Source organism: Mustela nivalis (genome assembly GCF_964662115.1).
Source record: "Mustela nivalis genome assembly, chromosome: 17".
In the NCBI taxonomy this organism is placed as follows: domain Eukaryota; kingdom Metazoa; phylum Chordata; class Mammalia; order Carnivora; family Mustelidae; genus Mustela; species Mustela nivalis.
This window is the reverse complement of record NC_139036.1, coordinates 35,602,354-35,746,532: the sequence shown is the minus strand read 5'-3', so window position 1 is coordinate 35,746,532 and position 144,179 is coordinate 35,602,354. Positions and strand designations below refer to the sequence as shown.

The 144,179-nt window shown below is 39.9% G+C and overlaps 1 long non-coding RNA gene across 1 annotated transcript; it reads left to right on the top strand.

Moving 5' to 3' along the window:
* The first annotated feature begins 23,627 nt into the window (after nt 1-23,627).
* On the top strand, nt 23,628-110,157 carry LOC309850553. Its single transcript, XR_014304323.1, has 6 exons — nt 23,628-23,964; nt 28,216-28,308; nt 29,053-29,117; nt 69,897-70,044; nt 104,556-104,629; nt 109,828-110,157. It is a non-coding gene; the product is annotated as an uncharacterized lncRNA (long non-coding RNA).
* Nucleotides 110,158-144,179: the final 34,022 nt, after the last annotated feature.

Below are 144,179 nucleotides of genomic sequence, written 5' to 3'. Positions count from 1 at the left end.
CGCCAGCAGGAGAGCTCTCTCTGGAAGCAGAAGCAGGGTGCCTGGATTTTTATACCAAGACCCATTTATTTATTAATGAATTATGCATACATTATGCAAACACCTTATATGTGGCAAGCACTGTAGCAAGAGGCTGGAGTTTTGTAATTGAAAAATCCATAATCCTCTCTTTCAAAATGCTTACAGACCATTTTTTTTTCTTCTACATTTTGCCTTAAGAGCCAATGCCAGTAAAATAATACTTACTTAATATTCCCTTTTTCAACTTGTGCACTGACCTTCTGCACTCTCACGGAATATTTAATCTATTCTCTGCCACCAAGTCCTTCCAGAAAAAAAAAAAAAATCAATCCATATGATAGTATTTAAGTAAAAATAGTGGCATGCATCAGTTCTTTGCTATATGTCATGTATTGCCAAATCCTTTATGTGAATTATCTTAATTATCATTATCTAGATGAGAGAAATATTATTACTTCCATTTTACAGATGATGAAACAGAGCCCCAGACTAGTTATTTGCCCAGGGTGTAACGGTTATTAACTGGTAGTGTAGAGATATGAGAGCCAGGCATTTCAAGCTCAGTGGACATTCCACACCATCTCCCTTCATGCTCTGCAAAAGGAAAAGTATCATCTGGGGGGAGTTATTTTGTATTTAGGTAAAGCAGAAGTCCATTTAGGTAAAGCAGAAGTCCTTAAACTAAGGCAGGGTGGAATGTAATGGTATCTTATGCAGTTTAGAACTTAACTACTGTTGAATTGAGAGGAAGACAAGATCACTGGGAATTAGGGATAATCAAAGGCATTTCTAATGAAAGAACCTGAAAGCCTGCTAACTGCCAATTCTGTTCTCGGCACTTGGAAGACAGCACAGAACACAACAGTTCCTCAATGCTTAGTTTCAATATTCTCATTTTTAGAAGAAGAGAAAATTTTTTCTTGAGTCATTGCTAGGCTTAACCTGTATGTTTTCTTAAGAAAAGCTCCATGTCGGGCACGTGGGTGGCTCAGTGGGTTAAGCTGCTGCCTTCGGCTCAGGTCATGATCTCAGGGTCCTGGGATCGAGTCCCGCATCGGGCTCTCTGCTCAGCAGGGAGCCTGCTTCCTCCTCTCTCTCGCTCTCTCTCTCTCTCTGCCTGCCTCTCTGCCTACTTGTGATCTCTGTCAAAAAAAAAAAAAAAAAAGCTCCATGTTAACCCAGAAGATAACTCAGAAAAAGCATGTACTAAGTAGGAAACTGCTGTCTTCACTCCTTATTGAAATGTTTAGTTTTTTAGTCTACAAAACAAACAAAAGAAGTGAAAAAAATAATTGGAAAATATTCATAACAAGTTTTTTTTTTCCTATTTTAATGAGCTTATACCCATATCTTGATAACAACAGAGAATCTCTCTGCCCAATATCTGCTTTCATCTTTGGCTCTGTCCTACCCTACAGCTCTCCCCTACAAATTCAGTGCAAGTATGCTGCACACAACAATAGAAAGTCTCTGCTGAGTCCCACCAGGGGGCCAATTCCAGTTTCCCATAGAAAGCAGGAGATTACAGTTCTCCCCAGGAAAAGCCAATATTGAAGTCCTCTGGATTCTCTTTCTACTTCCTCTTTTGGTCAGACCCATAGAAAGAAGAGCAGCTTCTTTGGTAAAATTTGTGCAAGCTTGACATCCATTAAGGCACATTCCCCAGAGGCTGGACATCTGTATTAGGAGCCAAAGCAAATACATCTCTCTCTATGTACCTGTGTTCAGGCACAGTGAGCTATTTCACTAGTCTCCTTGCCATATCTAATTCAGAAAGCAGAGTGGTTGTCCTAGGGAGACAGAAGGAGAAATTACAAAGGACCACAAGGAAACTTTTTGGAGTTAATAGATCTATTCAGTATATTAATTGCATTGTTGGCTTATGGGGTGTATATATATGTCAAAGTTATCAGATTGTGCACTTTCAACATGGGCAATTTTTTTTTTTTTGTCAACTACATCTCAATGTTATGCCTTCAAATGGATGATTTACTTTTACAAATATAAAACAGAGACTGTAATCATAAATAATCACAAATAGATGTATTTAATAAACCATGGCTGGGCTAGGCTTGGAGAACTTAACCTCAGCTCACTGTTGTTTTCTTTGTGAAATGCCACTTACTACTAAATTTCTCAGACTTTGAGAAGTATTAAATACTAAAGGGGTTGTTCTTTCTTTAGTTTGGAAGCTGTGTAAAGAAGGGGCTCTGATGTTGTATCTGTGTCTTTATCTGTTTTACAGATATTGGAATAGGATGTTTTAAAATCATTATCCTCTTGGAAATAAACCTGCCCCTAGTATTAAGCGGGGAATATTCCCTTGAAGGTAGTAGAAATCATCCATTCAGTGATTCCTGGAGAGAGGAGGACCTTGGAGCAGAAATGAAAACTTGGGAGGTGCGTCTTACGGTTAGCTGATCAAGAAATACTTCTTTTCAGAGCTAGAATGAGAGGCAAAGGAGTCTGTCCATTTGGGAACTTGCTCTATAGTGATGGGAAGTGCCATCTTGCCACGAAGACAGAGGCTATGACCTAGGCGGAGAGAAAGACTTAGAGGAAGGCAGGAACCATACTGTGAGAGAAACCAGTAAGATTGGCACGTCATTCTGTTATCTGAGAGCAATCACACCCAACAACCATTTGAGAGTTAGTTCCTGAATGTTTTTCTTGTCTGCTGTCTCTTCAGATGACTACCGATGAACAGTGTAACAGAGTGTGGGAAAATTTTCTGTGCCCACCTGGGCTCTGAGGCAACCCTTCCAAAACCAATATGGAGATGGTAGCAGAAGCAAACTCTTGGTGGTACCCCAAACTGAAGAGAGTGCTGGCCAGTGATGCCAAGGGCACCCACTGGCAGAACAGAGAGCTACGTGGAAGGAAGAAGGGGGCGATGGTGGAGACCTTAGTGATGACATGGTCTGCAAGCACAGATGAGCAATCCCTTCACGGATTCCTTAAGAGTTAGTTGGGGGACCTCAAAAGGGGGACTAGGACTCCACTATCCGGCATACAGGTTGAGGCCATCAAATGGTGTATGAGTTTCCTGTTGTTGCTGTGGTAAATTATAAATTTCCTGGCTTAGAACAAACTCTTTATCCTGTAGCTCTGGAGGTCAGAAGTCTGAAATGAATCTGACTGGGCTGTTATCAAGGCGTCTGCAAGACTGTGGTCTTTCTAGAGGCTCAAGGAGAAAACTCCCATTCCTTGACTTTCCCAGTTTTGAGAGGTCACTTACATTCCTGGGCTCTTGGATCCTTTTGAGCAATGGCTTTACTCTGACTTTTGTTTCCATCTTTATTCCCTGTTTTCCTTATAAGGCCCCCTGTGGTTACATTGGGCCCACCTAGATGATCCCTGCATAGTCTCTCCATCTCAAAACCCTTCACTAAATGGCATCTGAAGAATCCTTTTCCATGTAAGGTGACATATCTACAGGTTCTAGGGATTAGGGTGTGGATTTGGGTCACATGAAAAGTGCCAAATGTAGATCAATGGAACCTCTCCAGAGGTAATTGCAAAAAGAAAAGCTTGACTCTCTTCAGCACCACTCAGTCATATACTGTCTACTTTTCAACAGTGAGCTCATGTGGATTATTTAAGACAAGGGCATGAGACCTTTATCTCTGTAAATGAGTCAGTCAAGAGGAGATGTTAATGTATTTGAGTGGAGGCAGGTCACTTCTCTGAACAGAGAATGTGAAAGTGTTGAAATGGCATCTATCACCAGGACAATGGCTTATTTCCCTCTCTTTGACATCAGACTGGGTAATAGGTTCATTCCCACCCGTGTACATTATGTTTTTCTTTTTTTTTTTTTAATATTTTATTTATTTATTTATTTGACAGACAGAGATCACAAATAGGCAGAGAGGCAGGCGGTGGGGGGCAGGGGAAGCAGGATCCCCACTGAGCAGAGAGCCCGACTCGGGGCTCGATCTCAGGACCCTGAGATCATAACCTGAGCTGGAGGCAGAGGCTTAACCCATTGAGCCACCCAGGTTGAAAGGGGGTTTCTTCTCATCCACTCTATAATTTGTGACCAACACAAGGGAATTTTATTTTTTTCAAAGGAGATAGCAGACATTTTATTCCTATGAAATGTTATACCTTATTTGGTATTTAAGTTTTGGCAGACGGACAGTAACTAGGAAATGATACACACTAACTTCACAGCATGTTGGCCAATGATTTGGGCATCATTTTGTAAGTCCATGAAAGCCATGCTATACTTTTCATCTTTTCATCCCAGGCCATTTCTCTTAAACATTTAACCTCCTGAACTTGAGCTCTTACAAATGGAAGACTTGTTTGCAGTGAAGAAGTAGCAGAAAACTTCTAAATGATTGCTGAAAAACTGAATAGGTTTATTTGTTTGTTCATGTAAATAGCTCCACGCTTTCTTGCGTTTTTGTCACAAATTTGATGGTAGATGTTTTACGGTCCATTTCAAGTGCACATTAATAAAATTTCAGCCCTGATCTCATCCCATAATTTTCCGGTGAGAAGATGAGGACCTGATTAAATGATGTGCCTAAGTTCAAATATAGGCAGAAGCAGAGGGAGAGTTAAAATTTGACTCCAGCCTTCCTAATCATTTGTGTACCCTTATTAGTTTGCAAACTGGTCCCTGTACACAGAGGGCAAGGGAAGACTGAAGAGGCAGAGCATTCCAGATCCAGATTCATAGAGAGCAAGTTCAATGAGTAACAGAGCTTAGACGCAAGGCTTGTCTTAGGTGGCTGCAAGCTGAGCATATCTCAGGTCAGCTGACAGCCTTGTCCTCTTGATGACCTGTAACAACTTAGCATCCCCATCCTACTTTCTGTTGTTACCAAGTAACACATTGTAACAGCTGAAACACAGAAGAGAAATACATTATCCAAACCCTTACAACTCAGTAGAAGATGCTTTCCCTGGATTTTCTGCTTTTTGTCCAGTGGACTTTCAACCCTGCCCCATCGTGTATGTGTGTGTGTGTGTGTGTGTGTGTGTGTGTTCCTTTGACATGTAACACTTTCCAGTGTTTTATACCAATAAAACTCCGCTCCTCTCCTTAAGCCAGCTGCAATACCTTCAGGTAGCAGTTATCGATCAATATAGAGGATTTTAGCTTCATAATGGTTCTAAGGTTTAAAGAAAGGCTTCAATTAGAACAACAGTCTGCTCCTCTCTCAGCTTGTATAATTTTGGAGTTAGCAACCAATGCATTAGGTTTCTAAATTATTTGCCAAGATTTTTTTTTTTTTCACATGGCCTCCCCAATGATTAGCATTAAAATTACAAGTATTAAGTTTCTCTTTTTTGTTTGCCCTTGAGAAAAAAACATGTTCTGGTTCAGGATGCAGCATTTTCTTCAGGCAGGATTAGAGAGAGTCTTATGTCCCATTTAGTTATTAGGAAAACTCACAGATAGTGAGGGTGGCGGATAGACCCACCCCAGATATTTGGAGGTTCCTGTCAAGAGTAAGTCTGAGGGAGTCTCCGGTCCCCAAGCCCCGGCCCTCGCTCCTTCTCTTCTGCCTGCCAACACTGTCACACATTGCCAGGGGCCTCCTGTGGGGTCTTTCACGTGCTCAAGTGAATCAAGCCCAAGCCTGGGGTTTCTGACACACACTTTCCTGGCCACGCCCTCAGCCCTGGGTGTGCCCGCTCCCACCCTTCAGTTGCCCTTGGGAAAGCAGACGCGCCCTCCTGCAACAGTATTAGACAGCAGACTCATTGGCGTGTGTGAAATTAACAGTGTTTTTCTTCAAAGCATTGAAGATGTTCAATAGCGAGAAAAACCACACCTGGAAGGTTCTAAAAGGAATCCCATTTCTGAACCAACACAGAGCTGGGTGTCTGGGTGGCTCAGTGGGTTAAGCATCTGCCTTCGGCTCAGGTCATGGCCTCTGGGTCCTGGGATTCAGCACCCCCTGGAGCTCCCTGTGCAGTGGGGAGTCTGCTTCTCCCTCTCCCTCTGCTCCTCCCCTGGCTCATGCTTGTGTTCTCTCTCTCTCTCTCAAATAAAAGAATAATCTATAAATAAATAAATCAACACAGGGGCTGAGACCTTAGTCTCCACATCTCCCTTGTTTTTTTTCTCCTGCACATGGAATTTCTGGATTTTTATCCAACTCCAGCCACAGATGTTTTTCTTCCTGATACGACCCTATGGATTTAATAAAGCAGGAGTTGAATTGCCGTGGTAGGGAACCCACCAAGTTCTGAATCTGTTCTCTGATTGTTGCCAGACAGAGGAGAAAACTCATTAAAGCAAAAAGAACCTCCTGCCATGCAGAACAGGAGAGGTATGAGTAGCCATAACCCTACGACAGAGTTAACAATACTTGAGACCAAAGGGGGTTGTAAGACTGGAGCTTTCGTTACAAAAATAAAAACATGCCTTTGTCAGAGGCTGTAAAATATCAAGATTGCAGCAAATGTCACATAAACTTAAAACCAAGTGATGGTTTTCATCTCTCTGACTTCAATACTTTCTCTTGATGAAACCTTTTAGGACCCTTATGAGCGAACATTATCTTACGTTGAATTTCCTCTCGGAAGGAGGAAGAACGTAAATAGCCCACATGAAAATAAAGTTCATTTTAATTTCCCACAAGTTATTATTTTTTTAGGAACATGGATTTTAAAAGGATATGAATGAAATCTTCAGTGTCTTTTAAATGATCACCTATTTAAAAAGAGAGCATTCACTGCACATCACTAATTCTTCTCATAATAAAATAAGAGTTCCTGATGGCCATTCCTCGCTAGCCTTCCCACAAAATGGGAAACCAACTTTCATCCTACCCTCCTCACTTCAGGCTTTTTGTGAGGAAGAATATGAGCAGAATGGCGCCTCTTTTCTCCTCCTGTATAAGTGAATTTCAGGAGGTGGTGGTGGTAATTTTGGAGGTGTGGCCGTAATAATTTTTTGGATTCTTGCATTCAGGTTAATCAATAAGTAATTGAATTAGCTGGTTCAATAGTCCTCATTAACCAAAGAAAGAGAATAGGGCTCCTAATAATGCAGAATTTGAGTGCCGGTCTCCCACTCTCAAAGATTTCTCATTTACATTCAGGAATTTCATAAAATTTTTGAAGAAAATTGATTTTAATATACTTGATTTACAATGCCTTCTAAGGAGGTGTCGGGTGATAGAGTCATAAAAATCAAATGGTGGAAACCTTGGATAAAGCCCATTGGTATAAGGAAGTCGGGTCTACATTGGTTCAGACAGGGACTTTCATCCAAATTAGCTGTCAGGGGAGCCTGTTCTCACCACCTGCTAGAGCTCTCTAAACCAGCAGGGTGCAACCTTGAGTCAGCCTGGATATGCCTTATCCCTGTGGAGAAGCAATGACCAAACTTAGAATAAAGATCTCTAGGTAAGGGAACTTGCAAGCCTCCTCCTAAACCATTCCCCACTGAGGGGAAGACATTTCTGGCTACTCTACTGGAAACCCAAACTAGATAATGCAGACCCAGTGAACTAACCTGGGTCCTGACAGAAACACAAAAATCCACTTGTTATTTTTCTGAGAGAATTTAATGTAGGGAATTGGTTGAACAGGCATGGGGAGGACAAAAAGCCAACAGGAAATGCTAAGTCAACACAGAGAGACTAACTATAGGGAACAGCTGCCATCATTATGACTGGGGAGACAAAGCAAAGGTGTTAGGGTTATCAGAAGCCTGGAAGAGGGGTTCCTGAGGGTCTGGGACCCCTACCACTCAAGAGAAGGTGCTTTTCCATTGGTGCTGGCCCCTGAGAAGCTCTGAGGGGAACCTGTAACTCAGACCCTGAGTGGTGGTGGTGGGGGGGTGCTCTCAGCTGCGACTAACTGGAGACACTTGCAAAAAATGGTTGCAAAACTGAATGGGTCAAGGGCTTACCCTGCCTCCTGCCTTCTAATCTCCCTCTACCACCCCTGTTGGCAAAAACCTCACAGAGAACAGCCTGGCAAGAGAGAAATATATGTGATACAAAGACCCAACCACAGCGTCGCAGAGTCTGGAAGGAACTGAACAGAAAGCTGATAGGTTAATAACGGACACCCATTAATGACAACAACGACAGGACTTTGATGGAGAAAAATTATCCTCTAACGTTACAGAGCTACATCGGTTGCTATTTATCGTCCAGGGTTTTGAAAATGAAGTGTTGCCTCTCAGAGCTTCTCTCAGGGCTTGATGAGACTGAAGCAGGACTCTTCTGTCTGGTTCACCAGCGGTTCTGGTGTTACACATAACTTTGTATATCCCTCATTTCATTTTCCAAAACCTGTTTCTAGGTGGATTTCTCACTGCCCTAATGAAACGAAGCAGCCTACACTAAAGTCTCTTTTTCTGCCTTTGAATTTGGCATGTCATAACTTTGGCTTTTTCCCCCGTATCAATCAAATGCTAAACCCTCCTCAGAATAATGGTTGGGACCAGCTTCCAAATAGCCAGGGACCCCTCCCCCCAAAGATGATGCTTTACTTCCAAGTGTCTAGAACCTGCCAGATAACAGTGTTGACGCAAAAAGAAAAGACACCTTGTAGTCCGAAGACTTGAACCTGAGGTCATCTGAATTAGGCAATTCAACTGGGCTACAGACTTAGAAAGCATTAGAGGAACTCAGAGAAGAAATGTCCAGTATGAAGCATGATAGCTAGACAAAGCTTGGTGGCAGAGGTGAGTTACCCTAAATTCAAGGGTTTGCTAACTTTAGCAGTACAAGGAACACATAAAGGGGCACTGGATCTTGAACTGTAAGACTGACATCTGAACCTGAGGTCTACCATTTCACCATCTATGGGATTTCTGAAGACACTTGAGTGCTTTAAGCCACAGTTTCTTCTGCAAAAGCAGCATAAAAAACATCTTTCATACTGAATTGTTAAGTTAATTACATGGGACAGTGTATATAGAAGCATTTAATATATTATAGATCCTTAATAATTATTCATCGAAATCTATACAGAACAGTAATTGGAAAATCCGATACGTGGTTTAGGAAACATGTCAGCCTGGAATTTTAAAACAACTACCAGACACTCATCATATGCCAAGTTATGGTTCTCACGTATCCTGTTCTCTATCCCTTTCCACCGTAGCAGGAACAATGAGGCTTGATTAGCTGGTGGGGTTCTGGGTTTGGAAGGTGGTACAAAAGAGAGTAGACAATTATATAAACAGAAGTTTATAGTTTAAGCAAATAGTTGATGTGTACTAACTGAACTTTTTTTTTCTTATTCTTAGATTTTTATTTATTTATTTGACAGACACAGATCACAAGTAGGCAGAGAGGCAGGCGGAGAGAGAGAAGGGGAAGCAGGGCTCCCTATTGAGCAGAGAGCCTGATGTAGGTGGGGCTCGATCTCAGGACTCTGGGATCATGACCTGAGCTGAAGGCAGAGGCTTTAACCCACTGAGCCACCCTGAGGTGCCCTTTTTCTTCTTATTCTTAACAGGGAGGAAAAAACCCAGGAAGATACTTGAAGGAGACCTGAGATAGGAATCAGGAAGCATGAAGTCACCGCTTTGCCATTCAGCAGTTATGTGGGCAAGTTACTTGACTTTTCCCCAAATAGATTTTTGTTTTACTTATATATTTATTTATTTATTTTTACTCTGTAGTAGGTGGACCAGTATCTATCTCACTGGGCAGTTCTGAGAAAGAAATGAGATAAGACACGCAGGTGCCTGGTGCAGAGTCAGCCCTAAATTCATGGAGGTTAGCCCTTTCGGCTTCTGAGCACTAGGCTTTTGTGGATGGATCAGTGAGAGAGAGGTTTGAGTCTTGGCTTTACCACCTACTAGTTGTGTGATCTTAGGTAACTCACTTAAAATCTCCGGGTCTTAGTTTCTTCGTGTTTCAAACTAAGAGACAAAAACTGAAGTCTCCCTACGTCGCAGGGTAAATGGGTAAGACATCTGATGAAAAATCGTTGCAAGACACCTTAGGTATGTGTGCATACATATATACGTTTATATACATATACATACATATATACGTTCATACCCCAATATGTCTGTATATGTGTATATATGTATATAGTGCACATACTTGTATGCATATCTGTATATATGTGAGCATACACATATATATCTATACCTACACATACATACACATGCACATACGTATAGGCCATGATTTAGACCTTGATTTGGAAATGTCCAAATATTACATAATTTATCTACAGTAGTCCTGGGACTGGGATTTACTGGTTAAGGCAAGGGAAGAGCTTCAAAATCCAGGCCATGCTGTGACAATTGAGGGGAGCAAATGTAACTTCTCATTTGTTACAGATAAACATTAATATCTTTATTCCATTCATTAATAATTAATTGCCGCAAGCTCTGATTCAAGTATACTTGTACCTTATGAAAGCCCACAGCAGAGAAATATTGTACAAAATGCAAAACACCAATTTTATCATGAGTAATAAAAATTCAATTAAGTTTAGAATAAATGTGTGAGTTAGTAACCCAAGCTTAACATAAAGCCATGGAATGTAAATAGATTTTGGAAAACAAAATAACAAGCGTGTGACAATTTATAAAGTGTGTGGGAAATACATCATTCCCTTCCACACACAGGCAAGAAAAGGCCCACATTACAGGAGAGAGAAATAATTTTTGACATTTTTATTGTGCTTTATAGCTGGAGCAGTCCAACAAGGAAGGTGACTAGGAGGTTTCTTATACCGTGTGGCTTGAGGGGAAATAAAAAGTAAATCTCCTAGAATTATTTCTTCCATGTACCTTTGTTGGGGCCTGGAATTCTGAAGCATTGGTGAGGGTCTTCCCTCTAGAAAAAAGATCTTTTTCATGCTGGGTAAAAAATACGAACATGAACATGGCATCGGAGGGTTGGGACCTGGTCTGCTCTCCTCTAACTTCTTTGTAACTACAGACAAGGCCACTTAACTTAATATTTGATTTTCAGTTCACACATTCGAGAAAAATAAAAGCACTGATAATATTATTATTATTATTAAATGTGTTATAAGAGGGTAAAATGAGGTGTTAGTAAAAGCACTTTGCATATACTGTGGAGGTTAACAAGTGCTGTGCAAAAGGTGAGATGATAATGTAATTTGAGGATTTTAGTGTCTTTCATTGTTTGTTTGTTTTTTATTCATGCAGAATTTTCATGTTCAGATAACTTTGTTCTTCAAAAGAAGAACCTCAGAAAAGGATTTTTCTGCAATTCTATCATTTCTCAAAAGAGTATGGCAACTCTTATCTGAAAAATGGATTTTAAAACAGTCATGCCAAAATAAAATGGCTAATTTACCGTCAAAAGTGCTATTTTTAAAAGTAGAAAATGCATAAACAAGTTTTATCACTTACTTTCTTCGGTAAACTTGAGTTTGTCGCTAATGAATATATTTTAAGGAATAGGTTAGAGATTTTGAGAGCAGTTTCCAAGAAAGGCTGTGTGCAGTACTCTGAGCAGTGAGAACATAGGTGGAATCCTTACTGTTAGAGCACTCAGGGGCTGGAAAGGACTCTCCGACCACCACCAGCAGCTATCTCTTAATGCCAGAGCTCTTCCCTAATGGTGCTCATCACTGGTGGTCCAGGCTGTGCTTGCATACCGGAAGGGATGCAGGACTCACTACTCCACATTGTAGCCCATTCTACCTTTGGTGACTTGTGTCTTTTGAAAATCCTTTCTTACAATGGAGCTGAAATCTGTTTTCCTGTAACTTGTATTACAAAATTTCCATCTGTCTTGACTCCATCCATGCTCTGTTTACTTCTCCTTCAAGTAGCAGATTTTCAGGGTTTCAATGACATTTTCATTATGCTCTTAATCATTCTTTACTTTTTTCTTTTTTAATAGCCTGGATTCTTCAGTCTCTGCAACTAGTAGCCAGAATTAAATATATCACTTCAAGTGTGTTCTAATCCAAGTAGGTTGTGCCTTTGTGTGTTTGCATCTGTGTGTGTGTGTGTGTACTGTGTATGTACACGTCTGTATATATCCTCTTGCTTTTACCAAGCTGTGAAGGAAATAAAGATGTTTATTTATCCATTTGATAAATATTAATTAAGGTCTTTGTACATGCCCGGTGCTGCTCCTGATAGCCATCAAATACAAACACAATAGATACGTTTGTTGTTCTCAGGAGGCTTATATTTTAGTTCAAGAGTGACAAATACATTAATATATGATTAAGTAGCATCTAGATAAGCGTTGAAGAGAACAGTAGAGTAAGGTAATGGAATATTTGATGAGGAGAGCATAACCTTTGAGATCAGGAGATCAGGATAGGCCTTGCTTATGATGCAAATTTTTTTAAAAAAATCAGCATATCTTTTTAAAAAGCATATTATTGAGGTATAATTGACATGCAATGTTATGTTAGTCATAGGTATACAATGTATTGGTTCAACAATTCTGTAGGTGACTCAGTGCTCAGCGAGACAAGTGTAATTACCATACAAAGTTATTACAGTGGTATCGACTATACTCCCTATGCTGTATTTGTCATCTCTGCTGCTTATATATTTATTTTTGGTGGAAGTGCAGGTGACACACAATGTCACATTAGCTCAGGTGTGCGACGTAGTGACTTGACAAGTCTATACATCACAAGACTTATTTATTTCATAACCGGAAATTTGCACCTCTTAACTCCCTTCATCTATTTGGCCCCTTTCCCCTAACTCCCTCCCCTCTGGCAATCACCAGTTTATCCTCTGTACGATGTGACATTTAAAGAGGGCATAGAACAGAGCAAAGGAATGGACCAGTGGGGCCTGAAGGAAGAGCATTTCTGGCAGGGCGAGTAGCAAGTGCAAAGGTCCAGAAGCAAATGAGCTTGGCATTTCTGAGGAGCCATAAGAGACCTGGGCGCCTCTAGTGCAAGTGCCAGAGGGAGTGTGGTAAGAGATGAGGTCCAGGAGATAGGCACAAGCTATCAGAGGCTATCAAGCCTTGTAGGCTGGGATAACAAGTTGGGATTCTATTCCAAGAAGGATAAGAAATCCTCTTGGGTTTTTCATAGAAGACTGTCAATTTGAGATCACTGACTTTGGCTCCCAGGGTAGAGAATTGACCCAGATGACCGTGGTAGGGAGGCCATGGAGAGGAGAAGTGGGGAAATCACCTGGGAAAAGTGACAGCTGCAGATGAGGCAGGTAACAGGTGTTCTGAAAACCAATTCCGGTGTGTGTGTGTGTGTGTGTGTGTGTGTGTGTACATGGCGGGGTTCCCCACAAGCAAGGCTCAGGATACCCACTGGGTGTCCTACAGTTCAGCTCAGTTCTGACGCTATCTGCCTGGAGATAGCCTCGGATTCTGCAGGTGGAGGGCTGAGTCCGCCCAAACCTCCCTCAACCAGTACTCCAGACCCCAGTCCTTAGCTCAGGCTGTGACTTATACTTCTGATCCACTGGTGATAGATCAGAGGTTCCCACAAGCCCCTCAATGGGTTCAATTCATTTGCTAGAGCAGCTCAGAGAACTCAGACAACCTCGTTGCTCTCTAGATCACTGATTTATTGTAAAAAGATATAACGTAGGAAGAGGCAGGTAGAAGAGATGTGTAAGGCAAGGCATGGAGAAAAGGCTCCGAGCTTCCTTGCCTTCTCCAGGCACGGGGAAAGGGCTCCAAGCTTCCTTGCCTTCTCCGGGCTCGGCTTTCCCAGCACCTTCATGTGTTCAGAATTCATGAGTTCAGAATCTCTCTGAACTCTGCGCTTTTGGATTTTTATGGAGGCTTCAGTACAAATACATAATTGATTAAATCATTGGCCAATGGTGATTGATTCAGCCTCCAGCCCCTCCCCCCTCCCTGGAAGCATGTGTGTTGGTGAGAAGGGAGGAGGGACTGAAGTTCCAACTCTCCAATGGCTTCCAAGGCAACCAGTCCCTCAAGTCACCTCCTTAATGTAACATAGGGTACTTTTCTTACTCTTGTCACTTAGGATAATTCCAAGAAATTTTGGAGCTCTCTGCCAAGGATAGCAAAAAGACTAAATATATTTCTTTTTTTTTTTTTTTTTAAGAGAGAATGAGTGAGGGAGGGGCAAAGGAATAGGGAGAGAGAGAATCCCAAGCAGGTTCTACACCCAGCATGGGAGCCTGAAGTGGGACTAGATCTCCCAGTCCTAGGCTCATGACATGGGCTGAAATCAAGAGTTGGAAGCTTAATCCATGAGCCATCCAGGCATCCCCCAAATATACATTTCTTATGATAAATCACAATATCACAGAAAAAGACCTTGGGGGCTTGAACTAGGGTAAGTGGTTGAATTTGGGATCTATTTAAAGAGTAGTGTTGACAGTACTCGATTGTCATAGGGATGACTGAGGGATGGAAGAAAGAGAAGGGGTTAAGGATTTCATTGTGGAACCCATGCATAGTGGTTTTTGCAAACGGGTAAAGAATCAGTGGGTCCGAAGAGAAGTTTTACTGACATGTGAAAAAGAATATCCTGACACATCCCATTCACAGCATGGTATAATCAATGCAACATTGGACTAGGAACTCATACTTTTCTAAGCCTTGTCACTTAAGATTTAGCCTTGAGCAAGAAATTTTCCATCAGTAGGGACCTCAGTTTTCCCACATAATTAATTAAAGGGTAAAAATTAAAGGGTAAACTCTATGTTCTCTAACAGTCCATTCACTTCATTTGTGCAATGTCTCTAAGGATTAAACACAATCTTTATTTGCTAATAGAAATTCTGAACCCATTAGTGACGTCGCTGGTGACTTAGCTTCATAAGGGCCTGAAAGGGAAGTATTTCCCATGGGAAAAGTGTGTAGAATTTCATTAGCAATGTGCCCAATGAATTGAGATGTCATTTAAAGCTTACACAGAATCCTATTTTGATGACCTGACCTAATAAAACAGAGTGAATAAACAGAAATTTGCCTCACTAATGCCTTGGGCATGGGAAGAAGCTCAATCTGGTTATTATACAACACTATGTGTTTGACAATGTTTCAAGTTCTTCAGCCAAAAGATTAATCTAAAAAGTCAGTAAATGTTTGTTCAGTGGGGAAAGAAATCATGATGATTGAATTACATATTATAGCTTCATTGATTGACAGCAAAAGTACTGAGATATTTGGCCTGGTAAATTGAAACTCTGTTGCACAGGAATTAAAAAAAAAAAAAAGAAGAAGAAGAAGAAATGTTGATTTGTAATCAGAGCATGTTAACACACTGTTATTATTTCAGATATGTGTTTTCTCTCTTTTGCAAAAAAAAAAATAAATAAATAAATAAATAAATAAATAATCTGAGGAAGAGTCTTGGTTTGTTTACAGGAAAGATCCCATAGGCCAGGATCATGAAATTTAAATAGGAAAGCAGCAACAGCTAATGATAGAAGAAAGGTAGAAATGGGAAACATTTGGGCAAGGTGGGAGAAAAATGCAGGAGAGCAAGACAGAGAGCAAATCTGAACATTGTACCACTCTCTTATCTTCCTCTATTACGAGTTAGTGAGAGAAAGAAAATAGGAAAACAAATTTCTCCGTAATCTTGCCAAATTCTTCTTATCAACTCTTTAACTGTTCCTGCCTAGAGAAGAAGTTCATTTTTAAAAAAGATTTATTTATTTATTTGAGAGAGAGAGAAAGAGAGAGAAAACACATACAAGCAGGGAGAGGGAGGGCGCAAGCAGCCTTCACGCTGAGTGCAGAGCTCAATCCCAGGACCCTGAGATCATAACCTGAGCCAAAATCAAGAGTTGACCTTTAACCGACTGAGCCACACAGGTGCCCTGAGAAAAAAGTTCATTTGGAAGATTTCCTTTTAAAACCATTCTTATAAGTAAGAAGTGGATTTAGTGTGTCTTTTCACTAGCCTTCTGGTCAGTGGTTCTCAGGCTATAATGACCATAAGCATCACCAGGGAACTTGCTGAAAATGCAGATGCCATGATTCCATTTCTAAAGATGCAGACTCCGAGCTTGAGGCAGAGCCCCTGGCTGACCTTTTTGCCAAGCATCCCAGGTGATTCGGATGCAGGTAGGTCCACGGACCAAATTGGAATATCCATCTTATAAGAGGCAACAGAGTATGTAGTCAGGTTCTTTCCCATCATTGTATCAAAGTTGAGCTGAAAAGGATAATTTTCTGATTAAAGGGTATTTACCTTTGCTGAAACTCTATAGGTAGAGGGGATCTGTTATCAAATTTGCTGGTTGAATAAAATGCAAAATTCAGTCCTATGCTGCTTAAGAGAAATGCATGAGGAAAACGAGGGCATTGGTGAAAATTTTTATTCCAGCTCGGTAGAACTCAAGGTAAGAAACATTCAGTGGGGAAAAGCTAGTTTTTTTATACTTGTATAAGTACAGTCTCCAATAAAGAGGTAACAATTGTGAACATTTAGTGCCAATAAAACATCAAATATATAAAATGTAACTTTTAAAAACAAGGAAATTTTTTTAAAATTCTGAGAGGGTTTTAACATAATCCTAAATTATAGAATTGAAATAATCTTGTAGCTGATTCTATCCAGTTTCTGCTATACTTAATTTGTATTAAAGGTGACATAACCCTTTTATTGATTTTGGTAAAGTCATAAAAATTACTCCATGCTTAATTTGGTAATGAAAACTACAGCATTAAATGTGAGCAAAAGAAAAACAACTGAAAATACCATTTATTTGGAACCAAAGATAAAATAAAAAGCCAAGGAATAGCCAAGGCATCTGGTTAATCAATAGCACATAACAACAATCTTAAATGAGTGAATTTAGCAGACCCTCTGCCAGAAATAAAGGGTAGTTTTTACTTATCTAAATGGACTTTGAGTGGCTTTACTCTTTTTCTCCCTCCAAATGTAATCATGTTTATGTTACCCACCATAAATTTATGGGGTGTGTGTGTGTGTGTGTGTGTGTTATACTAACATGGGAAATATTAGTAGAAACACGAAACAGTGATTGATGAGAAAATCATTTCCCTTTGCTTCCAGAATATGTTAGTAAGTAAAAAAGCAACATAGTCTTTGTGGGATTGATTGATTGATTGATCGATTGATTCCAGTATAGTCTTTCAATACTTCCTTGTTTTATGGTATGAAGAGATGTAATTAGCTAATCCTGTACAGCTTTTTCAAAAAATTATTTTTATTAACATATAATACAGTATTTGCCCCAGGAGCACAGGTCTGTGAATCAATAGGCTTATACATTTCATAGCACTCACCATAGCACATACCCTCCCCAATGTCCATAACCCAACCACCCTATTTGTACCCCCGTACAACCCCAGCAATTCTCAGTGTGTTTCCTGAGATTAAAAGTCTCTTATGATCTTTTTCTTCCTCCCAATCCCATCTTGTTTCATTTTTTCCTTCCCTAACCCTTACAACCCCACATGTTGCCTCTCAATTTCCTCATATCAGGGAGATATCAGGGAGATACCCTCTGGTTCATCCACATCACTGCAAATGGCAAGATTTCATTTCTTTTGATGGCTTCATAGTATTCCATTGTATATATACACCACTTCTTCTTTATTGATTCATCTGTTGATGGACATCTAGGTTCTTTCCATAGTTTGGCTATTGTGGACATTGCTGCTATAAACATTTAACTCATTCAACTTTTTGAGGATCCTCCATGCTGTTTTCCAGAGTGGCTGCACAAGTTTGCATTCCCACCAACAGTATAAGAAGGTTCTCCTTTCTCTGTATCCTCGCCAACATCTGTCATTTTCTGACTTGTTAATTTTATCCATTCCAAATGATGTGAGGTGGTATCTCATTGTGGTTTTGATTTGTATTTCCCTGATGCCGAGTGATGTGGAGCACTTTTTCATGTGTCTGTTGGCCATCTGGATGTCTTCTTTACAGAAATGTCTGTTCATGTCCTCTGCCCATTTCTTGATTGGATTATTTGTTCTTTGGGTGTTGAGTTTCATTAGTTCTTTATAGATTTTGGATACCAGCCTTTTATCTGATATGTCATTTACGAATATCTTCTCCCATTCTGTCAGTTGTCTTTTGGTTTTGTTGACTGTTTCCTTTATTGTGCAAAAGCTTTTAATCTTGATGAAGTGACAATAGTTCAATTTTGCCCTTGTTTTCCTTGCCTTTGGTGATGTTTCCAGGAAGAAGTTGCTGCAGCTGAGGTCGAAGAGGTTGCTGCCTGTGTTCTTCTCAAGGATTTTGATGGATTCCTGTCTCACATTGAGGTCCTTTATCCATTGTAAGTCTGTTTTTGTGTGTGGTGTAAGGAAATGGCCCAGTTTCATTTTTCTGCATGTAGCTGTCCAATTTTCCCAACACCATTTGTTGAAGAGACTGTCTTTTTTCCATTGGACATTCTTTCCTGCTTTGTTAAAGATTAGTTGACCATAGAGTTGAGGATCTCTTCTGGGCTCTCTATTCTGTTCCATTGATCTATGTATCTATATTTGTGCCAGTACCATACTGTCTTAATGATTTCAGCTTTGTAATAGAGCTTGAAGTCTGGAATTAGGATGCCACCAACTTTGGCTTTCTTTTTCAAAATTCTTCTGGGTATTCGGGGTCTTTTCTGGTTCCATATAAATTTTAGGATTATTGTTCCATTTCTTAGAAAAAAATTGAAGGTATTTGATAGGAATTTCATTAAAAGTGTAGATTGCTTTAGGTAGCCTAGACATTTTCACAATATTTGTTCTTCCAATCCATGAGCATGGGACATTTTTCCATTTCTTTGTGTCTTCCTCAATTTCTTTCATGAGTATTTAATAGTTTTCTCAGTACAGATTCTTTGTCTCTTTGGTTAGGTTTATTCCTAAGTATCTTATGATTTTTACAATTGTAAATGGGATCGACTCCTTAAGTTCTCTTTCTTCTGTCTTCTTGGTGTATAGAAATGCAACTGATTTCTGTGCATTGATTTTATATCCTGACACTTTACTGAATTCCTATATGAGTTCTAGCAGTTTTGGAGTGGAGTCTTTGAGTTTTCCACATATAGTATCATATCATCTGCAAAGAGTGAGAGTTTGAATTCTTCTTTTCTTATTTGGATAACTTTTATTTCTTTTTGTTGTCTGATTGCCAAGGCTAGGACTTCTAGTATTATGTTGAATAGCAGTGGTGATAGTGGACATCCCTGTCACGTTCCTGACCTTAGGGGAAAAGCTCTCAGTTTTTCCCCATTGAGAATGAATAATTGCTGTGCATTTTCCACAGATGGATTTGATGATATTGAGGTATGTACCCTCTATCCGGACACTTTGAAGAGTTTTAATCAAGAAAGGATGCTGTACTTTGTCAAATGCTTTTTCAGCATCTTTTGAAAGTATCATATGGTTCTTATTCTTTCTTTTATTAATGTATTGTATCACATTGATTTGTGGATGTTGAACCAAACTTGCAGCCCAGGAATAAATCCCACTTGGTCATGGTGAATAATCCTTTTAATATATTGTTGGATCCTATTGGCTAGTATTTGGTGCAAATTTTTGCATTTGTGTTCATCAAGGATATTGGTCTGTAATTTTCCTTTTTGATGGGGTCTTTGTCTGGTTTTGGGATCAACGTAATGCTGGCCTCATAAAATGAGTTTGGAAGTTTTCCTTCCATTTCAATTTTTTTGAACACTTTCAGGAGAATAGGTATTAATTCTTCTTTAAATGTTTGGTAGAATTCCCCTGGGAAGCTGTCTGGCTCTTGTTTGTTGGGAGATTTTTGATGATTGCTTCCATCTCCTTACTGGTTATGGGTCTGTTCAGGTTTTCTATTTATTCCTGGTTCAGTTTTGGTAGTTTATACATCTCTAGGAATGCATCCATTTCTTTCAGATTGTCAAATTTGCTGGTGTATAGTTGCTCATAATAAGTTCCTACAATTGTAGGTATTTCTTTGGTGTTGGTTGTGATCTCTCCCATTTCATTCATTATTTTAATTATTTGGGTCCTTTCTCTTTTCTTTTTGATAAGTCTGGCCAGGGGTTTATCAATCTTATTAATTCTTTCAAAGAACTAGCTCCTAGTTTCATTGTTCTACTGTTCTTTCAGTTTCTATTTCATTGATTTCTGCTCTGATCTTTATGATTTCTCTTCTCCTGCTGGGTTTAGGCTTTCTTTGCTGTTCTTTCTCCAGCTCCTTTGGGTGTAGGGTTAGGTTATGTACTTGAGACCTGTCTTGTTTCTTGAGAAAGTCTTGTATTGCTATATACTTTCCTCTCAGGTCTGCCTTTGCTGTGTCCCACAGATTTTGAACAGTTGTGTTTTCATTACCATTTGTTTCCATGAATTTTTTCAATTCTTCTTTAATTTCCTGGTTGACCCATTCATTCTTTAGTAGGATGCTCTTTAGCCTCCATGTATTTGAGTTCTTTCCAACTTTCTTCTTGTGATTGAGCTCTAGCTTCGGAGCACTGTGGTCTAAAAATATGCAGGGAATGATCCCAGTCTTTTGGTACCAGTTGCAACCTGATTTGTGACCCAGGATGTGATCTATTCTGGAGAATGTTCCATGTGCACTAGAGAAGAATGAGTATTCTGTTGCTTTGGGATGGAATGTTCTGAATATATCTGTGATGTCCATCTGGTCCAGTGTGTCATTTAAGGCCTTTATTTCCTTGTTGATCTTTTGCTTGGATGATCTGCCCATTTCAGTGAGGGGGGAGTTAAAGCCCCTTACTATTATCATCGATGTGTTTCTTTGATTTTGTTATTAATTGGTTTATATCATTGGCTGTTCCCATATTAGGAACATAGATATTTAAAATTGTTTTATTTTCTTGTTGGACAGACCCTTTGAATATGATATAGTCTCCTTCCTCATCTCTTATTATAGTCTTTGGCTTAAAATCTAATTTATCTGATATAAGGATTACTACCCCAGCTTTCTTTTGATGTTTATTAGCACAGTAAATTGTTCTCCACCCCCTCACTTTAAATCTGGAGGTGTCTTCGGGTCTAAAATGAGTTTCTTATAGACAGCATATTGATGTTTTTTTTTTTTTTAAGATTTTATTTATTTATTTGACAGAGAGAAATCACAAGTAGATGAAGAGGCAGGTAGAGAGAGAGAGAGGGAAGCAGACTCCCTGCTGAACAGAGAGCCCGATGCGGGACTCCATCCCAGGACCCTGAGATCATGACCTGAGCCGAAGGCAGTGGCTTAACCCATTGAGCCACCCAGGCTCCCAGGTTTTTTTTTTTTTTTCTTTTTAATTCATTCTGATACCCTGTGTCTTTTGATTGGTGCATTTAGCCCATTTACATTCAGGGTAACTATTGAAAGATACAAATTTAGTGCCATTGTATTGTTTGTAAGGTAACTGTTACTGTATATTGTCTCTGTTCCTTTCTGGTCTATTACTTTTAGGCTCTCTCTTTGCTTAAGGGACCCCTTTCAATATTTCCTGTAGGGCTGGTTTGGTGTTTGCAAAATATTTTAATTTTTGTTTGTCATGGAAGCTTCTTAATTTCTCCTTCTATTTTCAATGATGGTCTAGCTAGATATAGTATTCTTAACTGCATATTTTTCTCACTTAGTGTTCTGAATATATTATGCCAGTTCTTTCTGGCCTGCCAGGTCTCTGTGGGTAAATCGGCTGCCAATCTAATATTTCTACCATTGTACATTATAGACTTCTTGTCCCAAGCTGCTCTCAGGATTTTCCCTTTGGCACTAAGACTAGTAAGTGTTACTATTAGATGTCAGGGTGTGGACCTATTTTTATTAATTTTGAGGGGGGTTCTCTGTGCCTCCTGGATTTTGATGCTGTTCCCTTTGCCATATTAGAAAAATTCTCTATTATAATTTGCTCCAATATACCTTCTGCCACCACCTTCCTCTTCTTCTGGAATCCCAATTATTCTAATATTGTTTCATCTTATATTAGATAGATATATCTAACATATATCTAATACTATTTTTATATATCTAATATATATCTAATATTAGATATATATACATATATATCTAATATATATCTAATATTGTTTCACTTATCTCTAAAATTCTCCCCTCATGTTCCAGTAGTTATCTCTTTTTTGCTCAGCTTCTTTATTCCCTGTCATTTGGTCTTCTATATCACTAATTCTCTCTTCTGTCTCATTTATCCTAGTAGTAAGACCCTCCATTCTTGATTGAACCTCATTAATTCCTTTTTTGACTTCAGCTTGGTTAGATTTTAGTTCTTTTATTTCTCTAGAAAGGGATTCTCTAATATCTTCCATGCCTTTTTTGAGCCCAGCTAGCACCTTGAGAATTGTCATTCTGAACTCTAGTTCTGAAATACTACTAATGTCTGTATTGATTAGGTCCCTAGCTGCTGAGACTGCCCCTTGCTCTTTTTTTTTTTTTTTTGTGGTGAGTTTTTCCACCTTGTCATTTGTATCCAGATAAGAATATATGAATGAGAGAGTAAAATATTAAAAGGGTGGCAAAGACCTCAGAAAAATATACACTAACCAAATGAGAAGAGACCTGAAACCAGGGGGAGAAGAAAGGGGTGGGGGAATATATATATATATATATATATATATATATATATATATATATACACACACACACACACATATATTAGACTGGTGAATAGAACAGAGCCACCCACTTGATTTTGGGTATCTTCTGGTCTCTTAGAAGAAACTACCTGCTAAAATTTTAAAGAAAGTGGGATGCCTGGGTGGCTCAGTGGGTTAAGCCGCTGCCTTTGGCTCGGGTCATGATCCCAGGGTCCTGGGATGGATTCCCACATGGACTCCTTGCTCGGCAGGGAGTCTGCTTCTCTCTATGCCTCTGCCTGCCTCTCTGCCTGCTTGTGTGCTCTCTCTCTCCTTCTCTCTGACAAATAAATAAATAAAATATTTAAAATTTTAAAGAAAGGAAAACACTTGTATACAAAAATAAGGGTAAACATGATGAAGGGATGGAATCTGACTGTAAAGAGGAAAATTTAAAAAGATTCTAAAGATTTGCTAAGTTGGTTGGAAAAAGAAAAAAAAAACAGAGGAGAGAATGTGATCAGGCTGGAGACTAGAAAAAAACCATGTGCTAGATTTAGGGTATATTTTGATCTATTGGAAGAAATTGTGTTCCAAAATTTAAAAGAAAAAAAAAAAACCTATATCCATACAAAAAATAAGGTTAAGTACAATGAAGGGATAAAATAGGACTATAACAATGCAAAATTAAAAGGAATTTTTAAAATATTTTATTTATTTATTTGACAGAGAAAGAGAGATCACAAGTGGTCAGAGAGGCAGGTGGGGGCGAGGGTGGGGGGAAGCAGTCTTATTGCTGAACAGAGAGCCTGATGCAGGGCTCAATCCCAGAACCCTGAGATCATGACCTGAGCCAAAGGCAGAGGCTTAGCCCATTGAGCCACCCAGGCACCCCTAAAAAGATTTTTTGAAAGGTATTGATAAGATAAAATAGTTTAAAAATGTTAAAAGAGGAAAGAGGATAAGTTTGAAAAATAGAGTAAGGAAAAAATAAAAATAAAAAAATTTAACTTTGCAAGACTAAAGGATCATGGGGAAAAGCCATGAATTCTATGTGTTGCTTTCCCCTGTCTCTGGAGTTCCACTGTTCTCCTTGATCAGTGAGTTTGGTCTTGGCTGAATGTTCTAGCCGATCTTCTGGAGGAGGGGCCTGTTGCAGTGATTCTCAAATGTCTTTGCCGGAGGAGGAACTGCATCGCCTTTGTCAGGGGCTGGGCTGAGTAATCTGCTTGAGCTCGCTCTTGGGAGCTTTTGTTCCCTGTACGCTTTCTGTAGAGCTCTGGAGGTTGGGAATGAAAATGGTGGCCTCCCAATACCCAGCCTGGAGGAGCCAAGAGCTCAGGACCCCACTCCTCAGTGCGCCTTCAGAGAAAAACACTCAATCCCTCCTGTCTCCCTCGTCTCTGGCTGCACTCTGAGGTCACAGGGCCTGTGACTGAGCCTTTTTGTCTCTGGCGCATGGCCCCGTTGGAGTCTCCAAACCTGGCAAATTCCTGCAGCGCAGTCCTGTGGCACTTCCCCCCATGGAAGGAAGGTGAGTCTCCCCAGGTCTGCCACTTGCGGGGTCCCTGCTCAAAGAGCAGTGGTTCGACTGTGTTGCAGATCACAGTTTAAGGTAACCCTGAGCTGAGAGCTCATTCCTTGGTTCTGTCTCTGTAGCCGGCTTCCCTGCTCTGATACCTGCGAGCTCTGCTACACTCAGACAGCCTAGATCCTTCTGTGACCCCGTGGGTCCTGAGACCACACTGTCCCTGCGAGGGCTTCACCCCTGTTTAGCCTTTGGAGCAATGTCCCTCAGTGGAGACTTCTAAAAGTTCCGATTCTATGCTCCACTGCTCTGCTGCTTGCCGGGAGCCAGCCTTCCCCCAATGGTCTATCTTCCCATTGCTTTGGATTCACTTCTCCACCCGTCCTACCTTTCAGAAAGTGGTCAGTTTTCTGTTTCTGGAATTGCTGCTCTTCTTCTCTTCGATCTCCTGTTGAGTTTGTAGGTGTTTGGAATGGTTTGATAACGATCTAGCTGAACTCCTAGAACAGAATGCTATTTCAGTCTCCTACTCCATTATCATGCTTCCTCCTCCATCCTGTACAAATCTTGTTCAAGATCTAAAATCGAAGAGTTTCTTGAAGAGTCTGAGTATTTAAGACCAGAATCTGTCTGGTAGGTGTACTGGTTGCTCCACTGTTTCCAGGTCTTTCTGATGAACAGAATTGGGGGAAGGGAAATATGTGTGTTTATGTATATTCAGGTCCACATGATGCCTGTGCACACATATATGAAAACATGTGTCATTGCACACATATACATGGGAATCTATTTACATATATTTATATTTAAGAGAAAATGCATACTTCCAATTAAAATTTAGGGCTACTAAGTTTAAAACTTAATCTCCTCAATCTTAGCCCTATAGGACATTCTGTTATGTTGAAAAGCCTGACTTCCAGGTGTCCCCAACATAATAATTTATGTGTGACGTACCAAAATTTATGACTATCTTCCTCGAATTTATCAATGTTACCTCAAAGGCATGGTTATTAAGATTTGTTTAGATGATCTTACTGTTTTTAGGATGTATGTTATTAGCTAAATCCAGTATAATAAATGTTTTATATTGCTTGAAATAATTCTTCTATGTATGGCTATGCTACTAACTCAATACACACCAAGGTACCTTTCTTTCACTCTAATTTTGATTTTTAGGAACTTCTTTTTACATTTTATTTTTATTTTCTTTTTATGTTGAATCTTTGATCCTGCAATAAAACATATAAAACAAGATATATTTAGAGATCTCCAGCTTCAATTTCTGTTGCTTATGTCCTCTTCTTCCCTCCCATAGCTTACCATTTTTATTTTTCAGTTTATCGATTATTTTGTCAAATATGCAAACAGCATACACATGTGTGTACTCTTTTTTTAAACACTTTTCTCTACCTTGTGTTTTTTCACTTTATGATACACCATAGAGACCCCCTTTAGAATGGTAACTAGAAGAACTATTGTACTTGTTGTTCTGACTCTTGCCATTTCATTCCTGTAACACACATCAATCTGAAAATGAGTAGGTTATTTAAGTTAGGGACTCTGATCAAATTTGGTGCCTCCAGGATACTAATATTAATAAGATGAAACTGTGTTGGAATGACTCCAGTCTTATCCTGACACCCATACCAAGAAACCCAGTACTTTTGGCTATTTCACAGAAAGGCTTTCTTTCTCCATGCATTTGCTTTACTTTCTTTGAAATCAATAAATGCTTACTGAGAACTTCGTGCCGGTTACTAGGTATACCAAGATACATGAGACGCTTTCTGGCTTCAAATAGTTTAAATGTGAGCCGAGAAAATAGACCTAACAGTGCTGATATGGTGTGGGAAGTGCTTGGCTTGTGGTGCTTCATTTCCCCTGATGGCTTTCGGGATGGTACAGCCTGTGGGGGGCAAGTCGACAGACTATAAGGGGCGTCTGGTTGGGCTTTCATGCTGGCTGGAAGGTACAGGGAGGAACACATGGTAGACATTTAATAAATAGTAATGTTTCTCTTCTCCCCTCTCACTTCCCCAAATAATTTCCTTCCAGTAGAGCTAAGTGTTATTCCATCCTCTGACTCACCATTCTCCCTAACAGTCACACTCTCTGCATTAAGTATAATCTGTTCAGACAGTCACCCCATTTCTATTTATCACTGTGAACCTCTCCTTTTGGTGCCTCCCCTTTCCTGCCTACCCCTCCTTTCTCTCTTCCTAATGCTTCTGTTTTATAGCTGTTCCGGTCTTCCCCGCTGTTTACTCTTTTATTCTGATGTAACCAATCCCACTCGTACAAACTCAATTCATTCCAAAAGGAGACTTAATGTGCCATAAAACTAACAGGGAGATTGCTCTCAAGGTGGGCAATAAGCTGACACAGCACACAGGTAATATTTATTCGGCAGTACTACTTCAAGAAATACCAGCCTCTGCACCGCTTGCAAATCACAGGGTAATTATCCGCTTTAGGTCCTTAATCACTGGAGCAAAGCCCTTCATAAGTAAACACAAATAGCGAATGTGAATCTGGACGCTAAAGACAAATGAGACAAGGCAGAGACAACCTCTGGGGGCAAGGCCAGGAGTGCTGGAAGGGGCCCTCCCTGCGGTCTTTCTGGAGCCAAGCAAGCACCCTGGTCAATATCAGGGTCTCAGAACGTAGAGAGAGGGGGGTTTAGATAATGTCCTGACCCTGGGCCAGTGTCTTCAGTGAGCTGCTCCTTGCTTCTGTTCCTTAGAAGATGGCCATGTGGGGTGCCTGGGTGGCTCAGTGGATTAAGCCTCTTTCTTCGGCTCGGGTCATGATCTCAGGGTCCTGGGATCCAGCCCTGCATAGGGCTCTCTGCTCAGCAGGGAGCCTGCTTCTCCCTCTCTCTGCCTGCCTCTCTGCCTACTTGTGATCTCTTTCTCTCTGTCAAATAAATAAATAAAATCTTAAAAAAAAAAAAAAAGATGGCCATGCTACTCCTGCCTTCCTGATTAGTGGAGACATGGCCTTCCACAACGTGTCTGAAGTGCTGGGACTTAATAGACACACACGTGTTTCTTCTTCTTATCAATATCGCCATAACTACCAAGGTTTTTTGTTTTGTTTTTTTTGTTTTTTGAGGTTCTTATTGGTTTCTGTTTTATAAGGGAACTTTTTTTTTTTTAATCTGGGGGAGTCCCAGAAGAAACCAGCATTTGTGCTGATCTTCACAGATGCCCCCCAGCTCTTGCTGCCCAGAACACTTAGGCCATCAGGGTCTCCCTTGGAAGAGCAGCACCTGGGGACGCACTTCCAGCTTGCGGGTGCCACCAACATACAAATGCGGGTGAAGGTCTGAGTGTTTGCGGGGAGGCACGATGGTGCCTTTTCAGAAGCTGCGCTTGAACCCAGAGCCCGCACCAAGTCCCAGCCTGTACAGGCCTGAGAGCTAATGTCTAGAACCTCCCAGCACTGTTAGCGCCTGCTCAACAATAACGTCAACCCTAGCCCTCCAGTTTTCAGTAGGGAATCAGAAGTCTTAATTTTGCAACCAGGTGATTTGTTCCAACAGCTCCAACTCTTGCTGGAAAACTCTCAGATGCTTAAAATGCAAACAGGAAGAAACAATTTTTTCTTAAGGCAAAGCCCCATTAAGCTTTACCTCCACAATTAAGAAGTCCCCCCTTTATATGTATTTTCCTTGTCCTCTCTGCTATGATTTCTGTTGGATATTTAGTCCAGGCTGCAGAATCCTAGGCATTTGGAAATAGGTTCAAATTCGAGAATGGACCTCCTAACTATCTCAAGATAGACTCCTCATTTATTAAAAAAAAAAAAAAATGACTGAGTCCTACAATAGTAATAGCTCTCATTTATCAAGGGTTGTTACATGTCAGGCTTTGTAGTGAGAACTTGTATTAATTCACTCACTGCACTCCATTACTTGTGAGATAGTTATGATTATTTTATATTTTCCTGGTTTTATTGAAATATAATTGGGATATGTCGCTGTATGAGTTTCAGGTGTTAGCATGAAGGTTTAGTTCCCATACATTGTGAAATGGTATCCATACTAAGTTATGATAATGTTCATCATCTCATCAAGATACAATAAAAATAAATGATCACCTTTATTTCATAGATGAGGAAACTGAAACATGAGGAGTTAAGTCACCTCTCCAATGATTATAGGGCTACGAAATAGGAGCCCAGACATTGAAAACAGGTGATCTAGAGCAGATAGAGCCCACACACCTGACAGCTGTAATATCCTACCTCCTCCAGGGAAGACAATGCACAACGTCTTCAAGAGCTCAGAGAAGCGATTGCTCAGAGGATGAGCTGTAAAAAGCAAAAGGGAATTTTCAATACCTAATAGTGAGTATTATTATGTTATTTATTTAACTTTTTTATTGCCATGTAATTGACATAACATTATATTAGTTTGAGGTGTATAGCATAATGATTTGTTATGTGTTTATATTATGAAATAATCGTTACAATAGAGCTAGTTAATACCATTATTTATTTTTTACTTTTAGAATTTTAAGATGTTTATTCTTGTGTGTTTTTAAATATTAAAAGAGAGTTTTCCCATCGGGTCCTGATTCAGTTGGCAAATTTGACAAGAATGAGGGGTTTCAAAAGACTCTTTGGAGTCTATGTCTGATATAGTTAATATAAAGACATCCAGAGCTGGAAATGACCTAAGAAAATATTTTCTCTTACCCCTCTCATTTAGTAGATAAGAAATACCCATCAAATGAAGTGACATACCAAAAGGACACAAGCAAAGTAGAGACCAGAACTCTGCTCAGATTCCCAGTGCTGTTTATTCTCTTTTCTTATTCACCTTTTAAATGGGCTTGCATTCTAATAAATTAAACAACCATGCATCTGGCTTTGATGTAGACCAGGTAAAGAAAATTAGGACAAACCTTAATATGAAGACGATGATTTCTATATGTTTTAACAAGCCACACTGGGCTGGCCATATCCAGCTAAATATGGCCACGGGGATATGATGATGTGTTAGGCAGAGAGAAATAATCCATGATTATTTACTTTAGTGACCTACAGTGAAGATTTTCATTGTTTCTAAACTATTCCCTTGCATTACAGGGAAGAAGGACCTCAGATCTGCCTCCCATACAAGTAATATGGTGTCCTAGAGATGTCACTCACAGGTAAAGTAGTGTGTGTCTCACGTCAGAGAACTGCGGTAGCAAGTACTATTTTCACTTCCTGCAAATGTTGCAAACAACGTGCTTAATTGATTTTAAGAGTAGATGGAGTCACTCCTTATAAACATTCACACTGTGATTTCTATATCTGAAACAAATTCCCTTGAAATCCTGTTAAAAATTGGACAGCAATGCTATAGCAAGCAGAAGAATGCCTCCCTTCCCCAAAATGTCTACATTGGACTATCTGGAGCATATGACTATGTTTCTTACGTGGTAAAAGAGACTTCGTAGAGCTGATTAAGGGTATGGACTGTGAGAAAAGAGTAACTTGGATTATCCTGTGGGCTCAATCTAAGCACATGCATCCTTAAACGCTGAAGACAGCAATAGAAAAGTCAGTCAGTGAGATAAGGACAGAAGGAAAAAGAGGGGACTTTGCAAGCATGAAAGGGATTCAACCCAATGTTGCTGGCTTTAATGATGGAGGAAGGGGGCCCCAAATCATATAATGCAGGCGACCTCTAGAAGCTGGGAATGGCCCTCAGCTGACGCTCAGCCAAGAAATGGGGACCTCGGTCCTATAAACACAAGGAACTGGATTCTGCCAACAATTTGAATGGAATTGCTTGGGTTAGGCTACTCAGGGTTCATTGAGTAGATACGTGGTCAACCCAACCCAGTCTGGAAAACTGAGATAGGAGGTCGGGTGGTTTCCAAAGGAAATTCAGGGTCTTTTTTCCAGAAGGAGGAGAAATGAATGCCAGGCTGACAATGACAGGCATCTTAGAAAGTGCATCCTTTGCTATTCAAAAATAAAACACACAGCTACTTTTCCCTACATAAAACTCACTCAGAGGGAGAAGGTTCAAGTCTAGTATTCCTCCTTAGCTAGTATGTAACTCTCTTGGCCACATGGGCACATAGCATCTCCTTGTCTTTTGTTATACGTCTGAATTATGCATTTATTCACACCTAACCCATCCACCTGATAAGGGAATTGTGGTTTGTAGCAACTGACCTCAGACAGTTTCCTGCCTACTTTTCCAAACCTTGCTTCAATGGCTTTCAAATTGGACTGTGCTTTCGGACAATTGAAAGCAGTCGATTAGGGAAGGAGGGACCATGGATCTACTCCTTGTCACAGACTCACCCCAGCTGCATCTTCCCATGGAGAGAATGTGTTTTATGGTCCAGCTTTCTAGCTTTCCCCAACATACATTTGGGAAATCACTTGGAAATTTCTAGGGGCTTGCTCATTTTTATTTCCACTTGAAAAAGTTGGCTTTTTCTATTTGCCACCTGGTGTGGGGTGGATATGAGGATGAATGTGGGAAAATTCTACAGTGAGCTTAAATGTCCTTGACCGGAAGCAAAGTGCTTTCAAACACTATTAAAATGGTGTCCTTACAGCCAAATTATCAAGGGTGGGGTGGGGGGAGTGGATATTTGTGTTCAGTTAGTAATGAGGTAAAAAGTCTCCTGTCTTCTCCTTAGTGTGTAACATATAAATGCGTTATTATTTTAAAAACCACATCTGAGACTTTATTTTCCCTGATGACTATGGAGTGTTTATTGTGACTATTCATATATTTGGGGTGATTTTTATCATCTCACTTTGTACTTTTTATGATTTTGTTTTTCTTTTACCTCTTTCCCCTCCCCTTCATTTTTTACCTTCTTAAATGAATTAAGTAGTCTTTTAAAAAAAGATTTTATCTATTTATTTGAGCAGGGAGCCCGATGTGGGACTCGATCCCAGGACCTTCAGATCATGACCTGAGCCCAAGGCAGATGCTTAACTGACTGAACCACCCAGGTGTCCCAAATTAAGTACATTTTATTCCCTTTTTCTTTTCTATTGTTTTAGAGTTATATGTATATGCTTACATTGTGTGTATATTTTATATGTGTGTGTATGTATATATATACTTAGATGTGTAACATGCTTCTTAACTGACTCTAAAGTTAACAAATATTTTACCCTCCATTTAATCAATACAATAACCTTAAACTGCTTTAAGTCACTGACCTTACATATTGATTTTGTTCAGTGTTTTTATTCCTCCATGATTTCCTACACTCAACGTTATAATTTGTTATGCCTTGTGCAACATACGATTCTTGCTCAGTAAGTGCTACTCTCTTCCTGGGCCAAATATGATTCCCTGCCCCAGGACTCTGGGGTCCATCATGCGACTTGCTGTGACTCATGAGATATTCAGAAACGGCATATGAGTAGAGCTTGACAAGTTTGCACAGTGGACTCCGACCTTTATTTCTTTTATTTTGTTTTTGAGACATTTCGCTTACCTTAAATTCACCTTATTAAAGTGCATGACTCCATGGATTTTAGTATGTTCACAAAGTCGTACCACCACCACCACTGTCTAATTCCAGAACATTTCATCATCCCAGAAGTAACCCCATGTCCATTAACCCTTCTCAGTACCTGCTTCTACCAGCTCTTGGTAAGCACTAATCTTTTCTTGGTCTCTATGGATTTGCTTATTATGGATATTAAATGTAAAAATGATAACATACAATATGTGACTCTTTTTATTCTGGCTTCTTTTACTTCGCACAAAGTTTTCAAGGATTGTCCCTGCTGCAGCATGAACCAGCACTTGCTTTTTTTATGGCTGAATAATATTTCATTGTATGGTTTTGCCGCAGTTGCTTCCCCATTCATCAGTTGATGAGCCTTTGAATTGTTTCCACTTTTTGCTAGTACAAATAATGCTGCTATGAACATTTATGCCTAAGCTTTCATGTAGACTTGCTCTCAATTATTTTCTGGGACAGAGTGGAAAATTGTCACATACTAAGGTAACTGCATGTCTAACTTTTTGAGGAACTTCCAAACTATTGTCTGAAATGGCTGCACTAAATTAAACTTATAGTGTGAGGGTTACAGTTTTTCCATATCCTCATCTCTACTTGTGATTTCCATTTTTTTATTATACATATTTCAGAAAGCATGAAGTAGGAGCTCATGGTCTGGTTTGCATTTTTCTGATGAATAATGGTGTTGAGCATTTTTCTCATGTCTTATGGGTCGTTTGTGCATCATCTTTCGAGAAATGTCTATTTAAAACCTTGGCCCATTTTAACATTGGGTTATCTTTTTATTGAGCTGTAAGAATTATTTTCATATATATATATATAAGATATATAAGAATATATTCTTATATAAGAATAATATATATAATATAAGAATATTATATAAGAATATATTCTTATATATCTTTTATAGAATATATATATATATTCTATATATATATATATATATATATAAAACGTTCATGAGGAAACAAGCAACCATGAGCAGGAGTCAGCATACACATATTATATTATATATTATATATTATAATAGATTATATATTATATTATATTATATTATATATTATTATTAAGATATATATTATCTTATATAATATTCTTATATAAGAATATAAAAATATATATATATTTTGTCCTTAATAATGTATTTTTTAAAATTTATTTTCAGCATAACAGTATTCATTGTTTTTTGCACCACACCCAGTGCTACATGCAATCCGTGTCCTCTCCAATACCCACCACCTGGTTCCCCCAACCTCCCACCCCCCACCCCTTCAAATCCCTCAGATTGTTTTTCAGAGTCCATAGTCTCTCATGGTTCACCTCCCCTTCCAATTTCCCCCAACTCCCTTCTCCTCTCTAACTCCCCTTGTCCTCCATGCTATTTGTTATGCTCCACATATAAGTGAAACCATATGATAATTGACTCTCTCTGCTTGACTTATTTCACTCAGCATAATCTCTTCCAGTCCCGTAGATGTTGCTACAAAAGTTGGGTATTCATCCTTTCTGATGGAGGCAGAATACTCCATAGTGTATATGGACCACATCTATATTTTTTTAATGTGAGAGCTTCCTTACGCTGGCCTTCCCCGTGGAACTCCCATGTGATCTGGCTGCTAGGCATGCTTTTCTAAGATGGTTTTGAATTTTCTTTAGCCTAGAACTTTGAAGCATTACAAATTGGGATCGATTTGAATAGTCTGTTCTTACTTAAAAGGGCACATACATGCAGGTGGTATACGTTTGGCCCCAAATGCATTGTGTTATAAATTCATAGATACAAATTTTTAGGGGGAAATCTGTTTTCTCATTCACATACCTAGAAGATTCAGACCAAGTCTTTTTGATGTCTTTCACTAATCCAGCTGTCAAGGGTCTCAGCATGATGAGTCTCTTTCATTTCCCTCTTTCCCATTGGCCCAAGGTTTCATCTACCACGGTAATAAAATATAAGAATATAAAACACATCATTGAGACCGACAGTACCTCCTCAGGCCATTGAAACCTCTGCTCACTTACTTACATTTGTAGTTTTCAATATTCTCTTTATATCCAATCCCTGAGAATTTCTCTCACTTACTCACAATTTTAGCTAGGAGTTTAAAGAATATTTGACCTATTTGTTTCGACTTCCCAAAGTGTTCTTAGTGAGGACATTTTCTGGTTATCCGGTGTATTGTTCTGGCAAAACGGGAAGCCAGAGAACTGTGCTGAGGACTAAATTATGGCCGCAGAAATATTTCAGGATCAGTCTAGCTGTCTACCAATGTAGACCAGTTGTCCTCCTATGAAAAGAAAGTTCACAGGTTTCCAGTCCCTAAGGGGGAATCACGCAAGCTAGAAAGCCTATAATAGGATGTAGGCTACAGGATGCCAGTGTCTTACCCAAACACCGATTTTCGTTCTCTTCTTGATATAGATCTTAGAACTGTGTGATAGACTTCTTGCCAACAATTGCATACTGGTTTGTTTGGTCCTTCAAGAGAAGTGGGTGAAAATTAACTTGGTGCATCTCCTGTTAGGATCAGATCTGGAGTTCCTGTTCCCTGTGACCACTATCAGTATCAGAAATCAGGTGTTTCCTAGGAGAGTGTTCTCATTCTCTCTGTTGCTCTGTCTCTCAAATCAATGAGCCGGCAGAATTTCCAGTCTCCCAAGGAGGGCTCCATTGAGATTGTTGCCTCTGATAGCTTCATCCATTTGATTTTGTTTTTTAACTGAAATATTAGAGACGTACTATTTTAGACAATGCTGTCTTTGTACGTTTTTATGAGGTCTGAAGAATGAGAAACAATTTGGTCTTCTATATCACTAATTCTGGAGAAGGGGGTGGGATTATGGACATTGGGGAGGGTATGTGCTTTGGGGAGTGCTGTGAAGTGTGTAAACCTGGTGATTCACAGACCTGTACCCCTGGGGATAAAAATATATGTTTATAAAAAATAAAAAATTAAAAAAAAAAGAATGAGAAGCAATTATATTGAATCTAGGATTATAATCAATAAAGCACCATCTCCAAAAGAAGTAAAGGACTTCCTTCCAGCTGAGACAGACAAATACGTTATATCAGCTTCTTCCTTCAATTTTAAACACAGGGAGATGCTTAATGAAAAAGATGAGGTTGTGGTGCCTGGGTGGCTCAGTCAATGGGTTCAGTGTCTGCCTTCGGCTCTGGTCATGATTCTGGGCTCCTGGGATCGAGCCGTGCGTCAGGCTCCCTGATCAAGGGGGAGTCCTCTTCCCTTCCTCCCCCTCCCCTCTGTTCAGGCTATCTCAAATAAATAAATAAATAAATAAATAAATACAATTTAATAAGAAAAGACAGTGATGAGATTGTTATAATTATCACCATAATTTAAATATGGAATCAAGCCAAGCGAAACAATTTTTAAAATCTTTACAAACTATTCCAATGGAAATGTAATCCCAGAGGTGTGTGAAATTGCGTGGCTGGTGGGGCAATTGCACGGGATATATGCCAAAACAGCTGATGTCTAAAAATATTCATAGAAATTTGTATCAAAGTCTCAGTCCCCTTATATAATTGGAAGAGGAGCTATGGTTCCTTTTAAAATCTGGACAACAAGAAGGGAGGCCCTTTTGGAAAAATTCAACCTATCCCTTCAAGGTGCTTCGCAGAAGTAAGTAAACTCCCCCAAATTGTGGCTATCTATAGAGTTAACTGTGGGAAGTTGAATGAAAAACACTGAACTGCATATGACTGTAAGGCTTGAACCCTTTTGCCACACTTTTGTGCAAAAGCCCATTGATGAAAAACTAACGCCATTAGTCCCCAGCATGGATTTTCACAGAACTGCCCTTTAGGGGCTTCTGCAAACCAGGAACATCAGCAACTCCCTTAGAAAACCATTCTGATGATGGACATCTAGGTTCTTTCCATAGTTTGGCTATTGTGGACATTGCTGCTATAAACATTCGGGTGCATGTGCCCCTTTGGATCACTACATTTGTATCTTTGGGAGACAAACCATAAGTGACTCTTAATCTCACAAAACAAACCGAGGGTTGCTGGGGGGAGGGAGTTTGGGAGAAGGGGGTGGGATTATGGACATTGGGGAGGGTATGTGCTTTGGTGAGTGCTGTGAAGTGTGTAAACCTGGTGATTCACAGACCTGTACCCCTGGGGATAAAAATATATGTTTATAAAAAATAAAAAATTAAAAAAAAAAGTAGAAGGAAAACCATTCTGAGAGACCACTGAAGATCATCCCACAGACAAGACTTGCAAAGCCCACAATTTTTCATACAGTGCTATGAAAAATAACAAATGGATGGGGCAAATTAGAGAAATCATGGGAAATGAATTTTGGAAAACAGAACACTCTGATATGGGCGCCAATTATGTGGAAATGTACAAAGAGATAAAATAAGGTGCAGAAACAATGAAGAGAAAGAGGCAATTGCGGGGAAAAAACCCATATTTGGAAAGGAGCAAAATACAAATTTACAAAAGATAAAATGAGCAAGCAAACACCTCAGTAGACAGACCAAAGAGGACACTAAACATAGATTAAGAAGGAATTCATGGACTGGAAGACAAAGATTGATGAGTAATTACTCTACATGGAACAGAGGGCTAGAAAGATGGAACATGTAAGACCATTTGATAGATAAAGAGGAAGGAGTAAAACACCACAACGTAATTCTAATAGGTTTTCCATATATAAGCTCTAGTTTATTTTTAAAAATTTTTAAAAAGATTTTATTTATTTATTTGACAGACAGAGATCACAAGTAAGCAGAGAGGCAGGCAGAGAGTGAGATGAGAAAGCATTGAGCAGAAAGCCTGATGCACGGCTCAACCCCAGGACCCTGGGATCATGACCTGAGCCGAAGGCAGAAGCTTTAACCCACTGAGCCACCCAGGCACCCTCTGAGGTCTAGTTTAAATATTTGGAAAAAGGTGGAGCTAGAATTCAACTCTCAGTTTTCCTGAGTGTAAAGCCTGTGCTCTTAAGCCCCATGTGATACCCTCTCTTGGATGCTGAGTGGGTGCATTGGATTTGGAGAGTCAGACTCAGAGAGGCTGTCATTGCCTGGTGAGGCAGAATTTTTGGGTGAGAGCTCTCAGTGATGCCAACTCACACCCATATACATCTTTATAATTTACAAAATTTGTCCCATTTTATCTTCCCAGCTATCTGTCTCATGCAATACAGAGCTTTGTAAAAGAAAAATACCTCATAGGTAAACAAAGTAAACAAAATATTTTTATACTTCGAGTTAATGTTATTTACATGGTATTCATGGTACTTTATGGTCATTATCATCATTTTACAGATGAAGATGTTGAGTCTGATAAAAGTTATTTGGTTCCCAAAGTCATACTTTTTTTTAAAAAGGTTTATTTATGTATCTCACACACACACACACACATGCACACACGCACACACGCACACACACATGAACGTGTGAATGGGTGGGAGGAGGGGCAGAGGGAGAGAGAGAATCTCAAGCAGACTCTGCGATGAGCATGGAGCCAAACGTGGGGCTCAGTGTCACCACCATGAGATCACAACCTGAGCCAAAACCAAGAGTCAGATTCTTAAGCAACTGTACCACCCAGTCACCCTGCAAAGTCACATTCTATGAAACGTCTAATCTGACTTGAATCCAGATCCTCAGTTTCCAGATTCTAGGCTGTTTCTCTTATATTAATACTATGACCACTACTGCATGCTACTTTGCTCTAAACTTGCTGTCCAGTCATGCCAATCCGAAGGAAATGTTGAGATTTTAAAATGAATTTCTGGAAGCCATGTGCTAAACGGCAGCTTCCCAACTGGCCCCTGAATGGCGAAATGATGAAAAGATTGGCAGTAGGGGTACCTGGGTGGCTCAGTCGGTTAAGCCTCTGCCTTCAGCTCAGATCATGATCCTGGGACCTGGGACTGAGTTCCACATCAGGCAAGGAGCCTGCTTCTCCCTCTGTCTGCAGTTCTTATGATGTGCGCGCTCTCTCTCTGTCTTTCTCTTTCTCTCTGTTTCTCTGACAAATAAATAAATGGAATCTTTAAAAGAAGAAGAAGAAGGAGAAGGAGAAAAAAGAGGAGGAGGAAGGAGGAAGGAGGAAGGGAGTAAATCTGATGACTGTGTGTATCAGGTACTTCCCTGCTCCCATTCCTGCTCAAGTTAGCCATGGAGGCCCAGGAGTTGGTTGTCCCCTTTTAATCTGGCACTGTGGGAATTGGAATCCAAATTTATATGCTGTGTTAAGGTTGACCTGTGCCTAGATTGCACCTGAATTACTGATCGAGATGAAAAACTGCATTAGCGAGGCACCTGGGTGGCTCAGTGGGTTAAGCCTCTGCCTTTGGCTCAGGTCATGATCCCAAGGTCCTGGGATCGAGCCCCACATCAGGCTCTCCGCTCAGCAGGGAGCCTGCTTCTCCCTCTCTCTCTGTCTGCCTCTCTGCCTACTTGTGATCTCTATCTGTCGAATAAATAAATAAATAAATAAATAAAATTGACTTAATGTTTAAAAACTGCATTAGCAAAGAAGCACTATTCAGTGGACCTGTGTCTGACAACAGGTATGGCTCTACTCCTGCTTGGGAGAAGAGGGTGGGATTATGGACATTGGGGAGGGTATGTGCTTTGGTGAGTGCTGTGAAGTGTGTAAACCTGGTGATTCACAGACCTGTACCCCTGGGGATAAAAATATATGTTTATAAAAAATAAAAAATTAAAAAATTAAAAAATAAAAAAAAAAAAAGAAAAAAAAATGAGCAGGACAATGCCTCCTCGGTTAGACAGGTGGGTGCAAGTTCTGTCTGCCCCTTTTTGGTTCTCAGGGTTTTGATTGATGAAATCATTGAGGTTCTGTGTCCTCTTCTGTATTGGAGATACCAACATTTTTGCTTCAAAGAGTGGTTGTGAGGGCCAAATAAGCATCATGCATTTTTTAAACTGTGTGGTGCAGTCAGGCTGTCTTAAGTATTTTTCTGCAGCCTGGGCGTGAATTTTATTTTCCAGCAAGACTGTAAGACTCTGAGCTTATGCTTCAGACATACTTTTGTTTCTCCTCCAAGAATATGGAGTAGATGCTAGGCTCTCAGTACTTACTTACTAAAATCATGGAACTAAATATCTGTGTTCTCTTATTAGTTCATTGCATGCTTGTTTCCTGTCTATTCCTCACCAGAATATCAATTTCATGAGGGGATGTTTACTTGTTTTGTTCTGTGCTGATTTGCAAACACCCTAAAACAGCACCTGGCACACATAGACAGTTATTCAATATTGAATCATGAATGAATGAATCATGCTCACTGAACTAGGAGTTTCTAGAGTGGGAATCCAATAGAACTTCCTTTTTATATTTTTAACACCACCAACTTCCTTTTCTCGCCCATTTGACACTTAAATGACCGTTCCTGGAAGAATTTTGAAAACCCTCACAATTTGTGAATGCTTTGTTGCCTTCCTGTCCCTTCTCACCGTCTTCGCTCTTATTTGGGTGCAAATTACATCACACTCCGATTATTTTTGTAAGTCTCCTATTTCCTGACTCTACTCATTCTTCTCTAATCCATAGTATTCTATGCTGCCAGAAAAATCTACCCTAAAACACAGATTTCAACTTGTTACCTGGCCCGAGAATCTTCAACGGCTTCACATCATTAAAAATCTCATTCCAGCATTCAGAACCCTCAATAGTAAATCTGTCTGACTTTTCATTCCTGTCCCTGTGACTCCCTCCTGTTTCTGAAACCCCGATTCCAGCTGGCCCATCTACTCCTTGCATGTCTTTCATTTTCGCACTCTTGCTCCTTTGATCGTGTTAGTTAGCACTTAAAAATGCACTTCCTCCTTACCTAACATGCCCATGAAATCTAGCAATCTTTAGTTGTGAATGTTCTGTCCTAAATCCTGTGATATTCATCCCATAGTCCCTTTGGTTCAGTTTAAAATTTATTTTCAATAAGATCATAGAGAATGGCAAACAAATGTTGTTTGTTTGTTTATGTTTTGCTTATTTACTTATCAAAATGCACTTTCAGAAAAGAGTTGAATTTCATTCTCAGGGTTATGGAAAGCCATTGGAGTGATTTCAGCAGAAGAGTGACATGATCTAATGAATGTTTTAAAGCAGAGTGTCCCAGGGTACCTGGGTGGCTGCGTCGGTTAAGCGTCTGCCTTCAGCTCAGGTCATGATCCCAGGGTCCTGGGATCAAGTCCTGCATCAGGTTCTCTGCTCTGTGGGGAGCCTGCTTCTCCCTCTCCCTCTGCTTGTCACTCTCCATGCATGTTCTTTCTCTCTCTGTCTGTCAAACAAATAAATAAAACCTTGGTGGGGGGGGCAGCAGAGAGTCCCATGTGCAGCGTTACTGACATTTTGGGTCAGATAATTATTTGCTGTGGGGAGTATTCCCATGGGAAGTGGGAATGCTTAGCAGCATCTGAGGCTTCTACCTACCAGATGTTGGATAGCACCCCCACCCCCCACTTGACAGCCCAAATGGCTCCAGACATTGCCAATGGTCTCTTGGAAGGAGAAGCCCTTTTTTTTTTTTTTTTTTTTTTTTTTTTTTTTTTAAAGATTTATTTATTTATTTGGCAGAGAGAGATTACAAGTAGGCATAGAGGCAGGCAGAGAGAGAGAGGAGGAAGCAGGCTCCCCGCTGAGCAGAGAGCCTGATGCGGGACTCGATCCCAGGACCCTGAGATCATGACCTGAGCCAAAGGCAGCGGCTTAACCCACTGAGCCACCCAGGCGCCCTGGAGAAGCCCTTTTAAACAACCCCGCCCCCAAGGCTGCTCTGTAGAGAAGAGAACAAGGAAGAGAAGTGACTGGTAGATACCCTCACCATCTGTTTTCTCTGACCTTGGATGTGAGGCAAGGAGGAGAGAAAAGAAACGTCCCTTAGCTTTACTGTGATCTGAGCAGAGATAAATAATGTAACAATAACTGACCCTTGTCCAAAAGGTGAGGAGGAAAATATAACAGGTCCAAAGAATCTAATGAGGAAGTTTGTGCTACCACGTGAGCTCTAGTGGTGTACATGCAGTGTACGGTAATCTGAAAACAGAAAATACATAATTTTACAAGTATTTCTTTTCTGTCCTGGAAATTCACATTTGTCCTTCTCTGGGGGAAGACTGAGACCCACCAGGAAACAGTTTTCAAAGTTGAATTGAGAATGAAACAATAACTTACATCTAAGAAATGTTTGGAAAGTACCACCAACCATCTCCATTTTCAAGAATTTGAAAGGTTTTGGGATGTCTGGTCAGATTCGTCGGAAGAACATGTGACCCTTGATGTCAAGGTCATGAGTTCTACCCCACCCGCCCATGCTGGGCATGGAGCCTGCTTTAAAAAATATGACACAATCAGATAAAACACAAAGAATTTAGAAGGTTGGAGTCTTGATCGTTTTTGAGAGATTTCTTCCCGAAATCAAATGTAAATAAAGAATTCTTCATTGTAGATGACAGGAATATCTGCTCTCCTTTCCCGTAGCCTCCGACTGGGGCGACAATTTCTCTTGAATCCTAGCCTTCAACCCAGGACACCCTGCACTCCAAGACCAACCCTGGCTCTGGGCAGGGGAGATAGAAGGGGCACCCTGTCCTTTACTCTTTGGCTCAGTTTTTAGAAGGTATCACTTCCGATTCTAAGCCAACTTTGGCATCAGCTTCCCTGTGCTCTGATTTCTCTCTCTCTCTCTTTTTTTTTTTTTTAAATCTCTCCTAATGCTCGGATTTAATGTGTTGTAAACCAATTCTCCTCACCTTGTCGAAATCCCTGCCACTATTCTTCTGGATTGTAGTACACTTTTTATAGTTTTTTTTTCTTTCTCCTTTTCATTGAGAAACTGAAGGCATGTTCTATAATAACTGAAGTTTTGCAAACATAAGCAAGTTTTTGAATTATTTGCTGGGGAACAAATGACAAACATTTCTTACAGAAAGACACAGGCCTTTAAAAATATTAGGAGTTTAGCTCTGAGTGGGGAACTCTTAGCTCCAGCTCCACAATAGCACAGAGCTAGTAGTAATGATAGCAAGCATGACAGAACCAGGAATATGGCAGAAGGCATATTTTTTTATATTCCATTCATCCTTTCTGACTCTTTTTTATTCTTTACGGGATTGAAGGTGTCCAGCCATGAAGATGATGAAACAGAGACCTTGTTTATATAATAATAATAATAATAATAATAATAATAATGTACTGACGTAATGCTCCGAGAGAAAGAGAATACAGGTTAGAGAAGAGATTTTCTGTCTTGAATGGGATTTCCTCCTTAGCAGAAGAAGGGCATCCGGTCACCATCCAAAGCATTAAATCTGAAGACCCTTTCTTTCCCTCTTTCCAAAACGGAGCATGGACTCTTACAGAAAGGAGTGATGCTAATGAAGGAGGAAGGATAAGAGACCAGTGATTCAAAAGTCTCCTAATAATGAATGATTGCATGAGAAAAGTAAAGGACCATTTCGCTCCCTCTGGTATCTGTGAGTTCAAGATTGCCTACCAGAGTTTTTTCCCTGTTGGTAATAGGCACTTATGCTGCCTCCCACCAGCTAAGGAGGAAACACCACCATTTCCAGAAGACATCTAACATTCATGGAAGGCTTATTTAAAGTCCCTCGCCAGGCCTTCCTCTGTGCCCTCACAAAACCTGGTCTTCCTGCAGACTTCCTTCTCTGCAGATTGGGAAAGCCAGTGCCAGCTGCGTGTACCGAAATACCTTGGAGATGCTGCTGCCACGGGAGTTCATGAGCAGGGACCAAAATAGGGCAGACTATTTTTTCCTAGGAGTCTGACTACCCAACGGCCTGCGTGGCGTTGACACGGCTTTGTTTGTTTCTCAGAGGACAAGAGCCTCATGGCTGTCAGGACAAGATCCTTGGAAGCCTAGGACTGACTTCAAAGGCAGTTCTCCCCTTCCAGGCTCTCAGCAAATCCTTGTTCTCAGAGGATCAGCCTTGCACGAGCTCTGGGAGGCACCCGCCGGGCTGTATGACTCCCCAGTCTTGTCACCAGTGCGGAGTTTATCACTTGGTGGCCTTGCAGAAGCCCAATTAGAGGGGGTCCTGATGACACCTTGAAAACCAGAGTTTTGGACTAACTCTGGGGATACCTCCTCCTCGTTGAAGGGCATGACGCCCACCACTCTCCCTGCACACCCCCAGCCCTGCTGCCCTCTACCTGCTACCACTAATCACCAGCTTAAAGTTTTAGGACTTTACAACTACTGTTTGGTGAGCTCCATCTGAAGGGAGATAAATTCTCAAAGTGAAGGCAATTTGTCAACGCGATATTAAAACGAAGTGTGGAGAAGAAACACTTCAGCAAAAGCCAAGCTTGCTAACCTTTCAAAAGGAAGTGTATTTAATTTGAGCTGAATCAGGAAGACTGTTTGGATGTCTTCTGTATTTATAAGCGTTATGTGTAGGCTTCATGTTACCCCAAAGGCTGCTTGTAATTCTGTCCTTCTGCAAAAAATGTCTTCTTGAGCTGTAAGCTGCATTCTGAATTCTCACTGGTCTGCAATGCCTCTGTGTTTGTTCAACCCACCTCAGGGCCATTTCCTGAATGCCACTTCCTACCTCTGTCTACCCCTTTCTCAGCCCTTACCATGTCACCCAAAAGGAGGCTGCTAGATATACTTCAGAGACGGGATTTTTAAAAATAATTTTTAAAAAAGATTTTATTTATTCATTTGACAGAGAGAGAGATCACAATAGGTAGAGAGGCAGGCAGAGAGGGAGAGGGAAGCAGGCTCCCCGCTGAGCAGAGAACCTGATGCGGGGCTCAATCACAGGACCCCGAGATCAGGACCCAAGCCGAAGGCAGAGGCTCAACCCACTGAGCCACCCAGGTGCCCCAGAGATGGAATTTTTAATATAACATCTTCACTCGTCTTCCTGTCCCCAGTTTCCGCCTCTCTTGGCAAAAAGCAATACAAACTATTCTCCACAGGGTTGTGAAAGAGATATTCCAAAAATATCTATCTATGACATTGCTCTCCTGCTTAAAACTTCTATGGTTCCCTATTGCCTGTAGAATCGAGTCTAAACAACTTATCACGGAATCCATGGTTGTTCTCTACCTATACCCACAGCTGTGTTGCTGCAAAATTTCCATGCCTTCCATGCCTCTGATTGGAATACTTCCACTGTTCAATCTTGGGACTGGGGAAGTCCTATTCATCCTGCAAACCCCATACCAGCACTCATCTCTTCTAGGACATCTTTTTTCTGACTTACTGTCTGTGTGTTTCATCATTTCCCTCTCGCAATTATTTCTGCTTCTTGTACCTGCTTGTTGTGGTGCGCTCATTGGAGATTATAATTGGTTTCTCTCTCTCTCTCTCCTACTCAGTTACAATTCCTTGAAGGTACAGTCTGTGTCTTACTCACTCCCGTGTCTTCAACATTAGCATAGCACCTACCACACTGTCAGCTTTCCACAGTTACTTCTCAGATTGATTTATGCTTATTCACATCTCTGGTGGATGTTTGGCGGAAAATAAGACAGCATACAAACATGAGAGGAGGAAATAGGGCTTGAAGCGGTGGAATCATAAATCAGGTATGGTCATACCAGATTGACTCCATGGTTGCTTCCACTCAGATAAGCTGGAGGAGGTGACCTCTTGCTGTTGAGCTCAGCGAAAATGATCGCATTTCTCTTTTCATCTCCAGTGTCTTCTTTTCTGTTCTGCCCTCAGTTTTTTCTCTCCTTCTTAGAACTAGAGAGCACCTGCTCTGCGTGCAGTCCTTCCTCATCCCCCTTTTTTCTTCTGTAGGTCTTATCCTGAGAGCATGACATCAGGTTAATGCAGAAAGGTCCCCGTCTACTCGTACTAGTTTCATCCCGAAAACGTAGACCCCTTCACTCTCAAGTTTTAGGATTTGAACAGCAACAAAAAAATTCATGGACATTTGCATGTACACACACAAATAGAGATAGAAAGAGCAGGGACAGAGTTTGAGGGGACCAGGGGAGGGGAAATGGGGGCATGGTTCTTGTTTAGTGAAGAAAGGGAGAAAAAGATGGCTGCCTCTTGCAATAATAGTGATAAGTAATTCTTATGATGTGACATGGTTTTAAATTCCTTTTTTTTTTTTTTAAGAGAGAGAGAGCGCATGCACATGCAAGTGGCAGGAAGGCAGAGAGAGAGACTCTCAAGCAGATCCCCCACTGAGTGTGGAGCTTGATGTGGGGCTTGATCTCATGACCATGAGATCACAATCTGAGCTGAAATGAAGAGTCAGGTGCTTCACTGACAGAGCCATCCAGGTGCCCCTAAATTATTTTCATGTGCATGATCTCATTGGGTTTTCACAACCTGATGTGGTAAATGGAACAGGAAATAGAATCCTTGTTTACAAATGAGGAAACTGAAGGCTCAGTTGGCCCACGTTTGCACAGTAAGTAGCAGCCCCAGGATTCGAATCTACATTGTTCTAAATATAAGCCCACTACACTGCTTATTATGATTTCATAGCCATATACATTTAATTGCTGATGAAATTCAGTGACTAAAGAATGGGGACCCTTTCTGGTAATGTTCTGCCTAGAATTGGTTCCATTATGGCTGAAACCTACAAGGGGGCGATCGCTGTCCTTTCTCTACACCCTCCCCCACCCACCCTAAGAGTCTACTGTCCCCAGTGCAAGAAAGTCTCAGACAGATCTTGCAGGGCACAGAGACTGAAGAGGGACACATTTCTAGCACATTCCAGGCATAGGCCCCATAAAATAAAAGGATGGATAGCAATTGAGATATTCTATTCATGAAGAGGAGCTCTTAGTAGATACTTATCTTTGTCTGGCTTCTATTACCTAATCTCCTTCTCAGCTGCCATCCATGATTCTCTGCCTGGAGCTTTATTATCTATAAGAGCAAACATCAGCCCATATGCAGGGCAAGCTGGAATTGCCAGGGAGTTAACACCCCTAGGAGCAGAGTTAACCCTCTCGAGTGTCCCTCTCATCAATGACTAACAGAAATCAGTAGATAAATACCTCCTTCTCCCCTCACTGAGGGAGCGTCCACTCTGAGGCCTGTTTGGCACCGTCTCCTGGAGTTCCCTAGGGAAATTGAACCTGAGCTGCCCAAAGGGGGACCCTCCTTATGCAGGTACCCTGTGCTGACTCCCTTGTCTTCTTCATGTCACTTCCTCACCTCCCTCCGGGTGCTTCCTGGTATCACCTTCCAAATAAACTACTGGCACTGACATTCCAGTCTTAAGGTCTGCTTCCAGGGGTGTCCAATTTAAGACTTTACTCCTTAAGAAAGACAACTATCAGGGCACCTGGGTGGCTCAGTGGGTTAGAGCCTCTGCCTTCGGCTCAGGTCCTGATCTCGGGGTCCTGGGATCAAGCCCCGCATCGGGCTCTCTGCTCAGCCGGGAGGCTGCTTCCTCCTCTCTCTCTCTCTGCCTGCCTCTCTGCCTACTTGTGATCTCTGTCAAATAAATAAATAAAATCTTAAAAAAAAAAAAAAAAAGAAAAGAAAGACAACTATCATGTGATCTCCCTGATACGAGGAAGTGGAGATGCAGCGTGGGGGTTTGGTGGGTAGGAAAAGAATAAATGAAACAAGATGGGATCAGGAGGGAGACAAACCGTAAGAGACTCTTAATCTCACAAAACAAATTGAGATTGAGGGAGAGGGTGGTTGGGTTATGCACGTTGGGGAGGGTATGTGCTATGGTGAATGCTGTGAAGTGTGTAAACCTGGTGATTCACAGACCTGTACCCCTGGGGATAAAAATATATGTTTATAAAAAATAAAAAATTATATTTCAAATGATCTAACGACATTTTTCATGGCTAAGTGCTAAGACACCCGCCCCTTAAATTGAATTACCTTGAAAATCCATTTCCAGTTGAAGATGAGAGTTGGTTTTATTTACTAGGTGTATTTATTTATTTTTTCCATTGGTCAACAAGGCTTCAGAAAGACCTCCGTTGTCAATTTTCAAGTACTATAATTGCTTTTCTTTTAAGTTGCCTACATGTGAAAGACATTGATTAACTTCTTAAGATATGCAGACAGCTGGACAATTTTCCCTTAAGAAATAAATTTGAAAAATGAAGGGATAATTCTTATGGCTTCTTTGCACAAAGCTTCATTATATAAAGAGCATGTGCTCTAAAGAATTGGATAGACCTTTAGAACTGGGAGAGCTGGAAGATACTGTGAGAGTTTAACTTCTGAGCTTCAACCCTCCCCATTGCCCCTCTGTCTCTATTCCTTTTTTATTTATTTATTTTTATTTATTTATTTAAAGATTTTTAAAAAAATTTTTTATTTTTTATATGTAAACATATATTTTTATCCCCAGGGGTATAGGTCTGTGAATCACCAGGTTTACACACTTCACAGCACTCACCAAAGCACATACCCTCCCCAATGTCCATAATCCCACCCCCTTCTCCCAAACCCCCTCCCCCCAGCAACCCTCAGTTTGTTTTGTGAGATTAAGAGTCACTTATTGTTTGTCTCCCTCCCAATCCCATCTTGTTTCATTGATTCTTCTCCTACCCACTTAAGCCCCCATGTTGCATCACCACTTCCTCATATCAGGGAGATCATATGATAGTTGTCTTTCTCTGCTTGACTTATTTCGCTAAGCATGATACGCTCTAGTTCCATCCATGTTGTCACAAATGGCAAGATTTCATTTCTTTTGATGGCTGCATAGTATTCCATTGTGTATATATAGCACATCTTCTTGATCCATTCATCTGTTGATGGACATCTATTTATTTAAAGATTTTGTTTATTTATTTGATAGAGCACAAGCAGGGGGAAGGGTAGAAGGAGAGGGAGAAGCAAGTTCTCCACTGAGCAGGGAGCCCCACTTCGGGGCTCAATCCCAGGACCCTGAGATATCCAAGGCAGATATCCAACTGCCACCCAGGTGCCCCTCTTCTCCCTTTTTACAAGTAAGAAAAATTTCCCAGGGGAGTGAAGATCTTCCCAAGGTCACATGACTCATTGGCATGCCATCTCAAATCTCATTTCTGATCAGTGCTCATTCTGCTAAAATTGCTTTTCACTATGAAAAGTATTTTTAAAAAATGTTGAATGTGCAATATTCACATTCAACTCAAGTCGAAGGAAAGAGCTAATGTTTAATTGGTTGTATTAAAAACTTCACAAAGCAAAATTACATCAAAATGAATCATCCTTTTCAAACTCTTCTCAGCAGAATGTAGTGTAAGATACACACACTGGGGAGTCAGATCGGGGTTTCCAGCTCAGCCCTGTGTTGTGACCTTGAGCACATAACTTACCTCTCCTGAGGGTAAGGGTGCTGATGTGCAATGTTGTTGTGAAAATTAGCAGCACTGCGTGTGAAATACATAGCACGGTACCTGGGATATAATAGGTCCTGAAAAAATAGCAGCTTTTATCAGGTAACATCAAACCTAGCTTATATAAGTGGTAGTGAGGGTTACATAATCTTAGAGACATGGAGAAAAATGGGCCCCGTACAGGTGTCTGTGGAAAGTGAATAGACTGATAAAAGGAGTCAAGGTAAATACAGCGTGCTTGTAAATTACTTCCTGTCTCTCTTGGCATGAGTCAGTTCCAATATTGAAGGCTCTTTCAACTACCTTGCCTAGGTCCTTAGCCAAATCTGAGGAAGATAGGGGACAGAGCAGCAAAATCAGCTGTTCTACCTGCTGGAACCTGGAGAAATTCTTTGTGTCCTGAAGCATATTAATCAACATGCTTGGGAGCAGGGTTTTCTACTTTCCTTCTTATCATTAGTTTGTCAGCCTTGAGCCTCAATATCTGCCTTGGTGTCCTGATTTGCATGCTGGTTCCTCTAGTGGAGTTCAGGACACTTTGCTGAGATGATAGCAACGTGCCTAGGGCTTCACACCTATCCCTTTCACAGATGAGACTGTCATTCGGAGTCCTCTATACCGACTGGGTCCTGCCCCACGTGGATAGAGAATACGGGATCAGAATAAGTTCAGGCTCACCTTGTCCTTCTGAATATTGTGATAGGATTGTGAGTCAACACCGTCAGATGCCAATCTTCTATTTTATTGAACTCATCCTCCTAGATTGTCTACTAACCCAGCTCCTTCATTTTTCTCTTGCTGGTAAGTTTAGATAGCTTCTCAGACCAAGCTGTCCTGAGCTAAGAAGTCTTTGGAAGATCTGTATATAAAAGACAAGTTTGATGTAGATATCATGCGGAAGCCGATCTGTGCAGGACATCAATATTCCCATACCATCTTTATTTTCCTTGAGCCATGACTCTGTTCCCCTCTGAGGTAAAGCAGTGACTAAATTCTCAGAGACTCATTGTGGAGTTTCAATGATGTAACTCCTCACCCTCATGAGTTTTGGTGGAACAAGGAGTCAAGGCCAGGGGCAGGTCTTCCTTCTGATAAGGAGCCACATTTCTCAGACAAGCTTTGGGCACCCCAAACTTTTCCTTTTGTTATTCATTTTATCGTCCAAAGAGCCTCGCATATGTACTTGCAGATACCTGATTAGGAGCTCCTTTAGAGACACTTGGTATAACACTACAAAATAAAGCCGGTTCTAATTCTGACGTTTATTTACACAAATGATAACAGAAGCCTAAAGAGGTCTTGGGTTCAATGCTTGGTCATTGAGGGGCACTTGACTGAGAATGAGTAGAACACAGGGGATTAGGTTGCTGCACTGTTGCCCACATTTAATATGTCCTTTCTCACAGGCAAGAGCAATTACTTTTGCTTCTGTGAATGGTAGGAGCAGAAGCTCCAAAGGACACCCTGAAAGGCAATCATGGACTGCAATGTTTTCTCAATAAGGGCAGATGACTTTGACCCTCAGGCTTGTTTGAGGTCTTGGCTACCACTTTGAGTTATTTTTAGAGTAGAGAATGAATCTGGCATGCTACCATATAATTTTTTTAAATTAGGTGTACAAAGATCACAGGATAGACCCAACACAGGTAAAATGTAGGCTTTTTATTGTTATTCCAGAAGGAGGACTGTTTTTCTGCCCCAAACTTTTACTCTTTCCCTGAGATCCCATTATGGCCAATGACATGGATTGACAGGTGCCAGGAGTCTCATCAGTAATCATGAGCCAGAAGAGATGGGATGAGAGAAAGAACCAGAAGGGCACAATTGGGACACAGATCACCACAGAGCCACCTGTATTTGTGAAGGTTCTTTTGGTCACATGCACCAGACAATAACCCTGGGAAGTGCAGGCACAATCAAAAACATTTTATTGTGATCATAATGTAGTTTTTACAGAACTGAAGGAAGAGATGAATAACCAGGCACAGAAGGGGAAGGAATGAAGGCAGCGTGAACACATTATCGGCAAAGTTTGGGGCCTTTTTCTTGAGGTAATGACCGATCCGTTTCCATTGTTGTGTTTCTAAATTTTGCCATTCCAGATGTCAAAACTCCATCATATCATTTTGGGTCAGGTGACTATCTTCGGATTAGATGTTAAGTCTGGGGGGTCAGGTCACTTGGGATGAACACAGCTTGTGGGACACACTCTGGTGGCCTGGGTTCAGTCTCAGGGAAGAGGATTTGTTTTGAGCTGCATAGCCACCCACCCCACTTCCAGACTCTATGTTACACACCTTATATCCCAACCTTAATTTTTATAATCAAAACTTTCCCAAAGCTCAAGTATAGATCACATGAAAAATGAAAATGAACTACACACACACACACGCACATACAAAATCCAAAAGGGAAAAGAAAATTATGTCAAAGCAATTTGATGCTTTTTGCATCGGTTTTGTTGCTGAAGAAAAAAATCATTCTTCAACTCACAGAGTGTTGTTTATGGGCTGGGTTTGACTCTCCAGAATTTGTATTTGAAGTCCTACTCCAGAACCTGGCTTTACTTGTAGATACAGTCTTTACAGAGGTAATCACTTTCAAATGAGGTTATTGGGGTGGGGTCTAATCCAATACGACTGCCATTCCTTATTTTTTTAATTAACATAAAATGCATTATTTGCTCCAGGGGTACAGGTCTGTGAATCATCAGTCTTGCACAATGCACAGCACTCACCATAGCACATACCTTCCTCAATGTCCACCACCCAGCCACCCCATTCCTCCCACCACCCTCCACTCCAGCAACCCTCAGTTTGTTTCCTGAGGTTAAGCGTCTTCATGGTTTGTCTTCCTCCCCAGTCCCATCTTGTTCCATTTTCCCCTCCCTGCCTGCCATGACTCCTCACCCTGCCTCTCAAAATCCTCATATCAGAGAGATCATATGATAATTGTCTTTTTCTGATTGACTTATTTCACTTATCATAATACCCTCTAGTTCCTTCCCCGTAGTTGCAAATGGCAAGATTTCATTTCTTTTGATGGCTGCATAGTATTCCATTGTATATCTATACCACATCTTCTTTATCCATTCATCTGTTGATGGACATCTAGGTTCTTTCCATAGTTTGGCTATTGTGGACAATGCTGCTATAAACATTCAGGTGCACGTGCCCCTTTGGATCACTACCTTTTTATCTTTGGGGTAAATGCCCAGTAGTGCGATTGCTGGGTCATAGGGTAGCTCTATTTTCAACTTTCTGAGGAACCTCCATGCTGTTTTCCAGAGTGGCTGCACCAGCTTGCATTCCCACCAACAGTGCAGGAGGGCTCCCCTTTCTCTGCATCCTTGCCAACACCTATCGTTTCCTGACTTGTTAATTTTAGCCATTCTGACTGGTGTGAGTTGGTATCTCACTGTGGTTTTGATTTGTTTTTCCCTGATGCGGAGTGATGTTGAGCACTTTTTCTTTTTGATGTTGAGCACCTTTTCATGTGTCTGTTAGCCATTTGGATTAATGACTGGCATTCTTATAAGATTTTTAAAAAAAATTTAATTTATTTACTTGTGCACACAAGCAGGGGGAAGGGTGGGGGGAGAGGGAGAAGCAGGTTCCCTGATGAGCAAGGAGCCCAGTGTGGAGCTTGATCCTAGGACATCCCAGATCATGACCTGAGCCAAAGGCAGATGCTTAACCGACTGCACCACCCAGGTACCCCTAAAATGGGTAATTTAAAGACAGATGACAGACACAGCACACAGGGAGAATGCCATGGGAAGACAAAGGTAGGGATCTGGGTGGGTGATATATCTATAAGCCAAGGGACACCAAAGATTGCCCCTAACCCACCAGAAGGCAGGCAGAAGCATGGAACAGCTCCTTCACCGCCCTCAGAAGGAACCAGCCCTGCCAACATCTTAAAACATGGACTCCTAACCTTTGGAAATGTGAGACCATACATTTCTGTTATTGAATTCACCCTGTTTGTGGTAACTTTTTGTATCCAATCTACCAAAAGAATACAGCATTATCAAAATGTGAAAGGGTATTGGTTATACATTGTAAAGTGGCCCGATTAAACTTGAAGTTTTTAGAGACAAAAATAATCTCATAAGAATCTCTTTATATGTGATGGTTGAGTTACTTTTCTGCTGAGGCTAGCCTTCACCTTCATTCCCATAGGATGACATGTGAGCATTTAATTAAATTCTCCAATGTGTCACGGACCAAATAAGATTGGGTAAGTGTGCTGTTAAGTAAATGGGCTCTCAGTCATGTATAGAGATACGGCCTGGAATTCTTATGTTCTTAGGGAAATCTTCTAAAGTGAAGCTATTCTTTTCACAGAGTAATAATTAGGACTTGAGCTAAACAGTCACTGGAAAGTTATAAAGAAATAGATTTTGTTGCATTTTTAGGTCAACAGTGGACTTTTTCCTTTCTGTAATTACTAACATTAGCTCAGCCATCTGTCCTTTCTACCGGCAAACCCATACATTTCAAAGATTCCAGCTGAGAAGAGCTTGACTATTTCTCCTCTCCAGCAAAATATAATGATTTCTAGTAATTTGTAAATGTTTGAAATAGCAAAAAATCTCGCAGAAATTACAATGGTTTGTGTTGAGGTTACCCAGCCCCAGATTCACTGGCAAATGACGTGGCTTAAAAGGAGAACATAGTTCTTTTATTTAAGGGAAAAAAAAAAGTTAACACTCACAGACTTTTGGTGATGAGCTCAATATGAAATTTTGTAACTCAGTACCAGTGAGTTCTGAGGCTGTTCAGCATGTTATTGTAATGATGCTTATCACAATCTGTAATCATTTCTCTTATAGGTTTGATGTTTATCTTACAATCTTACAAACTCTACAAGGACCAGGAATATGTTTGTCTTGGCCTCCACCGCATCCCATAAATCCATCATGATGCAGGGAATTTAATGAACACTGATGGGATAAAAGGATGATGAAGTATGAAAAAGCAGTGATTATTGCAAGGTCTAGGCAAAATATTACCAGTTTGATACAGATGATGGATAACTTTATACTTCAGGAGATGTGTTTCTACCTCTCCTTCACTGACATAAACCTATTAATTAAAAAAAAAAAATCCCAACTTGGATATGCCTTACCTTGTTTTTTGTTTGTTTGTTTGTTTGTTTAATAATAGGTCTTCATTTCTCATAGCACAAAGTTCAAAATCTACAGAAAACAATTCTGCGTACAATCCGGCTTTGATCAGCACATCCAACCTCCCCTCTTTGCAAGTATCCAGTCGTTCTCCTAGCTTTTTTATTCACTGTGTTCCTTATGAGCTAGCTCAACAGGGCTATTTTTAACCCTGTATGCTCTGTGTACCTTCCAAGCTATACAATAGTGTTCTTGCCTAAGCTGGATGTCTCCTTGAACTCTACCTGCTGCCGCTCTATTAATCTTGCGGGATTCACCTCACTGCCTCCACAGAAACTTCCATGAACTCACTTCTCTCTTTTTTTTATAAAATTAACCACTTGCTCATCAATGCTTGGCAAAATAATTTTTTTTTATTTATTCATTTGACAGACAGAGATCACAAGTAGGAAGAGAGGCAGGCACAGAGAGAGGGGGAAGCAGGCTCCCTGCTGAGCAGAGAGCCGGATGCGGGGGCTCGATCCTAGGACCCTGAGATCATGACCTAAGCCGAAGGCAGAGGCTTTAACATACTGAGCCACCCAGGTGCCCCCAGCAAAATAATTTTTACATAGCAAATGAATTATTTTCTCTTGATATCTGTATAGCTCTACTGTTTGTTGAGAACCCCTTTAGTGAATCTGTTTATCGCCTAATTCTCTGAACCTAGCTCAATGTTTGGAATTTGGTAGGTGCTTAATGGATGTCAAATTGATTGTTTTTTTGTTTTCTCAGAATTCTTATTTTTAAATTCATTCTTCAAAAAAAAAAAAAAAAACAAAACCTTGATTCTACTTCCATAAATATATTTAACCCACATAGAAGAGCTCTGTTTACTTGACCAGAGATGACTTAATGTTTTACAAGACAATATAAGACTCAGACTATTGAACAAGTACATTCTTGTTTCAGCTCATTTAAAAATAACTTACAGAAACCTACTCTTATGGCTCAAAACAGCCTAGTATAGATGGCACATCTCAATGCTGTGGGACTCTTCAAATTTTATACTTATTTCTTTCTATTTTTACAAAATAGTCAAGCTAGTAAAATAATACAGTTTCTCATTCCTATTATACCCCTAGTCTAATTGACTTGGATTCTCCAGAGTCAATTAAAACTGAATATGTTATCCCACCCAGTCATGGGAAATGCATGCATCCTTCTATTTTCTTTGTAGGTTTATATAATCTTCTGTGGGGAAATGCTCAAGGGCTGTGTATCTATAAACACACTCAGTTTGGGGTAGAATTTGGTTGAAGTTGGGAGGGGGGACTCCTGTGCATCAGTTGGGCAGCTGCCTTACTAAAAATGCCACTGAGATATTTCCAGATTGTTCCCAACGTGCCAGCTGGGAATGAGCTTAGCAAACCCTGAAGGATAGCAGAGCCTCTACCCCTGGGTCTGCTGTGTTTGTTCAGAGAGGCATCCAATCAGTTGAGAGAATGTAAGTGGAGAGCTGAGTACATCCATCACCTTGCACCTGAGTTTTCCTATAGATCACATGGTTTGAGCTGGTGTTACTGATCTGGCACAAACTCTTCTGCATTGTTAATGGTCTCTTAATTGGGAAAAATGCTATTTTAAGAACATTCTAATGAAAGTACAGTTGTTACAGAAAAGTGGGGAAAATTCAACAGTATGGCAAGCTATTAGAGCAATGAAAGTGTTTACTCCTTTGGTGAAATGGGTCTTCTCTTCACTGTGGACCCAGAGCAACAAACACAACAAACACCATTTTTAGAGGAAGTTTCAAATTTTGAAGCTGAATATTAATTACCTAGTGCTTGAATTCTTACAACAACGTTTAGTGTTTGAATATTGCAAGGCAGGTTATTGAAATGTTTTCCTATGCATAATATTTTTAGGTTCTCATTGATCCCATGATTTGGACATAAAAGGTTTTGAGAGATTACATAATTTATTTAAGACCACATAACCATGAAGTGGTATTTCTGGTAGCCACACCTGGGTTTTCTAAGTTCCAAGTCCATACTCTTTTATTAAATGGTGTGAGATATGGTTCACAATCAAACAGCAGGAGCACACATCCACTTATGGCTCTGACTTGAGAGAAATTAAAGAAGACCCATCATTAACCATCTCTCCTAATGCCTTCATGAGACATGGATATTTTAACCATGTAAAAGCATTATGTTACTTTAAACTGTTCCAGGATAAGCAGCTAAAATAATAGCTGATTCAAGAGATGTTTCTCGAACATGGTCTATATCCCAGGCACTATGCTAGGCTTTGGCATTGCAAAGATGGGTGGGGCATGGTCCTATCCATGAGCATCTAGCTCTGACCTCGTTACACAGAGGATACATTAGAAAGATCCACTGAAGGATCCACTATCATACCAGCCTCCAAAGGAAAGTTAACTGCCTTTCTAGTCTGTCACTCAGAACAAAGGTAGAGGTCCTTACAATAGCCGCCGGCCTGCATAGCCTACCCTTCTCGTCTCTCTGACCTCATCTCCCCTTACTCTCCATCTCCATGATTCAGCTACAGCATCACAGGTCTCTTAATTATTCCCTGAATGGCTCATTGGCAGGGGCCATTTCTTCTGGCCACAAGTCTCGTCTTCCATTTATCTGCTTGGCTAACTTCCTTATTCTGGCAACCATCATCTTCTTGAACATTCCAACCACATCTCCTCCCTCACCCTTCCCTGCTCTCTTCATTCTCCTGTTTATGCTTCACCTTCCCTTCGCTTTTATCCATAGCACAGATCACTCTATAACCTAGTGTAGACTACTAATTTGTCTGGTGTCTATTATGTGACTCAACATTCTAGAATAGCACTCCAGGACTTCAGGTTCACCAATGTATCCCAGGCCTCTAGAAGAAAGAGCATCTAGCACTCTTAGTATTTGTTCAATAAATATGATTCACACTTGGCTTTGTGTCATTAGCCTTCTTATATATATTACTGTCATAACCTTACACAGTTCTGGACAGCAGCTTTTTACTCTCTCCATTTCACAGATATGGAAACTGAGAGCCATAGAGCTTAAGTATCCTGACTAACCTCATACAACTGACCTCCTATGCTGCCTTAGTCTGGCAAAAAAGGGTGTGGGCATTTCTACATAACTGCTATGTCTGGGTGAAAGGAGCAGACAACCCAGGGCAAAGAATACGCAGGTATAAGTGACTGGCTGGCAGCGGGTGGAGAGGGAGACTTCAATATCTGAGTCTAGGTGAAACAATTTGGGTAACAGGAAAAGGGCCAGAAACATCCAATAGCAGAGCTGTACCACTGAACTATGATCAAGATCATTCCGTGTAGGAATCAGGTGGAGGAGGGTGGGAGGCAGGTCTCCCAGGGAAGCGAGAGCAGAGTGGAAACACTGAAGTTGGTCTCAAACTGAAAGTTAAGCTCCTTGAGGTCTTGGATAGATGGAGCTCCCTGACGGAGTCTTCATCCTACTCAACCTAGTGTGCATCTAGACCATTAAAAATAATAATAATACATGGGGTGCCTGGGGTGGCTCAGTGGGTTAAAGCCTCTGCCTTTGGTTCAGGTCATAGTCTCGGGGTCCTGGGATTGAGCCCCGCATCTGGGTCTCTGCTCAGCAGGGAGCCTGCTTCCCCCTCTCTCTGCCTGCCTCTCTGCCTACTTGTGATCTCTCTCTCTCTGTCAAACAAATAAATAAAATCTTTAAAAATAAAAATAATAATAATAATAATGAGAATACATGGTAATTACAGACCTTATTCATTCTGTGTATTACCTTCCCTTTGGATTAAACACACTTCTCCATGTCTCTCTCTGGCCATTGAATCACAATCTTTTTTACTACATCATTTCTTCAGAAAATTTCCAACAGTGTCTCTCGGCAGAGAACCATGAGGCAGGTGTGTGGAGGGCAACAATATGGTGAAGAGATCGGGCCGACTCAGACCCATCTATTCTGAATTCTGGCCTCACCACTTGCTAGCTGTATAACCTAGGAAAAGTGGCTCATGGGCGTTAGCCTCAGTTTCCTGAACTGACAAATGGGCTTAATCATATAAAACTGTATAGTTGTGAAGGCTGAACACGTATAAGAAATTTGCATCAAGGACCAAGTATAATAACCAGCAAATAACAGGAGTCTTGAACAATGGTGGTTATTTTTGTCTTGTTGCTACTGTTGTTGTTCTCTTGAAAACACATTGCCAGGATTTGGCCTTCCTGTTCAATTCCGAAAATGAACTTTTGGGGTCATTCAGGAAACCTAGCCACCATGCCGGGGGCAGAAAGGACAAACATGATTGGGAGCAGTAGGAGGCAGTGGAAAAAAAAGCAAAACTTAAAGAAGAGCTGCCCCTTACTCTTACTATTTATATAATCAAGGTGTTTGGAATTTTAATGTTTGGAATTTAAATGAGAAAGACATTTCAGGTCTGACTACAGGTGTTTAAACTGCAATTAAAAAGATTTAGAACTCTGACCAAAGACAAAAGATGCTCTGTTATAGCTGAGACCCCTCATAACTTGAAATGAATCAGGTACCACTCAGATTTTTATGGGTCCGAAGTGAGATGCACTTCTTTTGGTTTCCCCTTTATCCTAAACTGTACACATTAAAGGAGTCCAGAATGGTATCTGAGCAGATGGCTATTTGCATAATTTTTTTAAATGCCGAAGTACATGTCACAGTTGACCTAATGCTTCACTTGGTGTCCGGTGGTCCTCTGGATGAAATTATCAAAATGCCCGACAGGGCTTTTTCCTGATTAGGGTGCAAAATTCAGGACAGAGTCAGTAGAGAAAATGAAAAATATAAACTGATTCTAGTTTAGATTTCAGTTAAGGTGGGCATAGGTAGATTTCTAGGAAGGAAAATAATGTGCTAAGTCATTCATTCATTTTACATTTACTGAGCATCTATTATGCAGCAGGCACTACCCTAGACCTTGGTGAGTCAGAAACAAACAGAGCAGACGCATCTTTACACTCATGAAACTTGGAGTCCTCCTGGGAAAGAGACGAGATTCCGTGCTGCAAATCCAAGAGGTGTTGCTCATACACTGGTACAGGTCTGTGTCAGATATATTTGTGACTTGAAGGAAAGGCTTCAGTTTTCCCTGAGGAGTGGTCCGGAACAGGCTTGATAACATGAGCTGACTTTTAAAAATTAAAGAGATATTCTGTGGGTGGATGAAATCAAGGAGGAGATTCTGGGAGGGAGACATTTCAGCAGGATGCATTTAACGATCAGCAGGTTACCTGGTATGCCAAGAGCATAGGATTCAAGTGGGAGGTTGAGGAGGAAGACTCAGATCTGGAGGGGTAGGAAGGGCAGGTCCTAGAGGGTTGCACTAAAAGACCACTCAAAGACCAAGACATTATCCTGAAGGCTTGAGGGTCATGCAAGGATGTACATCATGCATGTCAATCAGCTCTGACATTTAGAGAGAGAAGCCCTGGAGGATCATGAAGTTCTGGAAGGTGTAAGCCCAGCAGCAGGGGAAGTTTGTAGGACACTTTTGGAGGAATCCCAGTTAAGGATATTGAAGGTCTGTATTGCAAGCTCTTGTGTTTGAAATGTTTTTAAAAATCCTCCCAGGTTTTTCCCTTCTGGGGGCATTCCATGTGATGGTCCCCACCATCTCTCAGTTTGCTCCTACGCAAACTGCACTGTCCGATGAGTAAAACGCAGGCCATCCGTTTTGACCAAGTCACCAGCACAGAACACGGGACCCAGAGCCCCACTTCTAGCTCCTCCAGCTCTCCCAGCCAGGGATCTGAGAACGTATCGAGAGAAGAAAGACATGGCAATTAAGTTTTTCATTAGTGAAAGTCCAGAGAAACAGCTGAGGCTAGAGGAAACGTTCTGTAGGTGAAGCCAGCAAGAGAACCAGAGACGAGAGAAGAAAGAAATGAGAACGGGTGCAGAGGAATCCAGACACATGACCCTTACAGACCTTGGCATCGGAGTGAGAGCCAGACAGACGAGAAGGAGGGTTTGGAATCCTCACTTTTATTTTAGGAAATCTAAAATGGTCCCACGAGAGACACCGGAAAAATAGGAAAAAAAAAAAAAAAAAAAAAAAACGTCTGATTGTTCTGCTGAGAAAAACAGGAACACTCAAGTAGAACAAATTTCACCCCGTGCCTCCCCCCCCACACACACACATCTCTCCATCCCACCTCTTTCTTTCTTTGGAAAAAGAATGCAGAGAGGGCATTTACAAGTGATTCTGTAGGGTGCCTGTGAAATTAAAGAGAAAAAAAGAGCAAGGAAATGAGAGAAAGCAACTATATTTGAAACAATGAGAAGGCTTTGGAGTTGTCCTTAACCGGGTTGTCGCCTTGCTGGGGCACGAGGAAGGCTGATGATGAGTAAAAGGTCCTGGAAACAGACCGGTGTTAAGGGCAGAGACAGAGACACATCAGCAAAGATGAAAAGGTTTTGTTTAAAACCCACGAGGCTGGACTCTCCTGTGGCTCGCACTGTGTGGGACTTGGATTTCCAGTTTCTTGCTCTCCACTCTTCCTTCCTCAAGTTCAAGTATTTTATTGAAACAGTATTAAGACGTGTGCACGGGGTTGTGTCCATAGCAAAAGATATACTGCCCAAAGCCTTTGAGAAGAGAAAAGTCCTGGCAGATCTTGTAGATAAAATGCAGCCATGTTCTGTTAACTGTACTGAAAATAAACAAAAAATGCAGAAGTGAATTGAACAACGCGCTCAACTTTTAAAAGGCAGCATATTTCAAGCAGGAGGAAGGTGGGGGTAAGCTATGGTCTAGGACATTTTAAAGAGTTCTATGTCAAAGCTTTATACCTTACCTGTGAAGGGGTTGAAGAGAATAAAGAAATACTTGGTATTTAAAAGCCAGCAGCACAGGGTTTTGATTCTTCCTTATTTCTACTAATCATTAGAGATGTTGTTCCTTAATTATCTCCGGTGCCTGGCTAGCGGTATCTTCTCCTGTAAATCCTGGAATGTTAGACTGGAAAGGCCCTTAGAGATCTCAGGGAAGTCTCTGTAAATGAGAAAACAAGGGCCCAGAGAGAGATGGCTAATTTCAGGGTTTAATGATTGCCCGGTGAGAGAATATTTACTGAATCCAGACTCAGAATTAATCTCAGAGCTGGGAATTTGGAGGGGAGGTGCTGATATATATATATATATATATATATATATATATATGTATATATATATATATATATATATATATATTTTTTTTTTTTTCCTGGTGACTCTTCTTAATTTAGTTAAGTGATAATTTAGGCAGCCCTCTAAAGCAAGAGTTAGAAGAAAATGCTGGGTTGTATGTATTTCCCTGACTATTGGAACAAGAAATGGAACCACAGACAGTCAAGTGACCGTGCAGGTCAGTCTGCTTGTTTGAAACCCTGGGACAGTTGTTTTCTGAGTTTAAAGAGAATGTAATCTTGCTCTCTTGTTGGCATCCATGAAAAATACATAGGCAGTTAACAACTTCATCATGGAAAGAGGCCAGAATGGTGCTTAGGGCATAAGATTCCGTCCCTTAAGGTTATAGAGATTAAGCGATGTGACCAAACTTACAAACAAAGAAATTGAAGGCCAAGGGAAGAAAATGAGTTCTCCTTTCAAGATCTCCTCTTGTGTTTTACTTTTCATAATAAAATATGGACGAGGATAAATTATGCATTACTTTTTGCTTTCTTATCTCCCCTTTGACTCCTAGTGTTTACTGCTGAAACTTACCCAAATTATCTCGGCACACTATTAAAAAAACATGGTAAAAACCACTGGCATTCGAAGTGAAATCGTTCCTGCCGTTGACATGCAACTTAATGAAATGCCATTTCTAGTCCTTGATGAAATCCATTCCCACCCTGATTGGCTGTTTACCCTCTCATACTGTCTTCTTGCTTGCCATGAACAATTTGGTTCTTTGCTGAAAATTTGGAAATCTTGGGTCATTTATACAGAGTCTGATGTTACTGATCAGTTGACTCTACATGGATAAGGCAACCTAAAAGAGAGAGACCTTTTTTTTTTTTTTTAATGTAAAAGTTAACTATAGCTTGTCTATCCCATTCACTTATTTAACATGTTTTTCCTGAGCCTACCATGTGACATACTCTCCTCACTGTTTGCTCAGATTTAGTTTCTTCCTCCATGCTACTACCATACGATTTCCTGAAAGCTCTAAATGTGATTGTGTCACTTTGTTGCTTTAAAACTCCCTAATGGCCTGTAGCCTGTAGTCCTTAGCATGATTTCCTGGGACTTGAGCCCTACCTAAGTCTTTAATTTCACCCCCTACCAATCCTATTTCGTATTTTCTAAGCTCTTGTTATACCATCCTATTGGCTATTCTCATTGGCCATGCCAACATTTCTGCCATCATCCATCTGGGGAATCTTATCTCATGTTTGAGAGGAAAATCTGGTATCTCATCTCTGATGTAGACTTTCCTTAACTACCCCATCGGAGCTGCCTTTTCCTCCTGTCCTATCACTACACCACATGCATTCTGTCATTTAACCAATAAGAACTTACTGGAAGCTGACCATATGTTAACTGCGTTCTAGGCATGGTGAACAGTGTGTGTAGTCCGAGTCATTGGGGAGACAAACCATAATTAATTAATTACAGTTATGGTAAGTACCACCAAGGAGAGGTGCAGGATTCTTTAAGAGCATAAAGCAAGGAGGAAGCATGTTGTTAGGATGTTGGTGAAGACTTCTATTATTATGCCTATTAATCTAATATTACAGCTATTAAACTCTGGTATAACTGTCAACTTATTTTACTTCATCACCTACACACATGAATTCTCTGGGGTTTGAGACCTGTGTGAGTCATCTTGCTATTACCAGTGACTAGCAAAGTAGTTAACATATTTGGACACTCAGAATATGTTTTCAAATTCAACACTTTATGCAAGTGGCCAGACCTCAACTTTTGCCTTTATTAATAAGTTTTGCTATTTTCTATGTGGAATGATGAAGTGTTTGTCCTGTGAGGTAGGTTTTATTCTGCTCCTTTGATATATGACAGACTAGAACTTTAAGAAAGTAAGGGTTTTCTTTGTTTTCAAGTGTTTATAACCCTGAGATATCTAGTTCTTTTACAAACTGATGCTATTTGGGTGCGCATAGGAAGAGCTGTAGGCAGAGGAGTTGAAGAAGAAATATAATTGGCTCATGAGTATATGAAAAGATGTTCCACTTACCCCAATAGTGATCAAGGAAATACTAATAGCAATGAGATGATAATATCAGATTGCATTCTTTTCTAATCACAACCAAGCCTCACTTAAGGATTACCATTCTTTTCCAAGTTCACAAAATGCTTTCTTCTACCTGGTTTTTCCTTTGATTTCCATGCTTGTCCTCTTCATGCTAGTTTATTTTCTGAGTATTATGGATGTGGGTGGGATACATTTTCTGTCCTTTTTTTGTCTTATTCTTTTAAAAGGCATTTGATCAATTACCTGTTTTTCAGCAACTTGAATGAAATCAGATAAGCAAACTGAATCGTTTGAGAACTACGGAATTTTCCAAAGTTAAATAGCTTCTCTCTCTCTCTGCTCAAACCTGCTACTTTTGTGTCTGTGGTTATATATATCCCATATTAGGAGCATTTTCATTCTTTTTTTGTTTATGAAAATGGATCAGTTAATATTATTTGGTAGTTTGTTTTCTTTAATCCAAAGCAAACTGCGAATACTCTTTCAAGTCAATACAATTACAGCTATGTCTGCTTTCATAGATCTTATTATTTTCTAGTACGATATATTAATTTTTTTAAAGATTTTATTTATTTTTTTATTTGTCAGAGAGAGTGAGAGAGAGAGCACAAGCAGGCAGAGTGGCAGGCAGAGGCAGAGAGAGAAGCAGGCTCCCTGCCAAGCAAGGAGCCTGATGCGGGACTTGATCCCAGGTCCTGGGATCATGACCCAAGCTGAAGGCAGCAGCTTAACCGACTGAGTCACCCAATATATTATTATAAAAATATGCTCCACATGATTCAGATTGATACCAGTGTTTTGCTTATATATGCAATTCATTAATCTGTCCTTATCTTTTTATATTTACTCACTAGCATTTTATTGTCAAAAGTCATATCATTGAACCAAAACGTGTGTGTACTTTTAATCTTATTATTTCATTTTTTATTTGATTAGAGCCAACACACAATAGTACGTTCATGTCACACGTACAATAGTGATTCACCTTCTTTCTGTGTTATGCTGCATTCACCAAGAGCATAGCTACTACCTGCCACCACAGGATGCGATTCCAATATCATTGACAAGATTCCCTTGCTGTGCCTTTACTCCCATGACTGCACTTCTTGATTTTAATAAAAATTGTCAGATTACTTTCCATCAGTGTGATAGATGCTTATTGTCTCACCAAAAATATATGAAAGTGTCTGTCTCCCAACATCCTTTCCAGCCCGTGATGTTTATGATCTTTCGTTTTTGCCAATTGATAAGCAAACAATTCCCATTCCATATTTGCTTTGCTTTTCGTTTCTGTCAGTATCTATGAGGTGAAACATCTCTTCAAATGTTTATTAGGCATTCATATTCTCTATGAATTGCCAATCATATTCTTAACATTTTTTTACTGTTGGACTGTTGGGTGAATAATCCTTTGTTTGATATGTTATAAATATTCCCTTTTATAGTTAGTGTGTGTATATATATATATATATATATATATAAATAAAAGATTTTATTTATTTATTTGATAGAGAAAGAGAAAGAGAGAGAGAGATCACAAGAGGCAGAGAGGCAGCAGAGAGAGAGGGGGAAGCAAGCTCCCCGATGAGCAGAGACCCCCATGCGGGACTCCATGCGGGACTTGATCTTAGGACTCTGAGACCATGACCTGAGCTGAAGGCAGAGGCTTAATCTACTGAGCCACCCAGGTGCCCCAGTGCTTTTATATTTTATAGTCAAAAGTCATAAAATATTCTCCTATATTTCCTTGTAAATGATTTAAGCTGGCTTTTCTTATTTAAATCTTTATTTCTTTCATCGACCTCCCCCCATCCCCCCGCTGTGTTTTATTTTTGACTTTTTTTTCTTTCGCTGAGCACAGAGCTCTTAATGGTCACTGACATTTGTCACTTGTGCTGCGAGGCATCTCCTGTATGGTCATTGAATTCTGGCTGTATGTTCAAGGCATGAATGGGGAACCATTGATGATTTCCAGTCGGAGGAGGGATGCCGCCATTGGCTTCATTATTACAATTATCTACCATAGTAAACACAGCCCCTGTGTATCGAGGGCCTATCACATTCTAGAGCCTTTATGAAAATAATTTATAATCCTCTTAGCAGGCCTGAATCGTGGCGGTCATTAAGCCCATTTTCCAGATGTAAAGATGGAAATTCTGAGTTTGGGCCAGGGTCTGGCTTGCAGAATGAAATAAACAGTGAGGCCAGGTTTTGTGTCTGTCTGATTCCAAGGGACAAACCACCCTACCTCTTCACCACTGTTCAGTTCCGGTAAATACCTTTCTATTTTTTTCTACCTTGTATCACGCCGTTCCTATCTCTGCTTTTCCTCACCAAATTCCCTCGTGTTGTAATTCTGTCTTTCATCCTTGGGGCTTATACAGAAACAGAAAGGGTCGGCATTGCAAAGGTCAGATCTGGGAGTCGGTAAGACCCCACGCTGGGCAGAGGAAGGGGGCACACGGAGTTAACACGGCAAACAGACATCAAGGGGGTGTGAGAATCCAGGTTCAAGAGCCATATCCGCCACATATTAGCTCCGTGAGGCTGGTGAAGGTGAATGTGGCTGACATTTAAGTTTTGATCCCATATATTTTTAAATCTACAAAGTAGAGTTAAAAGTCATGGTTAATGTGTACAGCTATTTTATGACTCATTGGATAATTTTTTTTATAATTTTAGTGAACTATCAGGCACTTGTGAAAAGTGCTTTTTTAAATGGTAAAATTTTTAAATTGAGCTTTCAACCTTTCTTAGGTATATGTCTTGTCTGTTTGTCTACACACTAGCTGTCCCTAGAAACGAGGCTGCTAAACTGTTGAAACCTGGCAGTGACGGGTTGCAAGTTTAAGATGCATACCAGATTTTTACAACTTAGTACAAATGAGAATGGAAAGAACCGTACTAATTTTTTAGTATTTATTACGTGGCGTAATGATAATGCTTTTGATATGCTGGATTACATACAACATACTCAAGTTAATTTCATCTGCTTGTTTTTACTTTTGCTTATATGGTTACAAGAATATCATAATTACACACATGCCCTGGTTTCTATTTCTATTGGAAAGCACAGATATACATACTGCATTTCTTTGGGGCACAAACCCTGAGTTTTGCTGAATGAATTGGTTTCCTTGAGTCTAACTTTTCTCTTCCTTTTTTTTTTTTTTTTAAGATTTTATTTATTTATTTGTGTGTGTGAGAGAGAGTGCACAAGCAGGGTGGGTGGCAGGCAGAGGGAAAAGCAGGCTGCCCTCTGAGCAAGGAGTCCACTTTCTCCAGTCACAGGGTAACCTCTCTGAGAGTTAGTTTACAGCTCAGCTTCTGCAAGGATATGTGCTGTCAGTGATTGGAAGGGACTTCTGTCCCCAGATCAGGTGACGCCAGGCCTTACAGAGGAATGAGAGCCTGCAAGGCAGAGGGAAGGTATTTATTGTGACATTCACAAAACTCCTTGCCTCTCTGTCTCTGGAAGACACAGATGAGGGCTGCTCTGCTCCTGGACCTTTCGATAAGATTCTATTTGGAAGCAAAAGACAGTGGTTCTCAGCAAGGCTCCTTATGGGCCCTGGCTCGGCCTCCCAACTCCAGGGGTCCCTTTGTTCCTTGGCCCTAGAGGGAGGCCCTGGGACGACTCCTCTTGGCAGAGGTACATTTACAAAGTAAAAATGGTATTTTATCATGCCTGGAAACAAGAAACGATAATCACTAATGAGATTTATGAAATTCAACCCAAGCCGACTTTGACTTTCCTAATAAAACATATACCTCGCCTTAGCCGGCCCACACTATTGTCATAGTGAAAGCCTCTGGGGGCTGAGGCATGTCCTGCTTGAATTATGGATTGATTAAAAGGAGCACAATGTGTTATTTGAAGGTTGTGTGAAGGCTAAATAATCCCATCTGTGTAAGACAGGACACGATATTTTATACTGTCTGTGGAGATTTGTCCAATTATGTTTTATGGTCGAGTCTCCCAGATTCCAGCTTCTTATTTTATTTAACCCTGCAGGAGAATGTTCAGTCGGACATACACTCCCCTGAGGTAGAGAAGGGAAGATAGGGAAGTTGGGATCTGAAAGTCATAATTCAGCTTCAAACAGAGGCCATTTGATGGGATGAGGAACTCCCTTTGAATTTTTCCACTGTACCAAATAGGGAAGAAAAATATGGAGGCAGATCCTGGTCTGACCATGGAGCGCCTAGTCTGATCTGACCACGGTGCAATGCCAGGGGGCACTTTCCACATCACTGAAGCCTGACTCAAGATGGCAGTGAGCTTTGCGGTCAGTCACCTCTTGTTTTGGGGCCCCAAAGAGGCTAGTGTTGGTTGAGACTTCTGTCTCACAAAACTGTGAGGCAGCAGTTGTCCTTCTTTTTTTTTTTTTTAATTCATTTTTTATTTATTTTCAGCATAACAGTATTCATTATTTTTGCATCACACCCAGTGCTCCATGCAATCCGTGCCCTCTATAATACCCACCACCTGGTTCCCCCAACCTCCCACCCCCCGCCCCTTCAAACCCCTCAAATTGTTTTTCAGAGTCCATAGTCTCTCATGGTTCTCCTCCCCTTCCAGTTTCCCCCAACTCCCTTCTCCTTTCTATCTCCCCAAATAAGTGAAACCATATGATAATTGACTCTCTCTGCTTGACTTATTTCACTCAGCATAATCTCTCCCAGTCCCGTCCATGTTGCTACAAAAGTTGGGTTATTCATCCTTTCTGATGGAGGCATAATACAGTTGCCCTTCTTAATGCCACATGTGTTTCATTTGGCCCTTGTTTCTGGATATTCCAACTCCCTTCCCATATTTATCAGGTGGTGATTTGGCTAATTCCTAACAGCAAGTTTGCGCTCGTAAATGACGGTGGAATAAATGAATCAGGGCTTGACTTCTACAAATTCATTGAATGTCCTCATTCCAGAAAACAGCAGACCAGGTGAGAAGGGCATCATTTGTCTTCTAGGTTATCCGCAGACAAGCATGCTCTTTCTCAGGGGCCTACACTTTATTTACTGTAAGATAAGAGTTCTGAGAAGTGGAGTAAACAGTATCAGACTTTCTCAGATGCTCTTGTCTGCTTTCTGGAGCAAGTGATGTGCTTGGTTTCAAACATAAATTATTGAATAAATAATTAAATGTGAACTACCATCTTCTTAGATACCCTTTTTCCTGCAAGAATTAGTTGACCCACGCTTGGAGACCTGAGCCAAGCTAGGCTGGTCTGTGTCCTTTTCCAAACATTTTAAACTTGGTACAGGAAACCCCAGGTCCTCTCAGGAGGTGAAATTGAGTGAAGAAAGGTTCAGAAGCTATTAGGTTCAGGTTCTCTATCTTGTGGAGAAAGCTTCTGTCAAAGACAGAAGGTGACCTGCAATAAATGGTGGGCATGTGGGGTGGGGGAGGGGGCGGGGGCAGGAAAGAAAGAGAGAGAGAGATGAAGAAGAAGATGGAGAAGGAGGAGGAGAGGGAGAAGGAGAGGAAGGAAAAGGAGGAGGAGGGGGAGGAGAAAAATGGGGGGAGAAAGAGGAAGAGGGAGAGAAGGAAGAGGAAGAGGTGAAGAGAGGGAGAGGGAGGAAGAAGAAGAAGAAAAAGCTGCCTTAATTTCTTTTTCTCACAGAGATTAGTCTTATCCCTGGCCCTTATTTGGTTGTATGAGCCAATAAATCCCTATTATCTCTTAAGTCCATCGAGGTCTGATTCCATCACATGCAGGAACCAACTTCCATCACCAACGTCAGAATAGAATCTTCTGCCACTCTTAGCAAAGCTCTTCCAATTGCCCTGGATGTTTATAAATCAACGTAGTGGATTTTTAAACATTTACTATTTCTCTTTCTCTGAAGTCAATAGTCTACTTCCTGAGAGGGATGATGTCCCAAATCAGACTTATTCTCTAGCTAAGAAGTAGCCATATGATTATAGTGCTTGGTTTAGATCTGCCAGACCGAGTTGTCCCAACTTTTCCCATGTGAACAATCATATTCAGTGGTCACTGAGACAAAATCGGGTTAAAACAGAAAATTACAGCTTTCCTCTTTGATAGGGGTACATGTTGGGGCACAGACTTCTGAAATGTAGACCTCAAGACAAAATAGTTACTCAAGAATGATAGTTTCTCTTTTTCCTTCTCCTTTTCTCCTCTTTCTGTCTGTCTCTCTCTCTCAGCAATGCAGTAGTATATGGGTTGTCAAATGGGGAACAGATGGACAATTTTGTTCCATCAGGAGCCCAAGTTCCTTCTTTCTTATTGTCCTACCATTCCTTAGAATGCTGGTTGAGCTAGTACATCAACAAGTACACTTTCAAGCGTATGGGAAAAGGGAAAGAGCTCACACAGAGGGCAAGAAAACTTTACTTAAGGAAAGGATATGAAAATTGCACACATTATGGCATTGATGAGGACTGACATATAGGAGGCTATAGCAGGGGAGACTGGGATGAGTAGCGTCTAGCTGGACAGCTTTGTGTCTTGCTGACACACAGGATGGTAGAAGGGGTTTATTACTAAAAGGAAGAAGGGGAGAATGGGTACTGTAAGAATATCACCAGTCCTGCCGTTGTGTTGCTGGGCTATTACTATAGGGAAATGAATGCGTTTTCTCCTTAGCAAATGGGTCACTAGAATTTCCCATGTGCTAAAAACACATACATTGCAGTTTGCTATCCTCTCAAGCTACTGCCCTCTTTTTGTTTTGTTCACCACCAAAATTCTATCACATAATTACCTATACTCAGTTCACTAACTTTCCTATCACCTGCTTCCTTTGTAACCCATTGCAATCTGATTTCCGTGCCTATGTCTTTTATGAACAAGCGTTCTTACAGGTCAGGAACGGCCCCCACCTCCCTTCATTCTCTCACCTGCATTGGTTGCCGTGGAAGATTTTTCCCCCTTTGGAAACACATTCATTAATTCCTATGACTCAGTGCTATCCCAGTTCTTCTTCTACTTCTTTAACCACGATGCTTTTATCTTTCTCTTTGACTCTTGTTCATTTTATAATGAACCATCTTGTTCTCATTTTATAAATGTGACATCATCTGTGGGTACAAGTTCTTGGATTCTTCTTTACCCATCCTTCAGAAGTTTCTTCTGTGGCTTTGGCTAACTTCTAGGTTGACCTAAATTCCACACCCATATTCCCTCTCTCTCTCTCTGTGTGTGTGTGTGTGTGTGTGTGTGTTTAGAGAGAGAGAGAGAGAATGTGCACAAATGGGGATTGGCAGGGGCAGAAGGAGAGGGAGAGAAAGAATCTCAAGCAGGCTCCATGCCCAGGGTAGAGCCAGATGCAGGGCTTGATCTCACAATCCTGAGATCATGACCTGAGCCAAAATCAAGAGTCAGAGACATTTAACTGACTGAGCCAGCCAGGCACCTCATTCCCTTTGCCTTATTACAATTTGCCTTATTCTCCCACGTTAATGATGTGGAAAGGATCTTGATACAAATCCAAGCATGGTTCCTATTAACGTCCAATGACCAGGTGTGCTCTGTGACTTTTCTGATTCATCAGAGCTGTTTGGATTCCAAGGAAAGAAATTTTGCCTGAGCAAAAGAAAAGGATTCAGAGAGCTAGAGCTATTCTGGGGACACCCGAAAGTGGGCTGATGCCAGAGACAGATGAAAGAGGGGTCAGAGCTATCTTCTTTCTTGCTGCTGCATATGCTTCTCCCTGCCATGGCTCCATCCTCCGTGGGACTAAACAGGTCCAGGTAAGGTGTAGCTCCAAAGGTTCCTTATGCTTAATTTCATTCATTCAGGGCAAGACTGACTTTCCCCACCTTCATCTCTGTTTCTAAAATCCATGGAAAGAATCCCAGTGGAGGCGGAGGAAAGGAAATACTCAGAAGAAACCAGAGGGATAGTATCTGCAGAAGAGGACATTTTGGGGATCCCATATCCCGTGAGGTCAGTCATCTCTTAAATCCAAGCACTAATACACATCGAACCTCTAACAGAGTGGGAAGAACTTCAGACTTACTGTTAAGAAATCTGCATTGTTTCAGCCTGCCACTATTTTAACCGCATGATTTGACAAAGTTTATGAGTGCCCACATTTTCATCACATAGTGATCCTTAAACTCTGTCTTTCTTGTGATAAGTGAATGACATTATAGACATGAAACTGACTAGTATAGGACCCAGCACATATTAGACATTTAGTAAATGTTAGTTGAATCTAGTTGGCCAAGAGTTCCCTAAAAGAAAAAGAAAAAAAAAAAAGTGTTCTAGTAAATTTGGGCAACCACTTTCCTCTGGGCTGGAAAATAACACAAAAGTCCTCTTTCCCAATAATCCTCATCTACAAAAGACAGAGTATTAATGCATCTATCTGTTCTTCCTTGGGTGAATTGGCTATGGATATTCTATGTGGTGCTTAATTGGTCTTGCCAGTTCATTAGGAACTGCAGAACGGCGTCACAAACTTCCAAAGGAAGACGGATGGTGGCCTGCTTGCGCACATAATAGGAAGCTGCACATCAGCTGAAAAGTGCACAAAGAAAAGTTTCCTGGCTTTGTCTGGGCAGGAGAAATGTTTTGGTTCAATTCAAAGCAGACTTGTGGCCTCTTTGCTGTATTATGTTGGATATATTTCTCTGGACAATGGGATTGTCTAGAAGATGGGTCAGGGGAATGCAAGAAAGATTGTATCCTCAAACCTGAAGGTATTGATTATGTTTGTCTGGGAATAAAAAGAACAAGGGCCTATTACTTGGGAGTTTGTGTTTCTGAGGCTTTGGGTTCACAAAGGGATGGTTATTTGTACGCTTTCAACATTTAGCTTCTCCTAAACTCTGCTCCTAAATCCTACTGAATCAAGATGACACTAAGGTCTGATAAACCATAAAGTGGGGAGAAATGAGAGAAGACAAGTTGTGTATGTCCATAAAGCCAGTGGGAGTTTCCAGTACTCTTGGGAACAGAAGGACAGGGGGACTGCCCATCTTTGTTCATAAAATTCTTACAGGCTTGCAGTTTGTTTGCTGATTGTAAGGGCATTGAGGGTCCCAGGTCAGAGTTAATCACATAGGCTCATTCAGTGCCTACATTTCATGAATACTTGCCAGATAAAGCAGGCCGAGACCTCTAGCACATAGAAGTACATTAAAATCTACCTTTCAGGGGCACCCGGGTGGCTCAGTGGGTTAAAGCCTCTGCTTTCAGCTCAGGCCATGATCCCAGGGTCCTGGGATCGAGCCCTGCATCAGGCTCTCTGCTTAGCAGGGAGCTTGCTTCCCCCTCCCTCTTTGCCTGCCTCTCTGCCTACTTGTGATCTCTGTCTGTCAAATAAATAAATAAAATCTTAAAAAAAAAAAATCTACTTTCCATGTGATCTTTTGACCTGCAAAAGAACAAAGTCATAAAGTTCAATCACACACACCCCCCCCCACACACACCCCTACACACAGACATATATATGCATGCATACCTGTGCAATGTTTTCCACACAAGATATAAAATTGTTTACACAGTATATGTATGTACATACGTATATAAATATACATATACACACAAGGAATTGACTAGGCAAGGTTCACATCCTCAAGATAGACCACCAGGAAGAGCAGGCTAGAACTCTTAGGCATGAGTTAAAGCTGCAGTCCACAGGCAAAATTTTCTTTTCCTTCAGGAAATCTCAGCTCTGTGTTTAAGGTCTTTCAATGGATTGAATCAAGCCAATCCAGGTTTTTAGGATAATCTCCTCTTCCTTCTGGTGAGCTGATTATGGACCTTATTGTGCCTACCTTTGCACCTTCACAGCAACGCTGAGATTAGTGCTTTGTTGTGTAATTGGCATCATCCTTAAAAATAAAATTTCAGGGGCGCCTGGGTGGCTTAGTGGGTTAAAGCCTCTGTCTTCTGCTTTGGTCATGATCCCAGGGTTCTGGAATCGAGCCCCGCATCAGGCATCGGGCTCTCTGCTCGGCAGGGAGCCTGCTTCCCCACCTCTCTCTCTCTGCCTGCCTCTCTGCCTACTTGTGGTCTCTGTCAGGTGAATAAATAAAATCTTTAAAAAAAATAAAATAAAAATAAAATTTCAGTTACTTTACTAGCCAAATGAGCTTATTTGTGAATAGGAAAGGAATTAAAATTCAGAATGTGCAAGCTATACAGAACAGTAGGCAAACCCAAAAAAGACAAAGGGAAGGTCAGCTTTTATTAGGTTTTAGGAGGAATTTGGGGAAGATTATTCTGAACAAAAGTTTATTGGGAAAAACCAAGAGTTTAAAGTTGTAGAGCTTCTCATTGGCTGCTACTGTGGTCAGGGCTTTGTTGCTGGGGGCAGAGAAGGATCTTCCCAATTCTTCTTCAAAGCAGGAGATGAAATCTGATGTCCTCCCTTGTCAAAGTTAATTCTCCTCTTCCTTATTCCTGCTGGTCACACAGGCTGCCAGGAGTGGTTCATGCATGAGAGATCCCACATAAGGACATTGGGCTCCATAGTGAGGTTTTCTTTACTTTCACACTGGGGAGTGTAGTCCAGCTAAAGAGGACACATCAAAAAGATCATCACAGAAGTTTAGTTAATAAATCAATAAACTGCTGTGAAGAAGAAATGTCTATTTCATTGAATTCTTTCGTAACTTTATTGATATTCATGTGTGATGTTCAATAACAGTATTTAGTATTGCTTCTAGCTTGGAAGTATTTAGCCATTATGTTTCTGACTATATTTAAATAATAAAAATTATATATATATATATATATATATATATATATATAATATTTCAGACAAATATTCCCCTTTATTTTATTTGAATTGGCTCATTGGTTATCTTTTTTTTTTTAACATTTTATTTATTTATTTGACAGAGTGAGAGTACAAGTAGACAGAGTGGCAGGCAGAAGGAGAGGGCAAAGCAGGGTCCCCACTAAGCAGGGAGCCCGATGGGGGGCTCGATCCCAGGACCCTGGGTCATGACCTGAGCCAAAGGCAGCCTTTCAACTGACTGAGCCACCCAGGTGCCCAACCTCATTTGTTATTTTGTAGATTGTTCTGCAACTGACTTTGCATGAAGGAAGTAATAATGACTGGACTGTTCTGGGAATTTCACATTTTTCTTCAGTTAGTATTTCCAAGAATCCTGAGAGATGGGGTTATTATTTTCATTTTTGTAGGTGAAGGAATTGAAGCTCAGAGAGATTAAGTAACCTGTCCATCCAAAGTCTCAAAATCAGCAGATGGATGTGTTCAAGATTTGAATAGGGTCTAGCTGATTCCAAAGCTTGAGTTTACCCCCATTGGACTTCTTTTGCCTATGGTCAATGTCCACTAATGAACGGCTTATTGTGTCCCAAGGATTGCAGTAAATGACCCACGTCTAATATTGATTGGTCCTCTTTGCTTTTCAATATCACTCTAGTCTAATTATAGAATTAGATTGAGTTAATAAAACAAAATAAGCAGATGCTAATAGCATATTCCTTCACTCCAGAGTCAGTTAACTGGCCTCAGGGAGGGCTGGTGGATGGGAAGTGGGTCAAAGCTGACCAGAGACCAAATGAGGAAAGAAGGAAGGGGTAAATAGTAAGAATTTAGGATTAGCTGTATTTAAGAATTTAAATAGTCACATTTAGGAATTCTCCTTGGAGGGGCTGTTACTAGACATGTTTGAGAAATGTACTAAGCTTCTGGAAGAATGGTGACTTTAAGAAGCAAAGTCCTTGCAAGGGGAGTTAGAGAGGAGAAGGGAGTTGAGGGAAATTGGAAGGGGAGGTGAACCATGAGAGACTATGGACTCTGAAAAACAATCTGAGGGGGTTGAAGGGGCGGGGGGTAGAAGGTTGGGGGAACCAGGTGGTGGGTATTAGAGAGGGCACGGATAGCATGGGGCACTGGGTGTGGTGCAAAAACTGAATACTGTTACGCTGAAAATAAATTTTTAAAAAAATGAAAAAAAAAAAGAAGCAGAGTCCTTGGAATGTCTAGGTGGCTCGGTCAGTTAAGCATCTGCCTTCAGCTCAGGTCATGATCCCAGGGGCCTGGGATCGATTCCCACATTGGGTTCCTTGCTCAGCAGGGAGGCTGCTTCTCCCTCTGCCTGTAGCTCCCACTGCTTGTGCTCTCTCTCTCTCTCTCTCTCTCTGATAAATAAAATCTAAAAAAAAAAAATTGAAGAAGAAGAAGAAGCAAGTCCTGGAGAAGTCTCAATTCTGAATGTATTCCTGATTATTTGATTGACATTGGACACATCATGTTACCTCTCTCTGCCTTCATTTCCTCTCTTGCAAAATGCAGCAAGTTTTCTGGAACTTGCTCTAAGCAGTCCTCAAGGGAAGATATGTGGATAAAACCCAGAAAGTTGTGAAAATTCTGCAGAAAATGTCTTTTATTTTCAAGGGCTGTGCAAATAAGGTGTGCTATTATGGATGCAGGGTGTGACCTTCATTTCTTATGGGTTGAGTCATCTCTGACCAAATCCTGCCTGCCCATCCTCCATCCTTCTTTGACCCTGTGGCCTCTCTATGACTTGGGTCTTTGAGTTTCCCCAGTATCCCTGCAGTCAGCGTGGCATGCCTTTTAGCTTAATGCTTCTGGCTGGGGTAAATTCATAAGCAGCTCTTTTGAAACTAGAGCCTGGTGCTTACTGTCTGAAATACCTCTTTTATCAAAACGTCCAAGATAGGGCAGATCCACCAGGGGATGTCATATACAATGCTTTCTTTTCCTGAAGAAGAACTGTGTTTTTCAAAAGAGATACCTTCAGATTCCCTCCTCTCACTCTCTCCAACCAGTTGCTTTCTGTTGCACTATTATTAGAACCAGCTATAGATGAAACATCTGATCAGGCTCTTTCTTCCACTTGAGCATTATTCTTCTAATCCTCCCCACAAGATCAGCTTAACCTTGATCTATTTGAACTAAAGATTTTTTTTTTTTTTTAAACTATAGATGTTGACTTGCAATTGCCTATGGAAACAACAACATTGGGGATGAGGTTTGATAACCACAGTTGTCAAGCTGCAGAATAAAAACTATACTTGTGATTTGCTTTAGCCAATAGAATACAATAGAAGTCATGGGGTGTCACTTCCAAGGCTAAGCATCAGCAATTCCACTTGCTTTCTTGGAACCCTGCCATGCGAGCAAGCCCAGGCTTGCTGGAGGAAGAGAAGCACAAGGCTCGGTTCTGTGCACCATCCCGGCTTCCAGCCAGCCAACTGCCAAGCGTGTGAATGAGATCTTCACAGGCACGCCAACCTCTAGCCACCCTGCCAATTGACACGGCCCAGCCAAGATCAGCTGAGACTTACCTAAATCAGCAGAACCACCCAGCTGACCTGTAATCTTGTCAGCATTAATAAATGTTTTTTGAATCCGATGAGTCTTAGCATAGTTGTTATGCGACAATGGGTGGCTGATACAGAGGTCATCATTAACCAAACATAAAACAGAGTCAGGAGAAATTAATTTCATCAGTATGAATGCAGCCTTGTCGGAAGGAAATGATCTGGGGGTACCAGAAACAGAGCAGTCACTCGGGCTTTCCCAGGGCTTAGGTGAGACGTTACCCAAATTCTGACTCCTGCCCAGACTAGGCAGTATGAGCTTTGTAGGTACTCAGAAGTTATAACTTTGTTGCTAATATACACTTGGAATTCGCATTTTTGTTTTCAGTCTAATGTGAGTTCAGCTGATCACTTGAATGGGCTATAATGTGAATGTGTAGTTTCCCTTCCTATGGAAACTTGCCTGAAGGAATACTTCTGAGTCCCTGACCAGCTCTGACACCCTCTTTGGTGACCCCAAGCATAGAGCTCCACTGGTCAATACAGATTCTTTTCAGAATAATGATCTGCCCGTATAACAGTAGCAATGGGTACTTAACCAGGACGATTTGTCCCACAGATACTTGCTTGGAAAATAGAAGGATGTTCTGCATTCTGTTTCAGTAGGGTAAGAAGATAGAGACCCTAATACACTTTAACATAAATATAAATTTTAAAATAGAGAGGTTTTGAACTACGTTTGTATAGCTTGTGAAAAATGTCATCTTTGGGGGACACCTGGGTGGCTCAGTAGTTAGGCATCTGCCTTCGGCTCAGATCATGATCCCAGAGTCCTGGGATTGAGCCCTGCATTGGGCTCCTTGATCAGCAGAAAGCCTGCTTCTTCCTCTCCACTCCCCCTGCTTGTGTTCCCTTTCTCACTGTCTCTCTCTCTCTGTCAAAGAAAAGTCTTAAAAAAGAAAAAGAAAAGAAAAATATCATCTTTCATTAGCAGATCAGTCCTGGTGTGGGCAATGTTTTTAGAGTATGGATTTTGAAGAAATGGTAATAAACATTACTATTTGATAAACAAACTTAGCACACACTAAGTTCTTTGGTTCCTATATACAGAACCAAAGGCTGGTGAATGTCAAAGGAAGCTATCGTCTTATGTGGCTTTGAACAGATTTGCCCATAAAATGAAAAAGAGAATGTCAGTTTTCAGCATGACTGTAGTTCTCCCAGAGATCTTAGCAGAAAGAAACAGCAAGTTCTACCTGAGGAGCGTGGGAAGAATTTCCAGAGGAGTAACATTCATATTGGTTATAGAATTAAAAGCCAGAGTCTTTGAGATACAGGAAGGAGGGCTGCTGTGTGCATGTGTGCACATGTGTGTGTGTGCACACGCACAAGTGTGTACTTATATAAACAAAAATATGTATAGGAAATAACAGCAGGGAAGATTAGTTAACAATTTCAATAATCAGAATTTTTTAGATAAAATTACGTTAACTTGATGAACCAAATAGTAAATATTTACCATCCATATTTAAAGTAGCCAGGGATTGCTTCTCACTCTCTTTGAGGAACCAGACCCATCATTAGATCAGAAATGGCTGTTTGCTTTATTGTTATTATTTAATGATGTGAATTATGGGAATTTAGTCCTCTCACTCTGAGTGACCATGTATTATTATTCCGTTTGGGGTTGGGCACTCACACTCTGACCTTATTAGCTGCCAACGAACTCCAGATCCAGCTTAGCTGTATTTCCCTTGGGAATGGCAACAGACACATGAAAAAGTGCTCCATATCACTTGGCATCAGGGAAATACAAATCAAAACCACAATGAGATATCACCTCACACCAGTCAGAATGGCAACCAGCCCGTTAAAAGCCCAGCCTTCCAGGGCTTGAATACAAGGAATCAGGCAGTGGGTTCTGAGTCAGGGAAAGACAGGCAAGAGAAAGCAAACTGTTTTTCTTACTTCTCATTAAATCTCTTACCTCATGCTGTCGTAAACATGGGTCAGACTCAGCCCTTGGTCAGGGCCCCATAATTGGCTTATTGGAATTGGCTGCCCGGAATGCCTGCCCCAGGTGTAGACAGAATAATGACCTGAAAAGCTGGCAGGGTCTCCTGGATTTTGACATTTGCTGCGTGGGTTCTCCATATGCTGTTGCCAGTTACTGAATCAGGAGGAAAAGGTATGAAATTTCAAGTAAAATTAGCTGAAACTCTGTAACTGGTTATCCATGGTCACTTTTCTCTTTCTGAAGGGGAAGTGTGGGCAGGGAGATTCAGGTGGTCTGAGTCCTCTGGGGACTAGATTGGGCTGGGGGAAGAGGGAATGTTCAAAGGTAAACATCAGAGTTGAGCTGAAGAGCAAAGTCCAAAACAGAGTGTCCGAGGCAAATACGGCTGAAGAAACCATCAGAAATTGAAATGGAGGGCCAGGGAAGATGGATCTCAGGGAGACTGAAGCTCAAATCCCGATGTTGCCATGGATTAGCTTGGAACCTTGGTCAAGTGCTTAGTTCTTCAGCCTTATCCGCCCCCTCACACACACACTGGTAAGTGAGGAATAAAAATAGTACCTACCCCATAGCATTGTATTGGGAAAAGTCATAAAAGGTTTAGGAATGTGTCTGGCATGACGTAAATGCCGCCTGTTTATTAACTCTGACCATAATAAGGGTGATGACGGTGGTGTTGATAAAGAAAAGTTAGCTAATATGTACAGAAACGAATTAGACCGAAAGGATTTGTACACTTAGGTTAAAGCGTCCGGCTAACCAGTGTGAATCTCCTGAGGTGTGAATTTACCTGGTGAAAGACCTTCAGTTTCTTTGATAGCAGATTCAGATCTCACGTTTACACATGAGTCACTGCTCTGGGTCTTTTTCTGTGGGTTTGAAATTGATCAGTAAAGACCTAAGTAGCTCTAGGAAGCATTTCCCCCGGTCCCTTATTAGCCAGTGGTATTGCCTGCTGAGAAAGGATGGAGACTGGTTCCATGCTGATGTTGTGTACTCTTGGTGCCCATCAGTATGTATACACTGCGGGGCGGACACAGATTTTCTCCTCTTTCACTTTAATAGCTAAGTGACCCAAGTTCCAAAGACTGTTTTCTGTCCAAAAACTCACTCTTTCTCCATAGACATATAAGTAGATGTCAGGCAGTTCGAGGGCAAGAGGGAAGAAGCACTGGTTTCTGTATAATGCCTTTTTAGCTTAGAGTATAAATTTAGGAATTGAGGGAGGAACAGTATGAGCTCACAATTCTCACTTTTTACAGACATTATTTACGAATCTTCCTTATGTTGATCCCCATAGCTGTAGGGCCAGCTCAGCGTAGTAACATGAAAGAGAGAGAGAGAGAGAGAGACAGAGGGAGAATTTTAATTGTAATGTTTATGGTATGATTTTTCTTCTGGTTCATGTGGTCCCATGCTGCCTGTTAATAAGACAGGTGTACCTACTCACTTGTGTGAAGACTTTTCTATTAGGTAAGCCAAGCTCTGGCATATTCATTATATTTCTACTTATGGCAAAGGGATCTCTGTCTTTTGATTAGTCATTCCCTGATAATATTCCTCTACAACAAACTGGATTTACATTGCCTTAAGTCTTTAGTCTTACTTCTCATTCCTTAATACACAAACCTTCTACTTGCCCCAGACTTGGCTTCCTCTGCCAGTGGCAGGTGGATTCACTAAAATCTGACCCACAGATTCAGTGCTGACCTGTTACTAAATTAGTTCTGCCTGGGTAAAGGATTAGTATCCAAAATCTATAAAGAATTTACCAAACTCAACACCCAAAAAACAAATAATCCAGTTCAGAAACGGGCAGAAGACATGAATAGACACTTTTCCAAAGAAGACATCCAGATGACCAAGAGACACGTGAGAAGATGCTCAATTATTAGGGAAATACAAGTCAAAACCAGGATGAGTGATCACCTCACACCTGTCAGAATGGCTACAATTAGCAACACGGGAAATACCAGGTGTTGAGGTTGCAGAGAAAGGGGAGACTTCTCACACTGTTGGAGGGAATGCAAACTGGTGCAGTCTCTCTGGAGAACAGTTTGGAAGTTCCTCAAAAAGTTAAAAATAGAACCACCCTATTATCCTGCAATTGCACTACTAGGCATTTATCCAAAGAATACAAAAATACAGATTCAACAGAATATATGCACCCCAGTGTTTGTAGAAGCTTTATATATCAACAATAACAAAACTATAGAGAGAGCCCAAATGTCCCTCAACAAATGAATGGATAAAGAAAATGTGGTGTACATATGTATATGTGTGTGTATATATATACACACACACACACACACAATGGAATATTATTTAGCCACCAAAAATAATGAAATCTTGCTATTTGCAATGACATGGATGGAGCTAGTATATTCTGCTAAGTGAAATAAGTCAGAAAAAAAAATACCATATGATCTCATTCATAAGTGGAATTTAAGAAAGAAAACCTGAATATATGGGAAGGGGGAAAAGAAAAGAAGGAGAGATGGAAACAGACCATAAGTCTATCTTAACAATAGAGAACAAACTAAGGATTGATGGAGAGAAGGGGTAGGGATGGGCTAGCTGGGTGATGGGTATTAAAGAGAGCACTTTTGATAGCACTGAGTATTGTATGTAAGTGATGAATCACTGAATTCCACTCCAGAAACCAGTATTGCACTGTATGTTAACTTAGTTGAATTAAAATTAAAATGGAACATAAAAAACTTTTTATAAAGTATAACTTTTTATAAAAAGTTATTAAAAATTTAAATTAATTTAAATTAAAAATAAATTGAAATATAAATAAATTAAATTCACTAAATTTAAATTTAAATGATTAAATTTGATATTACAATACATTTACATTTAATTTAAATTAAAATTGAATTTACATTAAAAATAAATAAATATGTAAATGAAGTTTTAAAGTTTAGAGACAAAAACGAAAAAGTATGTCCTGAACCCTATCTCTCTACCTATAAGTGGCATCAAGGAGAACTCTTGCTTCCCTAGGTTTGGAGTCTAGCTACCTGCAGAATTTCTTTGAACCCCCACATTTCATTGAGATGCAGTCTAACCACTGCCATGTCTATTTTTTTTTCAATTTTATTTATATATTTGACAGAGAAAGAGAGAGCATGAACAGGGAGGGGAGAGAGAAATAGGCTCCCTGTCCAACGAGGGGCTCCATTCCAGGACCCTGGGATCATGACCTGAGCCAAAAGCAGATGTTTAACCAACTGAGCCACCCAGGCTCCGCTGCCATGTCTATTTTGTCCAGACATAGAAAAAAATGTCTGTGGCCTTCCCACAGTTGAGGAGCATGGTATTATTTGAATATTCAAGTGAGTTGCCAACATTTAGAACTTGGGGTTCTGAAACAAAAAATATTTAGATTTCTAGCTCAGATGTAGCAATGCCCTTTTATTTTTGCACACAACATTAATCAGATGGATCTGAACAGCTGCTATCTATTTTGGCGGGGGCACCGACTCACTGATCTACTGCATCCACACTTGGACTGGAGCTGTAGACATGGGAGCTCAGCACCCCTGATATGGTTGATGTGATTTCGTACATTTTGGACCATGCATATGAACCATACATTTTTGGTTCACGTGTTCATTCCGGAGCCCTGCTTAGAAACTCAGCCTTCTTGGCTGGAATGCTGGCTACTTGCTGAGCTCTAGCTGACCCCCTCTCTCCCAGAGTCAGGAGAACCGCTGTCTTTCTGCCCTGCTCGGGAAAGATAAACTGCATTGAAATGAGAGAAACTATAATCTCTTGGGTCAGCAGACAGTTATCTAAGCCTCTTTCTCTCTCCCTGCACTCACTGCAGGAGACCATCCTGGGTATTAATATTGTTCAAATACACAAGACCTTGGCTGCATGCTCTCATTAGATTTTTGGGCAATGCCTTCAACAGTCTATCCTTCAGGCTGGTCAATTCCCCAGCTCAGGTAAGCCCATTCATTCCCAGATTCCTTCCCTTGCTTCTCAGGTCACTATCAAAACCTCAGTAAAGCTTGCAGCAAAGCTCGAGGGAGTGGGACACTGTCACAACCCAAGGACGTGACCAGTGTGTTTATCTTGTTATGCGTCTCTAGAAAAACCACTAACTCCCACTGTTCCCAGACTGCCCCAGTTCCTGGCATCCTTCCAAACTTAAGTCCTCCTTTGTAGAATTTTTTTTCTTTTCTTTTAAAGATTTTATTTATTTATTTGACAGAGAGAGATCACAAGTAGGCAGAGAGGCAGGCAGAGAGGGGAGGAACAGGCTCCCTACTGAGCAGAGAGCCTGATGAGGGGTTCGATCCCAGGACCCTGGGATCATGACCTGAGCTGAAGGTAGAGGCTTCAACCCCCTGAGCCACCCAGGTGCCCCAGTAGAGTTTTCTTTTTTATTTATTCATTGAGCAAGGATTTGTTAAGTGCTTCTATCTGATGGAGTAAACAGAGTGACAGAGGTTTAGGGTAGGACAATACAGATGAAATCTCTTCGTTAATGGGAATGTCACTCTAGCGGCAGAGTCAGCTAATGAGTGACAAAGCACGGAAATGAAAAATAATTTCAGAAAGTTTAAAAAGTGCTATTAATAAAATAAAATCAGGCAATATGACTGCCAATGGGTTTAGACTGAAACAATAGAAAATTTAGTGATTGTGTGGTGGTGACATTTGGGTTGCCTGACCTTCTATCAGTTAAAATGATTTCAGTTTTAACAACAATCAGCTTAAATAATTGGATTTTCTTCTCACATGATAAGATTGTAAAAATTAATAAGAGGAAACTTCATTTAAAATGGAGTCAGGAGGTCAGAAGCAGGAGCTCTTGCACACTACCCCTCCTGGTCCACTGCAGCCCAACAGAAAGAGAGGGACCTTGCAAGTCCCTGGTATTTTAGCTACTACTTGGCAATCCCGGCAGAAGGAGGAAGTGCTTCCCTCATCTCGTCTCCCCTCCCCCACAACAGCCCAGCCAATGAGAGGCTGACACAACTCAGCCAATGAAAAGCCAGTACGCTTGGCACTCCCCCAGTTTGCTCCAATGGGCTTTTTGTTTTTGACAGGCCTCCCAACTTCCCCCCTGGCTCCTGTAACAGAGCCTTACTCTCCTTTGTTTTCAGGATTTGCTTATGGTTTCCCTGTAGTACGCTTGTCTGGGGTTGTTATTCTCTGCTATTCAAAAATAAACGCATTTTTTTTGCTGGTAAAATAACTGGCAGCTTTATTTTTTTAAAAGATTTTATTTATTTATTTGTGAGAGAGAGTGGGGGAATAATAATTATTATTAAAGTAATAAATATTACTTTATAATTAAGCTTTAGCATAAGAATGAGAGAGGGGGGGAGGGAGGGAGAGAGAGAATGTCAGCAGACCCCATGCTGAGTGCAGAGTCTGACTCGGGGCTCCATCTCACAACCCTGAGATCATGACCTGAGCCAAAACCAAGAGTCCCTAGATCACTTAACCGACTGAGCCACCCAGGTGTCCTGGCAGTTTTATCTGTAAGGTAATGAGATATGAGAGCTTCCAGGCTTGGCTCCTTGGGGATTTAGCTCCACCTCCCTGAAAATCTGGCCCCCACCCCACCCCCCAACTTCAGCCTGTTGGGCTCATCCTCAGGTTGGTTGAAAGATGGCTGCAGTGTTCAGGATATCATATCCACATACCTAGGTTATCTGGAAGACAGAGAAGGGTAGCCGCTCTCCATGTGTATCTCTTTAGTCAGCTAAGAACGTTTAGGTTCTTCTTAGAGGGATGTCCCCTCACATTTCATTGGCCAGGATTGGGTTTTATACACACCTTCCTAAACCTATACCTGGCAGGGGGAATAGGATATGCTTGATTGGCTTAGAACAGGAGTCAGCAAACCTTTTCCAAAAAGGGCAAAAGAATACAGTAAGCCCTCTCCCCCACCCATGGTTTTGCTTTCCACCATTCTAGTTACTGATGGTCAGCAGCACTCCAGAAATATGCTTCTCTTTCTGAGGTATGTTCAGAAGGTCAGTAGAGCCTAATGCTGTTAAAATGCCTACTTCGTTCACCTCACCTCATCTCCTCACAAGAAGGAGGGTGAGTACAGTACAATAAGCTATTTTGAAAGAGACCACATTCATATAACTTTTATTAGTGGATATTGTATAATTGTTCTATTTTATTATTGTTAATCTCTTACTGTGCCTACTTTACAGGTAAGTATAACATATGTATTTTGTAAGGAAAACATAGCATTTGGTCCTATGCAGTTTCAGACATTCACTGGGGGCTTGGAATGTATCCCCCGCAAGGATAAGGGGTAGGAGCTGCTGTAAGTGTTTTTAGCATTGTAGACCATGAAATATCTGTTGTAACTGCTTACCTCTGTTGCTGTAGCACAAAAGTAACCATAGACAATATGCACTGGAATGAGTGTGTCCAATAAAACTTTATTTACAAAAGCAAGCATTGTGTTTGACAATCAAGTCATAGTTGTTGACCCCTGGCTTGCACTAATTGAGATTTGCCCATGGATAGAATGACTCCACCATTTTTAGTTCAAATCTGGGCTCTTTGACATTGAAGGGGGATGCTATTAAATTTTATACTTAAACAATAGGTATACACTGAGACTGTTCTAAAGGCCTCCTATGGGTCATATGAAGCAAGGCTAAATACCTTTACACAATTGGATTAGGACCGAAGTGTGGCATTGCTGCTGAAGTAGCCAACGGTGTGTGCAACGAGTGATAGGAAGGGGACAGGGTGTGTGGGAGCCGCTGGTTGACTTACGAGAGTGACTTCTGTTTCATGTTAGAAGATACTCTGTTCGCATGTACAGAATGGCTCGCAGGGTCAAAAGTGAAAGCCAAGAGACTCGGTGGGACACAATTACGCTACTACAGGCAAGAGAGGCTCATGGCTCTGACAAGTTAGTGGTGAAGTCAGAGAGATATAGGTTGGTCTGGGAGATAATGTTTTGAGGAACTTCAGAAGGATTCGATGAAAGATGGTGCATAAGTGCATGTGGGGCTGTTGGTATTGGGGAAGGTATGAGAAAGAGTGAAATGCAGAATAAATATACTTCTATAACATTTATTTTGTGCCAGGTTTTTGGACATATTAATTCATTTGGCCCTTTTAGCAACTCTGTACTTTAATTATGCTCATTTTTAAAACTTTTTAAAAAGATTTACTTATTTATTTGAGAGAGAGCGAGCGCATGCATACACAGGAGTGTGGGGAGAAACAGAAGGAGAGAATGTTAAGCAGACTTCCTGCTGAGTACGGAGCCTGAGGCGGGGCTCGATCCCATGACCCATGAGATTATGACCTGAGCCAAAATCATGAATCAGACACTTAACCGACTGAGCCCTCCCTGTGCCCCTATTCTCATTTTTTAAATAAAGGATAGAGGCACAGAGTGGTCAAGTTACAAGTCCAAAGACACACAGAGCTAGCACCTGAAGGTAGGCATTTGGCTGTAGAATCCATGCTTACACTTCTTATGCTGTTCCGGTTTTTTGTACTATATGTGTTATTCTTATGATAGTCCTATGACCTAAGGATGTGTGTTGAGTCATTAGATAAAAGGAGCTGTAATCTGCTGAGATGGGCAGTAACAACATTGCCACAGGGAATAGCTCCTTGTGAGCCTGTCCTGCAGATCACAAAAATGCATTTGGCAATGTCACCCAACAAGGATGTCTCTTAATTCTTGTTTATTTGTGTTTATTTGATCACAAATTGATAGTTGCTGAATTTATCACATTATTTTAGATCTTAGCTCTTTATTGGACTAGAAGTTCCTTGAGGAAAGAAATGGCCTCTTCTTCATTTATCTGTTATATCTACCACGTAACCCCACTTTCTGCAGACAGTAAATCCTCAGTAAATATTACTTTATTTGATTTGTAAAGCCCTGGACGTGTAATTCTTTAATATGAAACTTGGTAAAATTCTACACATTGATTTTTATTTGGAGCCTAAAGAGAAAACACTACTGATTTGAAAGGCTTGTCTGAATATTATAATATTCTTGAATTTAATTTTTCTTTTTCCCAGCTTTAAGGTTTTCCAACACTCAAGTTTTTAATTTATTTTGAAAATGTGAACTTTTTTTCTTTTCTGAAAAAAGTCACCAAAATTGTGCAAGGAATTCCCTTGTTCCCCTCACCCAGATATCTCAGATGTTAGCATTTTACGGAACCACCGGTTATGTACAACTATTTATGAGTGATGAGCACTCTTTCCTCTTCAGATGCTGCTTACTGTGCTGATGAGTTTCCACTCCATTGTTTTCCTCCTGTCTCTGTGGATGCTCCTTCTCAGACTCCCTTGTTGGCTCCTTTCCAATCCTTTCACCTCTTGGTGTTCCTCAGGGTTCCATCCTTGTTCATCTTCTCTCTAGTGACATTCTCTCCCTTGATAATACCACGTAGGCTCATGTTTTTTAAACATAATTTATCCTGAAAGATTCTAAATTGCTATCTGTAGTTCTGGCCTCTCCCTTGAGCTCCAGATCTCAATATCGGACTGCTTACTTGACTTCAGCACATTCCCTAATAGATACCTTGTATTTAGTATGCCCAAATATCACACGTGACCCCTTCCCTTACTGCCCCCTCCAACCGCAACTCCATCGTATTTCCCATTGTGTTAAATAGCACCATCATTTACGATATTACTCAGGCTCCGAATCTCTGCTTAAATGCCCAAGTGCTCTGAGATGTCTTTCCTGACTACCCAGACTGAATATCTGGACCCTGTCATTTCAACACGACTAAGATGGCAGCTCCACGGCTGCAAGAACCTCGTTCTTTTTTTTGCCCAGTGCCTCCCCGACAGCCTGCTGGATAGTAGGTCTATGAATTTTTAATGAATGAACGTGTATCTGACAAAATTCAATAGCTATTTCTTTTTTTAAATTTTTTATTTATTTTCAGCATAACAGTATTCATTATTTTTGCACCACAGCCAGTGCTCCAATAACTATTTCTTATAAATCTTAGATGGGGGATTTTTAAATTTTAGGTAATTTGTTCTGAAGGCAAGTCCCCAAACCAATATAGGTTAGTTGTAAGTGCTTTTACAACGCATATAAATGTAATACAATAGATGGAATTTGTTTTTACTCTTCTGCAAACATATAGCTTTGATATTTTCTTAAGATACTATGAGTGAGAGTGTCTGGGTGGCTCAATTGGTTAAGCCTCTGCCTTCAGCTCAGGTCATGATCTCAGGGTCCTGGGATTGAGTCCCACATAGGGCTCTCTGCTCAGCAGGGAGTCTCTTTCTCCCTCTATCCCTCGCCCTGCTTGTGCTCTCTTGCTTGCTCTCCCCTCTCTCTCAAATGAATAAAAGCTTAAAAAAAGAAAGATAATATGAGTGATATTCTCATAACAAAAAATGTATCCTACCAACAACTAATGGTTAAACAAAGCTTTCATGGTAAAACATTTGAAAATTAGCAATAAAAAAAATAATAGCCAATAAAACTGTTGTTATACAATATTTTCCTGAAAGTTCTGGCAAAGCAATAATGCATGTAGAAAACAACAGCAAATATATATATATATATATATATATATAACATTTAAATTTTAAATATTTTAATTATTGTTATGTTTATATATTTATATTATATACTATATTTTTATTATTTTAATTATAATATTTAATATACAACATAAAATATATTGTATTATATATAATTTTATTTAATTTATATTAAATTATATATTTATAGTTTTATATATTTGTATATAATTTATATTTTATATAACTTTACAAATATTTTACAAACATGTAAATTAAATAAATATTTACTGAATATGTATCAGCAAATATATATATGTATATATATCTCAGACTAAAAAAAGTAATGAGACTCCCAGCAAAAGGCATACACCCACAAGAACATGATCTCTTGGAAGCACACAAGCTAATAGGAAAGCATTATTGGTTACACTAGCACTGATGATTTATCATGCAAAACTCACTTATAGACCCAAGAAATGAGAATTCTAGGCTGCCAGTAGGGAAAACAGTAAAGCAAACTAATTTTCACTGTGGACCATTAAAAGGTTCAGAAATGAGTGGCAGTAGGTATGGGTGATATGGCCCTTAAAACAGGGAGAGGGATTAAAAGTCTGTGTAAACTCCCCAGCCTGCCCTGTCCTCAGACAAATATGTGATACCCTTCGCTATTGTAGTAGCAGAAGACTGAATGTATTCTCTGCGGAGGATAACTATAGGAGCTCCCATCCTCCCTTAAGAGTGTTAGTACAAGAAGGACATTATAGGTTATACATTTATTCAGCAACTATTGAGATCTTTAGCTTTCTTCTCTCCTGGTGGCCCCTTGAAGACAGAGGACCAGTTAGTTTACATCCTTCAGGTAGGAGACTGTAGGAGGCTTTTCTAGTGAATTTGACCAGTTCAGGGGGAAAGACTAAAAAAATATAACACTGAAAAGATTGAAAAAAATAGTTCAATCATATTGTTGTGAATAGGTCCTACTGGTGTTCCCAATGTTTCCAATAAGTTTTTTGGTTTTTGTTTCTAAAATATCAGAGAATACAGAGACCGAGTCTACCACAAACATGAAAGGAACTTGGAAGGAAGAAACTATTCCAGAAGAAATTTTTACTTATTTTTAATTTTAAAAAGTTTTAAATTGAATTTTTTAATTAAGTATGATTGACATACAGTGCTAAATTTGTTTTAGGTATTAATATGATGATTCAACAATTCTGTACATTTCTCAGTGTTCGACACCATGGTAAGCATACCCTGATCCTCTTTATCTATTCCCCATCACCACAACCCCTGGCAACCACCAGTTCTCTGTATTTAAGAGTCTAGTTTTTTGTTCATTTGTTCCTTTGATTATTCCTTAAGTTCCACATGAGTAAAATCATGTGGTATTTGTCTTTCTCTGACTGAACTATTTCACTTGGGATAATACTCTTTAGATCCTTCCATGTTATTGCAAATGGAAAGATTCCATTCTTCTTTTATGAATTTAGTAATATTCTGTTGTGTATATATATATATGTATACTGTATCTCCTTTATCCTTTCATCCATTGATGGATACTTGGGTGCTTCCATATCTCAGCTATTATAAATAATGCTCATATTTTTAAAGAGATATATTATAAAAAATAAATCAACAAGAAAACCCACCCAACCCTCAAGAACACGAGTAAAATCAAATAAAATCTTGACAGCAAAATCAAGGTTTAGGCAATTAAACCTATAATTGCATGAAGGCAGAATTTAAAAGAACAACTGAACAGTAGAATTGAAGCTGTATCTTAGAATGTAGAGCCAAATCTCAGATGGGAAAGGAAAGAGAGAGAAAAAAAGAATTAGAGAAAGAGACTAGGAAGTATGACAATGGAGAAAAGTTTCAGAAAAAGATAAAAGAGAGAATGGTCAAGGAAATGAAATATTAAATAATTCAAGAAAATGAAGGAAGATTTGAATGGAAGGGCTCATGAACAACTCATGATACCAGAGTTGAAAGGCTCACTGAGTACCCTGCAGAATGGATGGAAGTAAACCCACATCTCACTATGAAATTTCAGAACACATGGGAAAAGAGGGAATCTTTTTTTTTTTTTAATTTTATTTATTTGTCAGAGAGAGAGTGAGTGAGAGCGAGCACAGGCAGACAGAGTGGAAGGAAGAGTCAGAGGGAGAAGCAGGCTCCCTGCGGAGCAAGGAGCCCGATGTGGGACTCGATCCCAGGACGCTGGGATCATGACCTGAGCAGAAGGCAGCTGCTTAACCAACTGAGCCACCCAGGCATCCCAAGGGAATCTTTTTTTAAAAGCATTTATTTATTTATGTATTTATTACAAGCAGAGAGAGGGAGAGAGAGGATCTCAAGCTGGCTCCCTAATGAGTACAAAGCCTGATGCAGGGCTTGATCTCAGGACCCTGAGATCATGACCTGAGTTGAAGTCAAGAGCAGACACTTAACCAACTGAGCCACCCAGATGCCTCAAAAGAGGGCTTCTTAAAATCTTTCCCAAGAAATAAAACAAGTTTATGCAATGAACAAAGGGCCCAAACGGCAAAGTATTTTTCAAGAAAGACACAAGAAACTGGAAGACACTGTAGAAATGCCTTCAAAATTTGAGTGAAAATAATTTCCAATTTAGAATTTTATACTCAATGTCACTATCAACTAAATGTGAGGGTAGAATAAAGGCATTTATAGACAAGCAAAAAATTCTCTCCTTTTCTTCAGGAAGCTACTAGAGGATGTGCTCTACCAAAAATACAATAGTAAAGCAAGAAGGAGGAAGAAATGGAATCCAGGAAACAACGGACCCAACATACCAGAAAGATCTTCAACAGCAAAGACCAAAAGAAAAACTACAGGGAGAGAGACCACACTTGGAGTAGACCTGAAAAACTTGTCCAAAAATATGAATGTGAAAGAACATTTTATGATTTTGGATATCTTTAGATGATTTCCCACCACTGGGAAAGGATAAAGAGCAGCACATGGAAAATGATGCCCTCTTCCATCCCTCTAAAAAGAAAAACCCACCCAAACAAATGAATAAAAACAAGACAATTACAATTCAGAATAAAAGGTTGACCAGGAAAGAAAAACTACTGTGTAGCTCTCTGGTAACATTTACATAAAAATAACAATGTAAGCCTTGATCAAATAAAAAGAGATTGAGCAAAATGGATGGAGGGGGTCAAAAGTTATAAAATAAGCCATGGGTATGTAATATACAGCCTGATGACTGTATTTATGAATATTATCTTACATATTTGAAAGTCCCTGAGAGAGTAGATCTTTAAAGTACTCACCACAAGAAAAAAGACTTCTTGTAACTATTTATGGTGACAAGTTAACTAGACTTACTGTGGTTACCATTTTGCAATATATAAATATTTGTATATATCATGTTAAATGTCAATTACATCTCAAAAAACTTTTGAGGGACAGAGTGAAGGTGTTGTAAAAGAAAGTTTTACTTGGACTTTTTTATGGGAGGGAATCAGTAGATAGCTCTTGAAACTAAAAGAAATCAATAAATAATAATGTAAGCAGTAAGTAATGTAATTATTTAGAAATGTGGAGGTAACTACCAAAAGAATCAGCTCAAAGGTTTGAAGGTTGCTCCTAGGAATGAGGAAATGTACAGGTGTGTGGTGTGGGAGTGTTCTTAGTTGCAACAACTAAGATGTATTTGACCCTTTTGCTCTCTGTATGTGTATACATTTTGATAAAAATAAAAATTTAATGACAACAGCTAAAAAGAATTACTAGAGAGAAATATCAGTTCATAGTAGTAAGAGAACCAAAAATGCCCAGGGATAACTATGAAGAAAAATGTGTTGCTTTTATGTGAAGAAAATGGCAAAACTTTACCATCAGGATACACACACACACACACACACACACACACAAACACACATATGTATATAAATAAAAATTAACAAAGAAATGTAGTGTATTCCTGAAGAAGTCTATTTTAATATTGTCTATTCTTTATTTATATTTTTAAGACAATATCAATTAAAATATTATGAGAGGTTTTGGAGACTTTGGTGAAATGATATTAAATTTAATCTGGGAGATAAATAGGATAATTTTGATTTTAAAAAAGCAAAATAGCAGGGAATCTACTTTTTCAAGTAGTAAGAAGTCTATTTAAGTTAAAATTAAAGGTAAGTGGAACTGACATCTTACCTGAGTGAGAGTACAAGCGTAAAGAGAAAAGAGCTTTGGAAAAAAAAAAAAAAAACCATACTTTATATAAGAATTTATATAATTATTTAAAATGCCAAAAATGATGTTTTAAAATTTGATATTTGAAATATTAGGTGAGATCTTATGATATATTAGAAAATACATTTTCAAGGGATTAAAGTGGGAAATGTTTAAAACTGAAAATATTATATGATAAATAAGCAATACTTAAATTGTTCATAAGTTTAGGTGAATTTTCTAAGCATCAAAACCAATGGAAGTAATCCTACCACAAAGAGAAATAGGTTGCACTGCATAAAACTGAGAAGTTTTGAGTGTTAAAACAGAGTACCCTACGCTTGCTCGAGTGTATTGGTATGTCTTTATGGTGGTCTGGCGATCATGCTGGTGACCCCCACCCCATCAGAGCTTGTTCTGGTCCCCCTCCCAGTCTCTCCTCCTCCCCCTCCTAGCTGCCCAGTTAGGGCAGCTCTCCCAGTTTACCCACTCAATTTCTTCATTTTTAAATTTTAAATAACTTAGTTTTTAAATAAAACTATCTATATTTATGACCTAACAACATAATGATCTGATGTACACACACAGTGGCATGATTACTACAGTCAAGTTAACAGATTATCTCCCCATGTAGTTACCAATGTGTGTGTGTGTGTGTGTGTGGTGTGTGTGTGTGTGGTTAGAGCTCCTGAAACTTAATCTCTCAACAAAGTTCCAGCATTCACTACCCTCTTGGTAACTCTAGTCATGGTGCTGCGCATTCGATTTCTAGACTTATTCATCCTCCATAACTGCAACTTTGTACCTTTTAACCAAAATCACCATTTCACCTCATCACCATCTGGTAACCACAATTCAACCTTCTGCTTCTCTGTATCCAACTTTTTTAGATTCCAGATTTTCGTGAGATCATGCAGACTTTCTCTTCCCAAGTCTGGTTTGTCTGACTCAGCCTGGTATTCTCCAGATTCTATTTGTTTGCTTGCTTAGGTGGGACTACACACCCAGCTATGTCTTATTGGAGATGGCATGGGGAGTGGCTGGGGATGACCCTCAGGGTTTTTCAGGGAATAGAGGTAGTCTTCCTGTTCATGTTCACCCTTCCTCTAGTCAGTGAGACCCTCGCTGGAGGTCTCCTGGTCAGATGGGTTTCCTTTACTGCTTACTTCCTACTTGAGTTTCTGGGCTGTGGGTCCTCTAATTTGCTTCAGTTATCAACATGCGTCCATCTATTTTTTAATTTATTTGTTTAAAGCTTTATTGAGATATAATTAATATACTCCCAATGACGTATATCTAATGTATACATTTTGATGAGTCTGGACATAGGCATATACCCATGATATGCCTCATTTATTTTTGATAGAAAAAAAAATCTTGAAGTTTGTCTTCTGCTGATGCTCCCCTTGTGTTCTTTGTGTCCCTCTGATTTTATTTCCTTTTTTACTGCTGTAACATAATTTTAGTGGGAGCTCAGGAGAGAAGGAGAAAAACACTGTTGGCTCAGTCAGTCATCTGGAACCAGTAGTCTTTTAATAAATGTTGTAGGAATATTTGATTTAATGGAAATGGAAGCATACTCTGCTACATTTAAATAAAATGCCAAATAATGAAATGATTCTAATAAAAAGTAACATTTCACAAACAGACGTTTTTATAAATCAATATAAAAAACAGTAATGAGGGTCTCCCTGGTGGCTCAGTTGGTTAAGCATCCAAGTCTGGGCTGCTGCTTAGGTCATGACCTCATGTATCTTGAAATTGAGCCCTGCATCAAGCTCTGCGCTCAGCAGGGAATCTGTTGGAAGATTCTTTCCCTCTGCCTCTCCTCTCACTCACTTTCTCTCTCTCTAAAATAAGATAAACGAATCTTTAAAAACAAAACAAAACCCAGTAATGACTCAGTAGACTACCAGGGCAAAGAAATAAACTGAAGAAATTCAAATAACCCGTAAGTCTTTGGGAATATTTTAAACGTAATTAATCAAATACGTTTATATAATGAAGTATTTTTTTTTCATGTGTTAAATTGAAATTTTAAAAATTTCGTGTTACTTAATACCGAGTGCTGGCTTCACAGACTACCAGAGGGCATGAACATTTGAAATGTCTGGAAAACACTTAAGCAAGATGTATTAAAAACACTTTCTAATATTTCTTTTTTTTAATCAGAAGATCCACTTCCAGGTATCTACCTTATGAGGACAATAAAAAATATGGGTAAATCATTGTAACATTACTAGTCTAATAGAGGGAAGGATATGGCACCAACCTCTATAGCTAACAGGGATAGGTTTAAAAATAAATCATAATAAGTCCACGTGCTCTTATGTAGTCGTTAAAAGAATATTTCAAAGAATAATCTCATTAGAAAATATTCATGATATGTTAGATTATAAAGAGTTACTTAGGACCCAAATTATGTGAATGATTAAAGTTTTCACTTTTGTGAAAAAAAAAAAAAAACTTGTATGTAAAGAGACTTCCCTGTTTCCATAAAATGGAATGCCTAGGCTTTTTGCTTCCTTAGCATTCCATACTTAGAACCGGCTACATTTTCTACTAGAGAGTATTTGTCTTGGTTGACAAGTTCTTTGATAGAAGAGGAATACTTTGTTATTCTTTGTCTGTGATTCTCATCAGGGGGCCTGACACATAATATATGTTCTGTAGATATTTGTTGAATTATTAAATGAAGGGATTAGTGAATGAATGATTGATTGAATGAAAAAGTGTATAACGTAGCCCTGGAAATGGAAGGCTAGTTGGTTGGTGGTAGGGTCTAGGGCAGGTAGAATGGGGAGGTAAAAAGAAAGAGACAGAAGGAATAGGAGTGAAGATATATTTTTGGCCAGAAGGGCAATAAAAGGAAATTCAGTTAAGCTGGGCTATGTAGAGAAATAAAGACAAAGAGACCAAGAAGGGATAATAGAAATGCATCATGATATTGTAGAAAAATATGGGCTTTTAAAACCAAAGTATCTAGGCTTAAATTTTAAGTTCATCTTTGTTGGCTATGTAATCATACAATAGAAAACAGACATGACAGTTCTTTCCTAGTGGAGATGAAATGAGATAACCTGAAAATTTCTTGGTGCTGAGTAGGCCCTTGACAGATGAAAAAAGCAACAGATTCAAGGAGACAAAGAAAGAAAACTCTTTCGATGAGGTGTAGTATCGAGACAAAGTATTTGGAGTGAAGAGTATTGTTTCAGGGAAGAGTTACTATAAAAGCCACTATCTTGGATAATAAGGAAGCATGCATTTTTGCTGCTTTGCCATCCTGTTCTCAACACCCTACCATTTATTTGTTGGCAATCCACTTAGATTATATCAGCAGCAAATAGGTAAAAATCGAAGTTCACTAAGAGCCAAGTCTATAAAGCAAAATCCTTTTAAACTAGGCTTCCTTGACTGTCGTGGTATTTACTCAAATTATCTCTCACTGGAGTCCCCAGAAAAGTATTAAAAACAATTATTTATGCTTCTTGATTTTTTTTAAATGGGAGTACAGGATGCATTATATCTTTTGATTTATGCAGGGAGCAGTAAAATGGAGAAATAAACATTGGTTGTGTTTTTGACCCCAGCCAAGAGTTAAAAGCTGTATCTTGCAGTCATTCCCCAATCCTTGTCAATGAGATAGTTTGGTTGGTCCTGGCCCTTGAAGACACATGGTCCTGGGTTCAAATCTCAACTTCAGCACTTATTAGCTCAGGGACCTTGAGAATGACTGGTTAGTCATGTAGTTAACATTGCTTTTATCTGAGAAGATCATTAATAGTAGCAATTTCCTAGGATATTATAGGAATTAGTGAAATGTATATAATCTTCCTAGCATTGCCAATATTGCCTGGCTCTAGTCAGAATTTGGGGCTTCATTTGTTCTTTGGGAGTTTGGGTGACCTACAGGCATTAGAAGAGAAATTGATTAAAAATACTTATCCATGTATCATTGCAATTGATACATTTCCCAGGTTTTGATCTGGATTTTTCTGGGCAATCCTGCAAAGGATGTTTGCCTGTTTCCTTAGGATTTTATGATGACTGTCTTGCTTGCTTGTTCTTCAGGTGAGACAGAGGCAGTCAAGAAATATTTTACCAGGGTGGAAAAATGAGCATCTATTTCTGACAAACAGCAATTCCCTTCTTAAAGTGCATCTTTTAGACGTAAACAGAAGAGTTAGAAAAGTATGTGTATCTCATTCATCACCACTTCAGAGAAGTGGATTCTATCATTCTGGAATTAAAAATGAGCATTCAACTTGAGAAGAAGAAAAAAATCAATTATGCTGGTGGTATTAAAGCATCATAACAAAGAAACTAAGAGGTACAGAATGAGATCTTACATTTTTTCTTTAAGTTGAAAAAGCCAAGCTTCCATTTTTTTATACTTGGAAAGAACATCAATGAGATTGATTGGGAAAGGCTAGGAGCATGTTAAAATTACACAGCATTTTTGCAGCTTGTCTGTAATCTGTACACACAATGAGCTATTACCTATGCATTGTTCTATGGGAGAAAAAAAATAATTAATTGCTTCTTCCCTTCCCTCCTCCTTTCTAAAAATCTGATCAAGTCATTTATCTTCAAACTTAATTGCAAGGAGTAGTTTTGTTACTTTTAAATTTTTAGTTGTTTTCTTTAGGGAAGGTGATACCAAATTAACAAAGAAGTTTCTGATTTTCAAAACTCTTTGGGCATAGCAGTTGCTGAAGGATTAGTCTGATTCATACTACATCTTTCTCTGGACAGTCTGTTGGAGTTCAGATTTTTTTTTTTTTAAGATTTTATTTATTTATTTGACAGAGAGATCACAAGTGGGCAGAGAGGCAGGCAGAGAGAGAGAGGGGGATGCAGGTTCCCTGCTGAGCAGAGCCCGATGGGGGACTCTATCCCAGGACTCTGAGATCATGACATGAGCCGAAGGCAGAGGCTTAACCCCTGAGCCACCCAGGCACCCCGGAGTTTAGATTTCTAAGAGAGCCAATTCATATCCATGTGATGCAATGCTTAGAATAAGAAAAAGGGAATTGGGTTTAAGAATTTTCAGGCTCAGTACCTGTCGGTGTATCACTGTATCATGTATATCTATCAAGTACAGTCTATTCCTGCTGGTCTCAGTTAAAACCTCGGTGCTTCCCCTGGCATACCTCATGACAGTCCTCTTCTGGAGATTTTGGAAAACCGCTTCACCAGCAGGCACTTACTGAGAAGCCACTTTGTTCACTGTCCTCTATAAAGGCTCTGAACTAGTCTAGGATACTCATCCTATAGTTTACTCTATTTTAGCCCCAGGAATGATCTCTTCCCTGTGGATAGCCCTGATCTTAAACATAAGTGGTACCATGAAAGTCTAAAGGATCTGGTCTTAGGCAGACACATCCATGCTCCTTTACTGACCAAAAAAACTTCTTGCTATGGGACATCAGGTAAATTAATAGTGGAAAATGCAGAAAGTATTAACTCTTTGGCAAGTATGTCTTCATTAGGGTTGGAATTGAATGTCCCTCTTCTCTACTCCCTTTGGAACTTATAAATACTTTTATTACATGAACTTCTGGCTTGTTGGAGTTAGTAATTTACAAGGCTAGATCCTCTGTTAAACCATAAGTTCCCTGAGACTCGGGTCTATACCGTATTCATCTTCATAACCTGAGCACTTAGCACAGTGATATGTGCCCTCTAGATCCTGAAACATCTTAGAAATTGAGTGTTAGTGTAAATCAAGTTACTGGAATTCGGAGCCATGAAGTGTTAGCCCTGGAAATGACTACAAGTCCATTGTTGTTATGCACAATGATACATAACCAGTTTCTTACTGAGACATATTTATGTTTTACTAATTTTTTACTATTATAGATAATATCATATTGATTATATTTGTGTTTGTATTTTGCAAACACATGTAATTATTTCCTTAATATATGCATGCATCTGTGTGTGTGAGCAGCGGTATGTTGGGTCTAGTGATTTGCAATAGAAAACGATGTAAATCATCAGTCTGCCCTCCAGAAACATTGTATACTCCCACTAAAAGTACATAGCTTCTCCACAATTTAAAAAAATGAACATTGGATATTTTAAATCATTTAAAGTATTTTTACAAACTGATAAATACAAATGATAACATCTTGCTTTTTTATATGCATTTCTAAATATAGTTGACGGACTTATATCTTCGTTGGCACTGATAGCCTTTCATGAATTTGAGTTCTTTACCCAATTTTCCTTTGATTGTGATGGGTTTTTCTTTTTCTTACTGATTTGTCATGTAAATGGATTATACGCTATGTAGATTTTTTGGTTGGAATTCTGTCAGTTAGGAAAATGTGCTTGAGGTTTACCCCTGTGATATATAAACCAATAGTCTCTTCGTTTTGTTTTTGATACACAGGGCACTATGTCTGGCTGTATCACAGTCTGGTCATACATCTAGCAATGGAAAGATATGGGGACTGTTCCAAATTTTTGGCTGTACAACTGAAGGTGTCATAAACCTTTCTGTAAGTTTTTTGTGTGAATATAAACTTTTATTTCTTTTGGGAATATACCTAGGAGAAGCTTGGCTTGATCATAGGTGTATCTAACTTTATAAGAAGCTACCAGATAGTTTTTAAATGGCTATATAATTTTACATTTCCACCCGAGTGTATAAGAGTTACACTTGCTCCTAAGCCTTGCTTTGATAGAGTAATTAAAAAAAAAATTTTAGGGACACCTGGGTGGTTGGTTAAGCGTCTGACTCCTGATTTTGGCTCAGAATCATGAGATCAAGCCCCACATAGGACTTCATGATGAGTTGGATCCTGCTTAAGATTCTCTCTCTCAGATAATTGCAAACAACATATCAGATAAAGGGCTAGTATCCATAATCTACAAGGACCTTACCAAACTCAACACCCAAAGAACAAATAATACAATCAAGAAATGGGCAGAGGACATGAACAGACATTCCTGTAAAGAAGACATCTAGATGGCCAACAGACACGTGAGAAAGTGCTCAACATCACTTGGTATCAGGGAAATATAAATAAAAACCATAACGAGATACCACCTCACACCAGTCAGAATGGCTAAAATTACCAAGTCAGGAAATGACAGGTGTTGGCGAGGATGCAGAGAAAGAGGAACCCTCCTACACTGTTGGTGGGAATGCAAGCTGGTACAGCCACTCTGGAAAACAGCATGAAGGTTCCTCAGAAAGTTGAATATAGAGCTATGCTACAACCCAGCAATCGCACTACTGGGTATTTACCCCAAAGATACAAATGTAGTGATCCAAAGTGCATTGAGTTTTCCTTCTTCTCTACATCCACACCCACACTTGTTATTTCTTGTCTTTTTGATGTTAGCCATTCTAACATGTATAAGGTGATAGTCTCATTTTGATTTTGATTTGCATTTCCTTGATGATTAGAGATGTTGAACATCCTTTCATGTTCTGTTGGCCATCATGAGTCTTCTTTAGGAAAATGCCTATTCAGTTCCATTTTCTATTTTTTTAACTGGATTATTTGTCTTTTTGCTGTGGAGTTTTATCAGTTCTTTATATATTTTGGATACTAACCCTTTATCAGATATATTCTTTACAATTATCTTCTCCCACTCAGTAGGTTGTCTTTTTGTTTTGTTGATGGTTACCTTTGCTGTGCAAGAACTTTTTATTTTGATGTAGTCCCATAGTTTATCTCTTGCCTCAGGAGACATATTAGAAAAATGTGATTATAGCTGATGTTAAAGAAATTATTGCCTGTATGTTCCTCTAAGATTGTTATGGTTTTAGGGCTCACATTTAGGTCTTTAATAAATTTTTGCATTTATTTTTGATGTATGGTGTAAGAAAGTGATTCAATTTCACTCTTCTGTGTGTAGCTGTCCAGTTTTCCCAGAACCATTTATTGAAGAAACTGTCTTTCCTAATTTATGTTTTTGCCTCCTTTGTCATAGATTTAATTGACCATATAAGTGTGAGTTTATTTCTGGGCTGTCCATTGTGTTCCATTGATCAATGTGTCTATTTGTGCCAGTACCATAGTCTTTTGATTACTACAGCTTTGTAGTATATCTTGAAATCTGGGATTGTGAAATCTCCAATGTTGTTCTTCTTTCTCAAGATTGTTTTGGCTCTTTGGGGTCCTTTGTGGTTCCAGACAAATTTTAGTATTACTCTAATTCTGTGAAAAAATGCTGTTAGTATTTTGATAGGAATTGCATTCAATCTGTAGGATGCTTTGGGTAGTATGGACAGTTTAACAATATTAACTCTTCTAATCCATTAGCAGGTGATATCTTTGCATTTGTTTTTGTCATCTGCTATATGTTTTATCAGTGTTTTATAGTTTCCATAGTACAAGGCTTTCACATTCTTGGTTAAGTTTATTTCTAGGTATTTTATTCTTTTTGATACAATTTTAAATGGAATTGTTAATTTCCCTTTCTGCTACTTCATTATTAGTGTATAGAGATACAACTGATTTTGTGTATAAATTTTGTATCCTGTGAATTACTGAATTCATTTATTACTCCTAGTAGTTTTTGGTGGACTCTTTAGGGTTCCTATGCATAGGATCTTTAATGGTGTCTTTTTCACAGGCAAATTGCTAATTCTGAAAAGCTCCAATTTATCTTCATGTTTTTTCTTTTTGGATCATGCCTTTGGTTTCAAATCTAAACTTGATTTGCCTACCTCAAGGTTGTGAAAATTATCTCCTGTGTTTTCTTCTATAAGTGTTATAGGCATTAGGTTTTGCATTTAGGTTTATGGACCATTTTTAGTTAATTTTTATACTTAAAATGTGAGATATGAGTTGAAGGTTAAATTTTGTTTGCACGTGGATATCCAATTGACCCAACACCATTTGTTGAAAAGATTATCCTTTGCCCATAAATTGAACCTTTGCAAAAAATTAGTTGATCTTATTTGTGTAGTTTTTTTCCTGGACTCTCTATTCAATTAATGTTTGTACACTTTCACCAAAATTACTTTGTCTTGATTACTGTAGCTTTATACTAAAACTTGACATTGGATACTGTGTGTTCTCTAACTTTGTTCTTTTTTAAAGATGTTTTGAGTTTGGTTTAAATTAAGGTAAGGGAGTGACATCATCAAGATGGCAACATAGGATGGTCAGTCCTCTTCACAGAGTAAAGTTGGAGACATCACTGATTTCAAACTATGTTATGAAGTTATAGTACTAATCAAAATAGTATGGTGTTTGCATAAGGGATGCCTGGCTGGCTCAGTTGGTTAAGTATCTGCCTTCAGCTCAGGTCATGATCCCAGGGTCCTGGGATCAGAGTTCCACATCGAGCTCCCTGCTCAGCAGGGAGCCTGCTTCTCCCTCTGTCTGCTGCTCCCCCTGATTGTGCTCTTTCTCTCTCTCTGTCTGACAAATAAATAGATAAGATCTTTAAAAAAGAAAAAAAATACACACATGGTAGCTATCCATGGACAAAACCCCATTATGAAAATCCCAGAGTCCAGGGGATGAGGCTGAAGCTCCCTGTGGATAGCAGAGACTAAGTCAGACTGCAGCTACAATTTGACCATGTTGCCCCTCCTGAGGCTGGGTCATGCAGCACCTTGGTGGCTCCCCTGATTGATAGTTTTTCTGGTGGGAAAATGAGAACCCCAGCCTTGGGGGACACTTCACATCAACTGTGGATTCAACTGGGGATCAGATAGAGACTGAGAAGGGGGATGGGGCTTACAGCCCAGATCCCCAGCCAGGCCCTCTGTCCATCTTTGGAGCAGAACCAGTGCCCCTATCTGGCCAGGAGCTCAGCTGGAAAATCACCCTGATTCTGAAACCTAGCCAGTCATCATCAGCTATAGAGTATATCCTAAGGTCCTGCCTTGACAGGGGACCAAATCTGTAGCTTGCCCAACTATGGAGCATGACCTCTGGTGTTACCCTTCCAGGATACATGGCCACAGACATCCGCTAAATGTGGACCACATCCTCCAGCCCATTGAGGCAGGCAGTCAAGTCAGCAGCCTGGCCTAACAGTTGAAACAGCCTCTGCTCCTCATAGCCAGAGAGTCTGAACAGTGACCCTGAGCACCCATGGAGCCCAGCCCATGTCACCACCCAGCCATGGACTGAAAACAAGCAGCAGAGTCCAGCATACAATCCTGTCGGATTACTCAATGGAGCCTGTGGTTTCCCCTAGGAAGGCAGCCCATCAGACCCTGCCCAATAAGGGAACATAGCCTGTTGCCCCACCCAACCAGAAAGCCCAGCCAGCGACCTCACCCAAGGGCTTAGCACAGCCAAAGGTCTACCGGATCACAAAGCCCAGCTTGTGCCCTTATTCAATTTGAGGACACAGCCCATGGCCCTCTCCTGCCATTTGCAATAACTTTAGGGTATTATGCTATGTGAAATAGCCAGAAATTATAAATGATATGTAATCTCACTTATATATGAATTCATGAGAGAGTTGATTGGTGATTGCCAGGATGAAAAGGTGGGGGATGTAGGTGGAGTTGGTCAAAGGGTACAAACTTCCAGTTATGAGTTGAATATGTCCTGAGGATTTAATTTACAGCATGGTAAATAATAAACTAACAGTACTGTCAGCATGGTAAATACTATAACAGCACTGTCTCATAAACTTGAAAGTTGCTAAAAGAGTAAATCTTAAAAGTTCTCGCAAAAAAAAAGTAACTATGTGAGATGATGAGTGTCTTAATTTACCTTATTATAGTAATCATTCCCAATGTATTTATCATATAATCACATTGAGCACTTTAAATTTATATAATGCTATGTGTTAATTATATCTCTATAAAGCTGGAAAAATAAAAATTAAGGTGAGGATCAAAATCATTTTATTGCTACTTATTAAAAATTCCACTATTCCCCCCAGTGATCTGTAGTGGTATCTTTGCCATCAGGTGAATTTATTTGAGTGGGTCTGTGTCTAGATTCAGAATTTTCTTCCATTCGTTTAATCATTTTATCAATACCTGTGTGATTGTTTTTAATTGCTCTCTGTTCACACTTTTGTTTTATTTCTGGGATAGCTTTTCTGTTCCATTGATCTATAAGCCTGTTTTTATGTCAACACATGCTATTTTGATTAATACTATAGATTTATAACATATTTTGAAGTCAGGAAACGTGATGCCTCCAGCTTTGTTCTTGCTAAGATTGCTTTGGCTATTTGAGGTCATGTGATTCCATATGAAGTTTAAGTGTTTTTTTTTTTTCCATTTCTGTAGAAAATGCCACTGAAATTTTAATAGGTATTGCATTAAATCTTGGATTTTTTTGGAAATCTAATGTGGATTTCTAACACATTTTAACAATATTATTTCTTCCAACCCATGAACATAGATGTTATTCTATTTGTTTGTGTTTTCTTTAATTTTTTTCAACAATGTGTACATACAAGCATGGAAGTCTAATACTGGAACATTCTATTATATTCTGTGCTCAGTATTGAATTAAAACACATCAGGTAAACTGTATGCAAAAGAGTAAGAAAAGAATATTTGGTTTTGTCAATCTTCACCTTCTGGGATGTCACATAGCATTATTGGACCCCGCGTTTTGTTTTTGTTTGCTGGTTTGTTTGTTTGTTTGTTTTCTACCTCTAGAATAGCAATGTATGTGAATTGCTCAATTTTTATGATCAGGTGAACAACAGATAATTTTAAATACATACACACACACAACACACAACACAAACTTTGTAAATGGCAAAGCCCTATGCCAAAATAACTTGGTACTGATAAAGATAACTTTTCCTTTACTAAATTCTGGGGCTAGATGTCTAGAGACTTTTTGTAACCTTATTTTACTGCTGGCTCTCTGATTTGATAACAGGATTAGATGTAGAGAAGGTAGACGTTGTGCATTTTTTTCTTCCATCAGATCTTCCTTTTCATGAACATGAGGACATATTCCCCTGAAACTAAATCTGGAGGAATTGTACCCACATTTCCCAAAATAAGGCTGTGCAGAAAGTAATTGCAGACCTCCTGTTTGCCAGCCAATCCATCTCCATAATTCAGAAACCCCTGGCACGGTTAGTATCATTCATTTGTACCAATAAAGTCCAGGCCATCCTGCCACAGAATTCTTCCAGCTGTCATAAAGGGACTCAGGTACCTCTGAATACCATATGCTGGCAATAAGTCTAACCTAATAACCAAGCCCATGGTCCCCTCATTGCTTTTAAGTCATTCCTCAGCATCACAGGGACCCCGTCAAAACTACCATTTAGCTGTCACACTTGTCAACAGATGAGAGCTAAAGGATGATAAATAACCACATCACCAAACACAACTTGGGCCACTGTGCTCTCTGCCAACTCTCTTTCTCTGAAAATGCAGATCTTATGTAGCATTAAGATGGTGAAGTCCAAGGCAACACTGTCCATGAAGCTCCCTCAGCAGAACCTTTCTCTTTTCAACAACCCCCATCTACTTAGCTCACCAGGCCAAGGATATTAGTCTTCTTGAAGACACAGGGTGTCAGGAAAGATTTAGGAGGGAGCAGCTGGTCAGGGCTCTGCAATGAGCAAAGAGAATACAGACCCTCCTAGGTAAGCCTTTATCTGTGTAAGAGATTTAACGTGGCCTGAGATGGGCCAGTTGCCCTTCGGGGAATCAGTTATTAGCTTAGTGTTCCAGGTCATGCCCTGTACTTTATCCAGGTGACCTTTTGCCTGAAAATATCCTTTCTCCATTGCTTCAAGCTCATGATCTCCCCATAACTTCTCTGACCTCATCTCTTACCAGCGCCCCTCCCCCACCCCCTGCCAGTGTCTTTGTCCATCTCCAAACCCCAGGGTCTTCACTGTTGCTCTTTTCTGGTTGAAATGCTCTTCTCCCAGTTATGTGTAAGACTGGCTCTATCCTTGTCCTGTTGACATGTCAGAAACACCTCCTCTCCTCCATTTCCCTTTCCCTGTTTTATTTTTCTTCATAGCAGTCATCACTGTTCACTTATATACTTACTTATTGATTGCTTTAACAACTGCTTGTCATTGTTCCTGTCTTTGGAATGTAAGTTCCATGAGAGCTGGGGTTGTGTCTATTTTTGCACTGCTAGTATAGAGAAGCAATTCAAATATTGTCAAATATTGGAGGCAGTGCAACACCTTCCTCAAATCTCAGCTAACATGCCCCTCGCTTTATTAAGCCATCTCTCATCCCCAGCCTCTATGGTTCTCTCCTATCTTCCTCTGCCTCTATAACACTTTATTAAGACACTGAACACTTTTTTAACCTGACTGCATGCCTAATTGTTTTACAGGTAATAGCTGTTACCATTTTATCATCTTGATTAGACTAGGATGTGGGCTCAAGGATGTAGGCTGTTTGATTAAAGTTTGAATTTCCCATAATCCTTTACTTATGTTAATTATTAGGAGAATAAATGAGTGGTTGTAACATAACAAATTCATTCACTTGCTCATTGACTCATTTGTCTAGCAAGAGCCTGCTGGTCACAGCTCTGGGCACTGGAGAACAACGCAGAACAAAAAAGGAAGAAAACAACAACATTGGTAAGTCATAAATTAAGTACCTATATTTTACTATTTTATAGATGTTATTGTTACCGGCATTTAATCCTTATGATAGTTCTATATGACAGAGATTATTATTCCTATTAAAGTATGAGTAAACAGAAAACACTAAGCTATTGAAGGGTATTTTTTCTGGATTTAATTTCCATCTCTCCAATCCCAAGTGCATGTGTTAAGCAATATGCCATTCTAGCTTTGTGCAAAATCCTGAGGTCTGAGAACAAGTCACTTTGGGACATTTGATGATGATGTTTGGATGACACTGGCACAAGCCTGTTGTGAGCTGAGGATGTTTGTTGACTTGGAATAATTGCCTCCATATACCCTCTCCCAGAGGCCCTGTGAGAAAATTCAGCCCTGCTGCCGAGAGGCAGTGGTGCTGTCTGAATGGACACTCCCCATGTTCCAAATCAGCTCCCTTTTGGTGTTTCCAGCCCCTTTCTGGGCTTCAGTGAGAGTTTCCTTCAATGGCTTGAGTCCGTGGCCCTTCTTTGGAGGCCACTTTCAAGCCACTGGACCCACTCATGCCTCAGGTACAAAAAGCAAAAAGTACCTGAGAATTGGTCTCCTCCCCACCCCCATTTCCAGGGCTGGTCAGCCTGTGTAAGTGCTGGAAACACGTTTGAAATTGCACTATTGCTGGACCTCTTCCCTTTGCCCCCCCCCTTTTTTTTTTTTTGCTTTCCCCACTCTCTTACAGAGTTTTCCTCAAATTTACTTAATAAAATCACTTGCTCACAAATCCTTATCTCAGGGCCTGACTTGAGGAATCCAGTTGAAGGTAGTCTCTTAGTTGAAAGCATTAAAGAAAATGTTTTCCCTAGGAAAGGGAAAGTCTTTGCCACCTGGACTCAGTTCTGCCTTTTTGGAGGAAGCAGCTTGCTGCTGGATTAGGACTGGTCCTGGAGGGTGTCCCTTGGCTGTCTCTTAGACAGCAGTCTTCATCTAACCCTGATGGGCAGGAAAAAGAGATTTGGACTTATTTACTTAGATGTGGTCTATGGTTGCCCCAAACACACACACACACACACACACACACACACACACACTGAGTCAATCAAATAAGTATTGAAAAACATTATTTTTTACTTTTTTAAATTAACATATAATGTATTATTAGCCCCAGGGTTACAGCTCTGTGAATCGCCAGGGAAAAACTTATTTTTAAGTCCATTCATTCACCCCATATAGCATTTATTGAGTATTCACTTCCTAACATTATGTGAGAAATAGTGTGTATTTCTTACCCTTGAGAAATTCACAATATGTGAGAGAGGACAGACATGTGATTAGTGAAAAACACAGTGCAAATGAATGAATGATACAGAAAAGGTTGGTGTAACGTGTTGGAGACCAGAAGAGGGAGCTATAAATTCTGGTAGGGGGAAAAAAAGAGGAAGATTTCACTGAGGAGACATGACATTTGAGCTGGTTTTGGAAGGAAGAAAGGACAGTTTTGCCTCGGTAGAGAGAACACTGGAAGCGAAAAAAGCATAGTTTATTAAAGGATTGATTTGTAGGGTTTGTTGTTACTGTTCCCCACTCCAACAACACTTCCTTTCCATTTTTAAGAAGACAGCCAAACAAATAAACAAATGAATAAATAAATCAGGAGCATTTTGCTTTGGGGGCTGAAAGGTGTTATCTGAAAGCGATGTCTGTCCAGTGGGAGGAATGCTGGTGGGTGGTACATGGGAGAAGTGGGGATGCAGAGCTGCGGTGTTGGGGGGAAGGGAGAGAAGGGGAAGCCGAGGTCTGCAGACCCCCTGGGCTTGGACAGCAAGCATGTCACCAGTGAGCATGGTTACCACAGAGAAGCTCTTCCGAATATTTTGCTCAATATAAAACTTTAAGGAGCCCTAGGGGAGGGTGGGGAGAGACAGCCCCAGTATGACTAAGTTTGAATTTATCTTCAACTGGGTAAAATGGGTGCAACGTCAGCTGTCATTTGATTCAAAGAGAACAAGGAAAGGAGTTATTTCTTGGATATACATTTTCAGAGTAAAATTCAATACCTATTTCTAGCTTGATGCACATGAGGAACTTTGAGTGGTTGGCATGGCTTGCATGTGAGATAAAAGGGGAATTTGGGAAGCTGGATGGGAGTGAGGTTGTAAAGTTTTTGTGTACTGTGATGGTTTTATGCCCTGATAAGAGCCATTACGTGTCTTTAAGTAGGAAAATATAACGGGCTCATGACAGCGCTTGGGAGGGAGTAAAAATTGGGTGTCACTGTGACAAGCACATGTGATGTAAAAAGGTAGATCTATCCTTGTCTAAAAGGCTTACCGTTTTTCCAGGGAAATGAGATATACTCCAAAGAAAGGTGTGTAACTGTGCTCTAGCGAAGAGTGGCCATCAGAAGCTACTTTCAGCTCCTGGTTTGTTTTCTGCCTTTTGTTGCTTTATTAAAATTTGCTGCTTAGTAGTAGAATCAACCCTACATTGGTGGCTGCAGACTGAGCTGTTGGCTGGGGGCTTGGATAAAGTCATCGCGCCCAATCCTTGGATGTAAAGGCTGAGCCATAACTGTGGGCTCCCACATGCCTTGCCATATCCTTGTTTTACCCGAGTCTACCTCTGCCAATCTGACCCAGACTCCAAGACTGAATAAGTCAGTATTGGTCCTCATGCTGTAGCCCTCCCTACCTCTTGGGTTGGTTCACTCCTATAGATGGGATCTTCATCCCTCTACATCCATATACTACCCTTTCTCTGGAGCAGATCTCTACTTTTATTCTAGAATTGGGCTTCCCACCATACCATTTAAAACACTGGGTTGGGGTTCTAGTATCCAGCTTAACTTCCCACTGACTGCTAAATTCTCTATTCCATGTTCTTACCATGTTTTCTGAGGAACCGACACATATGAGCAAATCATTCATGAGATGCATGAATCAAGATGCTTGGCTCTTAAATTTGTGATGCTGCCTTGATCTTTGGAGTGTTGTCTTGATGTGATGTCCCAGAGCTGTCCCCTTTAGGATTTGGAGAAGTTTATGTCATACTCACTTTCTTCAGATCATGACTCCAAGGCCTCCTTTGTAACCAAGTAGACTTCTTGGGCCCTTATTGTCTAGAGTATTGTTTATTGCCCCTCCATACACTATGGCAATATGGAAGGAATCCAAGCAGGAGCTTGTGAGGCACAGGATTAGGGAGCTGTGGAGAAGGAACTATACTTTTGAGGTTCCCAGTAAATACTCGGATTTTGTTTCACATTTGATCTGCATCCATACAAACAAACTCCAGTCTTCCCAGGGAAAGGAGGTTCAGTCACTTCATGGTGACTGAATGAAAATGTTGCTTGTGGATTGGGTGCTGAGAAAGAGAATGATTGAGAGCATCTCTGTGGTGATGTTTTGCCATATTAAAAGGATCTGATGCTGGTTCTTAAGAGTAGTAGTTTTTAACCTCTTAAACATTTAGCATTGAAACCCTTCTGCCCAAGGAAACCTTATGTAGAAAATTAATTTAGAAAATGTCCAATTGCTGCTCAGGTTGAAGCAATTGTATAGTGCTTGAGCATTGACCAACTGGCTTTTCTCTCCAGCCCTCTCACTATGGTGGCACCAAGGCTGCAAAGCTCATTGTTATGTCCACAGAGCAGAGGCTACAAACTGGCATCCCGAGGGCTGGATCCGGCACAGAGATGTGCCTGGTTTGGATCTCACAAGGGACACATGGGTGGCTCAGTGGGTTAAAGCCTCTGCCTTCATCTCAAGTCATGATCTCAGGGTCCTGGGATCGAGCCCTGCATCAGGCTCTCTGCTCAGCAGGGGGCCTGCTTCCTCCTCTCTCTCTGGATCTCACAGTATTTTTTAAAAACTTGAGTCAATATTTTTTAAACGATGTAATTCACATGGAAAGTTTCATTCAATGTAGAACCTTAATTCTCACACAATAACACTAGCTGAGAAAAGAAGAACAGTATATTAGAGTTCTCCAAAGAAATAGGACCAGTAGGATGGATATATATATTCCTATATCCATGTATCTCCACATATATTCTATGGTTATCTACCATCTATCTATCTATCTTTCTGTTGACATTGTAGACATGGATTATCTATCTATTTATGTATCTACAAAGAGACATTGATTGATTTTAGTATATGTGTTGCCGAAGCGAGCAGGAGACATTGATTGATTTTAAGGAACTGGCTCACACTATTTGGCCCAGAGAATTGTAGCTCAAGTCTGGAGGCCTCTAATGAAGCTAACCTCATCCACATTATGGGGGGTAATCTGCTTTACTCAGTCTTCCTACTTAAATGTAATCTCATCTAAACATCTCATCTACAAAATACCTTCACAAAAACATCTAGAATAATATTTGATCCAATATCTGGGTACTGTGACTTAGTGAAGTTGACATCTAAAATTACAAGCAGCTTGTGACATATCATAAGCTGCTATCTTTTTATTTTATGTATTAAAAAAGTTATTGACTTAAAAAAAATTTTAAATATGAATTTTTAAAAATCTTTTAAAAAAGGAGGGGGTGCCTGGGTGGCTCAGTGGGTTAAGCCGCTGCCTTCAGCTCAGGTCATGATCTCAGGGTCTTGGGATTGAGCCCTGCATCGGGCTCTCTGCTCAGCAGGGAGCCTGCTTCCCTCTTTCTCTCTCTCTGCCTGCCTCTCTGCCTACTTGTGATCGCTCTGTCAAATAAATTAATTTTTTAAAAAAATCTTAAAAATTTTTTTAAATAACTATAAATATACAGAAAACATGGAAGTACAGTACAAAGAACTTTATTTTTCCCTAAGTAAATTCAGACTAGGTTATCAACCTAATCCAATCATTATTAAATACTTTGGCATATGTTTTGTACAAACAAGGTCATTCACCTACAAAAACTCTATCCAGCTACTAAAATCAGGACACTGACATTGTCATAGTACTATACCAATCTCCATTCCCTATTCAAGTATCCCCATAATGTTTTATATGGCAAAAGGAGCCTGCTTGGGATCAGGCATTTCATTCAGTTCTCATGTCTCTTTAGTCTCCAGTCTGGAAGAGCTTCTCACTCTCTCCTTTCAAAGATTATAGGTCAATTATTTTGGAGAATGTCCCTTAATTTGGGTTTGTTCGATATTTTCAATTATTCATTTCATGCATCTTTGAGGAGTAATACAGAAATGATGCTTTTTTCTCTCACTGCATCCTATCAGGTGGAAGGAGGATTATCTGAAATTAGAGGGAAAGCTGTACAGCAGATGTGGAGAGCTGAGTCTTCTAGCCACGAGTTGAAGCCGCTGCAGATCTTTGAAATCTATGTGTCTGTGTGTATTTCTCCTTGACCGGGTTCAACTGCATGTGGTTTTCTGCCTTCACTGATGTTTCTTCCTGATAAAACCACAAATAAGCAAATGTGACATTTACAGTATACTTAAATTATTCCTTTGTATATCAATCACCTTGGAACAAATTTATATTTTCACAGCAAGTATTATAGTAAAACTGGTTATAAGAGGAGTCTGAATAAATCTGCTTTTATTTTGTTTGGATGGTTTAACTTTTTTTTTTCCCCCTTTGGTAAAGAAAAAAATTTCCAATGGAGAAAGAGACATCTGAAAGTGGTGCTGGGATCAGCCAAAATGCTTTTCGAAGAGTGCAATAATGTCCATTAACAGCAAAGACACTTGAAACTAGTTGATATATACCCTCCTCTCTTTGTCTTAGGACTTTTCCTAGAACATTTTATACCCACGGTTACTCTTTCACAGCTATCAATTTACCATGCAGAAAAATGGTAGAAGAGTAATCTCTCTCTGCAACGTAGGCACGATCTGCCTGATAAATATCTACAGGGAAAAGGAATATTTCTGCATGAAAAAAAAAATACAAAGGAAGAGCAACCCCATAAAAAATATTACCAGAATTTGTATCTAAAAGAATATCCACTGTATAAAAGGAATTTACATGCTAGAAGGAACCATATGAGATGATTCACTGCTATAGAGCTAGAGTCATTAACACAGACACTGCAGGCTCGCACATTAATTTCCCAAAAGGTCCAGAAATAGAAATTTGGATAAATACAAAAAAAAAAAAAAAAAAAGAAGACGAAGAAGAAGAAGAAGCAGCAGCAGCAGAGTTTTTAACTTTTTTTGAGTTTTGGTTTCTGTACCTCTGAGAGTTTCCTTTCTCTTCTTTCCAGCTGATTTCAATAGCCCTGTCTTTTCCCTGGGCTTTTGACAAGTGATGAGACGCATGATTCTTGACAGCCCTCAAGCTTGGATTTTACTGAACAAAGTAAGGCTTTAGCCGAACAAGTGGATTTCATATTTAGAGCTTCCTCGGGTAGAGACGCCAGTTTAGGGAAAAAATCAGAGACTGTAATTGTTCTTTTAGCACCCTACATCCATCCTTTTAATACTTCAGAGTTCTCCTGCAAAGAGAAAACACGTTTCATTCTAGGCTTGAGTCAGGCCATCTTTGTGGTGGCTGATAAAGCATTTTTTTTTTTTTAAAGCATATGACTTATCTCTTAGAGAAAAAGAGAGAGCTATCAGCCTCTTGGCCAAAAGGTGCACTTTCAAAGAGCAGGCTAAATGGAGCAAGGCACAGACCTGCTGTCTCATTCTACAGTTGGGATGGTAGCATTAAAGATATCACTGGACAAGTATGCTCATTAAAACAGTATTTGCCATAGGAAGAAAAGGTCGCATAAAATCCGGAAGCAGACTGAATGTCTATCAAGAGAATAAATTATTTTTACCCCTTGGAATTATATGCATCCACTTAAAGTTATCTATTTCTTGACATGAAAAGAAGTTCATAACATCATGGAAGGAAAAGAGATGCAGAAGAGTATTCAAATCAAGAGCATGAGTGTGTGTGTGTGTGTGTGTGTGTGTGTCCACGCGCGTGCGTGCACGGCATGTGTGTGCACGTAAGTGCCTGAAAAGATGTTCAGCCAACTGTTGATGGAACTAATTCTGATTGGTGAGACTTGTAGTGATGTGTTTTTATTTCTTTTAATTTTTTAATGCAAGGTACATGTAGATTTTTAGAATAAGAATCAAAAAATAAAATAAAATAAGATTCCCCTTAAGGACAGAAACAACCTACTCATTTCACCGGGGTTTGAAACTACATTAAATAAATGATCGACGCACAGGATAGGGAATAAAACATTATCAACAGCAACAAGAAGAAGCAACTGAAATTTTTGTCCCCAAATTATTTAAAGTACTCGCAATACAGTGACTTTTCTCTCAAGAAGGCATCCAGTGTATTCATACCTCTCCAGATTTCAGATAAGATGTATATCACTCTGAAAGCTAAACTATCCTGGGAGGGCAGATGAGTAAGCATCTTGTAATGATGAAGGGGTTCAAGGAGCCCGGGAATGCCTGATGTGTGCCAGCTACCATTCTAAGTGTTTTAAGTTCACTGGTTTATTTAATCATTGTATACTTTATAAGGCAGATACTATTAGTATCCCTGTTTTATGGGGGAGGTAATGTATATGAATCATAAAGGGGCAAGCCAACTTGCCTAAGAGACCTAGGGGAAGCTAGGATTCAACTGAGACAGTCTGACTCCAAAGACTAAGGTCACCATCATTTACAGGGAATACAAAAATCCACATTTCAGATTGGTGGAAGAGGCTAGGAGAAAGGAGGGGGTGTGCAGAGTGACATCTTGTTTTATCAGATCTAGATTTGGTAGAGAAGAGATGGGGAAATAACAGTACTATTGCTCATTCCTGAACAGTGGTAATCGAGCAGAGCTAACTGGGTAGTTTATCATTAAAAATTCCTATGAGCTCTAGAAATTTACTGATTCAAGCTAATCTTCTTTCTGACTGATATGATATCCCATAAAAGAGGTAACTCTGACCCTGAGAGGGAGAAGACTCACACTACAGAGTGTATTGCAGTTTGGAGAATAGAGTATTCTAAGACAACAAATCAGAAATAAGGGGCTGCATTCTCCAAATAAGTCTCTTGTTCTCCTATTTTGAAAAATAGAGGTCACAGGTGAACTCTTCTTATGCAGAAAACAAATATGCAAAACTAACCTAATAAAAAGGAGCATTAATAAAAGACAAATGGAAAATATGTATCTTAAGAGTTATCTAATTAATAAAAGGACATGTTCATACTCTTGAACATAAAGAAACAAGCATTTCAAAAATTACAAGGGATTGAAGAAAAGTCATCAAGTATGCAAAGGAGAATGAGTGAGCTGCCAAATGTCAGAGTAGACAGAAATGAGATATTTTGTGTAAAAGCCCCATGAAAATGTAGAAGGAGTTTGAGTAGATACTGATAAAACACAGGGATGTGGTGAATTGGATTGTGAAACTTACATAAAATAGAAGGTAGGTAGTAATAATAGCAGTTAGAGAGAGGCAGGGTATTTGGAGGACACAAAAAATTTGTTCAACATATAGATAACCGCCATGCTTGCTGTTCAAACAGAGAAAACAACACACTACACACATTACATATGGACCAGAAAAAAATATTCAGGAATATAATACAAGAAAGCTTTCCTAAGATGAACAGAGCCACAAATGCACAGATTGAAAGAATACTATGTGATCCAAGGGAGAAAAAGTGCTAAAGAATGGCAATCACTAAAACATACCCTGATCAAGTTACTGTAATTCCTGGATATTAAAATTAACACTATTGTCATCTAAATAGAACAGAAATATCTAAACAAAGGAAAAAATCAGACTGGCTTCACATTTCTCCTTAGCTGTATTTCAATAGAAAAATACATTAGAATAATATTTTCAGAGTTGTAAGAAGAGCAAATACAAGAATTTCATCTCCCACTGAGTTATTGTTCTTATAAAATGGCATAGAAATGGAATGTCTGTAATTTAAGAATTTAGAAGAAAATTGCACTTAACTTGATTGACTGGATAAATATCTTTTGAGATCTGGCCAACCAGAAGAAAGAGAAGGAGAATCAAATTGAGAAACTTGGAAATTTGGGACCTGAATGATAAAAGAAATAGCAAGGATCACTGAATGTACATAAATACAGAAATTAGACTTTAGAATCCATATTAAATGGTTTACAGAAAAGAATGCAAAGGGTATCAGATGTGACAATGTGAAATTTTATACTAACAAAAATCAAAGAAGGGAAGTCAAAATAGGTAGGAGGCACTTTAAGTACAATGTTGTCCATATTTTTCAGGGCAAGTTACCAACAGATATTGTTGAAATTGCTAAACTAGTAAATAAAATTGAGGTGTGTCATTTTAAAGTTGTTAGGTATTAAGAGAGCTACTGGAAAATCCACAATTTTAATTCAAAGTTTTGAAATTACCAAAAGGGGGAAAAGCAAAAAAAAAAACAAAACAAAAACAAAAACTATAAAAAACAAACAAACAAACAAAAAACCAGCAGAAAAGAAACCTCTATCACAAAGCAAACATTTGAAACCAAAACCACATTAAAAACAAGACAGAGGTACCTGGCTGGTTCAGTTGGTAGACCATGTAACTCTTGATTTGATGTGGGGGTTGTATATTTGAGCCTCCTATTGGGTGTAGAGATCACTTAAACTGTTAACAAAGAAAAAAACAAATAACCCCCAAAACAAACGCCTAAAAATAAAATGGAAAACAGTTCTTTCCAATACCTCTTGAGATCAATGAGTAAATCCAAAGGAAAACTTCAGAACATTCAGAACTATAAACATCTATATTCCCATAGTGAATTTCGCTGGTGGTAAATGCGAGTATATTCTCCCTTTTCTCCTTGTTAGAAACAAGATTTTGCTATCCCTCAGACCTCCAGTTCTGTTTGTCACAACAACCCAGGATTGACCTGATGGATACAATGGAACTGTCACCTCCCTCTCTGCTAGGGACAGGGTAAGGAATGGTCATGGGAATCAATTCTGGCTAACAGTAGAGAAGAAGAGGCTTAAGCATCTAGATACTATAGACTTCCAGGAAAGTTTTTCCTTGTTCTTGAGTGAGCCAGAGAATGGCAGTCATGAATGAGGAAACATGGAGCTCTAACTGCTACAGGAACAAGGGAGATTCATCTAGAACACAGCCTCTATTGGGGACCACAGAGTAGCGGGACATGGAAAACCTTGAGCCTTGAAAACATCATGGAACTGCTCATAAATCAACCTGTAAGTCCATCCAAGAGATGAGCTCCCTTTAAGCTGTACTAATGGATATTCTCATCTCCAGTCAATTTGAAGTGGCTTCTATTTGCTTTGTTTTACATACAGTGTTATGCATCTAACTGATATAATTAATGAAAAGAATAAGTCAACTTAATAAGTCTATGAGCATTTATCAAATAATTTTTATGTCCTATGCATAGAAATAGGAGTTTAGTAAATATATATGCAGCAAATGTACACACACACACATATATATATATACACACCCATTTATATATATAGCAAATGTATACGTACACAAATATACATAGAGAGAGGGTAGACAGGAAAAAGAGGGAGAGATCTGGAAGGATATAGGACAAAATGGTGATAGTATATAACATTCCCTACTAATTGTATTCTTGACAAGCACATATTACTTTAACAACAACATATTCTTTGAAATTTTTAAAGATTAAAAAAAAATCTATTTTCATTTTAACAGTAAAGAAATCCCTGCTGTCTCTAGTATCTGTCCTTACAAAAAAATGTCAACATTGTGTCTTTGGCTATAATCCACTGGTGAGAAGGTCCCAGCAGGAATACAGCAGAATTCTGTAGTCTGGCTGGGCTTAGATTTCCTATTTCATCATCTGAAAAAAAAAAAAAATCATAGAACAAAATGCTTCAACAGCTCAACATTTCTGGAACATTCATATATGCAGAAGAAAGAGACTAAACCTCATTTTAAAAAAGAAAAAGCTATCCCAAAAGCACATTCTGCAGAGCAGGAGCCCTATAGGCACACACATTGTACTGGTCTATAATAAAGATCTTGTTTATCAAGGGCAGCATGTTTTAATGGCTTGGGAATTAAAATCTGGTTTCAGCCATCCCTCTGCCCCATCACAGTAAATTAAATTTAATGCTGACAGGAGTAATACCCGTTAGACTCCAGAGCAATAAATTTAAGCACCAAATTAATGAAACTGGACTGAAATGAAGGGTCTGGGAAGAACATTATGGACAGAGCAGACTCTTTTAATGATTGTTCTTTTCATAATGGAGAAAATCGGATCGAGGAAGTAAAAATGCAAAACCACCCACCATCTCAGCAGCTTCCAGGACTGCTGACGCTGGTGGGTATGCTTCTATGGAACCTCCAGGAGCAGCATTGCATGTATATCTTGTTAATCCTTTTGGGTGGAGGAGCGCCATCTGAAGAGAAGAGAGAATATGATCAACAAAAGGACAATGGGAGGTCACCTGGGTGGCTCAGTGGGTTAAAGCCTCTGTCTTCGGCTCAGGTCATGATCTCAGGGTCATGGGATCTAGCCCCGCATCGGGCTCTCTGCTCAGCAGGGAGCCTGCTTCCTCCTCTCTTTCTGCCTACCTCTCTGCCTACTTGTGATCTCTGTCAGATAAATAAATAAAATCTTTAAAACAAACAACAAAAACAACAACAACAACAAAAAAGGACACTGGGAAGTTGTCCTGAAAAGTTCAGGGAGAAACTGAGGATAATATTTCCTTAATACAGTGAAAAGTCTTCACTTTTTACTCCTGCATCATTAATATAAGCCATCTCACAGCTTTGAATTTATTTTTTAGAACAATTTAAATTTCCAAACAATGCAGATCTTGAGTTTATAGGAATTAAAAGCTCTACTGAACTTCTGGATTTTTTACAGTGTTTTTGGGATATGGTTGATGTGTTTAAGGTGTACAGCATAACGGTTTGACATATATATTGTGAAATGATCACCACAAAGTTTAGTTAGCATCCATTGACAGACACAGTAAAAGAAAAAGCAAAAAGAAAAAAAAAATTTTTAAAAACCATTTCCTGTTAATGAGAACTCTTAGGATTTATTCTGTTAACAACTTCCCTATAGATCATAAAGCAGTATTAGCTAGAGTCATCATGTTCTACATTACACCCTGAACCTTCCTACTACTTATTTATCTTGTAACTGAAAATTTGTACATTTTCTCCAATTCCCTGTCCCCCTGCCTCTGGTAACCACAAATCTGATCTCTTTTTCTCTGAAACTATTTTTTTTTATTCTACATATAAAAGAGTTCATACAGTATTTGTCTTTCTCTGACTTATTTCACTTAAGATAATGTCTTTAAGATCCTTCTGTGTTGTCTCAAATGGCATGATATCCTCATTTTTTTTTTTTATGGCTGAAATTGACACGAACACACGCCTTTATCCATTTATCTATTGATGGACACTTAGGTTATTTCCATGTCTTGGCTATTGTAAATAATATTGCTATGAACATGGGGGGTGTGGATATATTTTCAAAACCTCTAGATTATAATCAGAGTAGTCAGACGTGGAAATGATCTTTTTGCTATTCCGTTGCAAATACCTCCATTTCCTTGTTGATATTCCTGTAACGTCTCATTGAATATTGTAGCATCTGCATTGTAGCATTTAGAATTGTGGAGAGTATCCTGGGACCACTGGGGAAAAGAGCTCAGAAAGAGCCCCAGGACTTGATAATAATGTTGACATCAGCTAGAAAGATTGTCCCTCTAGTCTCCTTGATATGTAAGACAAAACATTCCTGGGTTATTTAAGCCTTTGTAAGTTATTATTTTTCTAGTACTTGGAGCCAAAATTATCCTTAATAAAGAGGAACAGGAACCAGAACTTTATTCAGTCACTTCGAACAATTTTGATTGAGTTCCTACTATGTATAAGCCAGACACAGTCCCTATCTCATGGAGCCTACAGCTTAGTGAGGATTCCAGGCTTTGAAAACACAATCAGGATCTGCAGGGAATCCTGCTGAGTTTAAAAAAAAAAAAAAAAAATCGAGTCTCCCTAAATGGTTACGTACAGCATGATTTTGTTTAAATGGCATTTTTAAAAAGTAATAGAATGATGGAAATGGAGAACGCATTAGTGATTGCCAGGGGTTAGAGTTGGGGGTGGGTGGGGGTGGCCATAAAGGGGTAGCTCAGGGAATCTTTTGGTTCTGGAGCAGTTCTGCATTGTATAGGATAAAATTGCATAGAATATCACACACACACACACACACACACACACACAAGAGCATGCCATACTGAAACTAAAAAATCTCTTTGGACTATGCCCATATCAAATCCCATTTTACTAGCTATGCAAGGGGTTACCATTGAGGGTAACTGGATAAAGGGCACACGAGACCTCCCTGTACATTGTTTTGCAACTTCCCATGCATCTATAATTATTTCAAAATGAAAGCAAAAAACAAAGAGTTACAAAATAATAATAATCAGGAATTCTTTGCTAGGACGACAGATTGAACACACCTAATTTCTCCTTTCTACTTCTCCAAAAGCACCATTAAAACTACCAGAAACGTGTATTTTCCTGAGGATTTAATCCAAAAGTGCAGGGAAAACAGAAGCAAAGTAACATTAATGGGGTTTGGGAACCTGAAAAGCAGATGATGGGCTTATTACACCAGAGAAAGGCAAATCCGCAGCCAGCAATACAGCTAGAAAGCAACTCAATTAATACTGTAAAACCTCTAAAAGGCTTAGGTTCTGGCAATTCCAGGAACTTTTAGAATTAGGGGAAATGGGTGAGGGGGGAGCTAAAATGTATTTTCTTGAGTAAAATACTTTTGAAAATGAGAAATCTAGGTCTGCTATCTCATGCCACAGGGATGAGTGACAGTCCACCGTCCTCCCTGGCAGAAGAGTGGATCTCTGTTTTTTGGTAAGATGTAATCTCATCAGGATCGAGGGGAAGATTCGAGAACGTGGGTACCATCTGAAATACAGGACGGAGGTAACTATTTGCGTACGGAATGCTGAGACCCTATGGGCCTTTTTCCAGTTAGGGCTCAGAATGCAGGCTGACTGGATGTTGACATCCAGATAGGAGTTTGGAAGACTCCTTCCTGGAAATTGCACAAGCCCAAATTTAAAAAGAGCTGATCATGTACTGCATAGCCAACCACTGAAAAATTGGTGGCTTCAAGTAACAGCTTATTATTTCTCACAATTCTGTGAAATTGTGCTTCTGCCATTGGCTAGGGGACAACGATGGATGGAAGCATGTGAAGTCTCAACTGGGAGCTCAACTGGGAGCTGTCGGCAAGAGGCATCCGTTCCCCTCCCTGTGGGTCTCTCCATGTGGTTGCCTGGGCTGCCTCCCATCATGCAGTTTCCAAGTAATGTTTCAAGAGGGAGCCGTTGAAGACGGAAGCCCAGAAAGGGCCGAGCACTGGCACTGTTTCTCTTCTGCCATGTTCTATGGAAGAAATCAGTCATAAGCCCAGCTCTGAGTCACTGTGCACATTCATGAATTCCAGGAGCCATCATTCATTGGAGGTCACTGATGTAACAGTCAACCTCACCAACATCAAGGGCTCCCCAATAAAGAGCCCACCTGGACCGTCCTAAAGTGAAGCTTAAATTACGTATACTGTTGGGCGCCTGGTTGGCTCAGTGGGTTAAGCCGCTGCCTTCGGCTTGGGTCATGATCTCAGGGTCCTGGGATCGGGTCCCGCATCGGGCTCTCTGCTTGGCAGGGAGCCTGCTTCCCTCTCTCTCTCTCTCTCTGCCTGCCTCTCTGTCTACTTGTGATCTCTGTCAAATAAACAAATAAAATCTTAAAAAAAAAATACGTATACTGTCAGAGATCCTGATCAGATTTTTAGTTGATCATAATCCACTGATACCTGAGACAACTGAAGAAAGCCTCCAACAGATGAGACCAAAAAATAGAATGAAAGGGGGGGGGGACAAAAAGCAAACTGGAGGAATTTGAAGACACACACACACACACACAGAGATTATGTGTTTCACAATTTAGAAACTATATAAATATATTCATACACATATAAAAATATATTCAGAGGGAGGGGCGCCTGGGTGGCTCAGTGGGTTAAGCCGCTGCCTTTGGCTCAAGTCAGATCTCAGGGTCCTGGGATCGAGTCCCGCATTGGGCTCTCTGCTCAGCAGGGAGCCTGCTTCCTGCTCTCTCTCTCTCTCTCTCTCTCTGCCTGCCTCTCTGCCTACTTGTGATCTCTCTCTCTGTCAAATAAATAAATAAAATCTTTAAAAAATATATATATATTCAGAGGGAACAATAAAAAAGACCTAAGAAATTGAAAATACACTGGAAAATGAAAAACTAACTGGATGATTTGGAAAATAATGTTGGAGATATCTCTCGGAAAGTAAAGCAAAAAGATAGAGTTGGGGAGAAATTTTAAAAAACAGAAACAAGGGGGGCGCCTGGGTGGCTCAGTGGTTTGGGCTGCTGCCTTTGGCTCGGGTCGTGATCTCAGGGTCCTGGGATCGAGCCCCGCATCGGGCTCCCTGCTCCGCAGGAAGCCTGCTTCCCTCTCTCTCTCTCTCTCTGCCTGCCTCTCTGCCTACTTGTGATCTCCGTCTTTCAAATAAATAAATAAAATCTTTAAAAAAAAAAAAAAACAGAAACAAGGAATCAGTTTCAGGACATGTGAATCATGGGCAGTCTGGAGGGGAACACTGAGGATCTGGCATAGAGATTACCGATAAAAAATTATAGTCAGTCTCTAGAACCGAAGAACCTGAATTTTCATAATGAAAAGGATCTCTAAGGGCCCAGAATTAAGGATGAAGATATACTCGCACCAAGGCAAATAGTTCATAATTTCAGAGTACAGAGGAAAAATGCGTTTTCAAAAAGAAGAGGGAGGAAAGCAATGATATAAAACAGAAACCCAAATGGCTTCAGCTTTCTCAAAGCAAAGCTGAAAGCATGAAGAGAATGGAGCTCTGTTCTCAAAACTGAAAAAGAAGATTATTCCACACTTCAAATCCCATTTAGCCAAAAATGCCAATTAAATATATCGGTAGAATAATGACATTTTTTTTTAAAGATTTTATTTATTTATTTATTTGAAAGACAGAGATCACAAGTAGGCAGAGAGGCAGGCAGGGAGAGAGAGAGAGAGAGGGAAGCAGGCTTCCTGCGGAGCAGGGAGCCCGATGCGGGGCTCGATCCCAGGACCCTGAGATCATGACCCGAGCCGAAGGCAGCAGCCCAAACCACTGAGCCACCCAGGCGCCCCGAATAATGACATTTTTAACATCTTAAGAAATTATCTCTCACGAACTCTTTCTCTGGAAACTCCTGGAGGATTACTTCCACTACAATGAGTAAACCAAGAAGGCAAGAAGAAGGGGAGATACATGAGTGAGGCAAAGGGCTTCTGTAGGATGCCGGTGCAGGGAGAATGCCAGAAGACAGCGGGGACCCAGGCATGGAGGTGACCAGTCCATCTGGAGAAGTGACTCAGGATCCAAGGACTGCCATCATCATCCCCTGTGCCATGCTACCGTCTTTTTAGCCCGAGGCATGAAGGAGAAAAAGGACTCCATGAAAACAAGAAAATAAATCCAGGAAGAGAAAACAACAGCAACAAAAGGGACATAATCAAAATCAAAACCAAATTCTCGGAAACAGAGAATGAAACCTAAGAGACAGGCTAAGGGAGTTCAGCATTAACAGCAGAAGGGGAAGCTGGGGTAACAGCTGTGTCCTGCATCTACTCTCTGGTCCCGGAGAGCAACCAGCCCAGATGGAAGAGAAACAGGAGTCTATCTGAGGAATGACTTTGAGAAAAATAAATCTTGTATCTAATGGAGCCTCTAATAGAATGGAGTGGATGGAAAATTATAATGAAAGGTTATCAAAAGGTGGAAAGAATTCTAAATCAGCACAAAGAAATTTTTTAATGAAAAAATGAGACTTTTTTGAAAAGATTATTTATTTGAGAGAGAGAGAAAGAGAGATAGCACAAGCACTGAGCAGTGGGGAGGAGCAGAGGGAGAGAAAGAAGCAGGTTCCCTGCTGAGCAGGGAGCCCGACAACACGGGGCTCGATCCCAGGACTCCAAGATCATGACCTGAGCTGAAAGTGGGTGCTTAACTGACTGAGCCACCCAGGCACCCTGAGTCTATAATTCTTAAAAAAGGAAAGAAAATCTAACTGTGGTACCCAACAGTGCTCCGCTGTGAATAGCTTTGTCTAGCTATAGAAACACAAATACTGCATATTTTTTTAAACCAAAAGGCATATTATAACTCCCACCGAGAGGATGAGAGGGCACAGAGAAAAGGGCAGTGTAAGAGAGCTATATCTTCGTTTCCCCTAACAGGACGTTAATAGATAAGAGAGAAGTATAAACCTAATATTTAGAAATAGCTATCTGCTTATATTATTTTGACTGCATAAAATTCATTTAAAATAATTGATATGAAGGGGAGAAAGTATGCTGTTATGAAGAAAACGATGTGGTGGGCATCTGACGCAGGTCATGATCCCCCGGGGACCTGGGATCCAGCCCCTCATGGGGCTCCGTGTTCAATAGGGCATCCCTCCCTCTCCCCACTTGTGCTCACTCTCTCATGTAAATACACAAAATCTTAAAAAAAAAAAAAAAAAAAAAAGAAGTATGTGGTTTGCAGCCTCACGGAAGGACCTGGGGTGGTTTCTCTAAGGAAATGTTTGCTATGAGACTGACCTAGTGATTAGGAATCAGTAGGGAGGAGGAAGGGAGAGTGATAAAGGAAGAAAGCATTCTAAGCAAGAGGGACTAGCATATGTAAGAACCATTCTGAGAGCAAAAGTCTGACACAATGAAGATTCTGGAAAAACAAACAAACTAACTAACAAACAACCTTTGTGGCTTGAGCAGAAAAGACACGTGAATTAAAACTAAAGCAACCATAAACAGCCAGAGCATAGGGAGAGCCTTGTGGACGTGTGAAACATCCCGGACTTCCTCATTAAGCAATGGGAGTTCATTGACTGGCTTTCAACCTTAACTTTTTTTTTTTTTTTAAGATTTTATTTATTTATTTGACAGAGATTACAAGTAGGCAGAGAGGCAGGTTGGGGGGGGGGGGAGTAGGCTTACCCTTGAGCAGAAAGCCCAATGCGGGGCTTGATCCCAGGACCCTGGGATCATGACCTGAGCCAAAGGCAGAGGCTTTAACCCACTGAGCCACCCACGTGCCCCTCAACTTTAACTTTTAAAACATTACTTTGGCTGCGGTCTTGGAGCCTGGGTTGCAGGAGGCAAGAGGCCATGCAGAGATGATATTTACAAAGACAGTTCAGTAGGTAAGACAGGACAATATGGTGAAAGGAAAAGCCCGAAGCCACTCAGGATTAACATACAGAGTCCTGTCTACAACCGCTTGGTGGGCTCAGCCAGTAGAGCATGCAATTCTTGATCCAGGGGTCATGATTTGTAATCCCATGTTTTAACATCCATAGCCAAGATCCCGGATCCATAGGCTAGCACTTGACCCTCTACCCTGGATTGCAAGATGACAAATTTGGCTTTAATGTGAAGATGAGGATAAAATAAAAAGATTGGAAGTAAGATGGAAATGTCTATTTTTCTAGGGAAGAGAAAAACTGTCTATTAGCTCATGTTAGCACTTGGAGTTGCTGACTTATTTATTCATTCAGCAAGTATTTTAAAGCACCAGCTCTATGCCAGGCACTATTCCTAGGAATATAATTAGAAACAAACAAACAAACAAAAACAGAGTCTCTGATGTCTTCCATTATAGAGTTGTCATTCTACCTGGGTAGACAATAAAAAACTATGAAAAAAAATCAATTAAGATTGAGGAGATCGAGTTGCCAGAGTGCAGAATGTGAGGTACTGTTATAGGTAAGGTGGACAGAGAGGCTGTCTATAACATGATGTTTGATAGGATGCCTACATGAAGTGGGGGAACCAGTTAGTTACATGGGAGAAGAAATTCTGCTCAGAGAATAGCTTTCCAGGCAGAGTTGAAGAGTAAAAGTCTTGCACCAGGAGTTTCACTAGACCTGTTGAAGGTACAGCCAGGTTGGACTGGAGGAAACAAAAGGTGACTAATTGATGATGAGGTTAGAGAAGTAGCCAGGACAAAATAAAGTAAGGTTCTGTCCATACTAAGTCTTAATAAATTAAAGATAAAAAGACTAAAGGCAGTATTTCTATGTCTGTACAATGGTAACCGACTCCCGGCTGATCTTCTTGTCTCCACTCAGTCATCATGTGCAAGATTGCCAGATAGATCTTCCTAAGGCATAGATTTTATCACATACCTTTTCTCCTCTCAGGAAACTTTACTAGCGTTGCCAGTTCAAAAGCAAAGTCCTCAGCTCTAATATTTATCTGCAAACCAGCCAGCCCTCTTCCTTCTACATAAACGTGACTCCTAGTATGCCCCAGAAAGGGTTCCTTAGTTCAGTCTCTCCATCCTCCTTCCTGTCCCCCGAAAACATTCTGTGACTCCTGCTTCTGTATCCTTCAGGGCTCAATACAATTCATGTTCTTCACTAATTCAACCCTGTACTCGATATCCATTTTCTAATGTCTGATGCATGCAATGCAATGCGCCAAAAGGAAAACAATATGGTTCCTGCACTCAGAGCACTTAAATGAAAAGGAGAAGATACTAATCACTGTAATGTAATGCTAGAAAATGGGATGAACCATGGAAAAGAAACACTTGTTGTTAGGAAAATTTAAGAAAAGGGTGGGAGAAGAAGTCTCTTTCTTTTGAAGCTCTCCAGGACAACTTCAACCCTTGATACCCTTTATTACCTTGAATTCTTGGAGGGCACCATTAGAGAATACCTTGGACTCACTCTTTTTCTCATGAGTGTTTGTTTTTCCCCCTAAACTAGACTGTAGCCTCCCCGAGGTCAGGAATGTGATTTTCTACTTTCCAGTGGTTACCAAGACTTCCCATGGAGTCTAGCATGCCCATGTATTCTCTAAATGCTGACAGGGTGAAGGTGGGTTGAATTTGAATCCAAAGCACCAATTCTACTATGATGTGATCTGACTCAAAGCAACTTCTCTACACCCAGTAGTCATCACCCAGTAGACTGACGGGGAATTGGAGTTTAAAATCTTATTAATAAAGAATGTCTGAGTACCATATATATTTGGTCTTTTGATTTGGACTGACAACCCATCTGCAATTCTTCTATTAAATTTAAGTGTGTGAATCACAGTTTATTATGGTACTGATATTGGGTATATTTGAATTGAAAGAGTGTTCAATCTGAGCGATAATATGAATGGAAAGCAGCTGTTATGTTCAAGTTAAGTGATGTGAGCTGCAGTGGGGCTGTGGATAACATACCAGGAACTTTGAACATGATGTTTTTAATTTTTTAACTGATATCAAGATCTCACGGGATCTCACGATTGTGGGAAGACACTGAGAATCCATAATCTAGTCCTTCTTTAAGGATAAGGTGGTTTGGGTTTGGAGAGAGGAAGTAATTTACCTCCGATGACACAATGATCCGGTCACAAAGCTGGAGTTAGAGCCCTGGACAGCTTCTCTCATGCTGACCCTGTTCTCGGCACAGTCTCTTCGGAGGGAGGGATGCTCAGAAAAATGATAATTCATATGACTTTGTCTCCACTCACTGCCACTCTCTCCTATCAGTGGGCACCACCTGGAAAAAAAAGCAGCAGGGCAGCCTAGTGCACAAGGTTTTTCCATTTTACCAACAGATTGCTCTCATGCTTTTGGGGAAAGAGTAACCTTAAAATGATGAATGTTTGTCCTATTAAAAGCTCCTCCAGCACAAGCATTATTGATAGTGTGTAAAAAGGCCATCCATTTTAGTGCAAATGAAAATTGAAATGGAGAGAACATCATGTCTTTTTTTCTAATATATGATGCTAGCTCGGGAGCTGTGTGATTGGTGTAAGCTGAAAACAGCTGTCCAAAGTCCTTGCGACCTTCGCCTTCTGCCTCCCCACTGGTGATCACAGGGACACTTGATCAGAAAGAAAGCCAGCTTTCAAACATCTATGTAATAATGTCTGCAGGCTTCGGTAGGGCATTCAAGGACTCTCATAATCTGGTATCAATCTGCTCCTTGGATGTATCTTCCATCACTTTCAGTCTCCAAATCAACCTGCTAGTCATCTGAGATGATTCCATTATTATTTGTAGGTCATTCTATGTTCTTCCATAGAATGGAAGAACCTCCTACGTATGGTGTTTCCTCTGCCTTTTGATCCCTCCCCATGTTTCCTGTGAGGCTGAGTAATTTCTCTTCTTGCCCCACCCCTCCAGTGGTCCCACTGGGTTCTTCTCCACCCCTTCCATTTTTTAAGTTACATGAACTGTGGCATCATCAGGACATTTCCCATGCTCTTTAAATGTATCAAGGGTATTCATGTTAATGGAATTATGGTCAGTATACTTCCATCCCCTTATCTAGCAGGCATACTTACCGTGAGCAGACAGCTGAGGCATCTTTGTGTCTCCAATGTCCCTCAGTGCCCGCAGTGCTCGGAAGACAGCCGGCAATTGGACATTTGCCTAAAGAAGGGAACTTGAAATGAGTGCTGAGTAAATGAGTGCAATGTGCGTGTAAGATTGGAAAGCTTCATCCTTGTGGATACTTCTTTACGCAGACCGTCTCAGCTCTCAACTCAGTCTTAGCTATAATCAGTCCCCATGATCAGGAATTGAGAGCCTCTACCTAGGCTCTCAGCTCAGCTGCTGAAACTTGTGTCATCTACATATCACCGAGCAATAACTTTCTGGCCGTGATACGGTGCTCACCTAAAAAGAGGTTCGTCTTTTAAAACGGAGTGATCTTTTTCCAGTGACATGACGGAGCACTTGGGACCCTCCGTGCTGCATAATTAACATCCATGCATTAATCTTTCTACTCTGTCCCTGGGTTTGAACCCTTCGCTGGTGATCATTATCTGCTGGTATGAGGATTTCAGAGTAAACCGGCAGTTAATTTAACAGCATTTACAACTAATGAGAGCAAGGGTGTCGAGATGAAATACACATTTCTTTGAAAACTCAGGCAACTCTTGCAACTATTTTGAAACCTGGCTAAGCATACAAACCTTAAAAGCAGCAGGATGAAAGGGCGGCTGAATTGTGGTTTAGTTCAGACAGGGAACCATTAGGGAGGCAGCATGGAAAAATGAAAAGAGGATTAGGCTCAGAGCCAGAAGGTCTGGTCTGGATTTGAAATCCCTGCTTCACCTGTGCTCAGTGGGGCCGCCTTCCCTGCCTCTGCCTCTTTTGTCCGTAAACTGTGTACATGAATTTCTACATTGCAGCACTGTTGATGATAAAGTGTAATTATATATATACATATATATATGCCCCAAATCTGGCATGCAATTGGTGCTCAATAAATGTCCCTCCATTTCTCCTTCAAAAAGAGAACATTCTGACAGGACATTTGTTATATCGCTGTGTCCTTCATGAGCATGGGAGAAAGAGCTGATTCAGAAACGGGGATGAACAGGAATCAAATATGCATAAGGAGGTAAGATCACTCAGGAGCTTACTAAACCACTTCAGACTTATTTCAAATTGAGAGAAATCAGAGGGTCTACTTAATCTTACGGCCCTACTGGTGCAGCGGCTGAAACCTCCGGGTAGATAAAATGAATAGGGCATGTCTAATACCGAGACTAGCCTCTTAACTCATAACTCAGACTTAGAATGGAGGAACGATCAGGGGCTTTGGTAGCCGGCCGGAACGAAGTTCAAATTCTGGCTTAGCTCCCTTCCTGACCACAATGACACTGAGAGTCATTTAATGCCTTTGAAATGAAGTGACCTACCTCTCTGAGTACAGTTCTCTTGTCAGTAGAGGTGGGGTAGAGTCCTTACCTCAGAAGCTGGCTCTGAGTATTACATTTGATAATGTGTATAAGCAGCTAATGTGGCTCCTAACCTGTACCGGGTTCATGACAATCTAGTTTTCTCCCCAACTTGAATCTTAGTACTGGTTTTCCCTAATAGACTGGGAATTGGTTGCTTTAAGTTATTAGAACTGAATAGGCTCATGGGAATTTTCTCCCCCAGAATTTGAAAGTCCTATCTCACAAATCCCTGGGGTTTCTTGGAGATCAAGACCTTGGAGACCAGAAGACCAGACCTTCTGGCTCTGAGCCTAACGGCGGAGTTCTCCATTTAAAGTCATTTTGTGTTTAAAAGAACTAGTGATGCTACTAACAGAGCAAATATCAACAGAACAGAGGTCTGCAAACCAGAGATCTGTCATGACCCCTCATTTGAAAACCTAATGAATTCAAGCCAGGGAAGGGTTAGGGCTTTCCAGAAATCAGATACTTAGCACAGAATTGGGTTATGTTGTTCTCAGATCCATGATGTCATGTAAGATAATTGAGGAGAAACTCTTCCATGGGAAATTTCATGTTTCCTACCTTTTGTGAGTTTTTCTTCCCAAATCCCCTCTTCTCTTTCCCCAAACCTCACAATCTTGCCTAAAACCAATTCTGTTTACAAAGCAATTTGTATAAGAGATGATCAAGTATTTCTATCACCTTGTTTACCATGTCATATTATTTAGAAGAAAAAGGACAGTGCCCCATATCATGGGTGACACACTACAGAGGGGAAATGGCATTTGGCTCTAGGATGGGAGTAGAGAAATGATAAACCGGCAAACTATCTTTCTAGGACAACTGAAGTTAGTGTCCCACCATCTGTGGAATACGGTATACTCAGCTTTCTGCAGAAAGAAGCACCTAAACATGTGGATGCCCTTGCATCAGGTCTGGGTATCAGGGCTGAGTCACTTGCTTTATGTGGACCTTGAGCAAGACATTTCATCTGTTAGTTCTTCCCTACCTGTAAAATGAGACATATGAACAAGTATTTTGATGGTTCCTCCAAATTCCAATATTCTCTGATGGTAGCTGAAAATGACATCTATCTTCTTCCACTCCACACCTGTCATATGCCAAGAGCAGAGAAGGTTTGTAATAGAGGACTTCTTAAATTTATCCACCCCCAAGCTTCTTAAAGTGACTTTCATTCAAGTACTTGACTCTCTTGCTGGGACATTGGTTTATTAGAGGATGCTTTCTTTTGTCCCTGGTCCTGTCCTTTGTGGTAGCAGCAGCAGCAATAAAATGGATCAATTAACCTAGGAAAGTTACTTTACTAAATTTGCTTTGGTTCCCATATGGTCACAGCCCATCAGTTTTGTTTCTTCCTCCTCTAGCACATAGCTCTTGTTTGGGAATCCATCAAGCTTTCCTTCCCCGACTGAATTTGGGGTTCTTCTTCTTCTTCTCAGTCTCTGTAGCCTTCAACTCAGCAAGGTTTACTCTGGATCACTCCTGTACATTATGAGCAAAGCAGTTCTCCTAATGTTGGGCTCACACTAGTTAGAGATGCTAAATATCATTCCCGTTTCTATAATATATTTTGCTGGATGATGGCAAGACTGAGATTTGTTACTAGATGTCAACTTATTGTCTAAAGATTCTTTATTAATATTCTTTAATATTTGGCATTTTGTTCTGAAGCATACGTTTTAAGGTTGCAACTCATATCACCCATCTGAATTGGCATTGTGGTGAAGCAATCCAGCTTACAGTGTGGGGCATAATTGTCTTGAGAGAACTGGAGGTGTTACACATTGTGGCAGGCTCACATGAAATAGATTCTCTTTTAGAGGTTGACAGAGAATCTTACATAATGTGCTGTTACAGATGACTTCAATTTTACTTTTTGGCTGTTTGTGGGAAGCAAGAAGAACTGGAAAGAAGGATCAATATTTCCCAACTTTATGAATATGTAAAATCATTTATTAAAACCCTGCCAGGAGTCAAATCTCATAAAAAAGCAATGTAGCCCAGAAATGAAGGGTGCTGGGTTTATGACTTGCAATCTTGTTCCATGGAGCAACCTCCAAAAGTTTCCAAATGATCTGGCTCTTTATTCTTCCACCATTTTGTCTGCAGTTTCTCTCCCACTCACATACACGCTGGCTTCCTCTCTTCTAGACTGGGTCTTTGCACAGACTGCCCCTGTCCTTGGGGTGTACCTGCTCTTTCTCCTGTTTCACCATGTCTAGCCAACCTCAAAGCTCTAACCTCAGTCTCAGCTGATGTGTCCCTTTCTCACATTGAACCTTGTCTTCTCCATTTTCCTTTCTCATGTCACTATGAGCTCTGCCTTTGTAGCATTTACTCTGTAGTTTTCATGTGATTATTTAAAATACATCCAACCTTGGGGCACCTGGGTGGCTCAGTGGGTTAAGACTCTGCCTTCTGCTCAGGTCATGATCTCAGGGTCCTGGGATCGAGTTCCACATTAGGATCAGGCTCTCTGCTCAGTGGGGAGCCTGCTTCCCTCTCTCTCTGCCTGCCTCTCTGCCTACTTGTGATCTCTCTCTGTCAAATATAAATAAATAAATCTTTAAAAAAAATCATTCCACCTCTTTCTCAAAAGTTGAAACTATGTCAGGGACCATGCTTATTTGGTTTTATCCAATAACTCCTATTCAGGACATCATAGAAACCAATAAATATTTCTGTGTCAATGAATATTTGCCTTCCCATTGCTCATTCATTCAACTCTGGACTCAGCCTCATATGACTACTGTACCTTTGGATGTGGCAGATACCAACTTATTATAAAAATGGCAACTGATGAAAAGTTTAATTTTATAATAAGCACTGATCACATTAATATAATCTTCATTACTTATATTTCAAATGAGTATTACTAATTCTTTTCTTGAAGATTTTATTTATTTATTTATTTATTTATTTATTTATTTATTTATTTGAGATGGTGGGGAGGGGCCGAGGGAGAGGTAGAGAGAGAATCTCAAGCAGACTCCACACACTGAGCATGGTGACCTGTGTGGGGCTCAATTTCATAACCCCAAGACCACAATCTGAACTGAAATCATGAGTCAGATACTTAACCAACTGAGCAAACCAGGTGCCCCATTACTAATTCTTATTTAGAGTTTCTTTGGTAGTAAAGATAAGGTATCCATTCAGTGATCTCCAATATGAAGGCTATGTGAGAATCTGCTAGCACCAGTTGCAGAAAACAGAACTGCATATCATGGGCTGAAAAGTCTTTAGGCAACATCTCCATCTTCTTTTTTACTGGCTCTATGATAAGATTTGTGTTACCTCTTTCTGAACATGTCGTGATTGTCTTTGTTTCAGAATGCTTTTCTCAGCGAGACTCTTAATTTCTTCCCCCCATAATTGTGGCTTGCACAGACAATAGCTTGTCATCAGTCTGATTCTCTCCCTAACTGTATGTGACTTTGCAACTCCAGTGCTCAGCATTGTCATAGTCAGGCTCTGCCTGGCTTAGCTCAGACTCTCAAGAGGCAGATGTGGTCATTGGTTGTTGTCTCGTCATAGGAATATTCTTTAGGACCTTGCAAGAAAGGTCTTTGTAAAGACTTGCAGTGTGGATCCAGAGCCCCAAAGACATGTTCATGCTCAGTGCACTGCTTTGAATAAGAAAGCAGAGAGGTAAAGAAAATTTAGAAATCTCCCTATCAAAGTATTAAATGATGCAGTCTTGGTGTTGACATTGGAAATACGTATTTCTCTGGGTTATTCTTCCATGGGGAATAATTTATTCCTTAATGACCAAAAGATAACTTGGGGGGCTATGAGTATTATGATAGTATTATAAAACCAGAGGCAAAAACAAGACTTCATTCTTGGGTTTGACTTTGTTTCCCAAGGGTAGGGATAGTGTCTATTAATCAGAATCTGTCTTCAGTGTTTTTAACAACTTTGTAGGTGCTCAGCAAACAGTTAGTTAGCTGGCCACTTGTAGAAATGTGGAGACTTCCATAGTTAATGCAGGTTGTCCAAAGATGCCCATTCTCCAGGCTTCTGGAGAGTCATGTTAGTCATGTGAGTCATGTGAGTCAAGTGACTCAAGTGAGTCATGCTAGTAGGAACTTAAGTATTAGGGTTTGGGGGCAGCGATGTTGATAAATGACTTGCCCATTCTCCTTTTCTGAGTTCTGAATCAATTGAAATAGACAAAAGATTGAGGAAGAAGGATAAATGAATAATTCTATTGTTTGTTTAAGCCATAGTTGAGAATAAGATATAGCTATGGCACACAGTGGGCTTCCCTTTTCCCCCCCTGTCCTGTCCCTTTCCCCTACCCTCTGAATTATAGGTCTATTGTCAAAATTGGACTAATGAAAGCACCAGCTCCAGACTAAAAACTTCAAGGAATTGCTAACTCCAATCTCATTCAAATTGCTCTAGAGATGAAAAAATGGTGAAAAGTTACCCAACTTATTTTATGATTATGGTCTGATCATGATACTAAACCAAAGGAAAATGTGAGTGAAGCAAATTATAGGCGATTTTATCTTCTAACAAATAATAATGTCTTAAATAGATATTTGGCAAACAGAATCTAGTTGTTCATACACAGAAATGGATTTACCATGGTGATAATGAAATTTAAGTCTCAGAGTCATTCTAGGTCATTTTGTTTAATTTTGGATTTTTAATTTAATTTGGAATCTTTTTCTTAAGGAGGGTCTTCCAGACTGTGTAAGTTTCAGGTCCCCTGGAACTGGATTTCCTCCTTATGTACACATGTACACAAACATAGGCATACAATTATTCTAGGAAAACAAGAATCTATTGACATAACTAATCACAATAATAGGAAAAAAAGAGAAAAATATGATCACTGAAAGAGATAGGGAAAAAAGCGCATTGGATGAAATTCAACATCTATTCTTAATAACAGAATAGAACATGCTTCATCTGATAAAGGGTAACCACCAAGAACTTCCACCAAGCATTGTGCTTTCTTGTGAAATTTTGGGAGCATTCCCTTGAAGGAACAAGGGAAGGATACCCACTATTGCTACGTCTCATCTCTATCATCCTTATGGTTATAGTCAATCCATTAAGACATCATAAACAAATAGTATAAAGTGGAAACGAAAACATGAAACAGATTTTATTTGAAAAGAAGTAATTGCATTTATAGAAATACTCCCAAAGAATCTAATGATGAACTAAAAATTAATAAAAGATTTGGCAAGTTTATCTGATACAAGCTTAATATGCCAAAATCAATGACTTTCTGTTTCAGAAGCCAAAACCAATTAAAAAATTTAGTAATAAAAAGATGTAACTTACAAAACAAAAAATTGTTATATGTTAATGAATTTAACACAGTCGCAACTAAAATCACATCATGGGTTGCTATATTAAGAAAATTTATATGGAGCAAACAAGAAATAACCGGAACAAGAAAAATAATAAAAAGTGACATTCACCCTGCAAGGCATTGACCTATTATAGAGCCTCTAGTAATTAAAACCCTGCAGTAGTATGCAAAAATAGCCATGTAGATGAATAGAACACAATGGAATGTCCAAACAGAAACCTATGTAAAAAGTTAATATTGGACAAGATGGGATTCGGTGGGAGACAAACCATAAGTGACTCTTAATCTCACAAAACAAACTGAGGGTTACTGGCGTGGGGGGGGGGAGAGGGAGAGGGGGTTGGGTTATGGACATTGGGGAGGGTATGTGCTATGGTGAGTGCTGTGAAGTGTGTAAACCAAGCAATTCACATACCTGTACTCCTGGGGATAAAAATACATTATATGTTTATAAAAAATTTTAAAAATTAAAAAAAAGAAAAGAAGGAAAGTCTCAAATCAGTAACTTCAGCTTCTAAAAAAAAAAAGTTAATATTGGTATATGAGACAAGTAAAAGCATAAATCAATGAGAAAATCAAGGGCCGTTCACTAAATGGTACCAAGACAACTGGGTTAAATATTAGGAGAAAAGATCCAGCCTCTTCCTCTCATGAGACATGGAAGTCAATTCCAGATAGAATAAGGATACAAATGTGAACAGCATGATTTCAGTTTTGGGGGAAAAATATAGAAAAATATTCACATGGAGAAGATGTCATAAATAAGTCACATGAAGCACAAAACGTAAAGGAAAGGATTGATAAATCTGAATCAAAATATAAAACTACTACACGCCAAAAAACATCACAAAGCAGAGTTAAAAGATGAGCCACTGACAAGAAATAGATATTTTTACCACATATAGTCAACAAATAATTAGCAAAATGGACATTAACCATGCCTGGCATGTTTTCCTTGCCCTTCTAGATATTGGGCAAATTTCCCATTATGTGAGTGTTGCTTCTCCTGGGCAGAAACCAGATAGGGCAAAGGCAGGGGCCTAGATGGCAATGATCAGATACACTGGGCAAGACTCAGATGAGGAACAAAACTCCAACTGTAAAGGACAGAAAGCAATTTTTCGGCCTTTGGTTTTGAGGTTCATTAATGACACACACACACAGGGTCTGGGCCCAGCTGTGCCGCAGTGAGGCCTATCCTGTGACAATCTACAGTGTGACTTGGATGAACCACAGGTATGCCACGTCTGACCTCTGTCCTTCCAGAGATCCTATTAGTGGCCCAGTATCCTTCCACTAGGTAATTTTTCTGCTTAAACTGGCTAGAGTATGTTCTTCTGCCTATAGGTAAGAACAAAGACTCCTACAATCCATATCCGAACTATATAAAGAACACTTAGCAAATCAATAAAATAATTTAAAAATGAACAGGCAATTGAGAGGAGGAGACCTGAACTGCATGTCTAACTAGTGTATGAAAGGATGCTCAGAAGCACTGGTATTCAGAGAAATGCAAATTAAACAAGGAGAGGATGCTTCCCACTCACCACAGAAGGCAACATTACAAATCTACTAAGACTGGGGCACCTGGGTGGCTCAGTGGGTTAAGCCTCTGCCTTCAGCTCGAGTCATGATCTCAGGGTCCTGGGATCGAGCCCTGCATCAGGCTCTCTGCTCAGCAGGGAACCTGCTTCCCCCCTCTCTCTCTGCCTCTCTGCCTACTTGTCGTCTCTGTCTGTCAAATAAATAAATAAAATCTTAAAAAAAAATCTACTAAGACCAACTAAAGGGGAAATGTGGTAAAGGATAGCACTACTTAGCACTACTGCTGATTGAACTGTGATATAAATGGAATTTTGATATGCCAGTTGCTGATGTAAAATGGTACAACCATGAGGAAGAGCACATACTGTATCAAGGGGAATTTGTGCTTGTCTGTGACATAACAAGTATGTCCACTGGAGAAGCCCAGGAAGTGCATAGAAGGATAAATATAGAAATAATTCCTTTTTTTTTTTTTTTTAGTCACAAAATCCCATGTAGTTAAAATGGATTAACAAAAAACAAATATGTGCAAAGGATAAACGTCAAGACAATGTTGAGTGGCCAAAAAAGCAAAATGGCATACTGATTCGTGTCATGTCATGTTCTCATTAAAAAATGAACATTCTGTATAGTTTGGGGGATATATATGTGGTGAAAATATAAAATCGTGGATATAAAGTGCATTCACCATTTTCGAGATTATGGTTACCTCCATGGAGGAAGAGGTCAAGGGGAGGATTCCAACCATTTTCATTGTTATTTCCTTAAACATATGTGCCGAAGCAAATGTGCCAAAGTAATAACGTGGATATATGTGTGTCCATGACATTATTCCCATTCTTGTTTGTGTATCTGACGTATTTCCAGCTCAAATTTATACCTGAGAACTTTCTAGATGTTGACGTGAAAGAAGACAAAAAGGAGGAGGAGGTGAAGAAGACTCGAAACCTAACCACCAGAGCAGCATGGCCATATCTGGGAAGGATTTCAGTCCAGTGCAGCAGAAAAATGTACAACAACCCCTTACTCAGCAGTCTTCCCAGAAGCTGGGCGCAAATGCTCCGTCTTATTCTCCAATCAGTTAAGCTAGTGTGCAACATGGGATTCCGTATGAGAAAATGGAGTTCCTTAAAACTATGTTACCTTGAAGGAGCATATAGCAGATATTTTAAAATGCTGGCTCAGGGGTGGCTGGCTGGCTCAGATGGAGGATTATGTGGCTCTTGACCTTGGAGTCATGAGATCAAGTCCTGCTTTGGGTGTAGAGATTACATAAATAAAACTTAAAAAAAAAAAATGTTAGTTCACTGACTGAATCAATAAATCACGACCAAGGTGGTTGAATAACCAAAATAATAGAACAAATGCACTGTGTGGTGGGGTAACAACCTTGTGTCAGAATATAGAAAAACATTAAGGGAAAAAAAAAAAAGATGATTCAAACTGACCTTGAAAATCCTGTAGAAAATCTCAGTTTGGGGGAAGTCAGTTTCACGGAGGTTGAACACAGTATCTCAGCTCCTGCTTTGGAAACCTTTTTTTTTTTTTTTTTTCCCAGTTAAAAATATCATGTATTAAGTACTAAAAGTAGTTGTCTTGTATTTAGGGGTAGAAGTAAACTACAAATGTGTGTCTGTAAATGTCATAACCACTCAGAGAGGCAGGAAGTCTCTGCTACCTGAAGCACAAGGCTCCAGAGATCTGTAGATCTTTGTCCCCATGCCACAGTTGCTGTTGGCCCCACCCTCAGTGAGTGGAATAGTAGGTGGAATCACATTCTATTTAAATATCTCCTTTGTCTTCATAGACCAAGCAAGCACAATAGAATTTACATGAGTTAATTGAGACTGTGGTGTGACTCAACTTAAATGGAATGGTTTCATTATGACCAAAGTAATCATAATAAACTAAAGCATGCTATAAACCTGTGGTTTTAACAACTGAACATCATCCTAACAGGCTCATATTAATGACCTGATGCTCATTTGTTTATTTTGGATCAATTTGCAAGAGGATGACATCCTTCTAGAACTTTACCCTTACAACTCATTTCTCCAAACGGCTGCACCTGTGCTTGAAACATTCTCCATTTATTGTAATTTTCCACTGTGTCTGTGCCTGCCACATAATATATTCCAAAATGTCAGTCCAGGAATCAGGCATTTTTATGAGCATGATACCGAGTATTGTCTACACCCTTGACCTCTTCAAGAGTTTTACACCAAATTGAAGGGAGGCTTATCAAATTTTCAAATGACAAGAGTCTCTGAGGAACAAAAAATATTTTCAAATGAAAAAAAAAAAAGGGAAAAAGAAAAAAAACCTGACAGTTTAATATGGTAGATGAATAAAACAATGTGCAATTTATTTATTATTTAAAAAGGAGGTTTTTATTTGAATATAATTGACGCACAATATTACCTCAGTTTCAGGTGTATCACATAATGATTCAACAAGTTTATACATTGTTACACTCACCACAAGTACAGATACAACATGGAATTTAAAAGAACTAAATGTTAGAGGTTGCACCTGAGTTGAAAAACCAACTACTCAAGTAGAAAAACGGGAGAGATAGGTGTCAGGAACACCATATTTGAGAAAAATGAGACATTTTAACCAACAAAGTCATTAGAGTAATGGCATCGCTTGGGACATCACACAAAAAATAAATGTTTTAATGGGAATGAACAAGCCCAAATTCAGGAGGGTACCATAAAGTGTATAAACTTGAGGGCACCTGGGTGGCTGAGTTGGTTGGGTGACTGCCTTTGGCTCAGGCATGATCCTGGAGTCCCAGGATCGAGTTCCGCGTCGGCTCTCAGCTCAGTGGGGAGTCTGCTTCTCCTTCTGACCCTCTCCCTTCTCATGCTCTCTTTCACTCACTCACTCACTCTTTCTCTCTCTGAAATAAATAAATAAAATATTTTAAAAAAATAAATGAAATAAAATGTATAAACTTGAACGATGGTACTAATTTAAGGTTGTGAATATATCACAGTCTGGAGGTATCGGAATGTGAAAGTAATGTGAATGTAAACACTTAACAAATGAGGGAAAACATCCACAGACGGCTGAAAGGATCGCGTTCCCATTGTCTGTTGCTGTGTAAAAAACTAGCCCCACACTTCATGGCTTTGATGGGCTATTTCCCACAATTCTGTAGTATGGGGATCTGGTCAGGGTTCAGCTGGGCCATTCTCCAAGTTGTATCCTCTGAGGTCATTCACTCTTTCAGCTGTGTTTAACCAGCACTGTGGCTGGGCAGGAAGAAGGGCCAGTTTAGTCTTCCGCTCAAAGCTCTGGTACCTCAGGGGTGCTCCATGTGGTCTCTCTCTCTCCATGTTCATGCTATTCTTATTTGGAGTCTATGCCAAGGTTTCTTGGCTTCTGTGCTACTGACCTTTGGGGCTGAACCGTGTTTTTTGCTGCCAGATTCTGTTCTGTACTCCCTGACCTCTCCTCACTGGAGGCTAATGGCAGCCCTTCCTCCTCTCTCCCACACCGTGACAGTCCAGTGTATCTCCACACATTGCCATATGTCCTGAGGCAAATTTGCCCCCAGATTGAGAACCATCAGTCTGGCCCAACCTAGATTTTTAAGCATGGCACCCAGCTTCCCAGAGAATGAAAGAGGAAGCTCCCAGTGGTTTCAAGGCTTGGGCCCAGAAACCTTCTGACTTTTGCCAGAGTCTTTCAGTCAAAGTAACTCACACACCAGCCCAGATTGAAAGAGAGGGAAAACAGTTCTATCTCTTAAAGAAAAGAGGCAGAGAGAATCTGTGGCTGACCTTAATGCACCACCCATACAGCCTCTCTCTTGGGCTTGTCTGTGGTCCTCTTTTCTGTTCTACGATGATCCTCTTCTCGGCCCCATTCTATTCTTACGCTATGTAAGGCTGCCGTGGGATGTCACATCCTGCCTCAAGGAATAACATAATGACCAAGAGGCAGAGTCAAAAGCTCTGGGTCACACATGCTGAGTTTAAATCCCTGCTCTGACACTTAGTGATGATGTAACTTTGGTAAAATTTGGAAGTCGCTGTGCCTCCATTTCTTCATTTGACCTACTTTTTCATCTTACTACCCATAAGAGTTGTTGCAGATATTAATGAGATAATAAATGCAAAGCACTGCACACAGCTCTGGGTGCTTGGTAGATGTGCAATAAATGTTTATTATTACTTGTATATTATTACCAAGGTCTTAACCTCAGCTTCTTCTCATGAAATTGCCCAAGAATCATTTTAAAGGACAGCCATTATGAAGTGATTTCTAGAGAAGTTTGTGCCCTGTAAAGCTCTCTGAAAATTACTTGATCCCCCTTAGGTTAACCTGGAAAAACCTTCTCTGTGTGTACAGTTTTGCCGTCTCTGGTATTCATAATGGAATACACAGATGATTGTGTCCCACTGTGTTACGTTTATTGCTGTGGTGAGGAGTAATTTTGGTAGGAAGAATTATTTCCCAATTTGAATTCAAATAGAAATAAGTCTTTTTTTTTCTGTTGAGTGTGAACATGGAACCATATTATTTATCCATAAATCGATAACCATCTTGTCTGGACTATAATAGTTCAGAGTTTAACAACTTAGCTATGTGCTTCTATCGTCCTCTTAAAAGCAATGCATAAAATTTTTGTAGAGAGGACTTAGTCTTTAAAAAGTAGTCTAATTGCATGAAATGCTGGGGAGCCTGGGTGGCTCAATGGGTTAAGCCTCTGCCTTCAGGTCAGGTCATGATCTCAGGGTCCTGGGATGGAGCCCTGCATCGGGCTCTCTGCTCAGTGGGGAGCCTGCTTCCCCACCTCTCTCTCTGCCTGCCTCTCTGCCTATTTGTGTTCTCTCTTTATATCAAATAAATAAATAAAATCTTAAAAAAAAAAGTACTGAAATTCTGGGGCGCCTGGGTGGCTTAGTCAGTTAAGCATCTGCCTTCAGCTCAGGTCATGATCCCAGGGTCCTGGGATTGAACCCCAAATCAGGCTCCCTGCTCAGAGGGAAGTCTGCTTCCTCCTGTGCCCCTCACAACAGCTCCTGCTCTCTCATTCTCTCTGCCTTTCTCTCTCAAATAAATAAATAAATATCTTTAAAAAAACAAAAGAAATGAATAAATACAGTACTGAAATGCTGTAATTTTATTTTAATCTGTATATATTTCTCAAGGTCATTAACTCATATTAGGACTATTCTGAAATGAACATATAGAAGAGGAATAAAAATTTCATAAATTCATGTCCAAAGGGAATATAATTTTGTCAGGCATTAAAATTATGCAAATATATTTTAATGGTGATGTTCTTTGATAGGCAGCCCATAATATGTTTGTATGGCAGTCATTAAAATTCACTTGAACTTGAACAATAACATTCCAATAAAAATACTGAGTGAGTATCCAGGTAAAAATCAGTTTTTCTGTTCTGTTAGAAACTGCCACCTACACAGTAGGCTTTCTTTTCAACTTTGCCTCCGATGTGTGGGATAGAAACCTTATGTAAATAACAAAGCAGAAAGGAGAAACAGAATTCGGTGTACGGAATATGACAGGGTTGAAGAGCTGGCCAGAGTTTGGAAATGTGATTTGCCCAAGAATGATAAGAACAAAGACATGATTATAGTGAGTCCCTCAAAGACAGCTTAGATGTGGCAAAGTCTGGGATTAAAATGAATGGATCTGTTTAGCTGCATCTAGCACAAGATAAAATATCTTTCCACATTGTTGGAATTGGAAGATGAAAAAGGGGAAAAAATCACCAACCTGCTTTGGGATAGATGAGAGAATACAGTGATTAGAACAAAGTCATTTTCAGGTAGCGTGTGCTCTAACGAAACTTGACAGGAAGACAGCAGCAGGTGGAAGGCATTGTGTGGGCTGGTCTCAACCAGGGAGTCTCCAAGTGATTAAAAGAACATCTTGGCTTCAGTTGACCCCTTAGAATACTTACATAGGTGAACTACTTTCTGTTCAGCCATTTGAATAAATACATAGTTCCAACTGGACAGTTTGGTGTCTTTGGGTGGATTTGGGTGGACAGAAATTTCAGGTTCCTCTACCTTAATATACACAAGTTTTCTTTCTCCTTTCCCTTACCAATGCTCATCAGTGGGACTCCAGACCATACTAGTCTACAGAAATTACTTCAAATATCACTGAGAAAATGCCCTTTGAAAATTTCAGTGTCCTTTCCTAATTGTCATTATCTTAAATGGCTTTGAAGCCCTGAAAGCTATTTCTCATACATGGCTTCTTTCAACCTCTCGCAATTGTTTGCTCTGTCATCTTCTCTCTCTTTGTACTTCTTTTCTTCCCTATTACTTAGCCATTAATGTCTATCCACACCCCATCTTTCATGCCTTTATTTCGGGGCACTCGTTCTCACAGAAAGCTCATCCAATGTTGCTTCCTTAACTATGACTGCCTGGAGAATGAATTCCAACTCTAAATCTCAAGCTATGGATCTGGTTATTTACTGTCCATACTGAGAAACAGCTGTTGACCGTTCATACACACCCAGCACTGTCTGGAGGATTTGTCTACGTAGACAACTCAACTACATTAGCTAGCGTAGGACAGACTCTGTCGCATAACAAATAAGTCTGGAAATTTAGCGACAGCACGATGAAATTGTATCGCTACTCATGTCTCATCCAGTGTGGGGCTGATTGCTTTCTTCTAAACAGTGACTCAAACGTCCAGCTCCTTCCCTTTTTAAACATGTGGCATCCATCCCAGGCCAGAGGTGGAAGCAGTATACATCTCTTCCATCCACATCCAATTGGCCAGAAACCTTTCACACGACCGCAGCCTAACTTGAGGGAGACCCAGAAACCCCATAAGCATAATCTTCATGTGAAAAACAGAGAAAACAATATTTATTTTTTACCACATTCTCCCTCAAACCCAATCTAATTCAAATCTAATTCAGCATCTTCCTTTCCAAACTATAGTTAATCAATTATAGCAAACTATTTCCAATAGTCATTCACTACTTTTTCTTAAGAATCTCAAGCTCAAAAACATAATCTTTAATAAGTCATTCCACTTTATTCCTTATATAAAATTTGGCACCAAAACATATTATTTCTTCTTTTAAAATATCAGTCGCACATGCTCAGTATTGCCACCTTAGACTATCTAGTCATAAACTTCTGCTCATGTCATTTCAGACATCTCATTTTCCTTTTAGTTTATGTATTGTTTTTCCAGAAATATCTTCCTAAAACAATGTATCCTTCATGTCTCTCCCCTGCATATTTTTCTCACCATCAAGCCTGAACACTCATGGATCTCAGAATTTTGCATGACCTGGTCCCTCTCACCCAGAGGACTTGATCTTCCCTTGCTGTATTAGTCAAAGAAACAGAACCAATAGAATGTCTCCATCTGGGTCTGTGTCAAAGTCTACATCTACACTTCTGTCTAGAAAGAGATTTATTATATTGTATTGGTTCACATGGCTATGGAGGTTGAGAATTCCCACCATCTGCTGTCTGCTAGCTGGAGACCCAGGAAAACTGGTGGTGTAGTTCGAAGGCCTGAGAGCCAGGTAGCTGACAGTGTAGATCCTAATGTGGGTCTGAAGGCCTCAGGACCAGGAGCACTGTGGGCAAAAGACAGATGTCCCATCTTGGGCAGTGGAGCAGAGAGTAAATTCCATACTCATCTGGATTTTTGTTGTTGTTCTATTCAGGCCCTCCGTGAATTGAATGATACCAACTCACGTTGGGGATGATCATCTGCTTTATTCAGTCCATGAATGCAAATGCTTATTTTTTCTAGAGATACCCTCATTGACACCCAGAAATAACAGTTAACCAGGCATCCAGTCAAGTTGCCAAATAAGAATCACCATTATGATTGCTCTCCAGCATGTTCCCCCTAATCTGAGCAGGCCAATTCCCTCATAATTTCCACCATCTTCCTCCATCTTCCATACATACAGTCCATGCTATTACTTGCCTTGGTGATCTTTTCCTAGCCTAAATGGCATCAATTCTTTTATTCATCTACCCAGATCTTATTTACCCTTTAAGAACCAACCCCTATACTACCTCTATGAAACTCTCTTTGTCTATCCAGACGATGATAATCCCTCCATTTCCCGTGCTCAGTTTACAATTTGCTTGGTTTTCCCTTGTTTCCTGTTTGATTTTTCTCCTCAATTAGTAGGTAAGAACTTAATTTCAGGACTGACAGTTTTTCATGATTGCACAATTCAATTCATATGTGCTCATTTGTGTCCTATTTTTCTCTTAATCTTTTGCAGAGCCTAGGAGAGTGATCAGCATACAGTCAATTCTAAATAAAATAAAAATGTTATAAGGTTCAGAAAATTGCCCTTAGGGTCCTGTTTTTAGAGTCTGATTCTGATTTAAATATCTACAGCTGTCCAAGGAAGCAGGAAACCCAGTATTTAGGCCCAAGGATAGTTGTTTATTTCTCTAGCACATCTTTCCATGGACATTCTACCAGCTTTTCATTTTCATGAGATATTGTCTGGCATATAAAATTTTTACAGGACTCTTAAAGAGTTTCAGTATAGTGTAAGTACTCTTTCCATAAAGCTGCATTAAGACATTTAATTAACCAAAAATATTACATAACATTTATTTACTGTTAAGCATATGGGCTATCTATAGACACTAACAATTTCTGGGCAACTTCAGTCTCTAAAGTCAACTCAACTCATCTACTTGCAGAATTTGAAGTTTGCACATTAGAGTTTTCCTAAAGATTTAGATCTCCCCAGAACATACTCAGCTGTGCTTTTGAATATTTGTGCTTTGGTCAAGTTCAGTTATGAGCTTTCAGAATTTGATGATTCATGTCATTATTTCAGGCAACTTATATGGTTTTTCTTCAACTTGCAGCTTCCTGTCAATGAATTCTTGATTGTCCTGTAGGAGTGGCAAGAATCAAATCCACTTTGCAGACAATTGTTGTATTTCTTTCTTCCTTTAAATCCTTTTGTTCCTGGAAAGCAATTTTCTGTGCCCCTATGTTTCTCTGTTAGGTACTCTTCTCCTTGGTTCTCTGTCCCTCTCTTTGGTACTTTCTTATTAAAAATCCTACAACTCTCATTTCACCCTCAAAAAAAAAAAAAACCCACTTGACCATGACGACGTAAACCAACTGTGCTTATATGTATACTCACCTAAAATAAGTTGAATTACAACAAAATGATTCAGGATATTTACAAACACCAGCTTTCTATGTTATCTCTAGTTTGTTCCATGTATGTCCATCCACTAGGGTCCCTGACTTTGCTGTCATCTGTATTATCTCACATATTTTCCAAGCAGCCTAGAAATGATGTGGAGACATCTAAGAAAGCTTCTCTTTTAAGAATATTGTGATTTTGTGGGTTACAAATTAGAGGAAACACTTGAGGAAAATCCCATTTTTAGGATATGACTTGAATATCCACAGCTGCCCTGGAAGCCCACAGTCTGGTCCCAGCACTGCCACTGACTCTGTATGACCATGGACAAACCAATGAATCTCTCCATACCTCAGGTTCCTCATTTATAAAATGACAGAGTTGGACAAAATGATTTCTGAGACCCATTTGCAATCTTCTATGCTGTAATTTTTTTTCATCATTGATATTCATTGTGATTTGCAAAGAGATGAGAATTTTGAGCAAAGCTTTTGATTTAAAGTCTGTGTTCAGAAGTGCTGCTCATTGAGTTTGGTGAATACTAATGAGGGCATTTAGATATTTCACAGGATGAGCTCCAGTGACTACCAGGATCTTCCTTCTCCTGAGCTTCAGATCCAAGAATATTCCTTTTTCAGATCCATGGCTCATTTTTCAGGATGATTATACATAACAATAAGAGCATTTTTTTTTTTTAAGGAAAGCCAAGAT